The 144179-nt window shown below is 37.6% G+C and overlaps 2 protein-coding genes and 2 pseudogenes across 2 annotated transcripts; all 4 read right to left on the minus strand.

The window, feature by feature from the left end:
• Nucleotides 1–11474: 11474 nt before the first annotated feature.
• On the minus strand, nucleotides 11475–12411 carry LOC108403235 (putative olfactory receptor 2B8; annotated as a pseudogene).
• A 14088-nt stretch (nucleotides 12412–26499) lies between these two features.
• LOC108403248 (olfactory receptor 2W3-like) lies at nucleotides 26500–27480 on the minus strand. Its single transcript, XM_017670262.2, has one exon. It carries the CDS (start codon nucleotides 27478–27480, stop codon nucleotides 26563–26565), a length of 918 nt encoding a protein of 305 aa, XP_017525751.1. The 3' UTR covers nucleotides 26500–26562.
• Nucleotides 27481–51608: 24128 nt separating this feature from the next.
• Nucleotides 51609–91936, minus strand: LOC108403240 (putative olfactory receptor 2W6; annotated as a pseudogene).
• A 4848-nt stretch (nucleotides 91937–96784) lies between these two features.
• Nucleotides 96785–103824, minus strand: LOC108403254 (olfactory receptor 2B6-like). Its single transcript, XM_017670275.3, is given in 3 exon segments — nucleotides 96785–96987; nucleotides 103097–103203; nucleotides 103205–103824. Coding segments are annotated over 3 exon segments (930 nt in total).
• Between the last annotated feature and the right edge of the window lie 40355 nt (nucleotides 103825–144179).

The following is a 144179-nucleotide window of genomic DNA, read 5'->3' on the forward strand; positions in this document are numbered from 1 at the left end:
GGTAATATTGCTGGATACAGTATTCTTGGTTCAAGGGTCTTCTGATTCGTTGTGTTGAATGTATCATGCCATTCCTTTCTGGCCTGTAAGGTTTCTGCTGAGAAGCCTGATGGATTTTCCTTTGTAGGTGATCTTTTTTCTCTCTCTAGCTGGTTTTTAATACTCTGTCCTTTTCATTGATCTTTGTTTGCCATTTTAATTATTATAAGTCTTGGTGCTGCTCTTCTTGGGTCCCTTCTGTTGGGAGATCTGTGGACTTCCATGGCCTGAGAGACCATTTCCTTCCCCAGATTGGGGAGGTTTTCTACAATTACTTCTTCAAAGACATTTTCTATCCCCTTTTCTCTCTGTTTTTCTTCTGATACCCCTGTAATGTGAATATTGTTCCATTTGGATTGGTTACACGGTTCTCTTTATATTCTTTCATTCCTAGAAATTCTTTTTCCTTTCTCTGCCTTAACTTCTCTGTATTCCTGTTTGTGATTTCTATTTCATTAACAGTCTATTTCACCTCATCCAGTCTGCTCTTACATCCTTCCACTGTTTCATTTCTGTTACCTCCCTCCTGAATTCATCCCTTAGGTCTTGAATATTTCTCTGTAGCTCCATCAGCATGCTTATGACTTTTGTTTTTAATTCTTTTTCAGGAAGATTTGTGATTTCAGTCTCATCAAGCGCTCTTTCTGGTGTTTGAGGGATTTTGGATTGAACAAGGTTCTTCTGCTTTTACATGGCGATGGAAGTGGTCACCAGTGAGTGGTGAATGTGTCACCTGGGAGAACAAAGTCCCTTCCTGCTTGCCAGTCCTCTTGCCTGTCTCCACTGTCTGTACTGGTTAACCATGCACAGGAAGCATCCTCTCAGTTAATTCCCTAGGCTGCCATGGGCGTGGTGGCCCTTGGGATGGCCTGGGGTACTGGTGGGGGTTGCAGGCCAGCATTACATGTGTCTACCACAAGCACAAGTCCCCTTTGTGCCTCCTGGTGTTTGCACCCATCTCCTTTGTCTGTGTTGGTCAACCACACACAAAGAGCAGCCTCTGGGTTAATCCCCTAAACTGCCATGGTGGGGCAGCCCTCGGGATGGCCTAGGACACTGGCGTGGGTTGCAGGCGAGTGGTGTGCATTCTGCCACAAGAACAAAGCCTCTTTGTGCCTCCCAGACATTGCACCCATGTCCACTGTCTGTGCCACTCAACTGTGTGCAGGGACCAGCCTCTGAGTCTGGGCCAGTCAGCCACACACATGAAGAAGCCTCTGTGTGGTTTCTGCAGGTGGGGCTGCTCTCCAGCTGGTCCACAGCAATGGCAGGGACAGCCAGTTTGCTCACAGGTGACAGTGGGGAAGAAAGAACAGCAGGCTTCTTATCACCATGAGGGGCCTCAGAGATGCATTGCCACCCAGGTGGATAGGGCACCTGAAGTTCCTTAAAATTCCCAGCCTGCTGAGCTGAGTGTGCCAGGATGATTTTGTCCACCTGTTAAACCCTTGTCCCTTTGAGACTTTTAAAGTGCCTGCTTTTCTTTTGTCCCAGGGCAACTGGCTCTGGGGACCTGTTCCCAGTCTTAGTCTCAGATTTTGCTTCTCTGCACCTCTAACATCCAGAGCACCATGCAATATGTGTCTGTGCTCCTGGGGAAGATTACTAGGGCTGGTTAATTAGCAGTTCTGTGCTTTCACTCCCTTTCCACTCTGATTTTTTCTTCCCACCAGTCAGCTGGAGTTGGGGGAGTGCTTGTGTCCCACTGGATCATGGCTTTTTATTTTACCCCTTTACATGAGATGTTGGGTTCTCAATGATGTAGCCTAGCTGGTGTACTGTATCTTCTGGTCAGTCCTTTAGGAATAGTTGTATATAATGTATTATCAAATATATATGGTTTCAGGAGGAGATTGCTACCTTAATCATGCAGCCATGTTTTCCTCTCTCCACCAGTCACTTCTGAGTGTCTGGGTCTACTACTGTTTTGTTCCTTCTGTTTTGCTTTGTGTTTTTATTGTGTGTGTGCTCAAAATATTGTTTTTTATTGAAGTAACATTGATACACAACCCTATGTTGCTTTCAAATATACAACACAGTGGTTCAACAGTTATCCCTATTATTAAAACCTCACCCCTTTGAGTGTGGTTACTATCTATCAATGTAGAAATATATTACAGAATCATCTGTGTTCTCCAGACTGTACTACCTTCCCCATGACCAACTTGTATTGTAATTGCAAATTATTGTGCCCCTTTTTCCTCCACCCCAAACCCTTCCCATTGGTAATCACTAGTCACTTCTCCATGTCTGTGAGTCTACTGATGTTTTGTTCTTATTGTTTTTCTTTGTTTTTCTTTTCCTCAAATAAGTGAAATCATATGGTATTTGTCTTTTTTCACCTGTCATATTTCACTGAGCATACTACCCTCTATATACATTCATGTTTTCATAAATGGAAGTATTTCTTTTTTGATGGCTGAATGATATTCCTTTGTGTTCATGTACCACATCCTTATTCATTCATCTATTGATGGACACTTAGGTTGCTTCCATATCTTGGCTATTGTAAATAATGCAGCAACAAACATAAGGGTGCATATATCTTTTTGAATCAAGAATTTTTTTTGTTTTCTCCACACAAATTCTGAGAAGTGGAATTACTGGGTTTAATTGTATTTCTATTTTTAGTTTATTAAGGAAATTCCATACTGCTTTCCACAGTGGCTGCACCAGTTGACATTCCCACCAACAGTGCAGGAGGGTTCTAATTTCTCCACATCCTCGCCAAGACTTTATTTCTTGTCTTTTGGGTAGTGGACGTTCTGACTAGTGTGAGGTGATATCTCATTGTGGTTTGATTTGGATTTCTCTGATGATTAGTGATGTGGAGCATCTTTTCATGTACCTATTGGTTATCTATTTCTTCTTTGTAGAAATGTCTCTTTACATCCTCTGCCCATTTTTTGATTGGGTTATTTGTTTTTTGGGTGTTGAGGCATATGAGTTCTTTCTATATTTTGTATGTTAAACCCCTTATCAGATGAGTTATTTAAGAATAGATTATCCCATACTGCAGGATGCCTTTTTGTTCTGCTAGTGGTATGCTTTGCTTTACAGGATCCTTTTAGTTTGATGTGGTCCTACGTATTCACCTTTTATTTTGTTTCCCTTGCCCAAGGAGATGTGTCCAGGAAAGAACTTCTATATTTACAATCAAGAGATTTTTGCCTATGTGTTTTCTAAGAGTTTTATGGTCTTGTGTCTTACATTCAGGTCTTTGATCCACTTTTGGTTTTCTTTGTGTATGGAGTTAACAAGTAATCCAGTTTCATTCTCTTGTATGTAGCCATCCAGTTTTCCCAACACTAGTAATTGAATAGGCTGTCTTTTTTCCATTGTATATTCATAGCTCCTTTATTGTATATAAATTGACCATATGTGCATGGGTTTATATCTGGACTCTATTCTGTTGCTTTGATCAATGAGTCTGTTCTTGTGCCAGTACCATACTGTTTTGATTATTGTGGCTTTTTGTAGTATAGTTTCAAGTTAGAAAGAGTAAAAGCCTGAGCTTTATTCTTCTTTCTAAGGATTGCTTTGGCTATTCGGGGTCTTCTGTGGTTCCATATGAATTTGTTCTAGTTCATTGAAAAATGCTGTTGATATTTTGGTAGGGATTGCATTGAATCTGTAAATTGTTTTTTGGCAGGATGGCCATTTTGACAATATTAATTCCTCCTATCCATGAGCATGGGACAGATTTCCACTGATTTGTGTCTTATTTAATTTCTCTCATGAGTATCATAGTTTTCAGAGTGTAGGTCTTTCACCCCCTTGGTTAGGTTTATTTCTAGGTATTTTATTCTTTTTGATGCAATTGTAAATGGAATTGTTTTCCATATTTCTCTATTAGTTTGTTGTTAGTATATAGGAATGCAACAGATTTCTGTGTATTAATTTTGTATCCAGCAACTTTGCTGACTCAGTTTATTAGACTAGTAGTTTCTTGGTAGAGTCTTAAGGGTGTTCTATGTATAATAGTATGTCATCTGAAAATAGAGACAGTTTAACTTCTTCCTTACCAATTTGGATGCCTTTTATCTCTTTGTGTTGTCTGACTGCCATGGCTAGTACCTCCAGTACTATGTTGAATAAAAGTGGGGAGAGTGGACATTCTTGTCTTGTTCCTGATCTTAGAAGCAAAGCCTTCAGGTTTTTACCCCTAAGTATGATGTTAGTTGTGGACTTGTTATATATGGCCTTTATTATGTTGATGTATGTATCCTCTATACCTATTTTGTTGAGCACTTTTATCATGAATGAATGTTGAATTTTGTCAAATGCTTTTTCAGCATCTATTGAGATGCTCATAAGGTTTTCAGCCTTTTTGGTAGTGTGGTATATGTGTTGATTGATTTACAAATATCATGCCATCCTTGCATCCCTGGAATAAATCCCACTTGGTCATTATGGATGATCCTTTTGATGTATTTTTGAATTCAGTTTCTTAATATTTTGTTGAGTATTTTTGCATTTATGTTCATCAGGCATATTGGTCCCTGAAAGAAAAAGACAAAAAATTTTGTAGAAAAAAAAATTTCTTTTTTGGGGAATCTTTTCCTGGCTTTGGTATTAGAGTGATGCTCACCTCTTAGAATGAGTTTGGAAGTATTCCCTCCTTTTCTACTTTTGGAATACATTGAGAAAGATGGGCATTAGTTCTTCTTTAAATGTTTGGTAGAATTCAACTCTTTTATTTACATATTTGTGTAATCTTTTTTTCTTATTTTTAATTTATGGGATACTATTTTATGAAGGTTACTGATGAACAACACTGTGGTTTCAACATTCATCCATATTATCAAGTTTTCACCCACCTTCTCTCCCCCTACCCCATTGCAATCACTGCCTATAAGATGCTATATTCTCTCTTTTTTTCTTGATTAGTTTGGCTAGGGTGTATCTATTTTGTTTATCTTCTCAAAGAACCAGCTCTTGGGTTCATTGAGTTTTACTATTGTTTTTTCTTTATTTTATTTATTTTTGTTCTGATCTTTATTACATCAGATCCCTCCTTCTACTACCTTTAAGTTTCATTTGTTTTTATTTTCCTAGTTTCTTTAATTGTAAGTTTAGACTGTTAATTTGGGATTGTTCTTGTTTCTTGAGGTAAGCCTGTATTTCTATGTACTTCCCTTTTAGAACCACTCTTGTGGTGTCTCACCTATTTTGGACTGTTGTACTTTTGTTTTCATTTGTCTCTATATATGGCTTGATTTCTCTTTTAATTTGGTCATTGAACTACTGACTATAAGCATGTTATTCAGCCTCCATGTGTTTGTAGGCTTTTTTGTTTTCTTTGTGTAGTTTATTTCTGGTTTCATACCATTATGGTCTGAGAAGTAGCTTGATACAATTTCAGTCTTTTTGAATTTGCTGAAGCTCTTTTTGTGGCCTAGAATGTGATCTATTCTGGAGAATGTTCCTTGTACACTTGAGAAAAATATGTATCCTGCTGCTTTTGGGTGGAGTGTTCTGTAGATGTCTGTTACGTCCTTCTGATATAATGTATTGTTCAATGCCTCTGTTTCCTTACTTATTTTCTGTCTGATCTGTCCCTTGATCTAAGTGGCATGTTAAAGTCCCTCGATATGAGTGAGTTGCAGTCTATTTCCCCCTTTAATTTTGTTAGGATTTGTTTTACATATCAGATGCTCTTATGTTATATTCCTAGGTATTTATAATAGTTATGTCCTCTTGTTAGACTGACTCCTTTATCATTATATAATGTCCTTCTTTGTCTTTTGCTACTTTCTTTGCTTTGAAATCTACTTTGTCTGATATAAGTATTGCTACTCCTGCTTTTTTTTTCTCTTTATTATTTGCATGAGATTTCTTTTTCCATCACTTCTGTGTATGTCTTTGGATCTGAAACGAGTCTCCTGTAGGCAGCATATGGATGGGTCTTGTTTCTTTTTCAGTTTTTCTGCCACCCTATGTCTTTTGATTGGTGCATTCTGTCCATTTACCTTTAAGATAATTATTGATAGGTATTTATTTATTGTTATTTTATTAATTGTTTTCTATTGGTTTATACAGGTCCTCTCCTTTCCTTTCTTCCTTTCTTATACTCTTCTCTTGTTTGATGGTTTTCTTTAGTGTTGTGGGATTTCTCTTTTTTAACTTTTTTGTGTATCTATTATAGACTTTAGGTTTGTGGTTACCAAAGGTGTAAGGATAGTTTCCTAACTACATAACATTCTATATTAAGTTGCTGATTGCTCTATTTGAAACACAATATCTAAAAGTACTTTTTTCTTCTTCTTCTTACACACTTTATGCATTAGATGTCATAATCTGAACTTTTTGTGTATCCCTTGAATTGATTTTGTGTATAGTTGCTTTCACTACTTTTGTTTTATTTTATACTTGTTTGGCAATTAATTGGTCTACTGCCTTTATTGTGGGTTTAATTTTGCTGGTGAAAATTGTTTATCCTTGGGAACATGTCCATCCACAGCAGTCCCTTTAATATGTCCTGTAATGCTGGCTTAGTCATTATAAATTACTTGATCCCTTGTTTATCTGGTCATTGTTTAATCTCTGCTTCGAATCTGAATTACAATCTTGCTTGGTAGATTCTTAGTTGAAGGTCCTTCTGTTTCTGTACATTAACTATTTCATGCCACTTCCTTGTATCCTGCAATGTTTATGCTGAAAAGTATGCTTACAGCCTGATGGGGTTTCCCTTATAAGTCATTTTTTTCTTTGGCTGCTTTCAATACTCTCTCCTTATCCTTAATCTTTGACATTTTAGTTATTATATGTTTTGGTATTGTCTTCCTGGGCTTCCTTTTGTTAGGGGATCTCTGTTCTTCTATGACCTGAGTGTCTATTTCCTTCCCCACATTGGGGAAGTTTTCAACAATTATTTCCTCAAAGAGACTTTCTATCCCTTTGTCTCTCTCTTCTTCTGGAAACCCTATTATGTGAATATTGTTTCATTTGGATTGCTCACACAGCTGTCTTATCATTCTTTCATTCTTAGAGATCTTTTTTTCTCTCTGTTCCTCATCTTCTTTGTATTCTTGTTCTCTAATTTCCATGTCACTGGTTGTCTCCTCTACTAGCAGCAATCAATTTTTCATTTCCTCCATTGTATATTTCATTTCAGTTACTGTATTCATCAGCTTTGAGTTGTGCTTTCTCATCTTTTTGTCTCTTTGTTGAAGTCCTCCATGAGATCTTCAATATTTTCTGCAGATCTGTGAGCATATTTATGATTTTTACTTTGAAATCTTTATCAAGAAGATTGGTGATCTCTGTTTCATTTAGCCCTCTTTCTGGTGTCTTATACTGTAGTTTTGTATGGGGCACATTCCTCTGCCCCCCCATTTTGTTAGGGTTTCTGTGTTTCTTCTTTTGTATTTGATGGATCTGCTTTGCTTCCTAGTCTACAGAATAGTGGCTTTATGAAGAAGGCATCTTGTGGTGCCTAGAAGCTCAAGACTGTTTCCTCTCCAGTGCCTAGTTCTCCTTTGTTGTGGAGTTTTACTTGCTGTAGGTGGGCAATGGGTGGGTTCACTTTTCTGTCTGTTTGCAAGCAGTGGTTTATCTCAGTCTGCTGAGGTCAGCAGTTTGCTTCAGCCTGGCCTTTTGTCATCCAAGTAGTGGCTTCTTCTGGGATCACTGTGGGCAGGGCCACCCCCTGCCTGCTCTGCAGTGATGGTTATGGCAGGGCTGCTGTGTTAACAGGGTTGGTAATGTAGTCATGTATCAAGTTGCACAATGGCAGGGTGCGTGGTTTCCTGGTGGCAGGAAATTGTGCAGTTTTGGAGCATATAGGCCAAGGGCAGTGGCTGCAAGTAGCACTGTGGGAGGCCGCTCCTTGGGTAGAGACAGTAAATCATGCCACAGAGGCAAGCAGCACCTACAGTGAGTTTCACAAGCACCCCCTAGTGATGGCAAGGCATGCAGCATCTTGCTTGGCCATCCATGGGGAGGAAGGAGCTCTTGGAGCTGGTTCCTGCAGGTGTCTCACTAACAGCTGAGAAAGAGTGGAGAAAGTTGTGAAAGCCTCCCTCTGCCTTTTCAGTCAGCAAAGTCCATAGCTGCTGGGCCAAGCAGGCTGGTGCATCAGTGGTGCACAGGGAAGCACCTTGGGGCTGAGCTGCCAGGGAGGGGAATGGAACATCTGCGGCTCCTGAGAGTGTCCAAAATGTTGGGCCAAGGGAGGGCTGGGGTGGGTATCATTCACTTGCCCTTTCTCCTGCAAAGAGAACTCCATCCAACCCTCACCTCTCTGGCTCACCTTCCAGTGCTGGCATGTCTTTCAAACTGCTGCCTTTGTGTTGGGACTCAGTGAAATCAGTGGAGCATGCCTGTCCTTCAGAAGTGGCTGGTGTCTCAGCCTCCCAGAATATTCCAACTCTCCCTGAGGTCCAGTCCCGCTAATCATCAGAATTCAGTGTAATGTGGACCCATGCTCCTAGAGTAGATCTCCAGGGCCAGGTGTGCAGAGTTCCTGGGTATCTATCCCCTCCCCACTCCCTTCCTCTTCCTTCCACCTGTGGGCTGGGATAGGAGAAGGGGTTGGGTCCCTCTCTATTGTAGCTCCACCACTTTACCCTTTTCTGTGTGGTCTTATCTTCTTCACCAGGTATATGTGGTCTGTTTTGCAGTCTTCAGGTTGTTTTCAGGATTAGTTGTGTTTGCCGTAGTTGCTTCTTGGTGTGTATTTTTGGGAGGAGGTTTCTGCCTTGCCTTAATATTCCACCATCTATTTTTCCCCAGAAATCCCCAAAATGTGTTCTTATCAGCCATATTCATCCTTTTAAAAATGCTCCTGATTATTTCTAGTATTTTTATGGAGGGTGTTTGTTTCCTGCTTTGTGATTGTCCTGTCATGGGTGTAATGTATAACATTGTCCTGTGTGGTGTGTCTTATGTCTTCTGGCTATCTCTGTCTGTCTCTCCCTTTTTCTATATATCTGTATAAAAATATGTTCAGTTTAAAGAATAATTAAAGCATGGTCATGATATCACCACACTTGTTAAGACCCAGAACCTGGACAGTACCTTGGACAGCCTCTGCCCTGTTGCATCCTTTTCTCTTTCCATTAATTTTGATTTTGTTTTAATTAGCCTTTTGATTGTTTATAGTTTTGATTATATTTTTTGATCATAACAATAGTTTTACCACCCATATTTTAATTCATAAACAACAGTGGTTTTTTTTACCTGTTTTGAACAGGTGGAGGGGTTGATTACTTTGTGACTTGCACTTTCATTCAGCATTTTTGTGTGAAGGACATTTTGATTTGTTTAGCTGTAGTTTATTCACATTTGTTGTTGAATAGTAGTCTGTTATATGAATAAGGCATAATGAGCCCATTTTACTGTTGAGCCATTTACTGTTGGCTTGTTTCCAAGTTCTGGTTAATTCACACAGTGCTGCTATAAGCATTCTTATACATGTTTCTTGAGGCACATGACCAAGAATTACTTTAGAGATTACTACACCTAGGAAAGTAATTGCAAGCCAGCATTTTTACATAATACCACATTAATATCAATGTGATTTTTACCAATTAATACTTGTAGGAACAGAGTGAACTGGGAAGAAAGGCATTAATAGCAGGTGTATAATTCCTTCCCTCCTCTGAACACCCAAGCAGTGTTGGTGTTTGCTAGACCTCCTTACAAATATTATGATGGAATTTAACTAGTATGAAGATAACTGAGAAAATTTTAATCTAATAATGTTTTTAGCAGGAGATAGTTTACCTCTCTAGACTAAATATTATGAATAATTTAAAAGAGGACTTCTGACTTTATGGGAAATACTTGGCTATAATATAATATAAATTAGTCACTGGAGCTCTATATACTTGAGTGACTAATGGCATGTAAAACCTGACACTTCAAACCTAAATGATCTTTTCTCTATGCTAGCTTTTACTGCTAATTAGCAGTCATTTGTTACTCTGAAACAAAATGTATTCCAGTCTGGAAAAAGGGATTTTATTTATTTTTGAAGCTGCATTTGATAGTGATAGGGTCAAATCTTTCCAAAGTCAGATATTGTTATTTATGCCAGTCTTTTGCCTGTGTAATCAGGTAAAGATAAGTTGCCTTGATATAAACTAATTGATCTTCAAACTTGACTTCAGCAGACAAACCACCCATCAACTTTCTTCCATTTTTCTTTAGCAGTTATTTATAAATATTATGATAAACTCAAAATCATTTGGATCTTTAAAAAATCTGCATATAAGTGGACCTGTGTAGTTCAAATCCATGTTCAAGGGTCAACTGTATTTGCTCAATATATTTAGGTGCCCTGATGTTGGATGCATATATTTACAATTGTTACATCTTCTTGATGACTTGACCTCTTTATCATTATATGATGACCTTATTTGTCTCTTGTTACCAGTGTTGGTATAAAGTCTATTTTGTCTTATATGTGCATGTTGAGCAAACATATATATATCAACCCTTTACTTTTCCATCCCTTCACTTTCAGTCTGTGTGTTTTCTTACATTTGAAGTGAGTCTCTTGCAGATTGCATGTAGTTTGGTAATTGAAAAAAATTCCACCCAGCCACTTTGTACCTTTTGAATGGTGAATTCAATCTATTTATATTTAGATATTACTGATATGTCTTATTAATGCCACCTTATTAATTATTTTCTGGTTGCTTTTTAATTTCCATTGCTCCTGCCTATCTCTGTAAATTAGTGATTTTCCATTTGGGCATGCTTTGTTTTCCCTGTCATTTTCTGTAGTGCTTTTGCTTTGTGGTTACCCTGAGAAGACATCTCATAGATAAAAAAGTCCATAATTAAGGTAATTATATAGTATCATATTATTTTGTTAATTTCTGGATTATTTAAAACATTTTAAAACTAAATGATTTGAAGTGCAACATACACACAGAAAGTGCAAGTACCTTACAATTTGTTAAATTCTCACATATTATATACCTTATGTAACCAGCATCCAGATAAAAACTCAGAACATGACCAGATCCCAGAAGTTCCCTTACCCATTTCTCCTTCCAATCATTACTCCCCAAAGGAATCACTTTGCTTACTTCTAATATCACAGATTTGTTTTGCCTGGTTTTGAATTTTATATGAATGAAATCATGCAGTATGAGCTCTTTAGTTTCTGACTTCTTTTGCTCAACATTGTGCTTGTGAGAATCATTCATATTGTTGTATATTCTTGTAATTTTTTATGCTTATTATTATATATTCTACTACATAAATATACCACAGTTTATTTTTATCTTAACTTATATTTTCCCCACTAGAAGATTTAGTTCATGAAGATAGGAATCTCTCTTTCAATCACTAATACATACCTAGAATAACACCTTATACATAGTAGGTGCTTTATAAAGATTTGTTGAAATAAATCAAATTAGTTTTTAGTCTCTCCAAAGTCTTCCAGTGTACAAGTGCTTGGGCATGCAAGCCCTGCATTAGCTCTTTCTTGAGTCTATGGTTCTCCTCACTGCTCTCATTAGTGCCCCTTTGATTTCGTTATTCCTCAAAATGTATATCAGGAGATTTAGCAAGGGAGTCACCAGAGTATAGAACAGCACAATACTTTTGTTCACATCCTGTGAATAACTGGAGGGAGGCTGGAGGTACATGGAGATGAGTGTACCAAAGAAAATGATCACTACCATTAGGTGAGAACCACAGGTTCCAAAGGCCTTCCACCTCCCCTAGGCTGACTTTATCTTCAGCACTGCACTGGTAATGTGACCATAAGATCCTAAGATGAGTGACAGGGGAACCACCAAAAAAAGGGCACTGACAGCAAAGAGTTTAGATGGAGGTGTTGGTGCAGGCCAGTTCCAGCATCACTGGAACTTCACAGAATAAATGGTCCACTTAGTTTTTACTGCAGAGGGGAAGATTCGTGGTCAATGCTATCTGTACTATAGAATTAGCAAACCCTGTAAGACAAGCAGTTATAACCAGTTGCAAGCAAAGTTGGGGACACATGATCCCCATGTAGTGGAGTGGGCAGCACACAGCTGCTTAGCGGTCATAGCCTATGACAGACAGTAGGACACACTCTACTCCCCCAAGGCCCAAGGCAATGAAGAGCTGGGTGACACAGCCACCATAGGTGATGGTTTTGTCCTTCCCCTTAAGGTTGGCCAGTGTCTGAGGGACAGTGAGAGTAGTCAAACAAAGGTCCATAAAAGAGAGGTTTGAGAGGAAAAAATACATAGGGGTATGGAGGTGAGGATCTGTAATTGACAAAAGTGGAATTGTACCATTGCCTAGAAAGGTAAAAAAATAGATGATCAGGATAACCACAAAGAAAGAAGTTTCCAGCCAAGGCCTGTTGGAGAAGCCCAGGAGAATAAACCCAGTGAAGGTGCTATCATTTGCTCTTTCCATTGTCCTTTCCCCATTGGAATTAATCCATCACTTTTTTCTGAGAGTGGGTAGATAGAGTTTGGTGGGAGCTTGAGACATTTTCACAATCACTTCCTTGCTGGCAAGAAAGGGGATGATAAACAGCTACTATATGAGTATATTCCATGTTTCAGGCATTGGCCTAAACTTCCTGTTCATTTTCTCACAAGTACTCTGAGCTTGACATTTTCATGGTCTCTGTATAAATAAATGAGGGAATTGTGGGTTAAAGAGAGAGGGTCAGTAATTTTCCCAGAGTAACTCACTAATAAATGGCAGACGTAGGAGTCAAACTGACTCTAAAACATGACTTCTTAACTGCTAGGGATACTATCTTTTATGAATACATGAACTCTAAAGATAACTTAAATTGTCTGTAAAAACTGTTTTGATTAAGTTGCAAATCTAATTTTCCTGAATAAGTTGCAAATTTGTACTTCCCATTACTTCTAACTTGGTTTTCTATGAAGAACTGGAATGTTTCAGACTGGCTCTCTGACATCTGTGTAGAGATTCTTTACATTTTGTGTAGAGATTTAAAAAATCTTCTAAAAATGACAGGTAATAAAATTTACCATTTGCCAATTTTTTTCAAAGGTGAACAATACATTTTAATGCATAAACCAATATAACCTTTGAGTAAGGAGCCTGAAATCATGTTGTTTGATTGGAAAGCTTCTATTGGAAATGGTTTAAGAATTCATTGTATCCAAACCTCATGTTGCTGGGAGTAATCCCGAGTAATCATCATTGATACCACTTTGAACAGAAACTGATTTAGCATTTCCTTTTCTTTCACTTTGTAACTCTCTTTTTGAATTCTTCAAATAGTAGAGCAATTTGTTTTTCAAATTCTCACTCTGCTCTTCCTATAAATACCAACCTCACATAAATCATTGTTTTCTATTAAAATCATTGGGGCCTCTTCTTAGAAAAGAGACTCTTTCTCATACACACACAAAAACTACACACACACAAACACACACACTGATACAATTTAATAGTGAATAATATCTACAAAAGTATTATTGCATATTATCACCACAGCCTGGCATATAGTAGATTCATAAAAAAATATTTGTTGAGTAAATGAAAATAGTGGAAGAAACTTAAAAATCATAATAGGCTATAGAAAGTGAATTTAAGGGTAACAGAAATTGATGTGTACAAGGGCAAAACAAAAGAAATCTTGAATAACAGTAAGCAGACTTGACTCTTCAAACTTAATTTTTCTTAAGGCTGTGTTATATGTAACCTTGCAGGACTCTGTTACTCTTTCATAAACATCACTTTTCTATTAACAAAATGCATGACCAGGTAAGCGGGTATTTTGCCACTCTCTGTTATGCCTTTAATGTTGGATTCTTGAAAGCCCTAATTCTTTTATTCTTAAATCCCTTTGGTGACTGTTTTGGTGACAGTTGTTACTATGATGAAATTAATTTGGAATAAGTTTTAAAATGCAATGAAATGGGAATAAAGATGTAAGGATGGAGGCACTGGAGGGAGGGGTGAGCACGTCAGACAAACTCAACCCTCACCAAATGAGGAAATGGGGCAGCAAAGCCCCCAAGCCCGGCCTTGTAAGGGAAAGAGACCAACAGATTTCAGCCTGATGACGTGCCAAAATCCCAGGCTGCTGCCCCCTCCCAACCTGGAAAAGGAGTATTAACTTTCTAGTCCTTTCTCTACTGTAAAGGCAAATGACACATGCCTTAGGCTAGCCGATCCTCACACCACTATAGACCTATGGTCTCCCTCCCCCTAACTTCTTTATAAACTCACTGCCTGTCCTGCTGGATGCGACTTCTCTGGCCTGTGACTAACCAGACCAGCGATCATTGCCCGGGATTGCTCCCTATGAAACTTCTGGCTCCTTTGTTGCCTCCTCACCTAGTCATTTCAGCTCGATTTTACCTTACAAAAGATACTTGGATTCTAATTATAAGTCTACCATCAGTAAGGCTGCCTCCCTACTTCCTTGTCTTTTCTCTTTCAAAATAAATGTTATTAGCTTTTAATAACAAGTAAATGACATATTGTTTTTAGCTGTTTACTAAAACCTGGTAGGTGTATGTTCCAATAAGTCTAATTGTCATAATTTCAGTAGCCCTAGCACATTCTTTAGTGAAAGCATAGTTCTTCCTTTCTATATCTTTCAGATTATCTAAATATCCAGAATTATAAAACTGGCATTAATCATTACAATTTTGTTTTTCAAATGTTTTTGGTGCTTACCTTTGCTTTTTCCCTCTATCCTGTGCTTTAAGAGTCACAGAGAAGGAGCTTCTCCAGTCCATCATGATGCTCAGTTGAAGGCTCTTAAAAAGTTTCCAGAAAGGCTACTATTTCTTAGAGATCACTGAAGTATTTAACTCATTCTAAAACATGATTTTAAATTATTTTGTTCTTCTCTTTGATGCACAGAAAGTGATCTAATCCCAAAAAAGCATATGTTCTAGTAAGAAACATACAAAACTCATTGTAACTACAGAAGTAGAATTAAATTGACATAAGCATTTTAATATGAATTTTAATATGTTTTATTATTTTTCTAGGGCTACCATAACTGATAAGACAACAGAAATTTATTGTCTCACAGTTCTAGAGGCTATAAGTCCAAACTCAAGTTATCAGCAAGGCCATGGTTTCTGAAACCTGTCAGGGAGAATTTTTTCTTGCATCCTCCCAGCTTCTGGTGATTTGCTAGCAATTCTTGGAGTTCTTTGGCCTGTGCATCAGCACTCCAATCTCCACCTTGGTAGTGGCAGAGCATTCCTCCTGGGACTGTCTCTCTTATAAGATTACCAGTCAGATTAGGACCCACCCTGAGTATAACCACTTAAATTGGTTGCATTTGCAAAGACCCTGTTTTCAAAGAAGGTCACATTCACAGGAACTGAGTGTTAGGATTTCAACATAGTTTCTGAGGGGACACTATTCAACCCACAGCAGAAGTATAATGTACTCATGGCTATCACCTTGTAGCAATTTTTATTATAAATACCTGCTATGCAATGGTAAGCCTAAAACACAGGCATTAGTTCTATCCCATTCCGAATTCATAAATGAGATACATTGTGATCTTAATCATTGCTAAGGTTATGATTAATAATATCACTATTTCTCTCATTTCTATTAGTGTGTGGATAGAAGTGTACAGTACTAGGAAAAACTGATTTCTTTTTCTTGGCATGAATAGCCAGTTAAGACTTTTCTCCTATATACATCTTTGTTAGATAGAAAATGGAAATACAAATTCATGCTTATAAGACCCAGCACCTGCTGTTTGGGTTGAATTGTAAAAATATTTATATCCTTTCACTTCACAAGTGCAGGGGTATTCAGTTAATCTAGGGTTCAGTGTCCTCTTCCAGTCTAGCACTTACTCTAAGTAAATAACAAAATCATCCCTAGATATCAGTTCTGGCAGCCCCACCACTTTTTTGGGTCTAAGGAATCAGGAACACCAGGAAAAACCTCAGCTGACCTTAGGAACATTTGAATGGGCATTGGGTTAAGACTGTGTTGTCTTCTTCAGTGGAAGAATATAAAAAGTGACAAATATACAACTACCTTCTGGAAGAAGCAAGAGGATATTTAAAGGGTAATTATAGTTCTATGAAGCTGGAAAATTGGCATATTGATGGGAAAGATCAATAAGATGCAGAAGAAATCAAATAACTATTGGTCTCCCATGAATGCTGGTGCATTCAGTAATTACCAAGTTGTGTGTTTGTTCATAGAACTGGATAAAGGTGTCAGGGGGTGATGTAAATAGAACAGAATCCTTAGAGAAAATACAGAACCATGTGTTAAAAACATGCTTTAAAATATGCCATCCTTGGATAGGATAATCCTTGAAAATAGTTAATCATCAAAGGCAAGGAAGGTAAGTGCTATACTGGAAGAGGACACTGAACCCACTCAAACTTTGTTAAGGGAAGTACTAATTCTTTTAAAATTTATTGTTATTATGACTTATGCCATCCCAGGATTTCCACAGGAAGATTGTCCATTTATTTAGAGTATTTTTGTGCATATCAAGGAGTATAAATTAAGAGTGAATAGTTCAGTCTAAAACTACACAGATGTTGGAATCTGTGAATTCTATGGAAGCTGCCCATGAATAAAAGGCTAATATGAATTCTGAGGGATATTTTTATAAGCCACCAAGGTCAAAGGATATGCTGTAGAGACTGAGACACTTGAAGATGTGTTTATTTTTAGTGGCCCCTAGAGTGTTCTGCTCACATAACTCATTAACCTCAGTTCAAGTATCCAGAGTTTGGCTGCCTCTGGGGAGCAGCCAAAGAGGAAGGCTCTGGAGAGGTGACATGAACAGAGAAGCAATCTTTTTCTGCCACACTGATTGGGAATAAATTTATTGTCTCTACTTAACTTCCATTTCCCATATCAAGTACTATTGATTGTAATTTTTTTTGCCAGTCTTTATATTCTTCATCCTTATTTTCAGAAATATCATTTCTTCCTGTTTAAATGAGGAAAAAGTCTGTAAGCACAAATATGTCTTTTCCATAATAGTTACATGGTTTGGACTATTATTGACTTACTAAAAGAAATGTATTCCAACGCTGCTATAGATTTATTACCTTTCACCTTTTTTGAGACTATGTTCCTCACATATCTGATCTATTTCATTTTTGAGTTCTTATGGTCCATTACCCCTTTATCTATAGACTTAAAATATGCTAATCTATCCTATCAGAAAAATAAAATTAGAACTAACTCCTGCTGTCCAACCCCACCACTTCTCTAGCTTTCCCCTTCCATTAACTTACAATCTTTTTGATGGGACACAAACTATACAAATAATGCTCTTTTGCCTTTTCCCCTGACTCCCTGGTGAAGCTCTTAGTAAAATCTTCAATACTCTTACCATCACACAAAGTAGATAAGCTTACAATCACTTTACTTGGTGTAATATGGCATTGATGTTACCCTCTTTCAAGAAATGATTTTTTCCATTGGCATCTCTCTGTTTTCTATTATTTCTTTGACTCCTGATTCTCAGTTTCCTTCTCTTTGGGCATAGACTTCAATGTTTATATTTTCCAAAGTTCCATTCTTGGCTCTCTTCTCTTTTCTCTCAGCACTGATCCTGAGATAATTTGGCATTCCCATAGCCTGTACTACCATTTATCTATACGATAAATCTTCAATCCCTATCTACAATTTAGACCATTCTTGAGGTCTAAAGCAAATGGCTTTATATACACATGGATTATTTGTGAACTCTAAAATTTCAAGGTTTTACAAGCTAAAACCTTCTGAAAACAGCTCCTGTTTTTGCATGCCAAATTTCCAGAATCTCAGTACCAAACTCTCAGTGAGAGCCCTCTGAATTATCCTTGACCCTTCTTTTTGTTATGGTGCCATCTTTGAACCTTAACTTTGTTGATTCCCTTTCTGTCATATTTTTAGAATACATTCACTTGCTAGTACACATTTTCCATTTTTTTGTCAACATTAAGTAGGTAATATCTATTTTACTTTGCATGAATCACTTAATTTATTTCCTAAGAGACCTTCCAACTAAACTCTTTGCTTGTACAATGTTATCTGAATTATTTTTCCTAAAACTGACACAATCACATCACTTCCTTATTTAAAAATAGTTTGGCTACTACCATTGCCTACAAATTAAACAAAAAGCAAACCTTTAATATATGAAACTATAATTACTCTATGGACCCTGTACTTGTGGGAAGAAACCCATAATATTCTAATCACTGAGCACACCATTCCAGTTTGGGGCCAGAATTCTATTATGCATTTATTAGTCTATTATTTTGCTTCAACTGAAAGATATTATCTTGTCCCATTTTCCCACACAATATATCCCATTCCTAATTCGAGACTTTAGGAAGGCAGTATATCACAGAGAATACAAGTACTGACTCTATAGCATCTTACTATGCTGATGGACAGTGGCTGTAATGGGGTATGTGGTGGGGACTTGACAATAGGGGGAATCTAGTAACCACAATGTTGCTCATGTAATTGTATATTAATGATACCAAAAAAAAAGACTTTGCTCAGGGTCATATTCTTTTTTTTTAATGTTATATTTGAATAGGAATGGCGTTTATTATACAAAACAGTTCACATCTCCAATGGACAAACTTTTTTTACAGTGGTTCTTACACATCCAAGGAGTTTGTCTATTTATTACTCAAAACATCAGTTTCATTTCCCTTCCAATACACTCTCCCCAACCTCCAGCTTTACTGAGGTCTAATTAACAAATAAAATTGTAAGATATTTAAAGTGCACAATGTGAAGATTTTATATGCATATACAGTGTGAAAGGATTCTTCCCCACTGAGTTAATAATACATCCATTACCTCACATATTTGCTTTTTCTTTTTTTGTATGAGAGAACATGCAAAAGAACATTTAAGTTCTACTTTCTTAGCAAATTTCATTTATACAAAACAGTGTTATCAACTAGGCATCATGTTATACATTAGACTCTTAGCCTTTATTCATCTTATAATTGAAAGTTCATACCCTTTTACTAATTTCTCTCTGTTTTCTCTCTCCGTCCTTAGCCCCTGGCAACCACTTTTCTATTCTCCATTTTTATGAGTTGGACATGTAAACTCCAACTCATTTTTCATTCCACATGTAAAGGATACCATGTGGTGCTTGTCTTTCTCTGTATGGTTTATTTCACTTAGCATAATATCCCTTAGGTACATCCATGTATGACAGGATTTCCTTTTTTTAACAGGTTGAATAATATTCTATTCTATATATATATAGACTAAATGAATGAAAAGTGTGATAAATATTCATCCATTGATGGACACTTAGGTTGTTTCCATTCCTTGGTATTGTGAATACTAGTGCTGTGAATATAGGAGTGCATATATTTATTTGATATCCTGATGTCATTTCCTTTGGATATATACCCAGAAGTGGGATTGCTGGATCATATGGAAGTTCTATTTTCAGTTTTTTGAGGAAACTCCATATTGTTTTCCATAGTGTCTGAGTCAATTTACATTCTCACCAACAGCTCACAAAGGTTCCCTTTCTCCACATCTTAGCCAACATTTGTTATCTGTCTTTTAAATGAGTTATTTTAACAGGTGTGAGGCGCTATCTCATTGTGGTTTTGATTTGCATTTCTCTAATGATTAGTGATGCTTATATATTTTGGATTTTAACCTTTTATCTGAAAGGTCATTTGCAAATATTTTCTCTCATTCCATAGGTTGCCTTTCATTTTGTTGATGGTTCCCTTTCCTTGGCAGAAGCTTTCATTTTGACATAGTTCCACTTGCTCATTTTTGCTTTTGCAGCTTGTATTTTGGTGTCAAATCCAAATAATCATTGCCATAACTAAAGTCAAGGAGCTTATTCTCTATGTTTTCTTTTAGGAGTTTAGTGGCTTCACATCTTACATTCAAGTCTTTAATCCCTTTTGAATTGATTTTTGCTCATGGTGTAAGATAGGGATCCAGTTTCATTCTTTGCAATGTGTCTATCCAATTTTCCCAGCATCATTTATTGTAGAGACCATTCTTTTCTCATTGTATATTCTTGACTCTTTTGTCACAAATTAATTAACCATATGTGAATGGGTTTATTTCTGGGCTCTCTATTCTGGTCCATTGATCAATGTGTGACTTTTTATGCTAGTGCCATACTTTCTATGAAAAATATCATTGGAAATTTGATAAGGAGTACATTTAACATATAGAATGGTTAAATATATGTATCTTAAATATATTTTTAGATATATCTTTCATTGCATGAATAAGGGATTCTTATTCCTGAACTATATCCTTTCATTGAATGAATGGATCTATCCTTAATCTTTCTTTTAATATATCCTTAAAATATATCCTTTCATTGCATGAATAAGGGATATTTTTACATTTATTTATGTCTTCTTCAACTTCTGTCATCAAAGTCATAGTTTGTGTATAGATCTTTTGCCTCCTTGGTTAAATCAATTTATTAGTATTTTATTGATTTTGATACTTTTGTAAATGGGATTGTTTTCTTAATTTCTCTTGGGGATAGTTCATTGTTGGTGCAAATGCAAATTATTTTTGTACATTAGTTTTGTATCCTGCAACTTTACTGAAGTTGTTTATTAGTTTTAGTAGTTTTTTTGGTAGAGACTTCAGGGTTTCCTATATGAGATATGTCATCTGCTAATAGAGATGATTTTACTTCTTCCTTTCTTATTGGATGTTTTTAATTTCTTTTTCTTACTAATTGCTTGGGCTATGACTTCCAATACTATGTTGAATGAAAGTGGAGAGAGTGGACAGGGACTGTATTCTTTATGAAAACTGTGAAATCCCTACTTTCTTTCTATGCTAAGGTTTTGTAATACTTTCTACCTAGTTATTATTATTACAAATCAATGACCATGTTAATTAATTATTGATTGCATTCCATACTATAACGTGAACTCCTCCAGGACATGACCTACCTCTTCATCTTTCTATCCCTGGTACTTAATTCCATGCCCTATGTTTTCTAGATTGTCAAGATCTTTATGGTTAATTAACCTTAAATCAATCAACTGGAATTCTGGAAATCTGAATGTAGTTTCAGGGTAAAATCTATAATTATGGTGGATTGAGGAAAAACAATGCAAACTATCTTATTCTCTCTGGATATGTTGAAGGTTATGTGTACATATTTCACAGTGGATATTGATTTAAAAGGTGATACTATGAATGTGAATGTGAGGGATCATCTTTATATGTAAATACGATAATTTCCTTTTCTATTAAACTTCTATTTAAACTTCTCTGTCAGTGCACCACTGTCTTCAGATGAAAGTGTAAACTCTTAAATATGGTAGTCAAGTTCTTCTTAATGTGGTGTTTCCCCACTTCTCTAGTTTTATGGTTTGGTTTTTCCCTTTGAAATTCCTTCACTTTGAATATACTCATATAGTAGATGTCTTTTCAACCATCATAGTTTAGTCACAGCATTTCTTACTCTATGAAGTATATCTTCTTCTTCCAGGCAGGGTTAATAATGCCCTATTTTATGCTCCCAAAGTCAAATCACTTTTATTACTAAACAAGAAAGAATTAACAGTCTTATATAACTAAAAGAAACCCAGAGAAATTAAGAGAAAATGTTAATAAAGAAAAATACCAGAATCAATCAGTTAAAAGGGGGTTTGGATTGATTCTTGTTAAGGAAATGTATCTGGTATGGCTTTTAAAGTCAAGTTACTAACAAGGCTATGAGTGCTCTCTAGAGTGACATTTACCTGTTGTATAAAAAAAGTCTTTAAATATATTCCTTTCCCTTAGATTTTTAGCCTTTGAAATGTAGATCATCTATTTGAATTATTTTGTAATTTTACTTTCTTGGTCAATATTATATAACCCATTGAACTACCATTTTTATATATTACTGTGATCTGTTAGAATTATGGAAAACTTACACCTGCTTTTTAATGCTTCATTATAATTAGTGGGTACACTTAAAGGATTCTCTTCTTAAGAAATGAGAAATCACATGTGAGCAATTATTACTCTTCTTTAGGAAAATTTGTTTAGTTTACCACCCAGGAATTGTTAAAACAAAATTCTATTTAGTCACTTGACTGCTTGAATTTATCAGTTGCTAGGTCTCCTTTCTGTTTGTATCTCCACTGGAGATGACTGATCAACACTTAACCTGTTTTTGATATAGTTACTTCTTATTGTGTGTTAGTCATTTAATTGACTCCCCACTTACTTAAATAGAAAAAAATGTACATGTGTTATAAACAAACACATACTTAATAGTCCCATATATAGGAACATCTCCTTGCTTATAAAATTAATTTAAAAGATAAACACTAGAAAAAAAGACATAAATGTAAGGAAATGTTATTGCTACTATCTGCATTCATGAACCTTGTTCTGTGGTATTAGTCAATAAAATTTGACAGCAACAAGAAATAAAAGCTATATGTATTGGAAAAGAAGCAACAAACTATTAATATTTCTACCAAATACTTTAACAAGCTTATGGATTACTAAATTGTTATTCAAAAGTCAATAATTTTAACACATTCAAAGGATAATCTGTTGGAAAATGTAATGTGATAGAAGATCTTGGTTATAATACTAACAAAATAGCACCTGACATACATAGAAAACCTGAATAGCACCTGACATGTATAGGAAATTATATAAAATGACTCTCTGCAACCTCCTGCTGTCTAGTACACTTATAATTTTATTTAATGTAAATGTCACGATTCTTTTCCTTACTGGTGAAGGATACTTTTAATGCATGTATAGAACAGTTTTTTCTCAGATTTCCAAAGGACAGCAAATTCCATTACTCTTGTAATCCTTGAGTGTAAAATAGGGACATCTGGACAAGTGTTCAGGGCAGAAGTTACAGGTCAGAAGGGCTTCAAAAAAAGCACTAACTCAATGACATTAGAAAAATAAAGGTTATTGGAAATGTTAATAAGTGTAAAAATGACTTATAAGTTAAAATGACTAAAAAATTTAAAAGAATGTAGTTTCACTTTGTACTTAATATTGCAGTATATTGGATGAGAAAAGTGACTAGGGAGAAAGATAATTATATGATATTCACTGTAAAAATTGGTTTGGTGCTACATACAAACATACACATACACACTCTCATAAAAGTATGCACAGTATTATATAAGTATTGGTCATATATTCACAAAATATATTCTTTGGAGAATTATGTAAGTCATTATTTTTATGGTGGAGTTTTGAATTTTAAGACATGGAATATAAAATGAATGACTAATATGTTTTAATTTTTACAAGACAGTTCTGAAAATATGGGCAAGAAATAAAGGGCTAAGGAGACAAAAAAAAAAAAAACCAGAGTCTAGACTTAAACAAGATGCTGAATTATGATGAATGCTTACTTCCTCTTCCAAGATAAATCCCAGAAAAAAAAACTAGAGAAGGTAGATGGAGGAAAGTGTAAGAAATTCAGAAGTATTGGTATATATACACAGGATGGTTGTTTGGACTTGGGAGAGGGCTTCCCAGCCCAACTATCAAAGTTAAAATAGGAAAGTGAGTGTGAGAGTTTTGCTCTAGCTTCTCCCCTCCTATTGTCCTGAGGCATGCAGTGTTTGCCCTACAATTGCAGCAAGACATAATTCTGATGCAAGTGTCCTCAGGAATAAAATCAGAGCAGCATAGAACCCCTGTGTTTGTAAGTATGAGAACAGAAGGCAAAGGTTATGAGTAACAAGTCTCAGGATGTCATTCCCCAGCTCTCCCACACACTGCAGGGTACTTACCATTCCCACTTCAAGAGGTTGTTGTGGGTGACACATGATGGGATATGGTCTTCACTCACACACAATGTCTCAAAGCAGAGCTGATACTCAGAGAGGAAAATGAGCACACAGGCCAAAACTCACAGGCACTAAAAGTGAGTAGCCATTTCAAGTACAAGGGAAGTACTAGATTAAAAATTACAACAAAACATGGAAACATATAAAATGAGGCTAGTCAATGAGTTAAAAGAAATAGGGAAATGTATTAGCAACATTGAACAAGTAAAAGAAAAACTGAAAATTGAACAAGGTGAAATGGCATAAAATATGTATTTGTTTTAATAAACACCAAAATAGATAACAAGTGCAATGGCTACATCTGTCTGAGGAGTTAGTGAACTGAAAGAGAAAAACAAGAAATCTCATACATGAAAGAAGGAGACAAAGGAGAAGCAAACAGAATGGTGAACTGGAGAGAGATGATGAACAGAAGTGTAAGTGCAAACACTCAGATAACAGGGCTCCAAGAATGTGGGCAAAATAAATATACAAAGGAGGAAATCCTTGAAAACATAAGAGATAGAAAAGGGAAAAGCCCACATCGAGCACTTAATAATTAAATTGAAGAATATCAGAGACAGAGAAAATTATAAAAGCATCCTGAGAGAAAGAGTAGATCACTTCCAAGGGAATAAGAAGCTGTCTGTCTGATTGTCTTATCAATCTAGGACAACTTTGCTTTAAATTCCCTACTGTAGTTTTCTAAGACCACATGGTGTGAATTTTGGCTGCAGATGTACAAGCTGGCAGCCTTGAAGTAATACATTTTCAGAACAAAGCCTCCTCTCTATCCACTATCCATAGTATTTTTTTCCAAAGTCAAGAGGAACAAGTTTCTCTTCTGTTTTCTGCATGACACATGCATTTCTCATGCATGTTACCTCAGTGCTGTAGCCTTTTGGGGTTTCAGTTTTGTGTGATGGTCTCTTGTCAGGATTCCCCTTTTTGTGGGCCATGTAGATATGTAGGGGTTTATAGAATGAGATAAATTCCATATTATTTGCACATTAAATGATCATTTTCATAAGAAAAATATAGGATAATAAGCTATATTTATTCAATTAGCAAATATTTATTATCTGCTATATGCTAAGAATTGAGTAGTTCTGGTTACAAGGGATTTCAAATGAAGGTAGGGATAGAAGCCAAAGATATTTCTAATGTTTTCAATCTTTGTAAACATTACTCTATTGGAAGCAAAAGATGAATCAAGAGAAATCAATATTTTGCTTTTCAAAGGATTAGTTTGATTTATATAAAAGTTCAATTTATCCATCACATAGATTTTGGCCAGAAAATAATTGAAAATATAATGCCTGGTCTTTGAAATAAATTTTTAGCATGGAATTTGGAATCTGGATTGTGGGTTACTGACATAAAAGGAAAAATTGAGTAATGTGAGTGTTGATGTAAGTTATTGTATAAGGGAAAGAGAAGCATTGCAGGAATAGAATCACCTTCTGAAAAATAAAATGTCCTTATCCAGTTTTATTTCAGAAAAACTCACCTTTTTCATTCTCTTAAATGACCTTCCTACTTTTCTACATCAGATGTAAAAGAATACTATTTAATGTGGTATCCCCTCCATAGCAGTGGCTTAATATGCTTTTTAAGAAAATAAATACAAATAAACATCTCCAACAAAGAGAAACCTATAGTAAAATTATTCAGTGAACTTTTACCTTATGCCTTGCATCAAAGCTATGTTTAGTAATGTCTACTTGAAATTTTAACTGAAAAAGTAGTTATTTAAGGTTGAGTTATTAACCCATCCTTAAGATGAGTCATAGTGAGAAGACACTCATTTACTTCTAAGTGAAAATTAATCACTTGTAACTTTGCAAAACCACCATAATGCTTGTGTGTGTATGAATATGTTTGTGTACATTCACGCATACAGTTTTCATTATTGTCACTTTTAACAGCCCTTAAGTAAAATCTGTATTTAAAATGTGAGGACATTTTTATTCATTCTGTTACATTCAAACAGTTGTAAATTCTTACATTCAAACAGCTAAATTCTTAGCTCTACCATTTGTGGTCTGTTTAGTGATAAATACATTTCACTATGCCCCACTTTCCTAATCTGTCAAATGAAATAATTTTGTATGGATTGATTTATTTTCAAACTGTTAGCACCACAAAGGAGTTTTTTCAACACAAGTATTTCCAGACTTGGTAAATGTCAGAACTCTAGGGGTTTGGACTTGAGAATCTATACTTAAAACCAACAAAAAAATCTCTCCAGATAATTTTAATGTATCTGATCAGTGAAATAATGTTGAGCTCAAATAATTTAAATGATATTATAGCCCATGTCTAGGCTAATGCTCTATCTTCTTCAGATAATGATATTTAAAGATATCAGAAGATAAAAAGTATTGTAACAATTTTGGCACTCAGTTGGCTCAATTTCATGATAAAAATGACAATTATACAAAATATCAATGAGAAAGATCATATGATTTTATTTGGACATAATGTCTGACAGTCAACCACAGTACTGAAACACAGATTCATGGTTTTGTTGAACTTTTAATTATATGTGGCCAAGTTGGAAAGGAGGAGAGAAGAAGACTGGAAGCAGACATAAGAAATAATTCATAAGAAATTTTACCTGTAATGTAGCTAATCATTAGCATCATATTTGGGGCTCTATAATATATATGCCTAAAGTCCATCCCTGGAGGTTTTTATTGGGTAGTATGGAATATTTAAATGAATTTTCAAGTTTCACTTCCAGAATTATTTATTTCTATTAACTAAGTAAAAGAACCAAACTTAGAAAAAGTCCCTGTTACTTTCTAGACACAAGCCTCCTCAGTGCACCCTTTACATCCTTGTTTCTCAGTGTGTAGATGATGGGGTTCAACATGGGGGTCACCAAGTTGTAGAAGAGAGTGAGGAATTTCCCTTGGTCCTGAGAAGAATTATTTCCTGGTTGCATATACATATAGATAATATTCCCATAAAACAAGGAGACTACAGTGAGATGGGACCCACACGTGTTGAAAGCCTTCCTTCTTCCTGCGGCTGACTTGATCCTCAGCACTGCTAGGGTTATGTAGCTGTAAGAGATAAGAATAAGTGACAGGGGCACCAGGACAATCATTACTGATAAGACAAAAACAGTGCTCTCCACAGCCACTGTGTCCACACAGGCCATTTTTATCAGAGCTGGCATCTCACAGAGAAAATGCTTCACCTGACATCTCCCACACCGTGGCAACTTCATGGTCACTGGGGACATAACCAGAGAGTTGAAGATCCCAATAGCCCAGGCCATAGACACCAACTTCCAGCAGAGCCAAGGGTGCATAAGGACAGCATAGTGGAGGGGCTTGCAGATTGCAGTGAAGCGGTCATAAGCCATGCTTGCCAAGAGAACACATTCTGTGCCACCCAGTCCCAGGAACATGAAGAGCTGGATGGCACAACCTGCATAACTGATGGTCTTGTCTGAGCCACCTAAGTTGAAAAGCAGCTGGGGGATGGAACTGGTGGTGAAGCAGAGATCTAGGAAGGACAAATTGGTGAGGAAGAAGTACATGGGCTTGTGGAGGCAAGGGTCCAGGTGGGAAACCAAGATCATGACAATGTTGCCTACTAAGGTTACAAGGTAGAAGATGAGGACAAACACGAAGAGGATCTCCTCTAGTCTGGGTCTATCTGAGAAACCCAACAAGATGAACTGTTGGCAGCTCTGGTTGGTCATGACAGTGATATCAGTATACACCTGCAGGGAAGCAGATAGGAACACTCCACAGTTCAGATCATTGTAGAATATTTGGAAAATACAGACACATATAAAAAATAGGGAAATATTTCCCACACCACAGAAATAACCACTATTGCAATATGGATTTCCTTTTAGACTTTTATTTTTTAATGACTTTCCCTAATGAACTTAAAATATCCTGACATAAACTAAGCTTTTTAAGAATGTTTATTATACAGATTGATGTATATGATGCTAATTTTATAGATTCATCAAAGATTGTTTTTGATAGTTTATATAATTAGATATTTAAATAATCTGACAAGTAATGCTTATTGAGCAAGGTTATATTGTGTTGTGGGAACATTTGCTATCCTGCCATCTTTACTTTGGTTAAGGTATTTTTCTTCCTTAAGTTGCTGTCAGTTTTAAATAGTACAGGGCTTACTTAAGTGTTTATCTTTGGTTTCTTAAGTCTATTTTCTCACATGGCAGACATTTTACCTATTAGAAAACCATGATGGAGAGAAGATAGGTAGCTACAGCTGTTCTTGCCTGTGGTTACTTAGGTAAATTGGCTTGTATTTGCTGAAGAAATTTTTCATGACAGAAAATCTTGCCTATATATACCAAACTCTGAACAGGTTCTACTGGCAAATGAAATGTCTCTCTTTTGCTGGACATAATCTTAAAACTTTATTTATGGAAGTTGACTTATTTATACATCTTTTTATTGGCATATTTAGAACAATATAACCTTTAAATGGATTTTTTTTTTGAAAATGTAGTTCATTCTTGCCAGCGATGCTGAGGACTCAATTAGCTGCATTTAGAATCACCAGGAATTAGAATTCCTAGTCTGCATTCACTTGTGCCCCTATTGTATCTTTAACACTTGGGCCAGCTATACCATTCATTCATGTATACATTATTATTTTTTTTTGTTAAAGTATCATTGATATGCACTGTTATGAAGGTTTCACATGGAAAACATTGTGGTTACTACATTCACCCTTATTATCAAGTCCTCCCATACCCCACTGAGTCACTGTCCATCAGTGTGGTAAGATGCCACTGTCACTACTTGTCTTCTCTGTGTTACACTGTCTTCTCCATGACTGCCCCCACACCATGTGTACCAATCATCACTACCCCTTAATCCCCTTCTCCCTACCTCCCCACCCACCCTCTCCCACCCTTCCCCTTTGGTAACCACTAGTCCCTTCTTGGAGTCTGTGAGTCTGCTGCTGTTTTGTTTCTTCAGTTTTGCTTTTTTGTTATACTCCACAAATGAGAGAAATCATTTGGTACTTGTCTTTCTCTGCCTGGCTTATTTCACTGAGCATAACACCCTCTAGCTCTATCCATGTTGTTGCAAATAGTAGGATTTTTATTCATGGCTGAATAGTATTTCATTGTGTATATATACCACCTCTTCTTTATCCATTCATTTACTGATGGACACTTAGGTTGCTTCCACATTTTGGCTATTGTACATAGCGCTGCAATAAACATAGGGGTGCATATGTCTTTTTGAATTTGAGATCCTCCTTTTTTGGGGTAAATTCCTAGGAGTGGAATTTCTGGGTCAAATGGTACTTCTATTTTTAGTTTTTTGAGGAACCTCCATATTGCTTACCACAATGGTTGAACTAATTTACATTCTTACCAGCAGTGGAGGAGGGTTCCCCTTTCTCCACATCCTCACCAGCACTTATTGTTCCTAGCCTTTTTGACATTGGCCATCCTAACTGGTGTGATGTGATATCTCCTTGTGATTTTAATGTGCATTTCTCTGATAATTAGTGATGAAGAGCATCTTTTCATATGCCTGTTGGCCATTTGAACTTTTTCTTTGGAGAAGTGTCTGTTCAGATCCTCTGCCCATTTTTTAATAGGGTTATTTGCTTTTTGGGTGTTGAGGCATGTGAGTTCCTATATATTTTAAATGTTAACCCCTTGTCATATATGTCATTTACAAATATATTGTCCCATACTGTAGGATGCCTCTTCATTCTATGGATGGTGTCCTTTGCTGTACAGAAGCTTTTTAGCTTGATGTAGTCTCATTTGTTCATTTTTGTTTTTGTTTCCCTTGCCTGAGGAGATATGTTCAGGGAGAAGTTCCTCATGTTTATATCCAGGAGATTTTTGCCTGTGTTGTCTTCTAATAGTTTTATGGTTTCATGACTTACATTCAGGTCTTTGATCCATTTTGAGTTTACTTTTGTGTATGGAGTTAGACAATAATCCAGTTTCATTCTCTCACATGTAGCTGTCCAGTTTTGACAACACTAGTTGTTGAAGAGGCTGTCATTTCCCCATTGTATATCCGTGACTCCTTTATCGTATATTAATTGACCATATATGCTTGGCTTTATATCTGAGCTCTCTATTCTATTCCATTGATCTATGCATCTGTTCTTGTGCCAGTATAAAATTGTCTTGATTACTGCAGCTTGGTAGTAGAGTTTGAAGTCAGGGAGCATAATGCCTCTAGATTTATTCTTCCTTCTCAGGACTGCTTTGGCTATTTGGAGTCTTTTGTGGTTCTATATGAAACTCTTTGCTCTAGTTTGTTGAGGAATGTCACTGGTATTTTGATAGGGATTGCATTGAATCTGTAGATTGCTTTAGGTAGCATGGCCATTTTGACAATATTAATTCCTCCTATCCATGAACATGGGATATATTTCCATTTATTGAGACCTTCTTTAATTTCTCTCATGACTGTCTTGTAGTTTTCAGGTTTTAGGTCTTTCACTTCCTTGGTTATGTGTATTTCTAGGTATTTTATTCTTTCGATGCAGTGGTGGATGTAATTGTTTTCCTGATTTTTCTCCTTTCAGTCTTTTCTTATGACATATATAATTGAACACAACCTAAATCATAATGCATTCATAAATTTTATATTCTGAATTACCTTTCACTCAGTTTTATATTGTAAGAATTTGCTTTGGTTTTAAAATTCTGCAAAAAATAATTATTAATGTTTGTATAATATTCCTATAGCTGTGTCATCATATTTCCAAATATTTCTCTGTAGTTTGTCATTAAGGATATTTTGAATATTTTAATGGTCTTGATAGAGAGATTATGGAAGTACCTGTTTTACTGCACTCTATCCCTAGATCTTTGGCAGTGTTGTATTCCAAAATAATTTCATATGTTTAAGTTTGTAGCTATTAACCATGAAGTTGGTTGACTTTTTGATGCTTATTGGCTTTTTGCACTTGGAAAACATTTTCACTGATCTCAGGCAAGCCAACAGAAATTGAACGTGACTTTTCATAACCATGAAAACAAGGAGTAAAGGCTGATTTTCTTCTAGTCACTGGAATTCAAGTTACAACCTTTTAAGTTTTATTTAATAATTGAATCCATGAAACATATAAGTTGTTTTATAAATGATGAGATCCTTGTTTCTATTTTATCCTTTAATGAAGTTATTTTCTCCATCTACATGTACATAGTCAAATATTTTAATTTTACAAAAAAATTCAATTTTATGAAAAATACCGTTATATAAACTTCAACTCAATTTAAATAATATTGAATACTAAATTCAATTAACATTGTATTTTAACAATTTCTTCTGTGATATAATTCATAATTATATTTTTAGTTGGATGTAACTGATGCAGACTTATAGTTCCTTATCACATCAGACTTTAAAATTAATTATGAAATGATTAAATGCAATCATATTTATATAAAATATAAAATAATAGGATAAATATAAATGTTATAAAATAAATGGACAGAACTATATATATTTGTATTAATTTATATAAATTCCATCTATATGATTTAGAAATTTTAATTGACAGACAATGCTTTCATGTGGCTTTAAAAAAAATAGTGTGTTTTTATCCCCAAAAGAGCTACTTGTCAAATAAAAAAATCCAGGTAAATCCATCTTTATATCTCAAACTGATAGATCTTCAAAAGTCATAAATTGTGCTTTATAAAAACTTTTCTATGTACAAGAAAAAAAATCTCAAAATCCTTTCAATGCTTCCTGGAACCAAAGATTCCCTTGATTATATTAAGTAATTGAAGAGGTAAATAAAAGTTTTAAGTTCATTTAATATGTCAAAGGTTAAGTTCATTTAATATGTCACATAGTTTAAAACACTTAAAGATGTTTTTGTGAGCTATCATGTAAATGATATTTCTCAGCATCTGAGATTATTAAAGATGTTTACTGTACCATCTACAGAATATGGTGCTTTGTGTCAGGAAACCTTGTCTCAGTACTCTGTATAGTCCTGTGAATGAATAATTTCACTACCTCAGAGGGTTGATATGAAGTTACAGCTTTCAGTGCCACCTGTCTCTCAGGTGCATAAAGAGCTTTATAACTCTACCAGTTACCCCTTAACTAGTTGCTGTAACTAGTTCCTACTATAACTAGTGATCTTTTCTGGCTATCTGAATGTAAGCTGAGATCCAGAAGAGGCAGCTGAGAGTGAAGGAGCCACGTCTCCATTTCTACCTCCACTAGTATCTTCTCATACACGTTGATATCATTCTGGACCAGTACATATACTTGTAAAGTGCCTCACATATAATAAAGCATGTTATATATATGAGTTCCTACTATTATAAACAGGAAGACCATGTCTATGTTATACATGATCAAGATAAGAACCTTCCCCATGCTATTTGAGTATTAATATTAGCAAATATTAAACCATTTTAGCTAGTTTAAATTAATTATAGCTGTACAGATGCCTGTGAAGAAAACTTTGGGCCAGTGATTTAAAGAGAGCTCGGTTTGCCTCATGGATTTACAGCATTAAGTAGGAGAAACAGACAACATCAAAAACTCACATAAATAAATGTATAATGACCACTAATATTATTAAGCCCTTACTTAGTGCCAAGCACTGTGCTAAGTATTTTCTTGGACTGTTTTATTTAATCCTCATACCTGAATTTGAAGGATATAAGCATTAAGTAACTTACCGAGGTCATGTAGCTAAGAAGTTGTAGATGTGAGATTTGTATCCAGGCCTGTTTGACACTCAAGCTAAGTTTCTAAATAACATGGGGGTTAAAAGACAAAGATAATGTATAAAAGCCCAAAACCCCAGTAATCACCCATTTGATGCAATTAAGATGAATTTGAGTGCTTTGAGCCTTTAATCACTGGTTACTCGTTTGGCCCCAGGTGAAAAAGAATGTCGAAGAAGTCTATGTAAGATAAATCTGGCTAAGGAAACGTCACCAAAACTCAGTGGTCTTAAACAAATAAAAAACACATAATTATTAATTAGTTCACAAGTTGCTGGATTTTTAACTGAAAAATGATAAACATCACATAGCAATGTTATTGACCAAGATAAATTGCTAAAAAATAATCTTTCATGGAAAAACTGGATATTGCAATTATAACCTAAAACAGTTATTGAAAAAGATTATGATCAAAATTATTAGAACCATATGACAATTTATTTTCCATGATCAATAATAATAATAGTTAAAATATGCAAAGAACTAGATGAATTTTGCAAATATTTTCTCAAGAGTTACAGCCAGAATATGTATTATAAGGTATATGTGTGTATATATATATATATATATATATATATGTATATAAAATATGTGTGAGACACTATTGGTTGCTCTCTTTCTTTATTTTATTTTATATCTTTTTTTCTCACTTATTGAACATTAATTTTCTTTAGGTGTCAGGTGGGTGGAAATATGTTCAGACACATGGGAAGAACTGTGACTTTCTCATTTCTGTGATAAGCCAATTTTGATAATCTGATTCCCCTTCATATATGCTTAGAATTATCTAAATGAGTCAAAACAGAAAGAGTTAAAAATTTTATTCTTGGAGTGAACAATTTGGAGTTGGAAGATACTATGTGAAATAATTTTTGCTTTCTCTGGTAGATCTTTCTTATAATTCTGTTGCTTTAACTTTTGCATATATTATTTCAATAAAAATAATACTTAAAATGAAACAATCTATTACTTAAAATATGTAAATACAAAATATACATCTTGGAGCAGTACATTATGATGATTGTTCAAATTATGGCTCTACTCATACCAGTTGTATGACATTGGTCAGGATATTTAACTGCTCTGTTCTGTTTCCTTATCTGCAAAATAGGAATGATAAAGTGCATGTCTTAAAGGAACATTATAAGGGTGAAATTATACATTGGATATATGAATATGAAATTATTCATATTCAAATATCCACTATGAAGTTATATTGGATAGCATATTGAACTGTATCATAACCATGCCATAATGACTACTTTTATTTTGTTCTATTAATATCATTTTTCATAAATTGTTATCTTTATTGCTTTTTTGTTCCATTGTTAAGTCTTTCTATTACATTGTAAAATTGAATCCAAGAAAAGAAAATATTTCAAGATCCCTATGGACAAAAGTATTGAATGCTGCAGATATGTCATGAGAAGAAATCAGTATCAACAACAGGTCATATTATTCAGGACAGATGTTGGATGTTAGTACTCACTTTTCTTACTTTGGACCCAATTCACTTCAAACACTTATTTTGATGATATCTTCTTTATGCTTGACTCAAATACCATTCATATGCTGATTACTAAATCAATAGCTCTTAAATTTTTATTCTGACTTGTCTGTTCAACTTTTTCTGAATATGAAAGAGTGATCGATCAACAGGTAGTTAAGAGTCAGCATACTAGTCAAGAGCCCAGACTCTGAAGCTTGGTTTCATATCCCATATTAAGTAGCTAAGAGCCCTTAGGCAAGTCACTTAACTGTTCTGTGCACACCTCAATTTCATCATCTGTATACTGGGCACAATAATAATTCCTACTTCAGAGAGTTTGGGGGATTAAGTGAGTTAGTACTTGACATGCTTATACTTTGGCTAAGAAGACAGTCATAAAAAATATAAATGTATACTTTCAATTTGTTTGTTAAATTATTTACTGGGACCTTCTCAGTCTATCTGGTAAACTGATTCAAGACATGCCCGGATATATCCCAATCACAGAGCCAACAAAGCTTCAGTACTCAAGAAAATTGTTAAGCCTATGGGAAATTGTTAGGCTTGGAACACAAGTTAAATTTCAAAGAATTCCTAGAACATTTGGTGTTGAAATTGGTTTGGAAATTTGAGGACACAGGATATAATGTGCTGATATATGGGATACAATGGGAACACAGAGGAAATTTGCACAAAGTTGGTGGAGATAATAAATGTAATCTTGGGGTCAAGTGAGCATGAAGTTTCTGCAGAACAGGTCTATTCGGCAGATGGATATCTGCATCCTTTCCAGTGTACCAAATCACTGAAAACCAAAAGAATTTTTAGAGAATTTTTTATCTTTTTTAAAAAATTAAAATAACTAATCCATTTAGGCACAAATTGAGGCAACATCATCCACAGAATGTTTTAAAGTTTTGGGAAAAAGCTAATTTTTTGGTTTATTTTGCATTTGTTTATGATTAGAGTCACTGATCACATGAGGTAAGTGAATTATCCATCTGTTTAAGATAGTCAACTTGTTCTCAAAACTGAGATGGATATGATGAAACTGTCATACCACTCCATGTTTAGAAATAAAAATAGTGACATATCCAATAAAATCAGCAAACTTTCCCAATAGCAAAACAGGAAACTGATTCACTATTAGTGAAATCCTAAACTGACAGAAATTTTATCCAATGTGATTAATGAGTCATTATTGATGGGTTTTTCAAGTATCTGAAAAATTGTGTCTTTTTACATCAACTTATCTTCTAATATTGGTAACTAAAGGAAATATTTTGAAACATTTAATTCATACAAGTAATATCAAAACATATCGATCTTCTACAAATTATTAACATCTGTAAACATGGCCAAAATAAATAAGTAAATAAGTAAATAAGTAAGTAAATAAATAAAAGCTGACAAACTTTAGTATAACTATACATTTCTTACTGATTAATATGTATAGTTCTTGAAGTTTGGGTAGAAGTTCTATGTCAGAATCTAGGAATCTGAACTTTCGAATTTCATAAGCATTAATTTTTAGTACTTCATTTGTCTACATGAATTCTACTTTATGATTATCTGTCCTCTTACCATTACCAACCCTACTAAAAGTTATATCCCAGTCCAGTATTTCCTTCCTTATGATTGTACCCACTGCCCTCTTTCTTTCTAGATATGTTCAAGGAAAATACAACCATTAGTAATACCATTAAATGTAACTGCCAAACATATTTTTAGTGGTTAAGAGACAAACAGCTTGGAGTAAAAATTTTTATTATTAGAAAATAAATAACAGTAATTAAAACATTACTTGCCTCCTCTTAAAGTATCCATGAGGAAATATGATTTACTTCTGTTCTATTTCTTCTCTTCCTCTCTCCTCTTTCTCTCTTCTGTAAAATCTTCTGGGCTATGTTAATACACTCTCATCCTGAGAATATTTGCCCTTTGGTGACTTTATTGTGTAACTTGCTTCTGAACCTGCAAATGAATCCTACAAGGAGGTCAGAGTGAGAGACCCACCAAACAATTGTACAGACCTGAACCCAGTCACTTTGCTCCTCAACTTGTATTTGAGCTGAAACAGCACCAGATTCTTGTTACATGGGTATACTTTCCATTTGTGAAGCCATCCTGAGGCCCTTGGTAGGCATCAGCACAACAAGATCTAAGATCAAATCTTCAGACTCCTAAAGGATTATGCTGAAGCAATAAAGACTGTTTATACTTTAAAATTTTCCTGAGCATCTCAGATGGGAGAACTAAAAACGTTTTATTCTCTTTACTAAAGCCTTTGGGAATATATGTTCCATTGGAGCAATTAGACAAGTTTGCTGTCCTGTTCAGAAAGGAGTTCAGTGGGGCATTTGTAAGAAAACTGACATCTGGGCTTCCTTTAGACTTTGAGTACGCAGCTGGGAGGAGGGGGCACTTGTTTTCATTTTGAATAAGATGCATGCCTCCTTTAGCTCATCTTTTAGGCTAAGGAGATTTAGGAGGTGTGAGACCACTCCAAAAAATTTAGTGTTCTTTTAGGTGCCAGAAATTTGTTTTTTTTACATATTTAGTTTCATCATGATTTCAAACTTACAGATGAGTTGTAAGATTAGTACAAATAACTTTATTTCCTGAAACATTTGAGAGCTGTTTGCTCCATCACACCCAAATGCCTTACTGTATTTACCACAAATAAGATCATTCTCCTATATAACCACAATATAACCATCAAAATTATGAAATTTGCATTACATATTACTGTCATCTAAATATACACTCCATTCAGGTTTTAACAATTTCTCCAATAATATTGCTTATAGCAAAAGGATCCAATCCAGAATCACGTATTGTATTTATTTCTCATATCTGTCTATTATTATTACTCATTCTGGAAAAGTTCTTCAGTCTTTACTTGATTTCCATGACTTTGAAATCCTCAGAGTATACAATAGATATCTTATTAAAAAGCCCAAATTTCTCAACATGTTTTATCTGATATTTCCTTATGATTAGAGAGGTTACTCATGTTAAGCAGCAATATCATAGAAATGATGCTGTGACCTGATTGTATGGTATCAGGAGAGCACTTGCTATCAGTTTGACCTCTTACACATGATATGAACTTTGATCACTTGATCAAAGTAATATATTCCAGGTTTCTCTACTGTAAAGTTACTCTTCTTGCTCATTGTAATTCAGAAGTATTTTATGGGGTGGTAAAATATAAATATCTCATTCCTCATTAAACATCCCCACGTGCTTTACCACTTACTGATGTTTCTTGGCTAAATTAGTTATAACTGTGATTTTCTACCTCCATCATGTTTATAGTTACTAGCTGGAATTCTACTATAAAGAAAAATCTGTCTTTCTTACTTTCTCCCTCCTCCCTCTTTCTTCCTTCTTTCCTTTCTTCCTTCAGTTCAATATTGATTCTTTTTATCCAGTTAGTTACAATATGTTGACATCATTATTTATTTTGATGCTCACATTATCCCAGATTTGTGCAGTGGGAACTCCTTCAGCCTGGCTTTTATGTTCATTTTGAGACATTTTACTTTGACATAATTTTAGATTTACAGAAAAGATGCAATATAGTACAGAGTGCTTGTGTACCCTTTACCCAGCTTCTGCTAATGTTAACACTGAGCATAACCACAGTTCTGTGTCCTTTTGACATGTCCCCATCATTCTTTGAGCATTTCCATACTTTTTTGCCCAAGATATTCCAAGGTTATCTTATGCTTCTCTTGTCCAGCTCTGGATTCAGCCATTTCTGCAAGGGGTCCTAATCCACAGGAATCTGGCATTTGCCCCTATTTTATAAAATCAGAATCCTTTGCCCAGTTTCCAGGTATGAACTAGTGCACAGAATGAAAGATTATGGAACTGAAAAAGACCAGCTCCCCCTGAGGAAGGACACACAATGCCATGGCATTCATAGGAATTAAGATTTTATCTTGGTCTTCAGTAGCAGTTTCCCCAGTTACTCCCCAAGTAGCATTGCAGTTATTTATTAGATTGACTGTATACTGGGGAAAGGGGAATGCTCAGAGTTTTCAAGGATTTTTGGATACAGGGGCCAAAATAATATTTGTACCAGGATACACAAAATGCTGTCATGGACCTTCTATGAGAATGGAGCCACACATAGGCCAATCAATTAATGAAAACCTAAATCCATCTCAAAATGGGTCTGTATTAGTTTAATATTGTGGCTGTTACAACTTGTCATAAACTTAGTGGCTTAAAACACCACAAATTTGTTAACATAGAGTTTTATAGGTCAGAAATCCAACATGGATTTTCCTGGGCTAAAGTCAAGGTGTTGGAGGGCCTATCTTTGGGGATGTGATGGAGACCACTGTTCCTATACCTTTAAGTCTTTGAGGGTGGCATTAATATGTCATTCCACCTGTGATGTGATACTGCTTCTGATATACTATTGTGGCTGGGCACTAATATTATCTTTGGGGAGGTATTATTGTACCTACCGCAGAGTTCAATGGGTCCGTGGATCTGTGCAGTGATCATTTACCCAGTTCCTGAGAATGTAACTGGGATGAATGTACTTAGCAGCTTGTTTCTATAATCCCCTCCTCATGTTTGATAATTTGCTAGAATGGCTCACAGAACTCAGGGACACACTACATTTACCAGTTTATTATACAATAAAGAATATGATAAAGGATACAGATGACCAGTCAGATGAAGAGATACACAGGGCAAGGTCCAGAAGGGCCCTGGACTACCCTGGTGGAGTTGGGAGGCACCATCTCCCAGCACCTGCTTGTCTTTTCCAATACAGAAGCTCCCTGAACCACATATTTTAGGGGGCTTTTTCATGTAGGCATGGTTGATTATTAGCTCAGTCTCCAGCTCCTCTCCCCTTCCTGGAGGATGTGTAGTGAGGTGGAAGTTCCAAGCTAATAATGGCTTGGTCTTTCTGGGGACCATCCTCCCTCTTGATGCTCTCCAGGAGCCCAAAAAGAGTTGCCTCATAGAACAAAAGACACTCCTACCACTCAGGAAATTTCAGAGGATTTTGGAACTTTGTGTCAAGAACTGGATTTGAAGACCAAATATGAGAATAAGAGATGCTCCTCATATCTTTATCATTTAGGAAATCACAAAGGTTTTGAGAGCTCTGGCCAAAAGCCAGGAACAAAGATTAAATTATATTTTTCTTATGATATTACAGTATCTAATTAATAAATGTTATAACATTGCTTTATAAACAGTACAAAAAGCACTTTATTAATAAAAGCTTTAAAAGGGACAGCACTAGGAAAAAATAACTATAGTAAAATAGAACTCTATGAGTTTAGAATCTTGAATATGCGTAACTATTCAATCCAGTAGGAAAACTACAGATACCAATAGAAATGGAAAAAATATATTGGTGACTCATAGATGAAAAAAACTACTAGCTAATGAAATATACAAAGTTTCTTAAACTCAATAGCAATCAATGTGATGAAAAATAAAACAATAACCATGTTGCATCCATAAAGGAGAATCATAGTGGCACTGTGGGGTGTCTATTAGAAGGGATTATAGATTAACATTCTGTAGGAGGCAGAGTTCAATTTTTCTGTTACATAAGGTATGAAATAACCAATAGAATGGGAATAAAAGAAAAGAAAAAAATTTAGAGATATTTCAACAGAATAATTGAACATGCTTGGTATGTGTTGGTGACAGAGAAGGCAGAAAACTTAATTGTTATATAATAAAAGAAGTGGTGTTCTCCAGTGTCTAATTTAGTTATTCCATGGTTGTAAATTTGTAGTAATATAGGGACAAAAGTGTATTAGTCCAAAATAAAAGTAAAATATCTCATGATATTCCACATGGAAGATAATCATATATAGGTTCAAGTATACTTTAGAGAAGGTTTTTAGTATGGGAAAGACTTACTCCTTTGAAACTAAAAGATAAAAGAGAAAACAAATCCAAGGAAGATATAAAACAAGAGTTAACAAAACTGAAAAAATAAATTAGAAAATTATCTTAGAAATCTTATTATTTTCTTTCTTAATTATTTGAGGTTATGAATTTCATATAAATACTGATTAAGAAAAATTCCATAAAATCCCTAAAATAATATTAATTATTTTGTCAAGATTCTTTAGATGTTTCATAACTGTTAGAATGAGTATATTCATGGCACTTGCAAAAAGAAATTCTAGGTATGGATTATGTCTATTTGCTTTCAAGATTTGCTATTAAGTTTTACTTTTTATTGTTATTAGACAAGCCTCTAATCTTCCTGCCTTTTAGAATTAATTGAATCGTTCTTTATGGTCTAATATCATGGGTACTTTTTGTGAATGTTCTACAGGCATTTAAGATAAATGTGTATTTCATTTTAACCTTTATATTTTTTAATAAATTTTTCATTTTAGAACAGTTTTGGTTTACAGAAATATTGTAAAGATAGTACAGAGAACTTTCACATATCCAAGATCCAGTGTCCTCTATAATTAACATTCGTATGGCACATATGTCACAATTAACCAATATTGATACATTGGTATTAACTAAAGTTCATGTTTTCCTTGGTTTTACCTAATGTCCCTTTTCTCTTCCATGATCTTATTCAGCATGCCACCCACCCACTCTTCCTGAGATCCAATGGAAAACCAGAAATCTATCCAGTGGGGACATTCCTTTAGCCCCACTCATGTTCATGTTGAGTGTGAGTACACACTCATGAAGGCATGTAAGTCAGACCTCCATGCCTTAGTTTCTCCCTATTTTAGAATGTTTTAATTGCCCATTCTACTTTTCTATCAAATTAGTAGAACATCTCTCTGCCCATTGTTGGACATTATGGGCTGTAAAGTGAGTGTGTTTGTTGGTTTTATGAATCGTCAGCCATCCAAATGGGTGCAATAGTTTTCATTCTGGTTCTATTATAATATTATGAGCATTTGCATCTGTCACTGGTTAAGCAAAGCCCACTCCAGAGTCAGTGTCTATTCCTGTCAGGATCCATTTGTAGCCGCAGGGCTTTCCCAACATAGCCAGCAGACATTGCTAGCAGACATAACAGCTGTTATTCACACTTTGTGTCTCAGAGAGTACAAGAGGACTACATCAACATTTACCCCATCTTTGCATTGCTGAGGTACCTCAATGTATATTAATTATATGGACACAGGTGGCCACCTTAAACAGGCACACAGAGATATCTCTTTGCTGATTCCAATGACCTTCTGAACCAGGAAGTGGTTCTGTTGATGAACATCCACAACCTACTTAATACACTCCTGGAATTTCCACAGTGGTTTACATAGGACCATACAGTCATCCCTTTAGTAGGCCAGCTGTTCTTGCCTTTCTACCTGACATATGGCCAGACCATTGGCCATTGATCATGAGTCAGTAAAAATCCAAACATAGGGACTTTTTCCACTGTTCAATTATTCCATCACTTGTATAAAAACAACATACAATTCAGCCCCCCAAGATGACCTGTTTTCACTTTCTTCAGTCAGAGTGATGGCCCTCCAAACAAGATATTTCACATGGAACTGCCATCCATAAACCACGCAGCTCTTAGTCAGTCACATGATGGCTATTTATAGGGCACTGTCCAAGTGGCAATAGAATCCAGCAACAACTCACACAGTTCCAGAGTCAGTCGTAAGGGAAAAGAGGCTCCCTGCTCCTGAGTATCTCCTCTTTGAATCCACCCATCAGCATGATCCTATATAAATCGTTTCCATTTTATTTTGAAACTCTTTTGGATACTGCTCTCCCTATTAAAGCATTTCTCCAACATCACCCTAGACCTTGTGGGTATTTCATGTTCTAAGATAATTTTATGTTATCTCCTTCAGTCATTGGGATAGCTTCAATTAACTTGACAGCAAGTTAATAAACAGAAATTCCATTTGAGTAGTCCAAATCTCAGTAACTGTTGTTGGGAGGTACTTACATGCTTTGGCTATAAGACCCAGCTTATAGCCCTCATGGGGCTATTGCACAAAGAATTTGTCCCTACCAGCTTCTATTTCACACTATATGGGCTCAGGCAATCCTACTTGTTCCCATTTAGCAGGTCTAGTTAACAGTATTCAAAGGCCAGGTTTATGTCTTCTAGTTTACAATAGTAGGTAGGAGAAATGTTCCCTAGTCAGATAAAATGTTCATCCTCAAAATACAGTTGGGCAAAAAGTCAACCACTTCACATAAAGCCTGTTCAAACATGCCAATTTCCCTACAAACCTTTTTCTTAATTCCACCAACCCTTAAATTCCTTGCTGTGGCCTCCACTAAGTTTTTGCTTTACAGTACTAAACAGGAGAGCACACAGCCATCTGAGACTGTTCCATAGTTGTGTGTCTTATATCAACCTAAACAGGCCCTTTCACTCTGCAGCATTCAAAACCAGACACAGCTCTGAAAGGATTGCTAGTAAGTATCAAAATCTGTAAGAGGCAAAAAGGAATATTTTCTGGAGCCAGGAGGGAGCATGGCCTTGCTGATACATTTATTTTGGACTTCTAGTCTCCAGAACTATGAGAGAATAAATTTTGCTATTTTAAGCTATCTGGTTTATCGCAATTAGTTTATGGTAGCAAACTGAAAACTAGACACATAGAGTTATTCACGGCATTCTCTTATTATATTTTTTATACTTTCAATGTCTGTAGAGTAATTAGTGTTGTTCATAATAGTAATTGAATTGTAATTGTAATTGAAATTGGTAATTTACATCCTTTCTCTCTCACTCTCTTTTTGGCTGGTCTGGCTAAAGGTTTATTAACGTTACTCATCTTCTCAGAAAATGAAGTTTTGGTTTGATTGGTTATCTGAATAGCTGTTCTGTTTCCTTTTTCATTGATTTCTCCTTTTATGTTTATTATTTTACTTTTAATCATTTTGGGTTTAATTCACCATTCTTCCCATAGTTTCTTTAAACAGAAGCTTATGTGACTGATTTGAGACCTTTTGTCATTTTAATATTAGCATTTAATGCTCTGAATTTCCTTTTAAGGACTGCTTTAGCTGCATCCAAATTTTGATATGTTGTACTTTCATTTCTTCAAGTTCAAAATATTTTTTAATTGTCTTTGATACTTTATCTTTGACCTATGGATTATTTAGAAGTATGTTTTTTAATTTCCAAATTTGGGGATTTTTCAGATATATTTCTCTGATTTCTTGTTTAATTCTGTTGTGGTTCATGAATATACTTTATATATCTACTGTTTTGAATTTATTAAGGTTATGGTTCAAAATATAGTATACCTTGGTGAATGTTCCATTTGCATCTGAGAAGAATGTATATGAAATTAATTTCATTTTATTCAGTTTTGGTAGTTTTTATAGACCTTGTGGTAGACAGAGTAATGGCCACCTAAAGAAGTCTACATCCTAAAGGAACTTTGCAGGTTTATTAAATTAAGAGTCTTGAGATGGGGAAATACTAGGTTAGCAGCATGGGCCTAATGTAATCACAAGCATCCTTATTAGGGAAAAAAGGAAGGACAATCAGCATCACACAGAAGGAGAGAAAATGATGGAAACAGGTCAGAAAGAGAGTGATTGAAGGTGCTACACTGATGACTTTGAACATGGAGGAAAGTGCTGTGAACCAAGAAATGCAGGCAGCTACCAAAAGTTGGAAAAGGTAAAGAGAATGGATTCTTTCCAGAGCTTCCAGAGGGAAGGGAACCCTGCCAACACCTTGATATTAGGATTTCTGACCTTCAAACCTGTAAAATAATAAATTTGTACTATTTTAAGCCACTGAGTTTGCAGTAATTCGGTATAGTAGCAATAGGGAAAACATACAGATCTTTGATTCTTTCCTCAGCTTGGTGAAGCATCTTGATGATCCTGCTGAACATGTTTTTCATCTTTGTGTTTTTCATTTCTAACATTTCTCTTTGATTTTTTTCTAATGGTTTTTAACTCTGTGCTGAGATTTTCCACCTAACCTTAAGTATTTGTCCTCCTTTTTCATTTAAACTTTTAACATATTAATCTTGTTAAAATTTTCTGTCAGATAATTCCAACATCTGTGTCATATATAAGACTTATTCTGATAATTGCTTTGTCTCTTAGGAATGCAGTGTTTTACCTTGTCAAATTATTTTATTTGAAAAAATGATAATAAAAAAGGGAGAACTTAAGTGGATGTTTCAGTACAACTTAGAGAAAATGTAAAGGTAAACCTAATATGCAGGCACTGCCTTGTGACCAAGGAGATCACCCCTACAGTTATGGGGAAATCAGCCTAAAGCTTGATTCTTGTTATCACCATCTCTGAAGGTATGCCTGTCAAAGAGATACTCTGCTATTCAAGATTTGGAAGCTCCCACTTCTGTGGAAGTTGCTTACATGGTCATTCAATTCTTTAGTGAATTTCACCTGCTTACTCAAGTAATGAGTTTCAGTGAAGTCAGGCAAGTGTAGGTGGTTTTGTCAACAGGCCAGTTCATGTAGGTCCAGTAGTGACTGATCACACTTTTTTCTAAGTGTAATGTGCACTGTATCACATCCAGCCCATTCTTCTAGTTGTCGCTGTGTATCTACCAGATTCAAGTAAAACACACTATGCTGATTTGATATAAAAAAAAAAGACTTCTGTGCACCCACCTTTCTGCAGACAGGAAGCAAGTTCAGAAAGCCATACAGCCAGCAAGCAGGGCATATTTGCCTCTACAATCTCCAGAGACAGCTAAGCAGGATAATTGAAAAGGAAACAACTTGCAGAGGGTGTTTTCAAGAACCATGGAGAAAAATGAACAAGAGTGACTCTACCAGGGTGCAGAACAAAGATATAATCGAGGAACAATCCATACCTAAGCTAAAGAGACCTGGAAATACGTGTCCTGAGTGATTTCAGAATGGGCCTGAAATGGCAACTCCTTATCAAATATGATTGTATTTGATACCATTGTATATCAGATGCTTGGAAGCAGATAATTTCTCTTTTGAGTTCATGGCACATTATATTAAAGAACATGTATCTGGACCTGATGTGTAAGATTAGAAAATACTTGAGTTCAGATATCCTGTACTACAGTCACACTTGATGCTGTAATTAAAGGAGAATTTTGGGGGATTTTAACATATAGGTTAGCTCTGCATGTGAAAGAAGTGAGAATAATTGTAACAAAAGGAAAGATTGTGACAACTAGAATTAAATTTTTTTCTCCCATTTGACCTGCAATTTACTAAAGGGAGAGGAAAATTGCTGTTAAGTTTGGCCACATTAGTTGCTTTAGCCAATGGAATGCTGGTAGATGCCATGAAAATAGGCTTTAAGTGTGCTTGGTGGCATGGCTTGCCCCTTTCCACTTCTGTGATGTGTGTGAGAAGTACAGGACTCAGGTAGCTACTGTCATTTCAGTCTGGACCCCCAAGTGAAATACAGAGTATCAAATACATCTGAAGTACAGCTATAAAGCAAGTTAACTTAGAGTTTTAAATAGAAACACTACAGCTGATCTCCACACCTGAGTGAGAAATGAAATGCTGTTGTTATAAACCAATGAATTTGTATAGTTTGTCAGGCAGTAACAAACAGCTACTGTGTAATCAGCAGTACCCAAGTACTTCTAAATATTTGTCAATCTGGTAATTATGATTTGGTATCTCACTCTTTTAATTTAAACATACCTCATGCTTAGGTCATATTTTCACATCTTAGTCCATTTGTATTTTCTCTTTTGTGAAGTGGCAATTCAGGTATTTGACCATTGTTCACTTTTTAAAATTACTTGGTGTTTTCTCCTGTATCATACATATAGTCCTCTGAATTCTGCATTCATTTGTTGTTAATTATGTATTGTAAATATTTCCTCTGAGTCATGTCTTTCTTTCTCATGTATTTTAATGAATAGAATGCCTTAATTTTAATCCAGCCAATTTTGTTAGTCTTTTTATTTAAAGCTGTGTTTTTGGTGTATAAGAAATTATTTCCTAGAATTAAAGATGGCAGTGTGAGAGGTGAGACAGAGGCCTCCTCTCAAAACCACATATAATATGAAAATATAATTACAAATGATCCTGAAATAGCAACAAGAAAAAAGGCTGGGCAAGGTGGCATACACCTGGAGAAAAGAACAGACCTCATGGAAGAGGCCACCAGGGCCACTCCCCTGAAACCCAACATCGCTTCAGGGGCTGAGCAGCTCCAGAGACTTGAGCTTATGGGCACTAGAAGGTGCCACATACAAATATGAAATGTCAAAGGAACCTAGTTCAACCCAAAACCCCACAAACACCAGAAGAAGGGTTAAGTGAAACTGAACTCATCAATCTTCCTGAAAGAGAGTTCAAAATAAAAGTCATAAACATGCTCATGGAGGTAGAGAAAAATATTCAAGAACTCAGTGATGAATTCTGGATGGAGGTTCAATCATTATGGAATACAGTATCTAAAATGAAATATACAATGGTGGGATAGAAAAGCAGATTAGATATAGTGGAAGAAATGGTAAATGGAATAGAAATTAGAGAAGAGGAATACAAAGAAGCTGAGGCACAGAGAGAAAAGACGGTCTCTAGGAATGAGAGATATTGAGAGAACAGTGCAACCAATCCAGATGGAACAATACCCACATTATTGGGGTACCAGAAGAAGAAGAGAGAGAAAAAGGGATAGAAAGTGTCTTTGAGGAGGTAATTTCTGAAAACTTCCCCAATCTGGGGAAGGAGATAGTCTCTCAAGCAATGGAGGTGCACAGATCTCCCAACAAAAGGGACCCAAGGAAGACAACACCAAGACATAAAATAAATAAATGACAAAGATCAAGAATTAGGACAGACTATTAAAAGCAACCAGAGAGAGAAAAAAGATCACATACAAAGGAAAACCTATTAAGCTATCATGAGACTTCTCAACAGAAACCTTACAGGCCAGAAGAGAGTGTCTTAGCAATGAAGCAGAAGGGTCTCAAACCCAGAATACTCTACCTGGCACAGTTATTATTTAAATTTGAAGGGGGGATTAAACAATTTCTAGATAAGCAGAAGCTGAGAGAATTTTCCTCTAACAAACTGTCTCTATAGTATATTTTGGAGGGACTGCTGTAGATGGAAGTGTTCCTAAGGTTTACTAGCTGTCACCAGAAGAAATAAAATCACAGTAAAGAGAGTAGAACAATTAATTACTAAGCAGAAGCAAAATCAAAGCAACCACTCCTGAAGGGATAGAAAAAGAGTATAGAATATGATATTTAATATATAAATAATGGAGGAGGAAGAAAGAGGAGGAAAAAAAGTACCCTTAGATTGTGTTTCTAATAGCATAAAAAGTGAGTTAAGTTAGACTGTTGGATAGTAAGGAAGATACCCTTGAACCTTTGGTAACCATAAATTCAAAGCCTGCAATGGCAATAAGTATATGACTATCAATAATCACCCTAAATGTAAATGGACTGAATGCACTAATCAAAAAATACAGAGTAACAGAATGGGTAAAAAAGCAAGACGTATCTATATGCTGCTTACAAGAGACTCACCTCAAACCCAAAGACATACACAGACTAAAAGTAAAGGGATGGAAAAAGATATTCCATGCAAACAATAGGGAGAAAAAAGCAGGTGTTGCAGTACTTGTATCAGACAAAATAGACTTCAAAATAAAGAAAGTAACAAGAGACAAAGGACATTATATAATGATAAAGGGGTCAGTCCAACAAGAGGATATAACTATTATAAATATCTATGCACCCAACACAGAATCACCTACATATGTGAAACAAATACTAACAGAATTAAAGGTGGAAATAGAATGCAATGCATGCATTTATTTTAGGGGACTTTAACATTCTGCTAACTCCAAAGGACAGATCAACCAGACAAAATAAGTAAGAGACAGAGGCACTGAACAACACATTAGAACAGATGGACCTAACAGACATCTACAGAGCACTCCACTCAAAAGCAGCAGGATACACATTCTTCTCAAGTGCACATGGAACATTTTCCAGAATAGACCAAATACTAGGCCACAAAAAGAGCCTCAATAAATTCAAAAAGATTGAAAATGTACCAACCAACTTCTCATATCAGAAAGGTATAAAACTAGAAATAAATAGTACAAAGAAAACAAAAAGGCCCACAAACACATAGAGGCTTAACCACATGCTCTTAAATAATCAATGGATCAATGACAAAATAGAAACAGAGATCAAACAATATATGGAGACAAACAACAACAATAACTCAACACCACAAAGTCTGTGGGATGCAGTGAAGGCTGTGCTAAGAGGGAAGTATATTGCAATACAGACCTGCCTCAGGAAAGAAGAAAAATCCCGTATGAACAGTCTAAACTCACAATTAATGAAACTAGAAAAAGAAGAAAAAATTGTTACAGAAAATATTGGAAAACCTGGACTGGATCACTGATGGAAGAACCATGAGGCACTCAGAAGTCTTGGAGTGTTGAGGTTTTATTTTACACTGGTGGGTTCAGAGGGGAGTAATCTCCCAAGGTCTGAGCCCTGAACACAAGCAAGGGGAGCAATTTATATTATTTTGATCTGTGGCATTTCAGCATGGGCAGGGCAAAAGAGGAGCCTGGTGGTGGGGAGGAGGGAGCTGGGAGTGCTTTGCCAACTGGAGGAAAAAAGCGGTTTGCTGACCTTGACAGCTGTGTTGAATACTTTCCTCATCAAAATGAGGCCCAAAGTCACTAGAAGGAGGGAAATAATAAATATTGGAAGAGAAATAAATAAACCAAGAAGAATAAAACAACAGAAAGAATCAATGAAACCAGGAGCTGGTTCTTTGAGAAAATAAACAAAATAGATAAACCCCTAGCCAGACTTATGAAGAAAAAAAGAGAGTCTACACACATAAACAGAATCAGAAATGAGAAAGGAAAATCACTAGAAACACCATAGAAATACAAATAATTACTAGAGAAAACTATGAGAAAGTATAAGCTAAAAAACTGGATAACCTAGAAGAAATGAACACCTTTCTAAAAAAATAGCCTTCCAAGGCCAACACAGGAAGAAACAGAAAATCTAAACATACCAATTACCAGCAACAAAATTGAAATGGTAATAAAAAAAACTACATAAGAAAACTCCTGGATCACATAGCTTCACCACTGAATTTTATCAAACATTTAGTGAAGACCTAATACCCATCCTCCTTAAAGTTTTCCAAAAAGAAGACAAGGAGAGAATACTCCCAAACTCATTCTACAAGGTGAGCATCACTCTAATACCAAAACCAGGCAAAGACCCCACAAAAAAGAAAATTACAAATATCCCTGATGAACAAAGATGTGAAAATACTCAACAAAATATTAGAAACCAAATTCAAAAATACATCAAAAAGATCATCCATCATGATCAAGTAGGGTTTATTCCAGGGATGCAAGGATGGTACATATCAAAATCCATCAGCATCATCCACCACATCAAAAAAAAAAGGAGAAAAACCACGTGATCATCTTCACAGATGCTGAAAAAGCATTTGACAAAATTCAATATCCATTCATGATAAAAACTCTGAATAAAATGAGTATAGAGGCCAAGTACCTCAACATAATAAAGGCCATACATGACAAATCACACATAACAGCGAGAAGATGAAAGCTTTCCTCTAAGATCCGTGTGGGATAAATGGGCTTAGTATATAAATCAAGTAATATAGAAATCAAATGTATGAAGATATGTGACTTGATTGTCTCTCCTACAACCTCTGATGTTTGATCAAGGACAGAATGATTAAAGCCATAAAAGTTCCTACAGCTCGTGACCACCCTCACATGGTTTCGGTGTCCTTTAGGAGTGTCCCACCCTTGGGCTGGACTCAAGAGTAGATAATGATCATGTGCTGAACCCCCTACTCAGATTTCTTAAGATGTTCATTTACTCAATTACTCAATGATTGGGACTTATTGGCTCATACCTACTTTTGACTTCTTGGCATCACTCTTGAGCTGTTACACCTTGAGTCCCCTGGCTGGTCCGTTCAGGTCTTCGATATCTCATCACATTGCCTCCTTAAACTGCGGTTGGAGACAGGAAGGAGGCCGACAAGTGGCGCCCGAACAGGGACCCTTGAAACTCAGAGCAGGGAAACTCTGAAGATTGTCGACCTGGTAAGGCTCCTGAGAAAAGCGCACATAGGGACAGGGTCGAGACATCAGGGACACTGTAGTGGACCATCATGGAACTAAAGCAGTTAAACCAGAGGATCATTTAGAATTACTCCATGCCCTCCTAAAAACATCAGGAGTGAAAACATCTAAAAGGGATTTTGCTTAACTTCATATATATATTAGGAAACATTGTCATTGGTTACCGTCACAAGGAACTCTTGAACAGGCTGGTTGGAATAATATGTTAAGAGATTTTAAGAAGGCGCACAGACAGGGGGATGTTATCCCTGTGCCTGTCTGGTCTTTATGCAATCTGATCACTCTTGCCTTACAGCCTCTACCATCTTCCCACTTTCCGACGCTAAATCAGACACACATGAGCAAAAGCGAGAATAGCCAGACGATGTGGTAAAATCAAGTAGACGTTTCTCATCCCCACATTCGTCTGACTCCTCTTCATCCTCCTCCTCTTCCTCTTCAGGGAGTGAGGATGAGAGCTCTGTTGTCTTCATCATCGTAAAAAAAACCTCAGCTCCTGCCTCTGCTGCTTCTGCCTTTGCAGCAGGAAAATGCAAGTCCCAGAGGGAAGGTGACATAGATGCTTATCTGGCACCCTTAGTGGCACCAATTAACTTAACTCCTTTTGGACCAAGTGAGGATTGATTTTCCACAAGGCGGAGTCAGAGCACTTTATACACCTAGTTTTATAACATTGAATGATTTCAAACAAGCCATCTCTACTTATGGCACTAATTTGCCATATGTAGTGGGTCTTTTGAGAGGATTAGCAGAACAAGAAAGGATGATTCCTCATGAATGGGACTTATTGACTCGTACCTGCTTTGACTCTTCTCGGTTTCTACAATTCAAAACGTGGCAGTATGAGGAAGCAAAGGCACAGCTCTGAGAAATCAGCATGCCAATCCTCCGATTCTTATAACTGCTGAACAACTAGCAGGACAAGGAGATTGGCTGCAGCTTTGAAAGGCAAGCTGGCTATGAGGACACTGCAGTGACACTGTTGCGTCTGTGTTGCCTGAAAGCTTGGGAAAAGATACAAGCGGCTGGACAGCCCACTTTACCATTCAGTAAGCTTAAATAGGGATTCAATGAACCATATGTTGATTTTGTTGCAAGATTACAAGATAACTTAAGATGAACAGTAGCACATCCAGATTTGAGGGATTTGTTGTTGCAAATGTTAGCCTATGATAACGCAAATACAGAATGTCACAGAGTTCACCTTTGAAAGCTGCAGGAGCTAGAATGGAAGATTATATCAAGGCCTGCAGATGTGGGTTCTCCTATGTACCAAGCTAATCTGCTAGCAGCTGCTATGAGAAGAAAGTCAGGAGGAAGATTTAAAAGTCTGACATGTTTTGGTTGTGGCAAGCAAGGGCATATGAGGAGAGATTACCAATCACAAAAGAGGGTGAGAGAGCCAAACTTTAAAAATAAACCGTTGTCGGTTTGCCCAAAATGTAAGAAAGGGAGACATTGGTCTAATGAATGCCGTTCAAAATTTGATAAATTTGATCAATGTGTCTCAGCCTTTAAACCTTCAATCGGGCCAGCCTCCGAGGCCCTAGAAAATAATACAGAGGCATTTTCCCCAGTTAAAAGAACATGGCATAATTTACAAGAAGCAACTAGAGGAAGTGCTGCTGTAGATCTTGCCTCTTCTCAATCTTTATATTTACATCCATCACAAGGATTCCAGTTACTTAATAGAGGAATTTTTGGTCCTTTACCAGCTAATCCTGTAGGATTACTTTTAGGCTGCAGTAGCTGGACACTAAAAGGATTAATAGTAAGACCAGGACTTATTGTTCAAGATTATATAGGTGAGATTAAAATAATGGTATCATCTGATAAAGCATTATATATACCTCAGAGAGAAAGAGTTCCCCAGTTACTTTTACTTCCCTATCTCCCATCTTCAACAACACCTTATGAAAGGGGACAAGGTGGATTTGGAAGTACAAATAAACAAATATGGCTTAATACAAAAATCACATCTGACAGACCTCAATGCAAAATCGGCATTCAAGGAACGTCTTTTACAGGGTTGTTAGACACAGGAGCTGATGTGTCTGTAATTGCTCTTAAACACTGGCCAAAAGATTGGCCAAAAAATTGGCCCAAACAAGGGAAGTATATTCAAGTGTCAGGTATTGGTACAACTTCTCAGGTATGGCAAAGTTCAGCTACATTATATTGCTTTGGCCCTGAAAAACAATTTGCTTTACTAAGACCTTTAATTATTGATGTAGCAATTAATCTCTGAGGATGAGACTTGATGCAACAATGGCATACTACACTGTCTTTTGATGAACCTTCCTCAATTCAATCTTTTTCTTAAGGGTCATTGATACATGGCTGCCAGCTCCTATACCATTATAGTGGACCACTCAGACACCTATTTGGGTGGATCAATGGCCCCTCAATAATATGTGTAAGGACAGCCTTACACATATTAGTTCAAACCCAACTTCAGCTAGATAGTTTAGAATTTTCCACAAACCCGTGGAATTCCCCTGTATTTGTTATAAAGAAGAAGTCAGGAGATTGGAGACTCTTACATGATTTAAGACAAATTAATGCAGTTCTTAAACCTATGGGACCTTTACAACAAGGTCTCCCTTCTCCAGCTATGATTCCAAAAGACTGGAATATGGCTATCATTGATCTTAAAGATTGCTTTTTACAATTCCTTTGACTGTGGCGGACAGAGAAAAGTTTCCTTTCACTGTCCCTAACTTGAATTTGCAGCCTCCTTTAGAAAGATTTCAGTGGAAAGCCCTTCCTCAAGGAATGTTGAACAGCCCTAGAGTTTGTCAAAATTATGTGCATGGAGCTCTTCAGCCTGCAAGTGAAAAATGGCCTTCTGCTTACATCATTCATTATATGGATGATATTCTCATAGCCCTGCCCAAGCATTTGTCCCTCACTATTCTCAATGAGACTGAGATTGAGTTAAAACAATGGGGCTTACAGATAGCTCCTAATAAAATGCAAATACAATACCCAATGATTATTTAGGATATAAAATCCAAGAAAATTCAATAATTCCTCAGAAAATTCAGATTAGGAGAGATCATCTTAGAACTTTAAGTGATTTTCAAAACTTTTAGGAGATATTAATTTGATTCGACCATTATTAGGTATTCCTACTTATAAATTACAACATCCTTTTAATACCTTAAAAGGAGCCCCAGATCTTAATAGTCCAAGAAATTTAACCGCAAAAGCTGAGGAAGAACTCAAATGGATAGAACAACACATTCAAAAGGCTCAGTTATCAAAGGTTGATTAACACAAAACCTTACTTCTATTAATTTATTTTACTCCCTATTCTCCCATAGGACTGCTCTGTCAGTATAATGGTTGGTTGGAATGGATATTTTTACAGTATCAATCTAAAAATCTAAACCCTCATTACAACCTTACATTGACAAGTAGCCTCTGTCATCCTCAAAGGACAGCAGAGACTAAGGCAGATGATCGGTTACGATCCTCATTCCATTGTTCTTCCATTACCTAAACAAAATATCATACAAGTATGGCAAATTGTGCACTCTAATTTTTTAGGAAATATTGACTGCTGTTACCCTAAAAATAAGTTATTTTCCTTTATTCAGCGTCATCACTGGATTCTTCCTCACAAAACTTCCCCCAATCCACTAATAAATGCTGTGACTTGTTTTACAGATAGTGCAAAATCTTTTAAAGCAGCCTATATGACTTGTTCTGGCCTAGCAAAAACCTTTCAAACATATTTTACTTCTGCACAACAAAATGAGTTATACGCTGTATTGCAAGCTCTGCAAGACTTCCCAAGTCCTCTCAATATTGTTACTGACTCTGATTATACTGCCTTTTCTGTTCCTTTATTAGAAACTGCGACGTTGAGCACCGTACAATCTCCTATTAACACTTTATTTTCTCAATTGCAGGTGTGTATCCGTCAGCGTCTGCACCCTTTCTTTATCACTCACATACGATCATGCTCCTGACTTTGCAAAAGTGTTTTACCCTTTCAGCCTCTGAAGCTCAAAATATCTTGAATTCCTGCTCAACCTGTTCTCAAATCAATTCTTCCCATTTGCAGGCTGGAACCATTCCCAGAGGAACACGCCCTAATGCCCTATGGCAAATGGACATTACCATTGTTCCTAAATTTGGAACTCTTAAACATGTTCATGTTTCTATAGATACGTATTTTTCTGCTTCTTGGGCCACTGCTTTAACAGAAGAATGATCTTATCATCTCATTACTCATCTCTTACAAGCATTTGCATTATTGGGCGTTCCTGCTACCATAAAAACTGACAACGCTGCAGTTTACCTCTCCTGTACACTAAAGAAATTTTTTCAGCTATACAACATCAGTCATAAAACAGGCATTCCTTTCTACAGGTCAAGCTCTAATTGAACGTCATCATCTTACACGTAAACATCATTTATTAAAACAAAAAGGGGGATTGCTCCCCAACATGATCAAATTAACTGTGAATCAACAATTAATGCATGCTTTACATATTCTTAATTTTGATCTTTTACAATGTGACGGACGATCAGCTATGGAAGTACATTTTTCTGACACTATTTCTTTTTCTAAAGCAACAGCAGTTCCTGTATGGTGGTCTCCAGTAGGTTCTTCACAGTGGTATAAAGGTCATATTAAAGTATGGGGCAAAGGGTTTGCGTTGTTGCAGAGGATCAACATCTGATCTGGCTACCCAGGAAGAGAATTAAGATACGATATGAAGAAGAACTCCCAATATCAACACCTTCAGAGAAGTCTACTCCAAGAGATGATCATCAACAGTTTGTATGCAACCCACAGAGAGCTGAAACTCACCAGATAATGAGATTTTTATTCCTGACAAGAACATTTACACATACACACACCACACAAGCTTGCACTATCACAGCTACTATAAGCAATCCTCCATATTTAGGTCGAGGAGTAGTCCTTCATTGTGTATCCACCTGATCTACTCCTGCAGGTCCAGTAGTATGGAAAAAGAATGGTGAGGAAATATATAGGCAAACAAGTGGAGGATGATTTGGGTGGCATAATGCTACAGATGAAACTCGTAGAGAGAATAGTAGATATGATATTTATAAAACAGTTTTGACTCAAGAAGATATTGGAATTTATACCTATGAAAATTTCCAAAAAAGATCTCCTAACATATCATATAAGAGTAGGCATGTGTATTTAAATATATCACTTGTTCCAAAATGAAAGTTCTCCTCACCTAACCTATGGCTGCAACTAGAAGGCCAAGGATTGAATAGCAGGAGATACTTCCATTAGTAGATTGTTAACAAAGAATTTAATAGTAATAAGACTTCCTCCTATGGTATTTACTAATATATCAGGTATAAATATTACCTGTTCTCCTGACATTCTTGTGCGTGATATTCAATTAAATTTACCTGTTAAGAATACCATAATCACTGATTGTATATGTATTAATTGTACTCAAATACCTTCTTATTCTAACTCTACTATTCATGTAAAATGGCCATACAGATATAGACTCCCAAATGGCTGGGTGTTTTTATATGATAACAAAACATATCAAGCCTTTTCTTCACAATACCAAGGTGTTTGTGGTGTGGAACATATTCTTCCTACTCTCATAGATCATCCTAGATGTACACATAGAAGGTTTCCTCGAGCTTTGCCGTTTAGATGTGATGGCAATATGAAGCTGTTGAATCCCATTGCTAATGCAGTTGCTGCTGCATTTCTTTTGCCAGTTCCTGGACTTGCTGCAGGGATGCAAAACTAAATATCTAAACTGGCTTGTGCATACAGTAGAACTACAAATGTGACTGCTTCTATATTATCTGAACTGAACCAAGAACTGGGAGAAGTATGAATTGCAGTACTTCAAAATCGTGCTACCATAGACTTTCTATTGTTAAAAGAACATATGGGATGTGAACAATTTCCAGGGATGTGTCGTTTCAATTTGTCTGATTTTTCTCAAGCTATTCAAAATCAGTTGGATAACATTCATCATGTTATTGATAAGTTTTCACAGATGCCTGGATTATCATACTGGTTTTCTTGGTTTCATTGGATATGGCCAATACTTATGTTTACTTCTATTATGCATTTGTCTTCCTGTTCTTATAATGTGGGAACTTCATATCATTACCAGTCTATTGAAGCCTATTCATGCTTATGTCATTTTTCAAGAAATAATGCCTAAAGAATGATTGTTCATGAGAGTCCGTGCAATGAATTTTTGTACTTTATGATTTTTATGATTGTAGCTGGGTGCAGGAATATGAGAAGAGCCTCAATCTACTTCAAATGCCTTTTTTTTCCATATACTATCTCCCTGTATGGCCCCAGAGGATGGCTGGTTAGCCAGAGATGGGTAAGATTCCTCATGGGAGGAACAAACTAAGACAGGCACAGTCGCAGGGGGGAGCAACAGGTGTAGGCAAGGGGGCCAACTGAGGAGAGGCTTGGAACCTCATTCCCCCATTTATGTGGGGCATTCTCTACTGCTTTCGCCTAGCTAAATTGATATCAAAATCTAAAAATGGACTCCTCGCTTATATTGCACCTACTGTTTTGGTGTCCTTTAATTAAAAAATAAGGGGGAAATGTGGGATTAATGGGCTTAATATATAAATCAAGTAATATAGAAATCAAATGTATGAAGATATGTGACTTGATTGTCTCTCCTACAACCTCTGATGTTTGGTCAAGGACAGAATGATTAAAGCCATAAAAGTTCCTACAGCTCGAGGCCACCCTCACATGGTTTCGGTGTCCTTTAGGAGTGTCCCACTCTTGGGCTGGACTCAACGATAGATAATGATCATGTGCTGAACCCCCTACTCAGATTTCTTCAGATGTTCATTTACTCAATAAATATGAGGAGTGCCTTCTTGACATCACTCTTGAGCTGTTATGCCTTGAGTCCCCTGGCTGGTCTGTTTAGGTCTTCGATATCTCATCACATTGCCTCCTTAATCTGCTGGTTGGAGACAGGGAGGAGGCCAACAATCGGGAAAAAGACAAGGATGCCCACTCTTATTCAACGTAATATGGAGGTCCTAGACATGGCAATCAGACAACACAAAGAAATAAAAGGCATTCAGATTGGCAAGGAAGAAGTTAAACTGTCACTGTTTGCAGATGTCATGATAGTATGCATAAAAAATCCAACACTACTAGATCTAATATCTGAATTCAACGAAGTTGCAGGATGCAAAATTAATACACAGAAATCTGTTGCATTCCTGTACACTAATGATGAACTAACAGAAATAAGTCAAGAAAATAATTCCATTCACAACTGCATCAAAAAGAATAAAATACCTAGGAGTAAACCTAACAAAGGAAGTGAAGACCTATACCCTGAAAACTACAAGACACTCATAAGTAAAATTAAAGAAGTTACCAATAAATGGAAACACATTTTGTGCTCACCGATAGGAAGAATTAATATTGTTAAAATGGCCAACCTGCCTAAAGCAATCTACAGATCCAATGAAATCCCTATCAAAATACCAACACATTCTTCAACAAACTAGAGCAAATAGTTATAAAATTCATATGGAATCACAAAAGACCCCAAATAGCCAAAACAATCCTGAGAAGGAAGAATAAAGAAGGAGTGTGATGCTCCTTGACATACCTCTACTACAAAGCTACAGTAATCAAGACAATTTGGTACTGGCATAAGAATAGATCCATAGACCAACATAACAGAGTATAAAGCCCAGATATAAACTCAGTATTATATGGCCAATTAATATATGATAAAGAAGCAATGGACATACAATGGGGAAATGACAGCCTCTTCAACAACTGGTGTTGTCAAAACTGGACAGCTAGATGTAAGAGAATGAAACTGGATTATTGTCTAACCCCATACACAAATATAAACTCTAAGTGGATCAAAGACCTGAATGTAAGTCATAAAACCATAAAACTATTAGAAGAAAACATAGATAAAAATCTCTTGAATATAAACAAGAGCAACTTTTTCCTGAACGCATCTCCTTGGGCATGGGAAATAAAAACAAAAATGAACAAATGGGACTACATCAAGCTAAAAAGTTTCTGTATGGTAAAGGACACAATCAACAGAACAAAAACACATTCTACAGTATGGGAGAATATATTTGTAAATTACATATCCAACAAGGGGTTAACATCCAAAATATATAAATAACTCACATGCCTCAACACCCAAAAAGCAAATAATCCATTTACAAAAAATGGGCAGAGGATACAGAGAGACAATTCTCCAAAGAAGAATTTCAGATGGTGAACAGACACATGAAAAGATGCTCCACATCACTAATCATCATGGAAATGCAAATTAAAACTACAATGAGATATCACCTCACACCAGTAAGGATGGCCAGCATCAAAAAGTCTAAGAACAGCAAATGTTGGCAAGGATGTGGAGAAAGGAGAACCCTCTTACACTGCTGGTGGGAATGTAAGCTACTTCAACCATTGTGGAAAGCAGTACAGATATTCCTCAAAAAACTAAAAATAGGAATACCATTTGACCTGGAAATCACACTCCTTCGAATTTACCCAAAGAATACAACTTCTAAAAGTCAAAAAGACATATGCACCCCTATGTTTACTGCAGCACTATTTACAATAGCCAAGATATTGAAGAAACCTAAGTGTCCATCAGTAGATGAATGGATAAAGAAGGTGTGGTACATATACACAATGGAATACTATTCAGCCATAAGAAGAAACAAATCCACCATTTGCAACAACATGGATGGAGCTGGAGGATATTATGCTCAGTGAAATAAGCCAGGTATAGAAGACAAGTGCCAAATGATTTCTCTCATTTGTGGAGTATAACAATGAAGCAAAACTGAAGGAACAAAATAGCAGCAGACTCACAGACTCCAGGAAGGGACTAGTGGTTACCAAAGGGGAGGGGTGTGGGAGGGTGGGTCAGTAGCAAAGGAGGTGGGAATTGAGGGGTATTATGCTTAGTACACATGCTGTGGGGGTTCATGGGGAAAACAGTGTAGCACAGAGAAAGCAAACAGTGATTCTGTGGTATCTTACTACACTGATGGAGACTGACTGCACTGGGGTATAGGTGGGGACTTGATAATATGAGTAAATGTAGTAACCACATTGTTTTTTCATGTGAAACCTTCATAAGAGTGTTTATCAATAACACCTCAATAGAAATTTTAAAAAAATGTACAGTTACTCACACAAAGGTAATATTTACTATTCTTTATAATTCAAGAAGTTTTTAAGGCTCAAATACTCCTAGTGGTTAATTTAGCCCAACTCTATTCCTCCTACCTTCCAAGATCAGTTTTCTGAAATTACTATAATAATGTGATTATGTTGGAATTTTTGCTATCAGTCAATATTCTAAGAGGCTCATATCATAACACAACTTACACAATTTCTATGTTGAAAATTTAAACAGGAAAATTAAGTTATTTAAAGTTATTACAAATAATATTAGCAAAGTTTATAGAATTGACTATAGACTCTAACTTGACAATGTTGTCGAATCTTTCTGTAAGCATTTTGGGACAATTTAACCATTTTTTAGAGGTACTATGACTTAAGGAGGAAGAGTCAAAATCTGGGAGTTGATTTTGTTTAGTTGGAGGAAGCTGTGTGTTTCCTTAATATAAGGATACATTCTGACAGATGAGGTGAAATAGCTGTCCAGCCTCAGAGACACTGGGCCTGCAGTGGTCCATCTGAACAACACTGTCATCCACCTTGGCCTAATTGATATTGGCATTTTAGGCCATTTGTGTCAGAAAACTGTGTCAAGAACATAACTGCAGTTTGTTTTTACCAGTGCAAGTTATAGGAGGCCACAGTCTCAGGGAACAAGATAAGCTTCTTCCTTACAGGACCTTCAAACTTTCAAATACAACCCTCTTCTTTTCTGCAATATTTTCAAAAAGAAATGGCAGACCAGGTGAGGTGAGAAAAGATGGCAGAGTAGTAAGGCAAGATGGAAACTTCCTCCCACACACACACACCAAGGAAGCAGATACAGCAAATGCAACTAATCCTGAAAATGACCTGAAGACTGCAGAACAGACTACCTGCACCTGGCGAAGAAGAGAAGACCACAAGAAAAGGGTAACATGGCAGAGCCATGATAGAGGAGGACTCAAACCCTTCCCCATGCCAGCCCACAGGTGAGAGGAAGAGGAATGGAGAAATAAGGGGAAAGGCACTCAGGAACTCTGCACACCTGTCCCTGGAGATCTGCTCTGGGAACATGAGTCCACATTGCATGGGGCTTTGGTGAATGACAGGGATGGACACCAGGGAGAGTTGGAGTACTTTGGGAAGCTGAGACTCCTGTCACTTGTGGAAGACATTCATGCTATTTTTGCAGCCACCCAACCCACTCAATTAGGCCAGCAGTACATTCATCATTGCAAGGCAGGGAGAGGTAAGCCCCCCTACAGTGATCCCAGCAGAAATACAGCTTCTCAACCCACAAAGGGCCAGCTGAGGTGAGCTACTATCTACAGCAGACAGAGATAGACAACTTCCAGCAGACAGACAAAGGTGGCCCTGCCATAGCTCACCAACAGCAACTGGGGTTCCACCCTGAAATACAACCAAGCACTGGAGAGTAAAGGCTCTTGAGTTTCTGGGCACCACAGGATGCCTTCTTCATGATGCCACTACTCTCAACACCAGGAAGCAGAGTGGATCTATCTAATACAAAGAAAGAAACACAGAAAGCCTGACAAAATGAGGAGGCAGAGGATTATGTTCCAAACAAAACTACAGGATAATACACCAGAAAGAGGGCTAAATGAAATGGAGATCACCAATCTTCTTCATAAAGATTTCAAAGTAACTACTAAAAATGCTCACTGATCTGAAGAACAGCATTGAAGAGCTCAGGGAGGACTTCAACAAAGAAATAGAAAAGATGAAAAAAGAGCCACTCAGAGTTGAAGAATATAGTAACTGAAATGAAACATATAATGAAGGGAATGAATAATAGATTGCTGCAAGTGGAGCAAGCAATGATGGGGCTTGAGAGAGAAAAAGGTTACTTATAAGGGAAACTCCACCCAGCTATCAGCAGATTTCTCAGCAGAAACTTTATAGCCTAGGAGAGAATAGCATGAAATATTTAATATATCGAAACAGAAGGACCTTCATCCAAGAATTTTCTACCCACCAAGATTATCATTCAAATTTGAAGCAGAGATTAAAAATTTCTCAGATAAATGAAGGCTGAAAGAACTCATCACCACTAAACCAACATTATAGGATATGTTAAAGGGACATATGTAGATAAAAATGTTCATAAGCCTAAATAGTTTTCACCAGTGAAAATAAACTCACAGAAAAGGTAGCAGTTATTTACCAAGTATAAATTAAAACAAAACAAAGTAGTAAACCCAACTATACACAAAATCAGTCAAGTGATGCACAAAAATGCAAATTATGACATCTAATACATGAAGTATGGAGGAGAAAGAATAAAAAAGAAATACTTTTAGGTTGTGTTTGAAATAGAATGATCATCAGCTTAATATAGACTGATATATAGTTGGGAAACAGCCCAGGAAACTTATGGTAACCATAAACCTAAAGCCTACAATAGATAAACAAAAAATTTAAAAAGAGAAATCCAATCACAATACTAAAGAAAACCTTCAACTAACAGGAGTATAAGAGAGGAAGAAAGGAACAAAGAGGTACTACAAAAACAACCAGAAAACAATTAATAAAATGGGAATATGTACATATGTATCAATTTCCTTAAATGTAAATGGACTAACTACCAGTCAAAAGACATAGGGTGGCAGAATGGATAAAGAAACAAGACCCATCTATATAACAATTATAAATAGCTATGCACCCAACATAGGAACCCCTAAATATGTAAAACAAATAGGGGACTTTGACATGCCACTTAGATTAATGGATAAATCAACCAGACAGAAAATAAATCAGGAAACAGAGTCACTGAACAACACATTAGATCAGATGGACTTAACATATATCTACAGAACTTTCCACCCAAAAGCAGCAAGATACATTTTTCCCAAGTGTACACAAAACATTCTCCAGAATAGGTCACATACTAGGCCACAGAAAGAGCTTCAGTAAATTCAAAAAGATTGAAATTGTGTCAAGCAACTTCTCAGACCATAATGGTATGAAACTAGGAATAAATTACACAAAGAAAACAAAAAAAGCCTACGAACACATGGAGACTAAACAACAAGTTTCTAAACAGTCAATGGATCAGTGAACAAATTGAAGCAGAAATCAAGCAATACATGGAGACAAATGAGAACAAAAGTACAACAGTTCAAGATTGTGGGACATCACAAAAGTGGTTCTAAGAGGGAAGTGCATAGCAATACACACCTATTTCAAGACATAAGAACAATCCAAAATAAACAATCTAAACTCACAATTAAAGATACTAGTAAAAGAAGAGCAAATGAAACTCAAAGTTAGTAGAAGGGGGCATAATGAAGATCAGAGCAGAAATAAAACAGAGAAGAATAAAATAGAAAAAATCAACAAAACCAAGAGCTGGTTCTTTGAGAAAATAAACAAAATAGACAAAAACCTAGCCAGACTTTTCAAGAAAAAAAGAGAGTACACAAATAAACAAAATCAGAAAGGGAAATGGAATAGTCACAACAGATACCAGAGAAATGCAAAGAATTATTAGAGAATTCTATGAAAAGATTTTATGCCAATAAATTAGACATCCTAGAAAAAATGGATAAATTCCTAGAAAAATACAGATTTTCAAGACTGACCCAGAAAGAAATAGAAAATCTGAACAGACCAATTACCAACAATGAAAATGAATTTGTAATTAGAAACTCCCAAAAAGCAAAATCCAGGACCAGATGCCTTCACAGATGAATTCTACCAAACATTTAAAGAAGAGCTGATACCTGTCCTTCTTAAAGTATTCCAAAAGTTAGAAGAGGAGGGAATACTTTCAATCACATTCTAAGAGGCCAGCATCACTCTAATACCAAAACAAGACAAAGACACTAAAAAAGAATTTTAAATCAATATCCCTGGTGAACTTAGATGCAAAAATCCTCAACAAGACATTAGCAAACTGAATTAAAAAATATGTAAAAAGGATCATCCATCATGACCAAGTGGTATTTATTCCAGTGATGCAAGGATGGTACAATATTCCAAAATCCATCAATATCATCCACCACATCAACAAAAAGAAGGACAAAAACTACATGATCATCTCCATACATGCTGAAAAAACATTCAACAAAATTCAACATACATTCATGATAAAAGCTCTCAACAAAATGGGTATAGAGGAAACATACCTTAACATAATAAAGGCCATATATGACAAACCCACAGCTAACATCATTCTCAGTGGTGAAAAGTTGAAAACTTTTCCTCTAAATCAGGAACAAGACAAGGATGTGCACGCTTGCCACTTTTATTCAACATAATATTGGAGGTCTTAGCCATGGCAATCAGAAAATACAAAGAGATAAAAGGCATCCAAATTGGTAAAGAAGTTAGACTGTCATTATTTGCAGATGACATGATATTGTATATAAAAATCCTAAAACTCCACCAAAAAGCTATTAGAACTAGTAACTGGAGACAGAAAAGCTGAAGGATACAAAATTAGTACACAGAAATATGTTGCATTCCTATGTACTAACAATGAACTAACAGAAAGAGAAATCAGGAAAACAATTTCATTTATGATTGCAACAAGAAGAATAAAATACCAGGAATAAATGAAAACAAAGAGGTGAAAGACCTGTATTGTGAAAACTATAGACACAGAAGTTAGAGAAGACACAAATCAATGGAAATATAGCCCATGCTCATGGATTGGAAGAATTAATATTGTCAGAATGGCCATCTGGTCCAAAAAAAATGTAGATTCAGTGCAATCTCTATCAAAATACCAATGGCATTTTTCAATAAACTAGAGCAAATAATCCTAAAATACATATGAAACCAAAAAGACCCCAAATAGGCAAAAGATTCTTGAGGAAGAACAACAAAGCTGGGTGCATTATGCTCCCTGACTTGAAGTTAATACTGCAAAGCTACCATAATCAAAACAGTATGGTATTGGCACCAGAACAAATTATAAATCAATGAAACAGAATAGAGAGCCCAGATATAAACTAATGTATATATGGTCAATTAATATGGTAAAGAAGCCATGAATATACAATGGAGAAAAGACAGTCTCTTCAATAACTGATGCTGGGAAAACTGAGCAGGTACATGCAAGAGAATGAAACTGTATTACTGCTTAACTCCATACACAAAAGTAAACTCAAAATGGATTAAAGACAAAAATATAAGATGTGAAACCATAAAACTCTTAGGAGAAAATGGGCAAGAACCTCCTGAACATAAACATGAACCAATTTTTCCTGGGCATATCTTCTCAGGCAAGGGAAACAAAATTAAAAAATGAACATGGGACTACATTAAACTAAAAACTTCTGTAGAGCAAAGGATGCCACCCGGAGAATAAAAAGGCAACCTACAGTAACAGAGAATATATTTGTAAATGATTCAATCAAAAAGGGATTAACATCCAAAATATAAAAAGACCTCATATGCCTCAACACCATCCCTCAAAAAAAACCTGATTAAAAAATGGGCAGAGGAGATTCAAGATGGTGGCATGAGGTGAGACAGAGAACTTCTCCCAAAACTACACCTAATACAAAAATACAGTTAATACAACTAATCCTAAAAGAGCAACAGGAAAGAAGGCTGTGCCAGAGCAGACCTCATTAAACAGGGTAAGATACCAAAGCCTTGATCTGGTGAGACCCAAGCCCTTCCCCTACCCCAGTTCAATGGTGGAAGAGAAATGGAGTGGTGAGGGGTGGAAACCTAGGACTGTTGAACACCCAGCCCTGAAGATCTGCTTTGGGAGCACAAACCTACCCTGCATGGTGCTCTGGAGATTAGTGGGGTTGGAAAGCTAAGACAGGAGGAATATTTGGAAAGACTGAGATTCCAGCTGTTTGTGGAGGACAGGGATGCACATCTGGCTGCTTTGGGACAAAGGAAAGGCGAGTGATTTGAGAGGTTTCCTAGCAGTGAGAGGGCTGCTGAAGGGGCAGGGTTTACACAGAGTTTGCTGTGTGGGAGAAGGGATAGGTGGGCAAGGTTGTCTGGGCACACTCTGCCAAGCAGGTTGGGAACTTTCAGGAGCTTCAGGAGCTCCATCCCCCTGAATGGCTACTGAGCTCTGAGGCCCCCACTGTGATTTGCAGCCTGCTGTGCCTTCCCTCTCACCTGCCAGCATCAGCTCACAAACAGGAAGTCCCTGCCTACTGCAGCTACAAATGCAAAGCACAGAGGCTTATACCTTTGTATGTGATCTTTTTTCTCTCTCTAGCTGCTTTTAAAATTCTGTCCTTATACTTGATCTTTGCCATTTTAATGATTATATGTCTTGGTGTTGTCTTCCTTTGGTCTCTTGTGTGGGGAAATCTGTGCACCTCCATGGCCTGAGAGACCACTGGTTCTGACAGTGGAGACAGGAACTGCATCCGGGAAGCAGGAAACAGCTCTTTCCTTCCCCCAGGCACCAGCGCTGCTCCCCTGCGACCTACGAAATCACTCCAGGGGCTGAGCAGCTCCAGAAACTAGAGATTATGGGCACTAGAGGGTGCCACATACAAATATGAAATGTCACAGGGACCTGGTTCAACCCAAAATCTAAGAAACACCAGAAAGAGGCCCAAGTGAAACTGTATTCAACAATCTGCCTGAGAGTTCAAAATAAAAATCATAAACCTGCTCATGGAGGTACAGAAAAATATTCAAGAAGTCAGGGATGAATTTAGGATGGAGATTCACTCATCAAGAAATTCCAATCTGAAATGAAACATACAATGGAGAGATTTAAAAGTGGATTAAATGTAGTAAAAGAGATGGCAAATGGAATAGAAATTAGAGAAGAGGAATACAAAGAAGCTGAGGCACAGAGAGAAAAAGGAAATTTAGAAATGAAAGAATATTGAGAGAACTGTGTGACTAATCCAAATGGAGCAATATTCACATTATAGGGGTACTAGAAGAAGAAGAGAGAGAAAAAGGAATAGAAAGTGCCTTTGAGGAGGTAATTGCTGAAAACTTCCCCAATCTGGGGTAGGAGATAGTCTCTCAAGCAATGGAGGTGCACAGAACTCCCAACAAAAGGGACCCAAGGAAGACAACACCAAGACATATAATAATTAAAATTGCAAAGATCAAGGATAAAGACAGACTTTTAAAAGCAGCTAGAGAAAGAAAAAAGATCATATACAAAGGAAAACCCATCAGGCTAGCATCTGACTTCTCAAAAGAAGAAACCTTACAGGCCAGAAGGGAGTGGCATTATATGTTTAATGTAATGAAACACAAGGGCCTCGAACCAAGAATACTCTACCAGGCAAGACTATCATTTAAATTTGAAGGAGGGATTTCACAATTTTCAGATAAGAAAAACTGATAAAATTTACCTCCCACAAACCACCTCCATGGTGTATTTTGGAGGGACAGCTACAGATGGAAGTGTTCCTAAGGCTAACTAGCTGTCACCAGGGGAAATAGAACCACAGTAAAGAAAATAGAACAATTAATTACTAAGCAAATTCAAAATCAAATCAACTACTCCCAAAGTCAATCAAGGGATACACAAAGAGTGCAGAATATGATACCTAATATATAAAGAATGGAGGAGGAAGAAACTGAGTAGAAAAAGAACCTTTAGAGTGTATATCAATGATACCTTAATTAAAAAACGTATACAATTTTATGTAGCAGAATAAAAAAAGATCAGGAGCAAGACCAGGATGTACACTTGTGTCACTACTATCAACAATGCATGAGAGGTCTGGCCAGGGCTGCTGGGCAAAAAAAAAAAAAGGAATAGAAGTTTCTCAGTTTGAAAAGGAAAGAGTAAAAGTGTCTTTCTTCACAGAGAACATGATTTTCTAAATGAAAAAGTCCTAAGGAATCAACTAGAAAGCTATTAGTACTAATAAGGCCAGAATGTTGCAGGATACAAGATCAATATACAAAATCAGTTGTTTCTGTATACTGCAAAATCTCCTGCTCATAGGTTGGAAGACAGTATTGTTAAACAGCAATATTCTCCAAAGTGACCTACAGATTCAACACAATCCGTACCAAAGTCCCAGCTGTTTTTCGCAGAAATTAATGGGCTGGTCCTAAAACTCACATGGAAATGCAAAGAATCACAATAGCCAAAACAATCTTGAAAAAGAACAAAGTTGGAACACTGACTCTTCTTGATTTCAAAACTACGAAGCTGCAGTAGTCAAACAATATGGTACAGTATAGGAATGGACATATAAATCAGTGTGGTAGAACTGAGAATCCAGAAAAACAAGTGTGCCTAGACAAGTCAAAGGGGGAAAGAATACACTTTTCAAAGAAATGGGACTAGGACAGCTGTGCAAAAGAGTAAAGTGGATCCCTTCCTCATACCACACACAACAATTAACTCAAAATGGATCAGTGTCCTAAATGTAAGAGCTAAAACTGTAAAACTCTTAGAGAAAACATACGAGTATATCTTCACAACCTTGCATTAGGCAATGGTTTCTTAGATATGACACTAAAATATAAGCAACAAAAAGAAAAAATAAATTGGAATTCATAAAAATACAAAATTTAGGTGATTCAAGGACACTTAAGACATTGAAAAGAGTGCCCAACAAGTAGAACATATTTCCAAATCACATATCTGTTAAGGGACTTGTATCCAGATTCCATGAAAAACTCTACTAATCAACAATAAAAAGACAACTCAATAAAAAAAAATGAACAGGGGACCTGAGGAGACATTTTCAAAGAAGAAATACAGATAGCCAACAGGCACATGAAAAGATACTCCATGTTGCTAATCATCAGGAAAATGTAAATCAAAACTACAAGGAGTTTATCACCTCACACCAGCTAGAATGGCCACTATCCAAAAGACAAGAAATAGCAAGTGCTGGTGAGGATGAAGAGAAATGGAAACCCTCTTACACTGTTAGTGGGCATGTAAATTGGTACAACTACTATGGAAAGCAGTAGTATGGAGGTTCCTCAAAAAACTAAAAATAGAATACCATTTGACCCAGGAATTCAAATTCTAGGAATTTACCTGAAGAAAACAAAATCCCTGATTCAAAAATATATATGCACCCTTATGTTTATTGCCATATTACTTGCAACAGCCAATATATAAATGCAACCTACATTTAATGCATACCCACAATGGAATATTATTCAGCTGTTAAAATAAATCCTGCCATTTGCAACAACTGGATGCACCTAGAGGGAATTATGCTAAGTGAAATAAGCCAGGCATAAAAAGACAAATACCATGTGATTTCATTTGCATGTGGAATCTAAAAATGAAACAAAGTAAAATGAACAAAATACCAGTAGACTTACAGACATTGAGAAGTGACTGGCAGTTACCAGGGGTGAGGAGTTGAGGTGCATGAATGGGGGTGGTTAGGGGGATAAAGGGTGACAAAAATTCTAAATCATAATATGAGATGGTCACAGAAATGGCAGTACAGCACAGAGAACATAACCAATGATTCTGTAACATTTTCGTATATTGACTGATAATAACTTCACTAGTGGGGGTGAGGATTTCATAATATGGGTGACTGTTGAACCACTGTGTTGTATACTTGAAACCAATATAACATTGTATATCAACTATAGTTTAATTTTTTAAAATCCATTGAGATATGTAAAAAAAGAAAAAAGAAAAAGAAAGAAATGGTAGACCGCAGTGGGCACATTCTCCAGTGAGTGGTAGCCACCAGAAATTTCATGGAGATGCTCCAGTGGACTTATTAAAAGAAATCACCTGCCTATAAATGTTTTTAAACATTTCAACATTTTTGTTTTCTTAGGTAAGCTGTGTTTAATGTCACAGAATAATTACCTTCCTCATTCTACACTTCTATGATAGTCTTTGCAGGGGCTCCTGGGTAATACTTTAAAAGAAGGCTGCTATAATCCCCTAATATAGGGCATATTTTGCATTGTAATAACACTAGATCATGGCATTAAAAATTATGGCAGGAAAATTACAGTATCAAATGTTTTTTAAGATAGCCATTTGAATCTGGAATTTTAGAAACAATTACACAAAATAAAACAAGACTTATTTTTCTTCCTAATCATGAAGAAATGTCAGCACTTTTACCAAGAAACCAGGAGAAAGTTACTTTTTATTTATATTTTCTTATAAATTATAGCTATCATATTTAACTTTGCACAGAATAGATGTGACTAGCTATGTCTTCATGGAGTATTGTGAGCCCTCTTTTCTTAAGTTGATTAATATTATTTTTAATAAGACTCATAATGATGACTGATATTCTCATATTATGGATTCATTCCTTTGAGTAACAGGGATTTTTTTGGTATTATTAATGTACAATTACATAAGCAACATTAGGTTACTGGACTCCCACCATTATCAATTCCCCACCACATACTCCATTGCAGTCACTGCCCATCAGCGTAGTAAGATGTTGTAGAATCACTACTTGACTTCTCTGTGTTGTACAGCCCTCCCTGTGCCCCCTCACACTATACATGCTAATCATAATATCCCCCTTCAATTTCCCCCCTTATTCCTCCCTTCCCAACCATCCTCCCCTGTCCCCTTCTCTTTGGTAACTGTTAGTCCATTCTTGGGTTCTGTGAGTCTGCTGCTGTTTTGGTCCTTCAGTTTTTTTCTTTGTTCTTATACTCCACAGATGAGTGAAATCATTTGGTACCTGTCTTTCTCTGCCTGGCTTATTTCACTGAGCATAATACCCTCTAGCTACATCCATATTGTTGCAAATGGTAGGATTTGTTTTCTCCTTATGGCTGAATTATATTCCATTGTGTATATGTACTACATCTTCTTTATCCATTCATCTACTGATGGACACTTAGGTTGATTCCATTTCTTGGCTATTGTGAATAGTGCTGCAGTAAACATAGGGGTGCATATGTCTTTTTCAAACTGGGCTGCCGCATTCCTAGGAGTGGGAATCCTGGGTCAAATGGTATTTCTATTTTGAGTTTTTTGAGGAACCCCCATACTGCTTTCCACAATGGTTGAACTAATTAACATTCAAACCAGCAGGATAGGAGGGTTCCTCTTTCTCCACAACCTCATCAACATTTGTTGTTGTTTGTCTTTTGGATGGTGTCGATTCTTACTGGTGTGAGGTGATATCTCATTGTTGTTTTAATTTGCATTTCTCTGATGCCTAGCAATGTGGAGCACCTTTTCATGTGTCTATTGGCCATCTGAATTTCTTCTTTGGAGAACTGTCTGTTCATCTCCTTTGACCATATTTTAATTGGATTATTTGCTTATTGTTTCTTGAGGTGCATGAACTATTTACATATTTTGGATGTCAACCCTTTATCAGATCTGGCATTTATGAATATATTCTCCCATACTGTATGATACCTTTTTGTTCTATTTCTGGTGTCCTTTGCTGTACAGAAGATTTTCAGCCTGATAAAGTCCCACTTGTTCATTTTTGCTTTTGTTTTCCTTGCCTGGGGTGATATGTTCATGAAGAAGTCGCTCATGTTTATGTCCAAGAGATTTTTACATTTGTTTTTTTCTGAGAGTTTTATGGTTTCATGACACATTCAGATCTTTGATCCATTTAGAATTTACTTCTGTGTATGGGGTTAGACAATGATCCAGTTTCATTCTATTACATGTTTTGCCAACACCAGCTGTTGAAGAGTCTGTCATTTCCCCATTGTATATCCAAGGCTACTTTATCATATATTAACTGACCATGTATGCTTGGGTTAATATCTGGAATCTCTATTCTGTTCCACTGGTCTGTGGGTCTGTTCTTGTGCCTGCACCAAATTGTCTTAAGTGCTGTTGCTTTGTACTAGAGCTTGAAGTTGGGAAGTGAGATCCCTCCTGCTTCGTTCTTCCTTCTCAGGATTGCTTTGGCTATTCAGGGTCTCAGGTGGTTCCACATGAATTTTAAAACTATTTGTTCCAGTTCATTGAAGAATGCTGTTGGTATTTTGATAGGGATTAAGTTGAATCTGTAGATTGCTTTAGGCAGGATGGCCATATTGACCATATTAATTCTTCCTAGCCAAGAGCATGTGGTGAATTTCCATTTCTTAGTGTCCTCTTTATTTTCTCTTAAGAGTGTCTTGTAGTTTTCAGTGTATAGATCTTTCACTTCCTTGGTTAGGTTTATTCCTAGGTATTTTATTCTTTTTGATGAAATCGTGAATGGAATTGTTTTCCTGATTTCTCTTTCTGCTAGTTCTTCATTAGTGTATGGGAAAGCAACAGATTTCTGTGTGTTAATTTTGTATCCTGCAACTTTGCTGAATTGAGATATTTGTTTTAGTAGTTTTGGAGTGGAGTCTTTAGGGATTTTATGTACTATATCATATCATCTACAAACAGTGACAGTTTTATTTCTTCCTTACCAATATGGATGCCTTTTATTTCTTTGTTTTGCCGGATTGCCATGAGTAGGACCTCCAGTACTATGTTGAATAAAAGCAGGGAGAGTGGGCATCCTTGTCTTGTTTTCCAATCTTAGGGGAAAATCTTTCAGCTTCTCACTGTTAAGTATGATATTGGCTCTGGGTTTGTCATATATGGCATTTATTATGTTGAGGTACTTATCCTCTATACCTATTTGTTTGAGAGTTTTTGTCATGAATGGATGTTCAATATTGTCAAGTGCTTTTCCAGCATCTGGAGATGATCATGTGGTTTTGTCCTTCTTTTTGTTGATGTGGTGGATGATGTTGATAGATATTTGAATGTTTTACCATGCTTGCATCCCTGGGATGAATCCCACTTGATCATGGTGTATGATCCTCTTGATGTATTTTTGAGTTTGAATTGCTGATATTTTGCTGAGTATTTTTGCATCTATGTTCATCAGAGCTATTGGTCTGTAATTTTCTTTTTTGGTGGGATATTTGCCTGGTTTTGCTATTTAACTGGTGCTGGCTTCATAGAATGAGTTTGGAAGTATTCTGTCCTCTTCTATTTTTTGGAAAGCTTTAAGAGAAAGGGTATTATGTCTTCTCTAAAAATGAGATAAAATTCAATGGTGAATCCATCTGTCCCTGGGGTTTTGTTCTTAGGTAATTTTGGATTACCAATTCAATTTCGTTGTTGGTAATTGGTCTGTTTAGATTTTCTGTTCTTCTTTGGTCAGTCTTGGAAGATTGTATTTTTCTAGAAAGTTGTCTATTTCTTCTAGGTTATCCAATTTGTTAGCATATAGATTGTCATAGTATTCTCTAATAATCCTTTGTATTTCTGTGGTGTCTGTCATGATTTTTCCTTTCTCATTTGTTATTCTGTATATGTGTCTACATTCTCTTTTTCTCTTAGTAAGTCTGGCTAGTGGTTTACTATTTTGTTTATTTTATCAAAGAACCAGCTCTTGGTTTCATTGATTTTTTTCTATTGTTTCATTCTTCTTAATTTTATTTATTTCTTCTCTGATCTTTATTACGTCCTTCCTTCACCTGACTTTGGGCCTCATTTGTTCTTCTTTATCCATTTTCAATAATTGTCAATTTAGACTTTTCATTGAGGATTGTTCTTCCTTCTTTAAATAGGCCTAGATTACCATAAACTTTTGTCTTGGAACTTCCTTCACTGCATCTCACAGAAGTTGGGGCATTGTGCTTTTGTTGTTGTCATTTGTTTCCACATATTGCTTGATCTCTGTTTTAATCTGGTCATTAATCCATTGATTATTTAGGAGCATGTTATTAAGCCTCCATGTGTTTATGAGCCTTCTTGTTGTTGTACAATTTATTTCTAGTTTTATACCTTTGTGATCTCAGAAGTTTATTGGTTGAATTTGAATCTTTTGAATTTACTGAGGCTCTTTTGTGGCCTAGAATGTAGTCTATTCTGTATAATGTTCCATGTGCACTTGAGAAGAATGTGTATCTTGCTTTTGGGTGTAGAGTTCTGTAGATGTCTGTTAGGTCCATCTGTTCTAGTGTGTTGTTCAGTGCCTGTGTCCTTACTTATTTTCTGTCTTGTTGGTCTTTATTTTGGACTGAGTGGTGTTTTGAAGTCTCCTAGAATGAATGCATTGCGTTCTATTTCCTCCTCTAATTCTGTTAGTATTTGTTTCACATATGCTGGTGTGCTGTGTTGGGTGCATATATATTTATAATGGTTATATCCTCTTGTTGCACTGATCCCTTTATCATTATATAATGTCCTTCTTTATCTCTTGTTACTTTCTTTGTTTTGAAGTCTATTTTGTCTGATACCAGTACTGCAACACCTGCTTTTTTCTCCCTATTGTTTGCATGAAATGTCTTTTTCCATCCCTTCACTTTTAGTCTGTGTATCTTTGAGTTTGAGGTGAGTCTCTTGTAGGCAGCATGTAGATGGTTCTTGCTTTTTTATCCAGTCTATTACACTGAGTCTTTTGATTGGTGATTTCAGTCCATTTACATTTAGGGTGATTATCAATAGATATGTACTTATTGCCATTTGCAGGCTTTGGATTCATGGTTACCAAAGCTTCAAGGTAGCTTCTGTACTATCTAACCATCTAACTTAACTCACTATGCTATTATAAACACTGTCTGATGATTCTTTATTTCTCTCCCTTCTTTTTCTTCCACCTCCACTCTTCATGTTTTAGGTGTTTTATTCTGTACTCTTTTGTGTTTCCCTTGACTAATTTTGTGGATAGCTGATTTTATTTTTCATTTATTTAGTATTTGGTTGGTCTACTTTCTTTGCTGTGATTTTATTTCCTCTGGTGACAACTATTTACCCTTAGGAGCACTGCCATCTAGAGCAGTCCCTTTAAAATACACTGTAGAGATGGTTTATTGAAGGTAAATTCCTTTAACTTTTGCTTATCTGGGAATTGTTTAATCCCTCCTTCAAATTTAAATGATAATCTTGCTGGACACACTATTCTTGGCTTGAGGCTCTCTATTTCATTGCATTGAATACATTATGCCATTCTCTTCTGGCCTGTAAGTTTTCTGCTGGGATGTCTGATGATATCCTGATGGGTTTTGCTTTGTAGGTAATTTTTTTTCTCTATCTGGATGCTTTTAATGCTCTGTCCTTGTCTTTTATCCTTGCCATTTTAATTATTATGTGTCTCGGTGTTGTCCTCCTTGGATCCCTTGTGTTGGCAGGTCTATGGACTTCCATGGTCTGAGAGACTATTTCCTTCCCCAATTGGGGAAGTTTTCAGCAATTATTTCTTCAAAGACACTATCTCTTTTTTTTCTCTCTTCTTGTTCTGGTACCTATATAATGCGAATATTGTTCCATTTGGATTGGTCATGTAGTTCTCCTAATATTATTTCTCTCCTAGAGATTCTTTGATTTCTTTGACTCAGCCTTTCTGTATTCCTGTTCTCTGACTTCTATTCCATTACCAATCTCTTGCACCTCATCCATTCTGCTCTTAAATCCTTCTATTGTTTGTTTCATTTCTGTTATATCCCTCCAGAATTCATCCCTTAGCTCTTGAATATTTCTCTGCAGCTCCATCAGCATGCTTATTACTTTTACTTTGAATTCTTTTTCTGGAATATTGGTGATTTCAGTCTCAGCAGGCCCTTCCTGTGGTGTTTGTGGGATTTTGGATAGAACAAGGTTTTTCTGCCTTTTCATAGTGATGGAAGTCATCACCAGCCAGTGGCACATGTGTGGCTCGCTGGTCACCTTGCCCATCTCCTCTGCCTGTGCTGGCCAACCACACACAGGGAGCAGCCTCTGGGTTGATCTCCTGAACTGCTGTGGGCAGAGTGGCCCTCAGGATTGCCTAGGGCACTGGCAGTGGTTGCAGGCAAGGAGTGCATATTCCCTGTGAGAACAGAGCCCCTATGTGCTCACTGTTCTCTGTGCCAGTTTCCTCTGCCTGTGCTGGTCAGCCATGCACAGGGGGCAGCCTCTGGGTTAATCCACTGAGCTGCTGTGAGCCTGGCAGCCTAGGGCACTGGCAAAGGTTGCAGGTGAGCAGCACATGTTCACCATGAAAATAGAGCCCATTGTGCCTTCTGGGGTCTGTGCCTGTCTCTGCTGTCTGTGCCTGTTAATTATGGGCAGGGGGCAGCCTCTGTGTCAGCCTGCTTAATTGCATGCTGGGGGAAGCCTCTGTGTGGTTGGTCTGGGTGGGGCTGCTCCCCAGCTGCTCTGTAGCAATGACAGATCAGCTGGTTTGCTTGCTATGCCAGCAGTGGGGAATGAACAGCAGGCTGCTTATCACTGTGAGGGGCTTTGGTGCTGCTTTTTCACCTAGGGTTTAGGACACCTGAAGTTCCTTAAAGTTCCCAGCCTGCTGGGCTGAGTGAGCCAGAATGTTTTAGTCCACCTGTTAAATCCTTTAAGGCATTTAAAGCACCCACTTTTATTTTGGCCCATGGCAGCTGGCTGTGGGAATCTGTTTGCAGTCTTAGTCTTGGATTTTGCTTTTCCATTCTTCTAATATCCAATACACTACATAATGTGTGTCTGTGCTCCTGGTACAGATTACTAGGGCTGGTTATTTAGCAGTCCTGTGCTTCCACTCCCTCCCCACTCTGATTCTTTTTCTCCTGCCAGTGAGCTAGGGTGGGGGGAGTGTTCAGGTCCCACTAGATCACAGCTTTGTATGTTACCCTTTTTGTGAGATACTGAGTTCTCACAGATATAGATGTAGCCTGGCTGGTGTACTGTATCTTCAGGTCACTCCTTTAGAAATAGTTGTATTTTCTGCATTTTCAAAATATATATGGCATTGGGAGGAGATTTATGCCACCCTACTCATTCCATGATCTTCAGCAAAGTAAATGAGAAACAGGTTTTAAAAAATGATCCTCTAATACAATAAAATACTCCAGTGGAAAAAAGTTTGAATTTATGTTTCTTCTTCTCCTTCTTCTTCTTCTTCTCCTTCTTCTCCTTCTTCTTCTTCTTCTTCTTCTTCTTCTTCTTCTTCTTCTTCTTCTTCTTCTTCTTCTTCTTCTTCTTCTTCTTCTTCTTCTTCTTCTTTTAGCACTTCACAAGATAGTAAGATCTTTTGAGGACAACTAAAAAGATAAATAATGGTAGATAATCTGTTGTGAAAACCTTAAGCATGTCTACTGCGAGTATAGCAAGAATAAAAGAGAGATCATGTAGAATAAACAATCCATGAAATTTATTTTACAATAGATGTATGACACTCATTTCATGTTCACATTTGTTCTGTTGTGACTCTATGAATTATTTAGGTGGATGTTAGGCCTCTCATAGCACAATAAACTTTTTTTGATTCTCATTCTTAAGACTCCCAATATGCTATTCCAAGACAAATATTCTGTAAAATGCGGAACATGGAAAATAAATATGCCTTTCTAAGATATTAAACTAACCTTGATATTTTCTTAAACAAATATAAATAAAGAAGTGGAGGCAATTTAGAAAATAACCGAATCTGTAACATGTAGGAGGCTTTATCACCACACGAGTGGAAATCTAGGTGTTACCTATACTCCAGTGTCTTGAGAAATGGTACATGTAACTTTGCACCAGAGACCAAAATAATGTTCATTTAAAGCATTTTCCTACCTGCACATCACAATGCATTCATTAAAAGTAATTTCCATTTTCAAAGAAAAATTCAGTATTATATACAAATAATCATTCCCAAAAATTCTTCACAAAAGTCATCTTCTAATGTCCCAACATATCAATGATTTGCAAACAAACACTATTCCATACATATTTATGGCAGTTTTAAAAATATATATATTTTCACTACTTTTAACAATGGGAAATGGGTAACAAGTAAGGAATAATGAAATGGTGACTTTGAGAACACTGTATGTAAGAAAATCAATTTAATGAGGAAATGGGAAATATCTTTCTTATGTCTGTCTGAAAAGGTTTAAAATTCTGAACTACTGTTACTATCCAAAGAGCCTCTAGACTACAGCAGAATTCAAAGTAATTCTCAAGTTTATGATTCATATTTAGAAAAAATAGTTTTATTCCCCCAAAACTGGTATGACTTTTGATATCCATGGAAATTTCTCAATGACTTTTTTCTTTCATTATAGAGTTTATGTTGAATTTAGAAAAATAGTACAAAACATTTCACAGATTTAAACTTAGTATCTTGTGATAGATTCACTTGTAATCTTTGAGAACAAAGACAGAATTAGACTGAATTAAATTGAAGTAATAATATATTGATGTAGTTGATCAGCTATTATTGATTGCTTACTTGATTGCAAGGCATTTTAATAACAATTTAATATCTGGAATGGTGATAAGGATTAAAAAATAAATAACCCTGCCATCAAGGAACTTAGTAGTCTAATAGACACATGAATTATATAAATATAATATTAATTAGTAAAACTGTCATTTCAGTGTATAAAAGTACAGTATACTAAAAGGATTGTAAGAGCATTTTAAAATCATATAGTCCCAGGTAGTTTTACAAATGTATTGTATTTAAGCTGCCCACTGAATCATGAAAAGATCTGAACAGAGAATATGTATGTCACAATGTGGAAAGGAGTGATGTTATGGTGTTAATAGTTAAAGAAAAATGACTGAGCTTCTAAATGGTGAGAATTCTTTTACAGGGTCCATAGTATACCCTGCATGCTTAAAGGATTGTACAAGTAGATAAAGAAAACAAGGCTGGGCTGATAATTGGGTGATCTGTACATGTACTAAACAGTTTATAGCAAAGGCATTGTTATTGAGCAGACAATGACAGAGGTTCAGGTAGACACACTACTTTTGAATCTACTTATCTATACTATGTGGTCCAGACTAATTTACATTGGATCTATAAACCATAGTTTCCCCATTTAAAAAATCAGGATGAAAATACCTACATTCTTTTAGTAAGAGGCTTGAAACCACATACTCAGTTTTATAATGTAAATAAGATATATAGTTTAGTTTATAGGGGAAATTTTTTGCTTCCATAGAAAATTATGCATCATCTAGACTCTAGACACCCTTTCCAGGTTATCTGATTCTGATAGGTATTTTACAACATTGTAAATTATTGGAAACTGAGAGCAATGCAAAATACATCTTGTCTATGACATGTAAATTCACTTCTGTCATGTAGACATTGAATTGGCTTCCCTCCCCCATGGCAGGAGAAGCAATTTTTGCCTCCATTTGCACACTTATTTCAACATTCCTTCACTTCTTTTAAGTTGGTGTCTTTTCACCTTTTTCTAACTGCTAATTACATTTGTCTCCTTCCTTTATTAATTAAGTTGAAAAAAATCTTTAACTCATGTTTATTTTACATCTATATGAGAGTCATTTCACCTTCCTTCTGGGGATTTAATTCTTTTTACTGCATATTATTTTGCTGACATACATTATATTATGTGTAGCTATGGTTGGTTCATATTGACTTGGATACACTTCCATATTTTAAAAATCCAAGAGTATTTGACACATTGGGTAAATTTATTATAAGCACAAAAGAAATAGCAGCATTTGGAAAAATTATTTTGCCTAGCCTTCATGTCCTGTTCATTGTTGTCTCCCAAAACCTTCTTCAGTGCCCTTTTCGCTTCCTTATTACTTACAGTATAGATGAGAGGATTCAACATGGGAATTACCACATTGTAGAAGAGGGTGAGAAATTTGGCTTGGTCTTCACATTTTTATATTATTTTATATTATAAAATATTAAAATAACCAAACCCACTAAGATAAAACCATACTCAGCACTGGTTCCTGGCTGCATATACATGAAGTGATGCTCCTATAGAACAGAAAGACCCTGGTGAGGAGGAAGCTGCAGGTATTGAAGGCTTTTTGGCACCCAGCATCTGACTTGATCCACAGCACAGCTGTGGCAATGTAGCCATAGGAGACTAGTATAAGAGTGAAGGGCAGCAGGACAATGAGAAAGGCAAAGGTAAAGGCCATCATTTCCACTGCATGAGTACCCACACAAGCCATCTCGATCAGTGCTGGCATTTCACAGAGGAAGTGGTTAACTTGTCACCGGCCATATTTGGAAAGATTTATTGTTAGTGGGGACATTACAATGGCATTGACCAGTCTACTCCCGAAGGCCACAGCCACTAGCTGGGGGTGCATAATGACCAAATAGAGCAGAGGTTTGCAGACTGCAGCATAGCAGTCATATGCCATGACAACCAGGAGGATGCACCTGATTCCCCCAACATAAAGGAAAGAGAAAAGTGGGACAACACAGCCAGCATAGCTGATAGTCTTATCAGGGCCCCAGAGGTTCACCAACATCTGTGGGATACAGCTAGTACTGAAGCAGAGATCCAGAAATGAAAGATTAGCCAGAAAGAAGTACATTGGGGGTATGAAGCCGAGGGTCTAATACACACACAAGCATTATGGTTGAATTTCCCAACACAGCTACTGAATACAGAGTAAAATTTACTATGAAGAGCACCATCTCCAGCTTGGGACAGTCAGAGAAACCCACTAAGATAAAACCATACTCAGAGCTGTCATTGGAATTTTCTATTGCCTTCCTTTCACATCATCTGTATAGCTGGTAAGAATAAAATGAAAAATATTTAATCTATATTTTCTGAAAATCAATGTATATCAGAATTCTTAAGGAACATATAAGCCATCAAGTCTAGCAACCAATCCAGTATTAGAATAGCTTCTTGCAAGCTATATAAACTGTTCATCTTTCATTCAAACACGTAAGGCAAATTATTTTATTGTTGGAAAATTCCAACTCTTATCATCTTTTTATTAAGTAAAAGTTTTCTTCCTTTTTATAAAACAAAGTATTTCAACTTTATTGACTAGACATTCTTATCTAATCTCTCTTCATATGACAGCTATTAAAATATTTTAAGTCAGTTACTACATCAAAACTATATATCCTTTAGGCCTAGATATTCAATTTCCTTCAATGATACTCCATATAACAAGGTTATCAGGTGTATTACTGGCCCTCATTATTGTCTTCCACATACACTCAATGTTGAAAATCACCTTCTAAAAATGTGATAACCAAGGCTTAGTTCAGTATCTAAGATAGGATTTAGAAAACTAAAGGTACAGGGGAACTCTCAGCATAGCCCATGTCTTTACTGTGTCAATTAGATCATGGTATTGTAAGATTTACTTCAGCCTGCTTAAAAGGCCCAGCTTATTCTTTAATTTAATCCATACGTGCTGTTTTTTCTCCCCCCCCAATCAAGTAATTTACAACCTGGGCAATTCATATGGTAATGAAGTCCAGCCATAAACAATATAGTAAAAGCAAGAAAGATTCCATCTTAAAGCTAAGATTGCATTTTAAAACCCAAGAAGTTAAGAAGATTCTTAACATACTCTTTAGCAGACAATAACTCAGCCTGCTTTGGCAGCTGGGCAGGCAATCTCATTTGATAAACTCCCATCCCAAACCAGAGAGAAATCAGAGCAGTAAATTTCTCATGTTAAGTTAATTTTGAACATTCGGGGGCCACTTAACAAGTCTGCACCTCCAGCCCTTTGTCACATTCCTGAAAAAATCCTTAAAAAGGGGAACCCCCAACCTTTCAGTGTGCACCTCTCCCTGAGGTCACCTGCACTTTCTAAGTGTGTAGACTTTCTCTCTTTCCATAAAATTTAAACTTTTCAAGGCGCCACTCCTCCCTGAAGTTGCCTATACATTTTCTCTCTTTAAATAACTTTAAATAAAACTTTTACTCTGTTTCACTACTGTATCTTTGCCCTTCAATTCTTTGTTGGGGCAGGGACAATAATCAAGAAAAATGTGCAATGCCTCCCTAACATATTTGGTGCTTAACTGACATCTTCCCCCAACAGAAACTACTGCCTACTATGACCTGGTCTATTAGACTCTTACTAAGGTGGTATATGTGTGTATTTCTTTGCAGTTCAAGGTCACCTTTTCACTAGTTTATAATTGTGTCTACTAAAGATCCCAGTTTTTAATTCGCATGAAACACTATCAACTCAGACCTCTATCATTCATTTTTATGAAAGAAATAAAATTCTGCAGACTAGATTGCCAGGATCAGAGAGGATATTCTGTCCAATAATAAATGGCAACTTTGGATATGGTCTTTTAGAAACCTTAAAACATGATTAACTTCTAGATGAGAAGTGCATGGCCATAGGGATGAGTGGAGAGAGAAGGAATGAGAATGTGGTAAATAAAGAGTAATTTTTAAAAGTAAATTTAAAAACAAAATTAACCCTAATAGAATCCTCCTATACTGCTGGTGGGAATGTAAGCTAGTTCTACCATTGTGGAAAGCAATATGGAGATTCCTCAAAAAACTGAAAATAGAAATACCATTTGACCCAAAGAATCCCACTTCTTGGAATTTACCCAAAGAAAACAACTGCTCAGATTCAAAAAGACATATGCACCCCTATGTATATCACAGCACTTTTTACAATAGCCAAGATATGGAAGCAACCTAAGTGTCCATCAGTAGATGAATGGATAAAGAAGATGTGGTACATATATACAATGGAATACTATTTGGCCACAAGAAAGAAACAAATCCTACCATTTGCAATAACAGGGATGGAGCTGGAGGATATTATGCTCAGTGAAATAAGCCAGGTAGAGAAAGACAAATGCCAAGTGATTTCCCTCATTTGTGGAGTATAACAATGAAGCAAAATTGAAGGAACAAAATAGCAGCAGACTCACAGACTCCAAGAATGAACTAGTGGTTACCAAATGGTAGGGGTGTGGGAGGGTGGGTGGGAAGGGATGGAGAAGGGGATTGAGGGATATTATGTTTACACATGGTGTGGGGGATCACGGGGAGAACAGTGTAGTACAGAGAAGGCACATAGTGGATCTGTGGCATCTTGCTGCACTGATGGGCAGTGACTGCATTGGGGTATGAATGGGGACTTGATAATATGGGTAAATGTAGCAACCACATTGTGTTTTCATGTGAAACCTTCTTAAGAGTGTATATCAATCACATCTTAATAAAAAATTTAAAAAGAAAAAGATTAATACTAATATAGCTAAGAAGAATAAAGAGGACTGGATTCATAAAAAACTCATAATTGGAATAAAGAATGGTAGGGTAATAATGAAATAATAGGGAAAGGCAGACAAATGTGAAAACAGAGAATAGCAGGTACAGAAGGAAACACACATCAAAATCTTACACTTTAATTCTTTGATAACTTCAGCATAGATAGATAACAAGACTAAACTGATTATATTCAACTAGTAAGCTGGAAAAAATAAAGGCATTGTAAGAAAGAACTGTCACAAATACTTTAGTTTTCAAGTAATAGCTTACCTTTGGTGAAAACCTCTCACCTTCAAAGGTCTTACAGTAAATTTATTTTCCACAACCAAATACAGTATACCAAAATAACAGAAAACTTTCTTAATTTTCTCTAGTCATTTTAGGCTTACCTGGTTTCAACTTTCTTAAGGGATCTATTAATGCTTTCCCCTCTGGCTGGATGTTATGGAAGATTGTGGAGTTTATTTGGGTAGAAAGTAACAGAAGGATGATATGAGACTAATACACCAGAAATTACATAGAAGTGGTTACAAAGATCTCAACTTGTCAAGAAAGGGGTTGACAATTACGCCTCATAAAGTCCTCCATTCATTAGAAATAAGTTTCTTCCTGAAGATCAAAGAGTTGTAAAATCCATGTGATTACTTTTTCTTATAATTTTAAAGTGATAGAACAATTGTATAGCACTACCTCAGAGAAAAGATGAAATGGGGTAATTGCCATAGGTAATTAAATAATTTCAGAAAATAATGTTAGCCTTCATCTTCTGCCCCCCTGCCATTTTGGCCAAATACCTAGCATTCAGGAGGCTTTCAGAAACTATCAACCAAAATCCCAAGCAAAAACTTCCTCTTGACCCCAGAAGATATCCAGTGCATATTTGGAAGCTTTTATATACCCAGATGGGAAAAATGGGGGACCAATTTTTTAGCATCAAAGATGGAGTCTGGAAGTTGACATAACATGTGTTCTTATTGAGATCATGGGGAGTACACACTCCTTTAGGTAATTAGGTGGGCTGCAGAAGAGAATAGAGGATAGTCTCAGGGAATGTTTTGGGATAGCATCAGATGATTGGGAATCAAAACTCTTAGGTTCTTCTTTCCTTGGTTTGTGTCTGGGGTTACAGCTGTCCTCAAAATTTGAGATACTCAAAATTTGACCTTTTATTCCCATGGTAAAATATTCCTGATGTTTGGTGGGACAAAAAATATCAAGTCTGGTAACACTGTGAACATGTGAACAGCTTTTGAAGACCTTTTTATCCCTGAATTGGAATATTTAGTCTGTTTTCTGAGGATTACATTTTTTAATGTAACTAAAAAAATTGTACAAAAGAGTATGTTACGTTTCTCTTTGTTACTTGACTGGTAACTTTTACTTTCATTTAGATTGATAAAGTTACTTGTATGCATGGAACTTGATTGATTGTTGTTCTTTAAATTATATTCCAACAAAAAAATGGAAGCCGTACTGATTACCCTTTGGAGAAGGTAAAATTGCTTCCCAATAATCGCCAAAATGATAACATAATATCTGCAACTGTTAGGAAGGAAAGGACTCGGCTTAGTGTCACAGGGAAGTCAGATGCAGTGAGACAATAGACCAAAGTCAAGAAGGCAAAGTAAGTTTTAGTAGACTTTGCGTAGAGTAGCAGAACTGGCCTGCCTAAAATACAGGCAGGCACATATGCTCATTCTGAGGCTTATTTTATGTGGTTTTTCGCAGGGCAGAGGGATCCTTGGTTGACAGCTGTCATCTCTCTAGGCTTGTTCTGATTGGTGAAATTGGGTCAGGGACTGTGCTGTGCCTGTGCCTCTGATATTTCTTATCTGGGGGAGACCCTAGACATTTCCTGAGTCACTCTTGGACCCTGTGGCTTCATCTGATTAACTCTTTGAGTCATTTCTGCCTTTCTGGTTCTATTTGATCAACTCCATGGGTCATATTTGGGGGTACCTTTCTCCTTTCCATCCTGCTCATTTCTGCCTTTCTGCCTAACACAACCAGTGAAATTAAGGACTAGAGAGATTAAGAATGGTACATAGCCTAAGAATAAACATTAATCATACTCATTGATGTGACACATTAAAGATTACAAGCTTTTCCCAAATTGATGTAAAATTCATGACTGTACCTCAAAAGTGCACTTCCAAAGGAAACATAGGTATATGTTTAAATGTTTAAACATTTAACATTTAGGTTAAATGTTATCATTTTACCAATAGTTTAAAATGATTAATTTTAAATTAAACATTTAATTTAATGGCTATTAAATTAATACATTTTTATTATAAGTATATGTATATTTCTATATAAAAAATATTTTATTTATACAAATATAATTATTTATATTTACTTTTCATAAATACGGGTTTAATATGGTATCATTTCATTGTTATGAAAATAAGAACGAAGCAAAAAAGAATGTAGGAATCATGTATTATGGCCAATGAACAAATTGCAATAGCTCAGTAAGTTCCCAGATAAAGCCCCTAATAGTTTTTGAAAACAGAGAAAAATATAACACATATGTGGAACAAAGAGCAATTAGTTTTTTATCAAAGGGCTTTTTCCAACAAATAAGCCTCTTCATACAATTAAAGATTACACTTGCTTGGACAAGACAAATAGGCAAAAGGTAATGACTGAAATTTTAATGAAATCATAATACATGTGGTCCCAAAATATATAAAATTTTTTCAACTTCACTTACAATTAAATAGATACTAGATGTTACTTTTCTCCTCTCATATTGCAAATACTTCTCAGTTTGGTAATATTCAAAGTCTGTGAGGATCTGAGATAATGGCACTCTCACAAACTGTGAGAATATAAATCTGGTTTAAATTTTTGAAGGATGGTCTTACTAAATTTAAATCTGACAAATGTGAAAGTCTTTGATCTATTAATTCCACTTTCTGGAATTTATTGTTGGTATTACTTCCACAAGCACATATATATATATATATATCTTGCACAGTTGCACTGTGGATTAAAAAAAGGCTAAAAAAGGAAACAGAACTAAATGGCTATTGACTGAATAACAGTTAAATAAACATTTTACACAGTAGTGAAATAAGTAAAATCACAAAACAATGTGGTGTGTGTGTATTGTCATGGAAGCAAAACCAAAATATATTAAATATTTTAAATATATTTATTAAGTATATTGCATACAATGAAATTATATTAAATATAACCTCTATTTAAGGTATCATGTTAATAATAAAATTATTGAAATATAATAATGTTAAATGTTTGAAATATATTAAACTTGAAGAAAATGTTTCAAAATCAGAGATAGTTCATTCCCCTTTCTGTGGTTCATGTAAGTAGGCAAAGATAATTGTAGTTTGAGGAAGTAGGATTTTCAATTTTCTTTCTTCCAAATTAAAAAAAATTAACATATAACCATATAAAAATGTTACATATAACCATGATTATATGTTACTTGAACATCTAAAAGAATTAAATAAAACTTTGGAAGTTAATAAAAATAATTTAACTTGAGTTTAATATTTAGGTTTAGTCCAGAACAATCTTAACCTCATAGAAAATACTTATCTTTGCATCTCATTTCTAAAACATAAAAACTATTGCTCTCAATTGCATGTATGTTTTATAGAGCCCATGATTCCACCTTTGACTGTGACACAGGATCCCATCCATCCAGAGCTCTCCAGTTAGATTTTATCTTGTTTACTGACCCACATTAATGTGGCCACATACTTAAATTTATCACTCTGTTATTTCCTCACAACACCCAGAAATTTGGTAGAAAACAAATAATTTTGCCTCTTTCACAGATTGATGTATGTAGAGAAAATGAATATTTTTCACAATTAAAGCAGGAAAGCAATTGGTAGAACTGAGTCCAAGCAACAACTCGCTTGATACAATCTAGCAGAGTTCCCACTGGATATTTGCATGTTCTCTTCAAGATAAACTTCATTTTAATTCACAGCTCTACCAAAAGTATTTTTATACGAACGATTAGTTTTTGTTTTTTTTTAGGTATATTCGCCCAGTTTTCTTCTTTCTATTTTTGATGGTAATGGTATGGTAAGTTTGGAAGAATATGAGATATAACAGCATATTGTTTTCTACCTTTAAATATTTTGCAGTTATTTATGTGAACATATAATTAATTAATCTAAGTAAGAAGAAATGCAAGGTTTTGAGTCATTTGTTTTTGTTTTTCATCTTCTAAGTGAATAAAGAAAATATAACCTATTATTTCACTGAAGGAGTGACTTATTTACCCTGACAGCTAAGTTTTAAAGGAGATGAGAAAGAGAAGATGGAATTAGAGATTGGAAAAACTGAATGAGAAATGCTTGGATAAAAGCAGTTTTTCTTAGAATCTTTCCTGCTTTCTAGTAAAATTGAAATATGGACACATTTACTTATGTGATTCCCTCTGGATAACTGGAATATCTTATGGGATTCTGGATGATGAAGTCAATGAGTAACATTTGAAACTAAAGCTAGCAGAAGAGAGATTTTCAGCTTCTTCAGTTCTTTACAGAATTTGAAAGGAAGAACCAGACCCTAGAGATCTCATTATGATAATTCTTAGAATAGAGCTACTGATAACAAGGATCTTGTTTTCTCTATGCCAACAGGGATCTGGCTCTAGGAAGAGTAGAACAGATTACCATGTTCTCCCCATGCAGCACACAGCAATTAAAAAGTTGCAAATGAGCTTCATTATTTTCACAAAATGGAGAAGTCTCTACGGTTATCTGTCTTAGAGAAGAAACAGTGAATTAAGGATTGTTTTCAGAAAGATAACTTGAGTCAGTTCCCATCACTGCTGGATTCCTTAGCTTTACCATCGTCTTTTAGAGCTACTCAGCAGTCCTGGCGACTTGGTCAACAATGTTATTTGCACCATCAAATCTCGACTTTGCCAACATAACTAGAATGATCATCCCCTCACTTCTGAGCAGCAGTTTAGTTGAGGTATCTAGGAAAGTCAGTCTCTGTCAGTGACTATTTTTGTTGTATACCTAATCTTCAGAAATAATTCCCATAAAAACTTTTAATGCAGAATTACTCTGGGAATGCAATAAACTTTTATTTATCAAACATGTTTTTAGGCATTGTGAAAGACACCTGGTATATAAGTAAATATTATTTATCTGCCCTTAAGGATTCACAATCCAGAGGAAGGTAAGAAAGAGGAAGTTACAATACTGTCAAAACTACTCTCCTATTAGAAACAGAGAAAAAAAAAGACAAACATTGGATGATTGATTCTATTATGTTTGTTAATTGCTCTTTATTTTTCCATTCTATGATATTTTCACTTTCCATTTTCACTGCTACATTCCCAATGCTTACCAGAGTGTTAGCATATAGTACTCAGTAAATATTTGTTGATTATATCAATTAATCTATAAGGTAATAGCAAATATAACATGTTCAAGACCTACTGTGTTTTACAATGAACATGTTGCCAAAAAAAGTATAGTTAATTTTCAGTGGAGCAGACTCTAAGGCAAATGATTGCAGTATTGACTTTTATATAGAGACCATAAAACCTTATTTCTTCTTTGTACATCTTCTTTGTACATCTACATTTACCATAAGTAATATGCTTTAGTTTACTGACAATTATGAACATGAAGTTTAATGATAAAAAATAAAAATAGTAAATATAGGTGTACAGTATACAGTAATAGAGTAAAATTAAAGATTCACATATACTATGTCCCCCAAATTCTACATCTATAGAAAAACTCTTGCACAAATGCTCAACAAAAGTGTTGATAACTGCTTTATTTATAACAGCAGAAAATTAATATTAATTGGAGACCCGTACTACTGTAGAGAAAATGAATCAAAATGGGTGAATCTTATATGACATTAAATGAAAGTGAAGAAAGTTTTGCATTAGTTAAAGTGATCATGCATGGGGTTACAAGCCATGTTAACAGTTTAAACTTTATAGTAATTGCAATGGAGAGTTTGGGTTACTGTTATGGGTTAAAATGGAATATGCCAGTAACAGTCTTACATTTTAGTATTCCCATTGGTGTGTGGGAATAAATTTGAGAGGAACAAGGCTAGAGGCCAAGAGGGAAATCAGATTACTGTTGTAGTAACACAAGTGAGTGATAGAAGTGGAAAGTAAAGCAAACTCCGGATATATGGAGATATTGAGGAGGATAAACTAACAAAATTGTTTATTGAGTGCAAAAAAAATGAGAAAAAGGACTGACTCATGGGTGATGGTTGTACTTCTGGTTTGACCAACTGAATCTTCTCCATAATACCAATTTCAAACATCTCTCTGTTAGTAACACATCTTATTTTTCCAGCTGACTTCTCTGGAAACTTGACTAATTATCCTTCAAGTCCTCTAGTACATTGAGTCTACCCCTTTTTCTGTTATTTGTCTCCTTCCTATCTTCCTTAACCAAAGTCTGCAAATCATAACTTTGGTTAAGTTCAGCTCTCAACCAACTCCATACCTCTCTGAATGCAGTCTAGTAAGACTGGAGAAATCCTTATTTCATTTCAGTCCACAACCACACACCTCAAGGGAACCATTGATGCTACAATTGTATTACTCACCCTGAGTCCTTTTAATTTTCTCTATGACCAATAACTATTTCACATCTAGTTCCTCAAACCACCAATACCTACTTGCTCACCTTCACTTTCAACAGATATATTTAATGCCTAATTTTATTGAGAAAATGAGGCAATCAGAAGGGGACTTTATTATAGAGTCCTCTTTAGTAGCTACGTCTATGGTCTACTGACATCATCACCCATATGGTCTGCCTTCCTGCCTGTTATTGCTAATGAACATTCATCCTTACACCAAAGCCAGTCCCTCTACTTGTTCATTATATCCCATTCTACCTCATTTGCTAATGGGAAGAACTCTAGAAATTTACCTGTATATCAAGCACCTTGTCGAGTTCTCACTTTTTATTACATCATTCCCAAGAAGAAACAAATATACCATCAATTCTAACATCTTAAAAACAAACATTCCTGACCTCACTACCCCCACCAGTTACATTTTAAAATAGTTTATTCTTCTTCACATAAAAATTTATCAGAAATAAATTCTATTTCTCCTATTCTCTTTTAATCCTACTCTAGTCTGGCTTTTGACCCCACCACTATAGAGAAACAGTTTTTTTAAATGTCACGAATTGCTTCCAAGTTGCCAAATACAATGTAAACTTCAGTCCTTATCTTATTTGACCTAATTTGTCCACTATCTCTTCCTTATTACATTTTATTCATTTGACTATTTCCATAAATGAATATGAGGTGTATGTTGTGAGGGTGGAGGGAAGAGAATGATGTCTTTGAGTTTGTAGTCTCTAGATCATGATGATCCATTTAGAGACTAATGCACACTACATGGAGTTCCTAGACTTTAAGCTGGTTGCCAGAATGATATGGACTTGGGAAGTGTCTCTTTCTTGGAGGGGTTGAGCATAATTTTGCACGTGTGCAGGATGGAAAATAAATCAGTATTTGATGAATATAAGAGTGGATTGCAACCATTGTAAGTGCGGATCATCAAATATTTCCATTTCTTATACCTTCTGTGTATGTGCTAGGATTGCATTTGCTGTCCCTTTAAATTTAGTTATACCATGTGACTTGATTTAGTCAAAGAAATGTAAGCAGAAGTATCATTTTTCACTTCCAAGAAGAAGCTTTATAACCTAGGGAACAGGTTCTCACTGCTGTGTTAATCATGAAAGCACAAGTCAACATGAAATCTCTGCTGTTTTGTCTGAGTGACTTCGATAAAGAGAACTCCCATTAAGATCTTCCCTGGATGCAAAGTATTAAGCAGAAATAAATGTCTGTTGTATTAAGTTACTGTGATTTTTGTTTATTATCATAGAACAATATAAGTCATCTTGACGAGAAAATCTTCCCTAACTCTGTTCCAGCCAGCCTGACTTTTTCTTGTTCCTCAAAGAACAAGTCATGTTTGAATCTTAGGACTTGCTCCACATATGCCTTCCAAATCTAGCAATCTTCTTTCAGATGTGCTTTTGGCTAACTCATATAATTCCTTCAAACCTTTGCTCAAGTGTCACCTCCTGAACATGCTATGTAATATTGAAACTTTCCCCCTCTGAATTTCCAAATACTCTTAAATTTTCTCGGATTTTTTAAAAGGTAACTACGTTTTTATATGAAGTTATTTATTATAGTGAATAAACATTTTACATATTCTCTGCTAGAAAATAAGCCTAGCAAGGGCAGAGATTTTTTTTTCTATTTTGTTTACTGATATATCTCAAATTCTGTAATAGTCCATTGTGTTTGGTAGTAACCCAATAAATATTTCTAAGTAAAGTGAAAAGACAAACATAAATAAGTGGGCAAGTAAAGTCATAAATATGATTTTAGTGTAAGCTAACTAGAATATCTTATTATGAAGTGCATCAAAAGAAGAAAAAATAACATTAAAAAATGAGATACAGAAAACAGATTGGTGGTTGCAAAGGTGGGTCTGGGAGGATGGATGAAATGGGTGATGGGATCAAATGTACAAACTTCTAATTATAAAATAAATAAGTTGTGGGGATGTAATGTACAACATGGTGATTATAGTTAATAATATACTGTATACTTGAAAGTTGCTAAGAGAATAGATCTTAAAAATTTTCAAACAAGAAAAAAATTTGTAACTGTATGATGATCAATATTAGACTTATTGTGGTGATCATTTATAATATATACTAATATCAATTCCTTATGTTGTACAACTGAAACTAATATAATCTTATATGTCAGTTATACCTCAAAAACGAAGAAGAGAACTCTACAGGTTATATCTACAGGTGTGAAATTAAAAAAAGAGAGCAGGGCTAAAGATATATATGTATAATCTGCTCTATCAGCCTATGTTTTTCATTGTCATTGCCATCAACATCAACATTATCACCACCTCCACCATTTACATATAATTCCAGGTCCTTTAATTTGCATGCTTCATTCATTCCTATAGTTATTAAATTTAAAAAATATTGAAACAAAGTGCTTATTAGGTATTTAGGACAACTACATAGAGTAGTTATCTGGCTTTATGGAGCTTAGACGTATGGAGAATACATTTAGTCCTTTTATTCAGCCCAATTAATTTACAGCTGATCTCTCTGGGATAAATACAGCATAGCCCTAAGTATGTGGATTACAGAATGGGCATTTTGGTGAACTGGGGGAAACAGCAAAAACTTGATTAGTAACAGAGAACAGATACGTGAAAAATGATCCCCAGGATTATTGGAGAAAATGCAAACCCTGATATTCTGCCAGCATATTGAGAAAAATGAGGTAAGAAAGGGGTAGAAGAATGCAAATTTAGTTACAAACTGTGATTGATCCAAGTCTTCAAATTACATTCATTTTCTAAAAGAAAGATGTAAGATCAAGTATCATCATTGGAATGTTGATCTACTGAACAGGTAAACTAAGAAGAATCACAGGTAGTAAAATAGTCTGAGTCATAAGAAAATGATTGATTCTATTCAAGATGATGGACAAAGCACACTGTCTCTATTCTGACTCTCTATCCCTAGTAATAAGAGCAAAAAGAAGGCCACACTTTTTTAAGCTATGAATTTCTGTGAACTCAAGAAAGATATAATTATCAGGTGATAAGGGCCCAAAGAAGTCATAATAAATGCTAGTCATTCATTCAGTCATGCACACACTGTGTATATATATATATATATATATATATATATATATATACACACACATAAACATACCTTTTGCACATTGACACAAGATTATTGTTAAGCAAATAATCACTTCTTTCTCTCTCTTAATGTGGGTAGATTTCCTACTTCATTGATGTTGGGCTTGACCATGTGACTTGCTTTGACCAGTGGAATGCTAGTAGATGTGACACAACCGAGGTCTAAAATGTGCTTATGTGCCTTGGCTTTCTCTTGTTTCTAGTGATCTGCTATAAAAATATTTTCCTAGATCCATGAGCATGATAAAATAATTATTTTAAACTACTGACTTTTCTGATCTTACACATTTTCATTCTGGCTATAGTTGACTAGTAAATAAACCACAGTGAAATTGGGAAACATTAAGAATATAGAGAAAAATCTCTAAAGAAATATTCATAACTTAAAAGATTACATCAAACATTGCTATACATTTATACTGGAATTGAACAATTAAGTAAATGATTGGTGGATGGTAGGAGCCAGGTTTCTTACCATTGGAGTAGGATGTTACTGGTAAGCAAACTGAAGAGGCTAGAATGACCCATATGGTAATGAATTAGAGTTGTAGTCATCAGTACTAACTCAAGTTTAGCTTAACATATAACTATATAGTTATGCCTAGTAATGTGTACACATATATGTGTATATACATGGGTTACTATGCACACATATACCTCCTTGCTCTCTCATTTGAGAATGCATAGAAGGAACAAGCACACCTAGCACCCAGATCTTGGTTTTTAAAACCATTCTCCTATAAAGGGACCAAGTTTCCTAGAGAAATGGCTGATTTTAGGGCTGGGGTAGAAAATATACAAGATGGGACTGAAGCATCCAATAGTACCACACAGTAGTGTTTAAAAATAAGCAGTAGGGTATGTCAAAGGGACAAACAACCAACAGAAAGAGTCCCCAGTGGCCAAAGCTGGAACAACTTGAACAACAAAATTAATAAATTGTAATTCCAAGTATAAAATCAATTATGCATGTATTCATACCGATATGAATGATTAAATAAATAAATAAATGAGGTGAAGAAATGAATAGCCTATACAAAAGAATTCCACATAATTCATGTAGACACTGTCTTCAAAGATGTAACTCTTAACCCTTTAACTGTGGACTATGCATAGTGACTTCCCTCCAAATTGTTCAGTATAGAATAGGGTAAAAAATGTAACACAATGGAGAAAACTAGCAAGTACTACCATAACCAGGTGAGCAGATTAACATCAATGTTAGCATAAGTCATGTTGTAGTATATACGCTGGATATAATGTGATAAGAATAGCATTTTATTGATCTCTATTTGTAGTTTTCCTGGTTTCCTCTGTCTATGATTTCCTTTAGATCTTTGAGCACATTTAAGACAATTTAAAGTCTTTGTCTAGTAAGTCGATGTCTGCTCCCGGGGCACAACTTATGTCCATTTATTTTTTCCTATCAATGAGCTATACTTTCTTTTTTTATCTGCATGCCTTGAATTTTTGTTCAAAACTGGAAATTTTGAATAATAAAGAAAGAATGAAAGGAAGGAAGGGAAGAATGGAAAGAGGGGTAAAGGAAAGAAGGAAGGAAGGAGGGAGGGAAGGAGGGGAGGAAGAAAGGAAAGAGAAGAGAAAAGAAAGAAAGAAAGAAGGAAAGAAAGCGAGAAAGAAAAAGAAAGAAAGAAAGAAAGAAAGAAAGAAAGAAAGAAAGAAAGAAAGAAAGAAAGAAAGAAAGAGGAAGGAATAGAGAGAGAGAAAGAAAGAAAGAGAGAAAGAAAGAAAGAAGAAAGAAAGAAAGAAAGAAAGAAAGAAAGAAAGAAAGAAAGAAAGAAAGAAAGAAAGAAAGAAAGAAAGAAAGAAAGAAAGAGAAGGGGGAGGGGGGAAGAAGGAAGGAAGGAAGGAAAGAAGGAAAGAAGAACAAAGGAAGGAAGGCAGTGAGAAAGGAAAGGAAAGTAGAGCAGGGAGTAAAGGAGAGAAAAAAAGAGTAAAGGAGAAGAGAAGACAAGAGAAAAGAAAAGAAAAAAGAAGAAGCTCTCCAGGTCTTTGCAGATTGGATCTGTGTTGGGGCATTCTTCAATGCTTCACAAGACTTTTTACAACTCTTCCTTAGCCTTCATTTCCTGCTTGCACTGAGTGTGAAGATCAGTCTGAGATAAAGTTCATAATCTCTTTAGACCTTTTTGAGCATGCATGTAGTTTTCTAGTTTCCCCCATATATGCAATGTATTTTCCAAGTGCCTATTTTCTGCAAAAGAACTCATTTCCCAGATTTTGTTTCCATCCAATACTCTGTAGCTCCCCCAGTTCTCAGGTGCTAGGGACATAGTTCCCACACTGTGCAGATTCAAGTGGATACTGGGCAGCAGGTGACCCTGGTTTTAGGAGTTGGCAAGGGATTTGCCCTACACCAAGCAAGAATTGAATGAACTTTCCTTGTCTTCCTCTGTTCTTCCTTGCTCTCTACTGCCTTTTTGGCTGCACAAGTAAAAAAGCCACTTTTTCTGGCACTGCACAACTCCCACACTTGCTACTACTTTTGCCTTAATGAATTCCTTTCTTGCCTGCACTGTTGAACCTGTTTGTGAATCCTTCCCCAGTCAGGGTCAAGAGCCCTTCCTCCCCAGTCCCAGTTTAGGTTTTGCCTAGACTGCAAGAAGAGACATCCTCAGACATGACTGATTGGCAACAAAGGTAAAAATATATCTATCACATCCAAAAGTTTCATCCTGTCCCTTCATTTGTTGTTTGTTTTTGTGGTAAGAGTGGTAAGACCACTTAACATGAGATCTACCCTCTTAACAAACTTTTAAGTGCATAATACTGTATCATTAAGTACAGGCACCATGTTTTGTAGAAACTGATAAGTCAATCCTAAAAGTCATATGGAAATACAAGAGACACAGAATAGTCAAAACAATCTTAATGAAGATGAACAAAGTTGAAGGACTCGCACTTCCTGAATTGAAAACCTACGACAAAGCTATAGTAGTACAGGCACAGAGGCAAATGTATAGATAAACAGCAGAATTGAGAGTCTAGAAATAAACTTTCATATTTATGGACAACTGAGTATTGACAAGGGTGCTAAGATAATTTAATGGAGGAAAGAATAGTCTTTTCAACAAATGGTGCTGAGACAGGTGGATATCTACCTCTAAAAAGAATGATGTTGTGCCTTTTCCTCACACCAGACACAAAAATTAATCCATGTGTTCCTTATATTCACTATGAGAAGTCCTTCCACATATTGAATCCATGTATTCTCTGTGTTCACAATAGCCAAAAGGTGAAAGCAAACCAAGTATCCATTGATGGACAAATGGATGAACAAAATGTGGTATATACATACAATGGAAGATTATTCAGTTTTTAAAAGGAAGGAAATTCTGACATGCTACAAGATGGGTGAACCTTAAGGACATTAAGCCAAGTGAAACAAGCCAGTCACAAAAAACAAATATTTAATGATTCCACTTATATGAGGTACCCACAGTAATAAAAATTATAGAGACAGAAAGTAGAATGGTGGTTGTCAGGGGATACAGGGAGAATGAGTAGTTATTGTTTAATAGGTACAGGGTTTCAGTTTTGGAAGATGAAAAATATTCTGGTGATAGATTTTGGTGAAGTTTTCAAGAAAATGTGAATATACTTAATGTCACCGAACTGTGTACTCAAGGTAAAAATGGTAAATTTTATGTTATGTATATATTACCACAATTTAAAGAAAACCACATTCAAAATATGTTTTCCTTAAAAATGGTTTGGATTAGAAAAATAAATTTCTCAGAATTGCAATAAATGAGCTAGAGTTAGTTTAGTGTGTCTATTCTAAGTAAATCAATTATATATTTTTTAATAATCATAAGGTAACTGATAATAGCCTAGTTATGGAATTTCCCTATAAATAATTTTCTAGTGGTATAAAATTATAAACCAATATGCCAGTACAAATGTTTATAAAAATCAATCTACCACTGTAAAATTAATTGGATCAATTAATCCTTCCTTTAAAAAATTAAAAGCTATTTCAATTTTGATTTCTATGTGCTCATAATTCACCAAATTTCACTGGCTTTAAAATGCACACCTGCTTCTAGATAATGATGTATCTTTTTCTGGACCTTTAGCAATGAATTCATTTTCAGTGAGAAAACCTGCATCTTCTGCTTTCAATACAATCTCTAGTATTTTGCTTCCATTTATTCTTTTAATGACAGTTATTTCTAATAGGAAAGAGCTAAACCAAAATCAGAAAACTGGAAAATGGGATTTATTTATCCAATCTGTTAGCATTATATTATGGTAAATGTACATGTTACTACTATAAGTTTTAAGGAGAAGTATGATGACTGCACTTTTCAGATACTGTGTGTTCTATATGCATAATGTACTGGTAGAAGAAAACAAAGGGCAAAAATGAAGAGCAACACAAATAACTATAATATGAATGAATCACTCAACAATGAAAAAAAATAACAGGTAATGTAGCATATGCTACTTCTTCCAGTGGTTGTTCTTCAGGGTTTTGGGAAACCTCCTTTCATTGTGTGAAAAAAAGCATTTGTGTGTGGTAGGATGTTACCAGCTAAAAGATTTCTGGCTTATATTGTATTCCCAGAAAGGTCTCAGTTATACAAAATTATACATACATTGATGTGAAATTTGAAGATGTTGAGGTTCCACAGTTTCTGATGGAGGACAGTTGTAACTACTTGTTCAATGAGTATGTTTAGGCAACAGAAAATTAGTTCAGCTTTCTGTTAATAAAGTTTTACTTGAGGGAGATCAACACAACAGTTTTCTGTAGGAATGATAAAAATGGGACAACTTGAAGAGGAATAAGTTAGTAAGCCAAATAAACATTAGGTTTTTACAAGCTTATCATTTGCACATTCCTTATTTCCTGATTAGGAAGACTCTTGCAACTAGCTTTTTAAAGGCCTCCTTTACCTCTTTGTTCCTAAATGTGTATATAAGGGGGGTCACCATGGGTGCAATGATCCCATAGAAGAGGGACACTATCTTTCCCCAGTCCTTGGAGTTGGGTGATGTTGGTTGCAGGTACATGGAGATAGCTGTACCATAAAAAAGTGACACCATAGTGGGAGGAGCCAAGATGGCAGCATGAGTAGGGCAGCAGAAATCTCCTCCCAAAACCATATATATTTTTGAAAATATGACAACTACAACTATTCCTAAAAGAGAGACCAGAAGATACAGTACAACAGACAGACTACATCTACATCTGCAAGAACTCAGCATCTCATGAAGGGGATAAGATATGAGCTGTGGCCCGGCCGGACCCAGGAAACTGCCCACCCCAGCTCCCCAGCAGGAGGAAAGGAGTCAGAGCAGGGAGGGAGAGGGAGTCCAGGACTGCTAAATACCCACCCCTAGTCATCTGCACCGGGAGTGCAGAGACACATTGTGTGGTGTACTGGATATTATGGAAACGGAACAGTAAAATCTGCGAGCAGGTCCCTGAAGCTGGAACCCCTGGGACAAAAGAAAAGTGAGTGCTTTTTGGAAGTCTTAAAGGGACACGGGCCTCACAGCTGGATGGAAGCGTCCTGGCACACTCAGCCCAGCAGCTGGGAATCCCAGAGAATTCTGGGTGCCCTAATCCCCTGGGAAGCAGTGCAGCTCTGAAACCCTTCACAGTGACAAACAGCTACCCATCTATTCCCCCCTGGTGTGGCCCCACCATAGCAGGGGAGCAGCCTGAGAGTGGCCATGCCCACAGCAACCACCCAGAGCCTCCTCCACAGCTGCCTGGGCCAGCCTCACAGACCTTATTGGCACTCAGCTTCCCAGCACAAGCCACTAGGGGTCACCATTCTCACAGGAAAGGAAGGCAACCAACAAGAAGGGAATTTGTTCTCCCAGTTGACACACGTGCCAACTGCCCATGACTACCTCTACCACCATGAAAAGGCAGAAGAATTTGATCCAGTCAAGAATAATACAGACAACCTCTAAGAGGGAGCCAGAGGAGATAGATTTAACAAATCCTCCTGAAAAAAAATTTAAAGTAAAGGTCATACCATGCTGATGGAGTTGAAGAGAAATATGCAAGAGCTAATGGATGAAGTTGGGAGGGAGAATACAGAAATAAAACAATCTCTGGAAGGACTTAAGAGCAGACTGGATGAGGTGCAAGAAGCTTGTAATGGAATAGAAATCAGAGAACAAGAACACAGAGAGGCTGACGCAGAGAGAGATAAAAGGATCTCCAGGAATGAAAGAATATTAAGGGAAATGTGTGACCAAAAGGAACAATATCAGCCTTATAGGGGTACCAGAAGAAGAAGAGAGACAAGAAGGAATAGAAAGTGTATTTGGAGGAATAATTTCTGAAAACACCCAAAAACTGGGGGAGGAAATAGTATCTTAGAACATGGAAGCCAACAGAACTCCCAACACAAGGGACCCAAGGAAGACAACAACAATACACATAATAATTAAAATGGCAAAAATCTAGGAAAAAGACAGAGTATGAAAGGCAGCCAGAGAGAGAAAAAAGGTCACCTACAAAGGAAAACCCATCAGGCGATCATCAGACTTCTCAACAGAAACCTTACAGGCAAGAAGAGAATGGCATGATATATTTAATACAATGAAACAGAAGGGCCTTGGACCAAGGATACTGTATCCAGCACGATTATCATTTAAATATGATGGAGGAATTAAACAATTCCATGATAAGCAAAAGTTGAGGGAATTTGCCTCCCATCCCACAAACATCCTCTACAGGGTATTTTAGAGGGATTACTCTAGATGGAAGCACTCCTAAGGCTAAATAGATGTCACCAGACAAAATAAAATCACAGCAGAAATCAGACCATTCAAATCCTAATTAAGGCAAAAAATAAAATCAACTACAAATAAAAGCAGTCAAAGGAAACACAAAAGAGCACAGAATAAAACACCTAACATATAAAGAATGGAGTAGGAGGAATAAGAAGGGATAGAAATGAAGAATCATCAGACAGTGTTTATAATAGCTTAATAAGCATGTTAAATTAGTTAGATAGTAAAGAAGCTAATCTTGAACCTTTGGTAACCACGAATCTAAAGCCTGCAACGGAATTAAGTACATGTCTTTTAATAATCACCCTAAATGTAAGTGGACTTGATGCACCAATCAAAAGACACAGAGTAATAGAATGGATAAAAAAGTAAGACCCATCTATATGCTGCTTACAAGAGACTCACCTCAAACCCAAAGACATGCACAGACTAAAAGTCAAGGGATGGAAAAAGATATTTCATACAAAAAACAGGGAGAAAAAAAGCAGCAGTTGCACTACTAGTGTCAGACAAAATAGGCTTTAAAACAAAGAAAGTAACAAGAGATAAAGAAGGACATTACATAATGATAAACGAGTCAGTCCAACAAGAGGATATAACTATTATAAATATATATGTACCCAATACAGGAGCACCAGCATATGTGAAACAAATACAGAATTAAAGGAGGAAATAGAATGCACTGCATTCATTTTAGGAGACTTTTACACACCAGTCACTCCAAAGGAAAGATCCACCAGACAGAAAATAAGTAAGGACACGGAGGCACTGAACAACACACTAGAACAGATGAACCTTATACATATCTATAGAACTCTGCACCCAAAAGCAGTAGGATACACATTCTTCTCAAGTGCATACGGAACATTCTCCAGAATAGACCATATACTAGGCCACAAAAAGAGCCTCAGTAAATTCAAAAAGATTGAAATTCTACCAACAAACTTCTCAGACCACAAAGGTATAAAACTAGAAATAAATTGTACAAAGAAAGCAAAAAGGGTCACAAACACATGGAGGCTTAACAACGTGCTCCTAAATAATCAGTGGATCAATGACCAAATTAAAATAGAGATCAAGCAATATATGGAGACAAATGACAACAACAACACAAAGCCCCAACTTCTGTGGGACACAGCAAAAGCAGTTCTAAGAGGAAAGTATGTAGCAATCCAGGAATATATAAAGAAGGAAGAACAATCCCAAATGAATAGTCTAAAGTCACAATTATTGAGATTGGAGAAAGAACAAATGAACCCTAAAGTCAGCAGAAGGAGGGACATAATAAAGATCAGAGAAGAAATAAATAAAATTGAGAATAAAACAATAGAAAAAAATCAATGAAACCAAGAGCTGGTTCTTTGAAAAAATAAACTAAATAGATAAGCCCCTAGCAAGTGTAAAAAAGAATCAACACACATCAACAGACTCAGAAATGAGAAAGGAAAAATCACGATGGATCCCACAGAAGTACAAAGAATTAGAGAATACTATGAAAATCTATATGCTAACAAGCTGGAAAACCTAGAAGAAATGGACAACTTCCTAGAAAAATACAACCTTCCAAGATTGACCAAGGAGGAAACAGAAAATCTAAACAGACTAATTACCAGCAATGAAACTGAAGCGGTAATCCAAAAACCACCCAAAAGCAAAACCCCTGGGCCAGATGGATTAACTGTGGAATGTTACCAGACATGCATAGAGGACATAATACACATTCTCTTTAAAGTTTTCCAAAAAATAGAAAAGGAGGGAATACTCTCAAAATCGTTCTATGAAGCCAGCATCACCCTAATATCAAAATCAGGCAAAGACCCCACCAAAAATGAAAATTACAGACAAATAGCCATGATGAACATAGATGCAAAAATACTTAACAAAATATCAACAAACTGATTCAAAAATACACCATGACCAAGTGGGATTCATCCCAGGGATGCAAGGATGGTACAACATTAAAAAATCCACCAACATCATCTACCACATCAACAAAAAAAGAACAAAAATCACATGATCATCTCCAAAATGCTGAAAAAGCATTCGAAAAATTCAGCATTGATTTATGATAAAAACTCTCATCAAAATGGGTATAGAGGGCAAGTACATCAACTTTATAAAGGCCATATATGATAAACCCACAGCCAATATCATACTGAACAGCGAGAAGCTGAAACCTTTTCTTCTAAAATCAGGAACAAGACAGGGATGTCACTCTTCCCACTGTTATTCAACATAGTACTGGAGGTTCTAGCCATGGCAATTAGACAAAACAAAGAAATACAAGACATCCAGATTTGTAAAGAAGAAGTCAAACTGTCACTATTTGCAGATGACATGATACTGTACATAGAAAAACCCTAAAGACTCCACACCAAAACTACTGGAACTAATATCATAATTCAGCAAAGTTGCAGGATATGAAATTAATGCACAGAAATCTGTGGCTTTCCAGTACACTAACAATGAACTAACAGAAAGAGAAATCAGGAAAACAATTCCATTCACAATTACATCAAAAAGAATAAAATACCTAGGAATAAGCCTAACCAAGGAAGTGAAAGACCTATACGCTGAAATCTACAGGACACTCTTAGAGAAATTAAAGAGGACACTATCAAATGGAAACTCATCACATGCTCTTGGCTGGAAAGAATTAATATCGTCAAAATGGTCATCCTGCCCAAAGCAATCTACAGATTCAATCCAATCCCTATCAAATTATCAACAGTATTATTCAACGAACTGGAACAAACAGTGCTAAAATTCATATGGAACCACCAAAGATCCAGAATAGCCAAAGCAGTCCTGAGAAGGAAAACTGGGGGGGGGGATCTCAGTCCCTAACTTCAAGCTCTACTACAAAGCCACAGTAATCAAGACAATTTGGTACTGGCACAAGAACAGAGCCACACACCAATGGAACAGAATAGAGACTCCAGACATTAACCCAAACATATATGGTCAATTAATATATGATAAAGGAGCCATAGACATGCAATGGGGAAATGACAGCATCTTCAACAGCTGGTGTTGGCAAAACTGGACAGCTACATGTAAGAGAATTAAAATGGATCACTGTCTAACCCCATACACAAAAGTAATTTTGAAGTGTATCAAAGACCTGAATGTAAGTCATGAAACCATAAAACTCTTGGAAAAAAACATAGGCAAAAATCTTTTGGACATAAACATGGGCAACTACTTCATGAACATACCTCCCTGGAAAAGGGAAACAAAAGCAAAAATGAACAAGTAGAACTATATCAAGCTGAAAAGCTTCTGTACAGCAAAGGACACGATCAATAGAACAAAAAGGCACCCTACAGTATGGGAGAATATATTCATAAATGACAGATCCGATAAAGGCTTAACATCCAAAATATATAAAGAGCTCACACACCTCAACAAACAAAATTAAAGTAATCCATTTAAAAAATGGGCAAAGGAACTGAACAGACAGTTCTCCAAAGAAGAAATTCAGTTGGCCAGTAGACATATGAAAAGATGCTCCACATCACTAGTCATCATAAAAATGCAAATTAGAACCACTATGACATATCACCTCACACCAGTAAGGATCACCACCATCCAAAAGACAAACAACAACAAATTTTGGCGAGGTTGTGGAGAAAAGGGAACCCTCCTACACTGCTGGTGGGAATGTAAATTAGTTCAACCATTATGGAAAGCAGTATGGAGGTTCCTCAAAAAGCTCAAAATAGAAATACCATTTGACCCAGGAATTCCACTTCTAGGAATTTACCCTAAGAATGCAGCAGTCCAGCTTGAAAAAGACAAATGCACTGCTATGTTTATCACAGCACTATTTACAATAGCCAAGAAATGAAAGTAACCTAAGTGCCCATCAGTAGATGAATGGATAAAGAAGATATGGTACATATATGTAATGGAATATTATTCAGCCATAAGAAGAAAACAAATCCTACCTTTTGCAACAACATGGATGGAGCTAGAGGGTACTACGTTCAGTGAAATAAGCCAGGCAGAGACAGGCAAGTACCTAATGATTTCAGTCATATGTGAAGTATAGAACAAAGAAAAAACTGAAGCAACAAAACAGCAGCAGAATCACAGAACTCAAGAATGGACTAACAGTTACCAAAGGGAAAGGGACAGGGGAGGATGGGTAGGAAGGGATGGATAAGGGGGCAGAAATGAAAGGGGGCATTACAATTAACATGCATAATGTGTGGGGGGCATGGGGAGGGCTGTGCAACACAGAGAAGACAAGTAGTGTTTCTACAGCATCTTACTACACTGGTGGACAGTGACTGTAATGGGCTTTTGGAGGGGACTTGGTGAAGAGGGGAGTCTAGTAAATATAATGTTACTCATGTAACTGTAGGTTAATGATAACAAAAAAAAGTGACACCACAGTTAGATGGGAACCACATGTTCCGAATGCTTTTTGTCTACCTTCAGTAGATGGTATTCTCAATACTGCTTGGGCAATAAAAGCATATCATATAAGGATGAGTGTCAAGATGTAATAGTACACTTACTAACAATAGTTCAGGCTCATTTGTTGTGTCAACCCACGACAACTTGAGCAGAACAGGGACTTCACAGAGAAAGTGATCTAATACATAGGGGCCACAGAGGGGCAGCTGAAGAGTCAGGGTAGACAACCACACTGATTTGCTGAAACCAGTAAACCAGGATGCTGCTGCCAACTGGAGGCAGAGCCTTTGATGCATGATAACTGAGTAATGGAGAGGCTGACAAATAGCTACAAACCTGTCAAAGGACATGACAGAAAGCAGAACACATTCAGTGGCCCCCAAGGCCAGAAAAATGAAAAGCTGGGCCACACAGCATCCAAAACTAATTACCTTCCTGGTGCTATATGAATTTATCAGCATTTGTGGAAATGTACTTGTGGTGTAGCAGAGATCTAGGAGGGACAGATTGGTAAGAAAGAAATATGTGGCGTTATGGAGTTTGGAGTCTGGGCTTGACACTAGAATAATGGTCAGATTCCCTAAGATAGTCATGATATAAGAAATGAAGAAGACCACAGGGAGTGGAAGCTCCAGCCATGGTGGATATGAGAAACCTAAGAGGATGAACTCCTGTGAGATGCTCTCATTTACCTGTTTCATGATCAATATTTCAACTCTTGGTTCCCTGAAACATAAAAATTCAGGAAGCCAATGAAATCTGTTTATTGTCTGTTTCAATTATTTATAATCACTTTACTACCTGTTTGAAGAGCTGATTTTGTTTATAATATGAAACATACATTGTTGGAAATATTCACAATTAACTAAGTATTTTTTAAATGTAATCTTTTTACATGCATATCACCAATTCAAAAATGAAAGCAAATACTTAAAAAGTAAATACATATTTTAAACAACTTCAATAAAATTTGTTCTTTGATATTTTGGTCAATTGGTTAATCTTTCTTTGTACTACCTTTTACATAGCTATTATTAGGAATGTTTGGTTACAATCCCAGACATATTACTTTTTCATTCTAATTTCTCTTCAGTGCCAAGGAGATTGACTTATCTTCTGAGACATTTCAGATTATTTAGACCACCCTCAAAACTGCGTGGATAGGTTGTAGCAAACTATCAGGCACATTTCAAAGAAACATGTGTTTTACCTTTTAGGACCTCATGGAATCAGAATAAATAGATATTAATAATATGGAATCTAGAGGCAGACATACCTGAACTCAAGTCTCTACTACATAAAGACATTAATTATATCATCCAGTGAATGTTTCTTATTCTTTTGAACTTCAGGCTCTCCATCTATAAAATGAGTATAATGATGTCTTTCTGCTATGGTGGTGTGAATGTGATTGAAAGGAACTGTCCTGATCCAAGGCCTTTGTCATGGTCAGAGAGGAAAACTGCTTATCTTAGAATCTTAGAACTCTAAGTGTTCTAGTGTCACCAATGGAAAATAACTCTGCAAGTTGAAAACAGCTTACCATTCACTCCACAGTGCCAAAACCATCAATCTCAACAATAGAAGTAATAGTGACTATCTGATGTGAAATGTAAATGTGATCTTTAATGTAAATTTCCCAGAATAGTACCACCCAACAATGGAAATAAAAGTATCATAGTCGTGCAGGAACTCTGAGACATGACAGCAGAGTGTGTTCAGAGTCCTAAATTTGCTGAAGGTCCTAATACAAATCAAAGTCACCAGCTGAAAATGGATTCATCTGAAGGTCATCTACCTTACTAACACTACCCTCTATCATTTTATGATTTTGTTGGCATAGAAATGTAAACTCAATGATAGGAACATTATTTTTGAATTATTATCCAATATGTATTTTAGTTTTGCTAGATTATTCTACAGCTTTGGTACAGTGATAGGGAAGGATAGTATAGCCCCTCAAAAAATTCCTGTTGCCATGCAGCTGTCAATAAAATTATGTATGTGATGTAGATATAAGTTGAGATATAGATATAAATGTGCAAAAATGCTTAAGTACTCAAGAAAAAAGTATTTGTAAACATGTATTTAACATGCTTGCATGTGTTTACATATGGCAGTGTATTACATATGTCAGGATTCGAATATGTATAAAAGTTACCTGAAGTATGCAAAAGTGTTAAAAGTTAACTCTGGGGAGTGGGAATGGAGAAAAAGTAAATCAGACTTTCATATTTATCTTTATTACTGTTCATTCTAATTTTTAGTAAGCAAGTATTAAAATACTCTATTAATAAAAAATATGTATTATATAACAACTTTACATGTCTTACTCATAGTCTGCATTTTAATATAAGGACTAGCATTGCTTTAGACTTTAGTGCCAAAATAAGACAGTTCTTACACTTAGCCTTTTATCTTTTAATAGATCCTTAAAACTGAATTAAGATTCTACATGAGAATTTTCTAAAGGCTAGAGTATGGGGAGATCTAGGCATCTCATTGTCAAAAAAATAGTTGCCATTGATTATAAGAATTCTGAAAAGTAGGACAAATGGAATGAGTAAAGAGAGATTAAACAACTTCACAATTTCCTTGTTAGTGTTGAAAATTTCCTCCAGTTTGTTGCAAGTTTTGAAAAAATGTCCTCAAATCCATGTAATTAAGCTGACAATAAGCCCCAGTTTACGGGGCTGCTGAGCTGACTCCTGCTGTCTTGACTATAACTACTAATAAAATGCTTCCTGTAAGATAAATTCTAGCCAAAAGAAGCAGGCGAAGAGAGGCAACAAAGGGCCAGGTAGTTTATTTGAACGCAATTCCTGGGTGATGCTCCCTGGTCTGGATATCACAGGTCAGGGAAGTCACGCTCAGCAGGGCAGGCAGCAAGTTTTAAAAGAAGGCAGGGGGAGGGAGAGCAAAGGTATACAGTGGCATGGAGGATTGGCTCACCTAGGGTACATGGGGGTCTCTCATTGGCCTTTAGCCAGGTTCTGGAAAGTTACCACTAATCTTCTAGCTTGGGGGAAGGGCTCTAGTTAGGAATGTAATCCAATCAGTCTCTGGAATGTTGTCAGACAGGAACCCTTTAGTCTCTTCACCTTGTTTGGTGAGGCCTGAGCTTGTCCAGCAGGCTCACCCCTTCCCCTGGTGCCTCCAGCCTTACATTCCAGCCGTTTGGTCATAATGGGTGATGATTCAATCTGGCTACGTCTGGCTGACAAGGGGCATCGTGGGGGGAGGTTTAAGGCTTGTTGACAGCTGGGGGAGGCTCACTTGGGAGGGGTGAGTACTTGTGCAGCAACAGTTGATTAACTTTTATGTGTGAAATTTCTGCCATGCCCTGTTGAAGTAACTTGAAAACACATGGGGCAATTAAGAGTAAACCACAAACTCTTATTAAGGGGCCTATCAGAGGCATTAGCCAGGCCATTATGGGAGACTGAAGCCACCCATAAGGGCCATCTTCAGGTACTCGTGTTTTGTCGAGATCTTTTTGTAGTTCTTGTAGTTTTTTACGCTTTGTTCTACTACCCCAGACTCATTGATATAGTAGCAGCATTCTTCCTGCAAGAAAACATAGGTTTCACCCTTTTCTGTGGTAAGCAGATCTAAGGTCTGCCGATTTTGAAGGGTGACCTGGGCAAGGGAAGTAAGTTGTCACTGGAGGGAAATAAGGGAGGTCAAGGTTTGTCCCAAGGTTAGGCTCACTCTATCATCTAATGCCACCAATTGACTTGCTAGACCCTGAGAACTCACTAAGCTATGGCCTAATGCTCCTGCCCCTGTGGCAGCCATGGCCACTGCAGTAACTAGGCTCACTCCCACTAGCACAGGTAGAAAAACTGCCCTCTTCTGTCTAGTGTTTTGATATATAGACCATTCATCTAGTGCCTGTCTTACCTCAGACTTGCTGTACAATGTTAGTTGGGGCACCAGCATCACCAAAAAGCAGGGTCCTACTGGTTGAGCCTGGAAAAAACTAATGGGAACTGCCACCACTGGGGAGCGTTGGAGGAAGGCGCAGAGGAAACAATCAGGCACATTGCTGAGGATATGTGAAGCATTAAGAAACCATACTGTTTCTCTAATCTCTGGCCCAGGAAAGTGATGCTCCTGCTGGTTGTAGAGAGTTGGGGGTAGGGGTCCAACTGAATCTTGTTTTAGTGCCTGTTCTGTTTTTCGAATATTGCCTGATACCTGTGCCTGGGTGTTTAGAACTTCCGTGAGAGTGGGATTTACAGTGGTCCATTCCTTCTTGATGTATACTGTGCCCTGTGGGGACCATTGGTAATTATCATATAGCTTGCCCTGTACTCCTTTTTCTCAGTGTGGATCCTAAGGGTCTCTAATGGTAATGTATAGCTTATCTTGTATTCTGAAGAACATGTTGTCAGAGAGTCCTCTTGCTGTTTTTTTCTACTGCATGAACTCTCCATGTGTCTAATTCAGGATGACATCCCCCATACATGTCAGACTGGAAAATACATGTATGAGAGATTTGGTCATACGGAAAGCACAGCGTAGGGTTTGAAAAAGTGTTTAAGATGTCTGTGTGTACCGGCATTTGAATTGGTGCCTGACAACCTACATGTGGGCAACTTTGGGTGCCTACTTCTCAGATGATTCCTTAAAGAGTAAGTTGGAGCTTAAACTTCCATGAAGAATAACTGTGCTTGGAGACTACCAGGCTATTCATCTGGCTGGTTGTACTTGACATGACTAACCCACAGCTTAAGAGGACCTACCTCATAAGACACCCAATCATCATGTCTGGGTGCCCATTTGAGACTAGAAAGGTGATACCAGGAGGAATGCCCATGTAGTTTGACTGCTGAAGGTGTAGTGAGGAGTACTGTATAAGTCCCTGTCCAGTGGGGTAGGAGAGATTTTGGCTGGAGTTCTCTTAGGAGTACCTCATCTCCAGGCTGAGGGATCACTACGTCTCCTGGGTTGTTGGATGATGTAGGTTGGGGTAGGAGCTGGTCTGCGTGTCCCCTAAGAAGATGTCACAACAGTGTAAAGTAAGGAAGGTAGGAGGCCAAAGGAGGAGAGGTAGTGGACAGGCCTGTGTTTAGTAAGAATGGCCTGCCATACATCAGCTCAAATGCGTTTAGTCCAGTCGGTCCCCGGGGGACAGCATGCAGCCAAGTGAGAGCTATGGGGAGATCGGGCCACAAGAGCTTTACCTCTAGAGACAGCTTAGTTAGTTGTTTTTTTAAGAGACTGTTAGCCCTTTTGACCTTACCCGATGATTGGGGGTGGTAGGGTATATGGAGGTTCCAGGTGATATTGAGAGCCTTGGCTGCTAGCTGAGTGACCAGAGAGACAAAAGCAGGCTGTTGTCCGACTGTAGCGAGGCAGGCAGGCCAAAGTGGGGGTGATATGTGCCACCAATGTCTGTGCCACTACCAAAGCTGTTTCCTGGCTGGTGGGGAAGGCTTCAATCCACCCTGAAAAGGTATCAACCAGAACTAGTAAATACCGGAGTTTTTTATGCTTATGCATGTGGGTGAAATCAACCTGCCAGTCCTGTCCGGGGATTGTTCCCCTCATCTGGTGGAGGGCCATCCAGATCTTCAGAGCACCTTGAGATGAGACATGATGACAAGTAGTGCAGGCTTGGTGCACCTGATCTATGACCTTGCAGAAACCATAAGGGGCAAATATGGGGAAGAGAAACTGGTGCATGGCTTCTAGCCCAATGTGTAGAAACTGATGAATTTTGGATATGATATCTCTGCCTTGGGCTTGGGGGAGGGCAATTCGTCCCCTGAGATATATCTATCCCTGATCTCCCAATGTCCCCCCTTGATGTAGAAGCAGTCGCCATTCGTCATCAGGGTATTGGGGCAATAGAGAGGGGGAAAGAAACAGCACAGAGGGTTGCCCAGACCCGGATGTTAATTTTTGGGCTATGGCATCTGCCAACGCATTACCTCTGGTTACTGGATCATTTCCAGTCTGATGTCTCTTACAATGCATTATGGCCACTTCTTTGGGGGTCCTGTAGGGCCTGTAGCAGGCAGCTGATAGCCCTACCATTGATGATCGGGGTTTCCTTAGTGGTAAGGAAGCCCCTTTCTTTCCAAATCGCAGCATGAGTGTGTGTAATTAGGAAGGTATATTTAGAGTCAGTATAAATTATGGCCCTCTTCTCAGCTGCCAGCTGTAATGCCTGGGTAAGAGCTGCTAATTCGGTTTTCTGGGAGGTGGTCTCAGATGGGAATACGTTTGCTTCTATCACCTGTGACAGAGCCACTACTGCATAGGCCGCCCTTCGCACCCTGTTACTCCCCTTCACCGAGCTTCCATCTATGAAAAAGGTTGTCAGGGTCCTCGAGGGGCACGTCTTGTAGGCCCTCTCTAGGTTTTCTAAGAGCCTCTACAATCTCTACACATGAATGAGTGGGCTGATCTGCCTGATCGCTGATGGGAAGCAAGGAGGCTAGGTTAAGGGGTGGAGAGACTTGTAGGGTTACCTGTGGATGTTCAATAAACAGGAGGTGGAATTCCTGTACTCTTGAAGGACTCAAGGATGCCAGGGATTTATGACTCAAAAGATATTGTACCCGGTGTGGAGAATACACAGTAATGGGCTGTTGGAGAGTTAATTTCAGGGCTTCTTGGGCCAGACTTCCCGCAGCTGCCAGAGCTCGGAGGCAAGGCTGCCACCCTCTGGTGGTGGTATCCAACTGTTTGGAGAGAAAGGCAATGGGACAGCACCCCAGCCCCACTGGCTGTACCAGCACTCCAGTGGCCACCCCTGCCCTCTCTGCTGTATATAAGGTAAAGGGGTTAGTTAAGTCAGGGAGCATTAACGGGAGGGATGAGAGCAATGCATCCTGTAATTGATTGAAAGCAGAAGCTACCTCAGCAGGTGAAGTTAGTGGCCCAGTAGGAGTCTCTGTAGCAGCTGCATAGAGCAGTCTGGCTAGAAGGGCAAAGTTAGGCACCCAATGTCTGAAAAACCCCACCAATCCTAGAAAGGATAGTACCTTGGCTCCTGAAGTAGGTGGCAGGAGAGCTTTAATCACAGCCACTCGGCCCACCATCAGGGCTTTAATGGTGGGAGTTAGAGTTATCTTGAGGTATGTAACCTGAGGTAGAGACAGCTGTGCTTTGGCAGGGGATACCCTGTACCCCATGTCTGTCAGGAAATTAAGAAAGGATGTGGTGTCCAGGACCGATGCCTCCTTTGAGGGGCTGCAAAGTAAAAGATCATCTATGTATTGGAGGAGAGTACTCTTGCCCATTGAATGTCACAAGTGGTCCTCTGGCAGGGCCTGTCCAAAAAGATGGGGGCTATCTCTAAAACCTTGAGGTTGAACTGTCCAGGTCAATTGTCTAGATTGACAGGTGTCAGGGTCTTCCCACATAAAGGCAAATAGCGGCTGTGAGTCTGAGTGGAGGGGTATAGTGAAAAAGGCATCTTTAAGGTCCAGTACAGTAAAATGAGAGGTACTGGAAGGGACCTGAGACAGAAGAGCGTATGGGTTAGGCACTACTGGGTGTAAGGGAATAACAGCCTCGTTAATTATTCGGAGGTCCTGAACGAGGCTATATGCTCCAGAAGGCTTTTTTACCAGCAAGATGGGAGTATTGCATGGAGAGTTAATCTGTACTAAAAGCCTCTGCGAGAGTAGATCATTAACAATAGGCTGTAGTCCCATCCAGTGAGCCTGCAAAATAGGAAATTGAGGCTGAGAGGGGATGGGTCTTTAAGGTGTATTAAAACTGGGGTGTGGTGGGTTGCCACCACAGGGGTGGAGATGTCCCACAGGACCGGATTGACATGAGTCCAGGAAGTCAGGAGTCCCAGACTACCATCGTCTAACTCTCCTTCTCTGACCAAAGCAGTCAGAAAGTTTCTGGCATCCTGTAAGCATTTAAAAAGTGGGAGGGAAATAGAGGCTCCTAACTTATAGAGCAAATCCCGTCCTAACAGAGAGGTAAGACAGGAAGGCACGACTAGAAAGGAATGGGTAAACGGGATGCCTTGGAAGGTGCAGGCCACCGGGCCCATCTCTAACGGCTTGGAGGGGACCAAGATGGTGGAGAAACTGGAAGAGAAGGAGAATGAGATGGTGGAGAAACTGGGAGAGAAGAGGAACAAAATGATGGAGAAACCGGAAGAGAAAGAGAACAAGATGGCAGAGAAACCAGAAAAGAAGGGGAACAAAATGGTGGAGAAACTGGAAGAGAAGGAGAACGAAGTGGTGGAGAAACCAGAAGAACAGGGGAACAAGATGGAGGAGAGAAACAGTGAGGAAGGGAGCTGGCCTCCATGTTGGGCCTGGAGGAGTGGGAAGGGGGGCAGCCAAGATCCTCCGCCAAGTCTGCCAGAGAAGAGCCTCCCAGTAATAGGAGGGGTAGAGATTGGCAGTCTTTGGTGGAGGCGTGGGCTAACAAAACTTGGAAAGGAGTACACTTAAGACACATATCTGGGTGGTTGCGCAGAGTCCAAAAAGCCTGCACATATGGGATTTCACTCCACTTTCCTCTCCAAGGGCAGTAATTAGTTAAGTCGGTGAGGAGGCCAAAATCAAAAGTTCCCTCAGGGGGCCAGAGAGATTGGTTGTCCAAGGGATAATAATGAGGCCAGGCATGAGAGCAAAGGAAGACCACCTTCCATTGCGAACCTCCCGGGACAAATATAGAGTAGCCAAATTAGAAATGAAACACTGCAAAGGGGTCTGGGCCTCTGCTTTTGAGGGCTGGTTCCCCATTTCTGCATCACTCCCCAACTAATCCCGCTGAGAGGAGTGCCCAGTGTCCCAAGCACACCAAGTCAGGGGAGATGTCCTGGGAACCTGGGTGAGGGACGTCTCCCACACTGCAGGGCCAAGGATGGCCGGATGCCTGCAGATATCCTGGGGCCTGGGTTAGGGAAATCCCCCACACCCCAGAGCCAAGGGTGGGCCGGATGCCCGCAGAGGGTGGGCTGGATGCCCAGGGACCAGATGCCCCAACCTGGATGTAGCTACGATTTTGAGTGGACCAGGTGTAACGGAGTTAGGAAGGGAAACAGACTGAGGGAAACTGAGGGACTCACCGGAAAATGGTCCATGCAGTGGAGAGCAGGCTGACGTCCCAGGTTGGGGAAGGAGGAGGCAGGGCTGCCGGTGGCCAGTCAGGGCCCCGAACTCATGCTCCTTCCCGGGATTTCGGCACCAAATGTAAGATAAATCCTAGCTGAAATAAGCAGGTGAAGAGAGGGAACAAAGGGCCAGGTAGTTTATTTGAACACAATTCTCGGGTGATGCTCCCCAGTCTGGATATCACAGGCCGGGGAAGTCATGCTCAGCAGGGCAGGCAGCAAGTTTTTAAAGAAGGCAGGGAGGGAGAGCAAAGGTGTACAGTGGCATGAGGATTGGCTCACCTAGGGTACGTGGGGTTCTCTCATTGGCCTTTAGCCAGGTTCTGGAAAGTTACCACTAATCTTCTAGCTTGGGGGAAGGGCTCTAGTTAGGAATGTTATCCGATCAGTCTCTGGAATGTTGTCAGACAGGAACCCTTTAGTCTCTTCACCTTGTTTGGTGAGGCCTGAGCTTGTCCAGCAGGCTCACCCCTTCCCCTGATGCCTCCAGCCTTACACTTCCATTTTCAGAAGTGTTCTTATTTAGATAATAAGTTGTGAGGTCTCCCCAGCTGTAATATTAAAGTGTGAAATCATTTTCTAATTATTCTTCAAGTGGTGTTTCATCACTGAAGACACTACATATGTTTTCCCATCCAATCTGGACCAAATGAGGACACGAGGAGGCAGAAAATTATAAATATTGGAGAAGGCAGGAGGGGATTCCACTGATGGGCAGAGAGCAAAGCAGGAAAGCAAGAGTACAAGTAAGACTGTAGTGCACCTAACTCTGTTCTGCTCTTTACTTTTTGTGGCATGTTTCCTCCATCTTTTAAACACTGTAACTTAAAAAATATCCACTCTTTCTATTAAACAGTTGCCACATCACTTTGTATTCAGAAGTTCAATACTTTGGATTTTTATTCTTGTCAATAATATTAAGTTGGAAGGATTTATTAACTGAAACAAAGTAGAAAGTTCTTAACTGTATCACTGAAATTCTGGTAGAGAGGCTAACTGATTACTTAACTGATTAAACCTGTGCTGATTTTTCCACTGCAGTGAGGCCTCAAAAGTCCACACAATTTATTTCTCTGCTTCAAGTGGAATTCTTTTTGTAGCATCTTTAGAGGACATTATTCTCATTTTGAGTGACAAGTATTCCCTTGGGTCAACACAGGAATGTATTTTAACAATGGGAGACACAAAAGGGATCAACAACAGGTAATGAAAGTGTTTTTAAAAACAGCAGTGGAAAGGGGCTGTTTGACTTTCAGAGCTTTTATCCATACATAACTTAGAATATTTCAATTTGCATTGCCTAGGTAAATATAAGCTATCACTACCCATTTGCCTGTACACTGGTTGACATTCCATCTCCCAGCTACATACTGTATTTTCTCCCTCTGTGACTGAGACATGAGAATTCAGAACTTACTATGCATTGAGATAAGAAAGATGACAAGAGTCATCGTTCTTATACAGCCACTAAGTCATGGCACAACTGGGCAAGTTACTCAATGGCTTTGGAAAGCAATTGAATTTTCTGTAACACTGGAATTTTCTGTTTTCTATACAACATAAAAATTGTTTGCTTTAAGTATTGTCAAATTAACTTGCTTCTGTGGTTGTATAAAAAGCTCTTATTAAAATCCTGTACTGAACTTCCAACCTCCTACTGGAGTATAAGGATAGACAATAAGGGTAATTTATCCACACAACACTGCAATTTGGCTTAGAATACACAGGAAATTTTGTCAATAAATACTTTTTTCCATTCCATAAAAGAGTAATTCAGGCAGAAACATGAATTAGGAGACTCAGAGAGATTCTTTTCCTATTCTAGTACACAGCAGGCTGAAGATTAGAACCCAAGACTGCTCAGCTCAAAAGTTTTAATTTTCAGTAGAGAGAACAATATATGCAAAGCAACACTATAAACAAGTAAATGGAATGAAGAAACAGGCTTAGTTAAATTTTTCTATTACATGATAATGAAAAGTCTGTGAGTTCTCAGAACAAACAAATTTCAGTATGTTTCATATATTTCAGAGGTGTTTTCCATACCTCCATTTTAAGCAATAGAGAGGATGATTTGTGTGTCTCTGTGTGTTTGTCCAAGAAGCTTTGAATTCAGTTATAAGCATGCAGATTCAACAACCTCTTAAAGAGTTATTCAGTCATAAAATGGATATGACAAAGATCATTCAACTCCTTGTTCCATTCTCTAAGGGGCAAATTTTGAGATCTCCATTTCGCATTAATTCAGACTATACAAGAATAAAAATAAAATGTTGTAGACAACCAGAATATATTTTTCTGGCATCACATTGCAAAGTATCAATTGCTATTTTCAGAATTCTCCTCACCAGATTTGCAAAATGAATGAGGATAGAGAACTTTCTTTATTAATGTTGGTGCTTGCTCTAGCTTGAAAGGAAAGGTAACAATTCTCATGTGATTTATATTAATTGACCATGATATCCAAAGGGAAGGCAGACAGAGGAGATCTCTATGAAGTAGTATTTTGTTTTTAGCTTAGAGTTTTCTCCACAGTACCCTTTCTCTGGAGACTATCTCCTCAACTTTTTTCAAGACAAAAGAGAATGACAATTGGGACTAAAATGCCTTATCAAAGTTTGAATTTTGTGCCATCAAACTGGGAGTTAATTTCCTTTTGTAAGCTACTAAGTGAAGTATGTGAAACCACATAGAAAACTTGCTATTTGCTCTGAAATTCTGAGGTCAATTTCTATACAGCAAAACAGACTTCCATTTAATTAATCATTGAAATGTTTTTATCATTTTGATTTACGTAAAGCAATTTTGTTTTTTTGGATGTAACTGGTTTTATGAAGGAATTATTAGGATTTCTTCTTTAGGTTTGATAATAGGATTGAGATTATGTTTTTTTTTTTTTGAGAGGGCATCTCTCATATTTATTGATCAAATTGTTGTTAACAACAATAAAATTCAGTATAGGGGGGTCAATGCTCAATGTACAATCATTAATCCATCTCAAGCCTAATTCTTGTCAGTCTCCAATCTTCTGAAGCATAACGAACAAGTTCTTACATGGTGAACAAATTCTTACATAGTGAATAAATTCTTACATGGTGAACAGTACAAGGGCATTCATCACAGAAACTTTCGGTTTTGATCACGCATTATGACCTATAAACAATCAGGTCAAATATGAATATTCGTTTGATTTTTGTACTTGATTTATATGTTGATCCCACATTTCTCCCTTTATTATTATTATTATTTTTATTTTTAATAAAATGCTGAAGTGGTAGGTAGATGCAAGATAAAGGTAGAAAACATAGTTTAGTGCTGTAAGAGGGCAAATGTGTCTGTGGCTCTGTTCTTGTGCCAGTACCAAATTTTCTTGATTACTATGGCTTTGTAGTAGAGCTTGAAGTTGGGGAGTGAGATCCCCACTACTTTATTCTTCTTTTTCAGGATTGTTTTGGCTATTCGGGGTCTTTGGTGTTTCCATATGAATTTTTGAATTATGTGTTCCAATTCATTGAAGAATGTTGCTGGTAATTTGAGAGGGATTGCATCAAATCTGTATATTGCTTTGGGCAGGATGGCCATTTTGATGATATTAATTCTTCCTAGCCATGAGCATGGAATGAGTTTCCATTTATTAGTGTTCCCTTTAATTTCTCTTAAGAGTGACTTGTAGTTTTCAGAGTATAAGTCTTTCACTTCTTTGGTTAGGTTTATTCCTAGGTATTTTATTCTTTTTGATGCAATGGTGAATGGAATTGTTTTCCTGATTTCTCTTTCTACTGATTCGTGGTTAGTGTATAGGAAAGCTACAGATTTCTGTGTGTTAATTTTGTATCCTGCAACTTTGCTGTATTCCGATATCAGTTCTAGTAGTTTTGGAGTGGAGTCTTTACGGTTTTTTATGTACAGTATCATATCATCTGCAAATAGTGACAGTTTAACTTCTTTACCATTCTGGGTTCCTTGTATTTCTTTGTTTTGTCTGATTGCCGTGGCTAGGACTTCCAGTACTATGTTAAATAACAGTGGGGAGGGTGGGCATCCCTGTCTTGTTCACGATCTTAGAGGAAATGCTTTCAGCTTCTCGCTGTTCATTATAATGCTGGCTGTGGGTTTATCATATATGGCCTTTATTATGTTGAGGTACTTTCCCTCTATTCCCATTTTGCTGAGAGTTTTTATCATGAATGGATGTTGAATTTTGTCAAATGCTTTTTCAGCATCTATGGAGATGATCATGTATTTTTTGTCTTTCTTTTTGTTGATGTGGTGGATGATGTTGATGGATTTTCGAATGTTGTACCATCCTTGCATCACTGGGATGAACCCCACTTGGTCATGGTGTATGATCCTTTTGATATACTGTTCAATTCTGTTTGCTAATATTTTATTGAGAATTTTTGCTTCTATATTCATCAGGGATATTGGTCTGTAATTTTCTTTTTTGGTGGGGTCTTTGCCTGGTTTTGGTATTAGGGTGATGTTCGCTTCGTAGAATGAGTTTGGGAGTATTCCCTCCTCTTCTATTTTTTGGAACACTTTACGGAGAATGGGTATTATGTCTTCTCTGTGTGTCTGATAAAATTCCGAGGTAAATCTGTCCGGCCCCGGGGTTTCGTTCTTGGGTAGTTTTTTGATTACTGTTTCAATTTCTTTGCTCTTAATTGGTTTGTTTACCTTTTGTGTTTCTTCCTTGGTCAGTCTTGGGAGGTTGTATTTTTCTAGGAAGTTGTCCATTTCTTCTAGGTTTTCCAGCTTGTTGGCATATAGGTTTTCATAGTAGTCTTTAATAATTCTTTCTATTTCTGTGGAGTCTGTTGTGATTTTTCCATTCTCATTTCTGATTATATTTCTGTGTTGATTCTCTTTTTCTCTTAATAAGTTGGGCTAGAGGCTTATCTATTTTGTTTATTTTCTCGAACAACCAGTTCTTGGTTACATTGATTTTTGCTATTGTTTTATTCTTCTCAATTTTGTTTATTTTTCTCTGATCTTTATTATGTCCCTCCTTCTGTTCACTTTAGGCATCATTTGTTCTTCTTTTTCCAGTTTTGATAATTGTGATGTTAGACTGTTCATTTGGGATTGTTCTTCTTTCTTCAAGTGTGCCTTGATTGCTATATACTTTCCTCTTAAGACTGCTTTCGCAGCATGCCACAGAAGTTGGGGCTTAGTGTTGTTGTTGTCATTTGTTTCTATATATTCCTTGATCTCTATTTTGATTTTTTCATTGATCCATTGATTATTTAGTAGCATGTTGTTAAGCCTCCATGTGTTTGTGAGCCTTTTTGTTTTCCTTGTAGAATTTATTTCTACTTTTATACCTTTGTGGTCTGAAAAATTGGTTGGTAGAATTTCAATATTTTGGAATTTACTGAGGCTCTTTTTGTGAGCTAGTATGTGGTCTATTCTGGAGAATGTTCCATGTGCACTTGAGAAGAATGTATATCCTGTTGCTTTTGGATGTAGAGTTCTATAGATGTCTATTAGGTCCATCTGTTCTAGTGTGTTGTTCAGTGCCTGTGTGTCCTTACTTATTTTCTGCCCTGTGGATGTATCCTTTGGGGTGAGTGGTGTGTTGAAGTCTCCTACAATGAAAGCATTGCAGTCTATTTCTCTCTTTAGTTCTGTTAGTATTTGCTTCACATATGCTGTTGCTCCTGTATTGGGTGCATGTATATTTAGAATGGTTATATCCTCTTATTCGACTGAGCCCTTTATCATTATGTAGTATCCTTCTTTATCTCCTGTTACTTTCTCTGTTTTGAAGTCTATTTTGTCTGATATTAGTACTGCAACCCCTGCTTTCTTCTCACTGTTGTTTGCCTGAAATATGGTTTTCCATCCCTTGACTTTTAGTCTGTGCATGTCTTTGGGTTTGAGGTGAGTTTCTTGTAAGCAGCATATAGATGGCTCTTGCTTTTTTTATCCATTCTATTACTCTGTGTCTTTTGATTGGTGCATTAAGTCCATTTACATTTAGAGTGACTATTGAGAGATATGTACTTATTGCCATTGCAGGCTTTAGATTCGTGGTTACCAAAGGTTCATGGTTAGCTTCTTTTGTATCTTACTGCCTAACTTAGCTCGCTTATTGAGCTGTTATATACACTGTCTGGAAATTCTTTTCTTCTCTCCCTTCTTATTCCTCCTCCTCCATTCTTCATATGTTGTGTGTTTTGTTCTGTGCTCTTTTTAGGAGTGCTCCCATCTAGAGCAGTCCCTGTAGGATGCCCTGTAGAGGTGGTTTGTGGGAAGCAAATTCCCTCAGCTTTTGCTTGTCTGGGAATTGTTTAATCCCGCCATCATATTTAAATGACAGTCGTGCTGGATACAGTATCCTTGGTTCAAGACCCTTCTGTTTCATTGCATTAAGTATATCATGCCATTCTCTTCTGGCCTGTAGGGTTTCTGTCAAGAAGTCTGATGTTAGCCTGATGGGTTTTCCTTTATAGGTGACCTTTTTCTCTCTAGCTGCCTTTAAAACTTTTTCCTTGTCCTTGATTCTTGCCATTTTAATTACTATGAGTCTTGGTGTTTCCTCCTTGGATCCTTTCTGTTGGGGGTTCTGTGTAATTCCATGGTCTGTTCGATTATTTCCTCCCCCAGTTTGGGGAAGTTTTCAGCAATTATTTCTTCAAAGAGACTTTCTATCCCTTTTCCTCTTTCTTCTTCTTTTGGTATCCCTATAATACGAATATTATTCCTTTTGGCTTGATCACATAGTTCTCTTAGTGTTGTTTCATTCCTGGAGATCCTTTTATCTCTCTCTATGTCAGCTTCTATACGTTCCTGTTGTTTGGCTTCTATTCCTTCAGTGGCCTCTTGCATCTTATCCATTCTGCTTATAAATCCTTCCAGGGATTGTTTCACTTCTGTGATCTCCTTCCTGACATCTGTGATCTCCTTCCCGACTTCATCCCACTGCTCTTGCATTTTTCTCTGCATCTCATCCCATTGCTCTTGCACTTTCTTCTGCATCTCTGTAAGCATGTTCATGATTTTTATTTTCTATTCTTTTTCAGGAGGACTGGTTAGGTCTGTCTCCTTCTCAGGTGTTGTCTCTGTGATCTTTGTCTGCCTGTAGTTTTGCCTTTTCATGGTGATAGGAATAGTTTGCAGAGCTGGTACAAGTGACCGCTGGAAGAGCTTCCCTTCTTGTTGGTTTGTGGCCTTCCTCTCCTGGCAGAATAGCGACCTCTAGTGGCTTATGCTGGGCAGCTGTGTGCAGACAGGGCTTCTGCTTCCTGCCCGGTTGCTATGGGGTTTATATCCGCTTTTGCTGTGGGCATGGCCTGGCTGAGGCTGCTCCTCAAAAATGGTGGAGCCCCATTGGAGGGGGAGCGGCCCAGAGGCTATTTATCTCTGTAAGGGGCCTCTGTGCTCCCTGCTGCCCAGGGGGTTAGAGTGCCCAGAGATCCCCAGATACCCTGCCTCTGGTCTAAGTGACCTGTCCTGCCCCTTTAAGACTTCCAAAATGCACTCTCCAAACCAAAACGACAACAGCAACAATGAGAAAGGGAACAGAAAAAAAAAAAAGAAGGAAAAAACACAAGATTTTTTTTTGTCCTCAGGCACCGGTCCCAGGCACCCGCTCACTGGTCCTGCTGCCCTGTCTCCCTAGCACCAGGGTCCCTGTCCCTTTAAGGCTTCCAAAAAGCACTCACCAAAAAGAGAAAAAAAAAGGGGGGGAAACGCGCAATTTCCTCTGTCCTCAGGTGCCAGTCTCAGGCACCCGCCCACCAGTCCCACAGGGAAAACTCCACGATATTCTTTGTCCTCAGGCGCCGGTCCCAGGCACCCGCTCACCAGTCCTGCCGCCCTCCCTCCCTAGCTCCGGTGCCCCTGTCCCTTTAAGGCTTCCAAAAAGCACTCGCCAAAAAGTGAAAAAAAAAAAGGGGGGGGGGGAAACGCACGATTTCCTCCATCCTCAGGTGCCGGTCTCAGGCACCCACGCACTGGTCCCGCAAGGAAAAATGCAGGATATTCTTTGTCCTCAGGCGCCGTTCCCAGGCACCCGCTCACCGGTCCCGCCACCCTGCCTCCCTAGCAACGGGGGCCCTGTCCCTTTAAGGCTTCCAAAAAGCACTCGCCAAAAAAAAAAAAAAAATGCTCTGGTTTCTTTCCACCTGCCGGGAGCCGGGGGGAGGGGCGCTCGGGTCCCACCAGGCCGGGGCTTGTATCTTACCCCCTTCACAAGGCGCTGGCTTCTTGCAAGTGTGGATGTGGTCTGGATGTTGTCCTGTGTCCTGTGGTCTCTATTTTAGGAAGATTTTTCTTTGTTATGTTTTCATAGCTCTATGTGTTTTTGGGAGTAGATTTCCACTGCTCTACTCACGCCACCATCCTGGCTCCACCTTCTACATAAAGCACTTTTATGTATTACTCAAATACTTATATCTTTTCTTCCATGGATTTTGCATTTGTATGCTTAATTAAGAAGCTCTCTCTTAGTTTAATGTAGTTTCCTAGATTTCTTTTGCAATCATTTAAAAAATGATTCATATTTTTCTGTAGTATCTTTTATCTGGGATTTCTTTAAATGTTTTATTATGTAGTTCTGATCAATTTTTCAAATGAGTAGACACAGGAAAACATATTTATAATTATGAAAAAGGTTAATATCTATAATGTAAGAAGAGTTTTAACAAAAATCTAAGAAAAATACAAATAACACAATAGAAACAATGCCAAATAATATGGACCTATGATTCAGAACAGCAAATCTGTATGAGAATATCTTAAATTCCCAAATAATCAGAGAAACATATTGAAGTAATGATTACCAGTCACTTATCAGACTGAAAAGTAAAATGTAACCAGCAATAACTCCTATTTCTGATGTTGCTGAAGGGAAATGCTACTCTTACAAGTCATGGGTAGAAATTCAAAGTGTCACCGTAGCTTTAGAAATATATAGGACAGTTAATCTTGAAAATACATATATATCCATGAACCTAGTAATTCATTCATGGAAATCTATCCTATGGAATACAATTATCAGTATATAAACACATAGAAACAAGAATTTTTACTATAGCAATGGTTGTAGTGGCCAAAGTTGGAGAAAAGTTTCATTGCTCAATAGGGAATTGACTGAGTAATAACTGATCTGTTCCAGTAGTATTTGTCTGTGATATTGCTGAGTGATAAAATGAAGATGCAAGAAAGGATAGACAAGATGATCTTAACTATATAAAACAATGACTAAAATGCTCTGAGTATAATTTTATGTATTGTTTACCTATGAGGGCTTATAAGAATGGAAATAAGGAAGGACACTTATTAGGTACTCAACATGGAGACTCTGAAGGGGACAGAGGCTGATATCTGTGGAAGGAAAAGGAAATTTGCATCAAGTAAAACAGGAAAAGAAAAAAATAAGCTTAATACACCAAGAATGATGTATACTATTTTAAAACTCCCCAAGCTAATAACAGTGCTTACCTCTGAAAGTAAGGGTGGGCATGATAGTGGGATTAGTCAGGGGAAAAAGAATGTTTGTAATAAAAGGCATTTCCTTTTTTTTCCTACAAGTTCACATGAAAGTTAGGTAATTTAAATAAAGAAAACAGTACTTTAAAAGGAAAATAGAGGGCTAAGCAAATAAAAAATATGAACAAAGACAAATCTTTAGTTTGCAGAATAGACCAAAGCAAATAAATTTAAAAATATCAGTAACTCTTATAGTGAAAAATTAAGAAATAATGCCCAGTTATCAGAGGCCTGGTCAAAGACCAATGTGGAGATTCAAGAGGTCAGGAAATAGATTCCTTCTCTTGACAGGAGAAACTACAAAGTCACAAAGTGCAATTGGCTTGAATACAGAGAGGGGAACAGAACTGGAGCAATTTTTATAATTGGTATTTTCCTGTTTACAGTCTTTCCACATGAAAAATATACTTAGTTTCTCCCAATACCCAAAAAAGTCTGCCCAATCATGGCATCATATTCAAAGTCCATGATCCTGTAACCTACATCAGATTTGGATACATCCCCTCTTAATCTGCAGACCTGTTGTAATAAATACTGTGTTACTCCACTTAGATAACCTCTTCAGGACTAATGCATTCATCCCCAAATTCTGGAGATATTTACCACTGATGAGTCATATGACTAGGAAATTCTTTGACCATAGGAAATACCTTGGCCAATGTTATACACCCTTCTGAGTTTACAAAGGCCAATTCTTCTTTGTCTCTGTTAGAAAAAGTCTTAAAGGCTCAGAGTACCCCCATAAGATGGTCTGGGTTCCAATCTTATTCATAACTGCATTTGGGATATTCCTCCAACCTATTTACCAATAATATGGAAGGTTGCCATCTCTGAGTGGGTCCCAGGGAGGATAGGCCTCTGCAATAGGTCCAGACTGCAGCACAAGCAGTTTCCTGCAATTCTAGGAGCCATGTGAAGTCTCATTTAGCCCCAGTAAAAGAGTCACAATGCTTCCCTCTAGAGTCTTAAAGCCACCTACAATAGAGAACTATAAACTTTAATAAGATCAGTGTACAGCATGCTATTAGACACTAATAGAGACAGAGTCTAAGGGACATCAAGTGACCATGAAACCTGGACTGCCCATCATGAGCTGGATTCTGTTTAAATCCGGCAAATCAAGTCAGGTGGGCCCATCAGCAATGCATTGTTAGATGAATCAGGGACAAGCAAGGTTAGCAAGTACAAGTAAGCTGGAACTGACCCCCCACCCCCACCATGTCATCCAGCATTTTTGCATTGGTGTCTTATCTTCAGCTCACTATGTCTGCCTGCAGCAGAGATTAAGAATAGCTTATACCCAAATAGCAGTAGAGGAGAGCCCATGCTTAGCTTGTGGATAGGTCAGCCCAGTGTGTCAATGTGGGTTGAAAATAGATTGCTGTTGCACTACAACCCTACTTATGAGTGATCCTAAAGACAGCAGTGAGGGGACATCTTCCTCAGAGTTGGATACAACTTTGGGTGATGCACATGGCCATCCATTTTTGTCGAAAGAGAAGTGGCCCAAGGAAGAACATAATGGAAGGTAAAGAATGCCTCACTGATTAAGGAGCAATAATGGAAGATCTGAGAAAGTTGTGTGGAGTAGGAGCATATAGATGGCTTTATGAAAGTGAGTGCAAGTGTGAAGAGCTCTGTATTGCATCTTACTATACATTAGGAGCATCCATCATGGAAGCTGCACTAACTACCCAGGCAGTTGGTTAAGCTAGCGGACATCCACCAACTTCTATCACTAGCCACCACAGTGCTAGAAAAATGGACTTATCTCTTGTGTAAATGCAGTAGCTCCTGTGAAAAAGATGACCCTATACGTGGACCCAAAAAAGTCAACTCCCATTTACAAAGCTGATCTAGCAGATTGGTGACCTACTGGTTATTTTGAGACAAATTTACCACCTTATACCCTTTTCAAACCAGAAGAGGCAGCAATTTATTTTTAAAAGTATAGAGAAGGGGGTTGGAGCCAGGATGGCGGCGTGAGTAGAGCAGCAGAAATCTCCTCCCAAAACCACATATATCTATGAAAATATAACAAAGACAACTCTTCCAAAAATAGAGACCAGAGTACACAGGACAACATCCAGACCACATCCACACCTGCAAGAACCCAGCACCTCATGAAGGGGGTAAGATAAAAGCCCTGGCCTGGCGGGAACCGAGCACCCCTCCCCCCGGCTCCCGGTGGGTGGAGAGGAGTCAGCAAGGAGGGCTAGGGAGCCGAGGACTGCTGAACACCCAGCCCCAGGATTCCAGACCAGAGCACAGAGACAGTGCATGTGCGGGGTCCTGGATACTAGGGAAACAGGGTGGCAGGACAGGTGAGCGGGTGCCTGAGGCCAATGCCAGAGAACAAAGAAACAGGAGCGGGTATTTTTTTTTTTTGGCAAGTGTTTTTTGGAAGCCTTAAAGGGACAGGGACCCCAATACTAGAGAAACAGGGCAGCAAGACCAGTGAGCGGGTGACTGAGACCAGTGCCTGAGGACAAAGAAAATCCTGTGTTTTTCCCTTATTTTTTTTTTCTTCTTTCATTGTTGCTGTTGTTGTTTTGGATTGGAGAGTGCTTTTTGGATGTCTTAAAGGGGTAGGACAGGACACTTAGCCCAGAGGCAGGGAACCTGGGGATCTCTGGGCACTCTAACCGCCTAGGCAGCAGGGAGCACAGAGGCCCCTTATGGGGATAAATAGCTTCCCGGCCACTACCCCTCCAACGGGGTTCCACCATTTTGGAGGAGCAGCCCGAGCCAGGACACACCCACAGCAACAGCAGAGATAAACTCCATAGCAGCTAGGAAGGAAGCAGAAGCCCTGTCTGCACACAGCTGCACAGCACAAGCCACTAGAGGTCGCTATTCTCCCAGGAGAGGAAGGCCACAAACCAACAAGAAGGAAAGCTCTTCCAGGTGTCACTTGTACCAGCTCTGCAAACTATCTCTATCACCATGAAAAGGCAAAACTACACGCAAAGATCACAGAGACAATGCCTGAGAAGGAGACAAACCTAACCAGTCTTCCTGAAAAAGAATTCAAAATAAAAATCATGAACATGCTGACAGAGATGCAGACAAAAGTGCAAGAGCAATGGGATGAAGTCCGGAGGGAGAACACAGATGACAGGAAGGAGATCACAGAAGTGAAACAAACCCTGGAAGGATTTATAAGCAGAATGGATAAGATGCAAGAGGCCATTGAAGGAATAGAAACCAAAGAACAGTAACGTATAGAAGCTGACATAGAGACAGATAAAAGGATCTCCAGAAATGAAACAATACTAAGAGAACTATGTGACCAATCCAAATGGAATACTATCCATATTATAGGGGTACCAGAAGAATAAGAAAGAGGAAAAGGGATAGAAAGTCTCTTTGAAGAAATAATTGCTGAAAACTTCCCCAAACTGGGGGAGGAAATAATCGAACAGACCATGGAAACACACAGAACCCCCAACAGAAAGGATCCAAGGAGGACAACACCAAGACTCATAGTAATTAAAATGGCAAGGATCAAGGACAAGGAAAGAGTTTTAAAGGCAGCTAGAGAGAAAAAGGTCACCTATAAAGGAAAACCCATCAGGCTAACATCACACTTCTCGACAGAAACCCTACAGGCCAGAAGAGAATGGCATGATATATTTAATGCAATGAAACAGAAGGGCCTTGAACCAAGGATACTGTATCCAGCACGACTATCATTTAAATATGATGGTGGGATTAAACAATTCCCAGACAAGCAAAAGCTGAGGGAATTTGCTTCCCATAAACCACCTCTACAGGGAGCACTGCTAAAAAGAGCACAGAACAAAACACACAACATATGAAGAATGGAGGAGGAGGAATAAGAAGGGAGAGAAGAAAAGAATCTCCAGACAGTGTATATACCAACCCAATAACCAAGCTAAGTTAGGTAGTAACATACTAAAGAAGCTAACCTTGAACCTTTGGTAACCAAGAATCTAAAGCCTGCAATGGCAATAAGTATATACCTCTCAATAGTCACCCTAAATGTAAATGGACTGAATGCACCAATCAAAAGACACAGAGTAATAGAATGGATAAAAAAGCAAGACCCATCTATATGCTGCTTACAAGAAACTCACCTTAAACCCAAAGACAAGCACAGACTAAAAGTCAAGGGATGGAAAAACATATTTCAGGCAAAACAACAGTGAGAAAAAAGCAGGGGTTGCACTACTAATATCAGACAAAATAGACTTCAAAACAAAGAAAGTAACAAGAGACAAAGAAGTACACTACATAATGATAAAGGGCTCAGTCCAACAAGAGGACATAACCATTCTAAATATATATGCACCCAATACAGGAGCACCAGCATATGTGAAACAAATACTAACAGAACTAAAGAGAGAAATGGACTGCAATGCATTCATTTTAGGAGACTTAACACACCACTCACCCCAAAGGATAGATCCACTGGGCAGAAAAAAAGTATTGACACACAGGCACTGAACAACACACTAGAACAGATGGACCTAATAGACATCTATAGAACTCTACATCCAAAAGCAACAGGATATACATTCTTCTCAAGTGCACATGAAACATTCTCCAGAATAGACCACATACTAGCTCACAAAAAGAGCCTCAGTAAATTCAAAATATTGAAATTCAACCAATGAATCTTTCAGATCACAAAGGTATAAAACTAGAAATAAATTCTACAAAGAAAACAAAAAGGCTCACAAACACATGGAGGCTTAACAACATGCTACTAAATAATCAATGGATCAATGAACAAATCAAAATAGAGATCAAGGAATATATAGAAACAAATGACAACAACAACACTAAGCCCCAACTTCTGTGGGACGCAGTGAAAGCAGTCTTAAGAAGAAAGTATATAGCAATCCAGGCACACTTGAAGAAGGAAGAACAATCCCAAATGAATAGTCTAATATCACAATTATCGAAACTGGAAAAAGAAGAACAAATGAGGCCTAAAGTCAGCAGAAGGAGGGACATAATAAAGATCAGAGAAGAAATAAACAAAATTGAGAAGAATAAAACAATAGCAAAAATCAACGAAACCAAGAGCTGGTTCTTTGAGAAAATAAACAAAATAGATAAGCCTCTAGCCAAACTTAGTAAGAGAAAAAGAGAATCAACACAAATCAACAGAATCAGAAATGAGAACAGAAAAATCACGACAGACTCCACAGAAATACAAAGAATTATTAAAGACTACTATGAAAACCTATATGCCAACAGGCTGGAAAGCCTAGAAGAAATGGACAACTTCCTAGAAAAATACAACCTCCCAAGACTGACCAAGGAAGAAACACAAAAGTTAAACAAACCAATTACGAGCAAAGAAATTGAAACGGTAATCAAAAAACTACCCAAGAACAATACCCCGGGGCTGGACTGATTTACCTCGGAATTTTATCAGACACACAGAGAAGACATAATACCCATTCTCCTTAAAGTGTTCCAAAAAATAGAAGAAGAGGGAATACTACCAAACTCATTCTATGAAGCCAAAATCACCCTAAAACCAAAACCAGGTAACGACCCCACCAAAAAAGAAAATTACAGACCAATATCCCTGATGAATGTAGATGCAAAAATACTAAATAAAATATTAGCAAACAGAATTCAACAGTATATCAAAAGGATCATACACCATGACGACTAAGTGGGATTCATCCCAGGGATGCAAGGATGGTACAACATTCGAAAATCTATCAACATCATCCACCACATCAACAAAAAGAAAGACAAAAACCACATGATCATCTCCATAGATGCTAAAAAAGCATTCAACAAAATTCAACATCCATTCATGATAAAAACTCTCAGCAAAATGGGAATAGAGGGCAAGTACCTCAACATAATAAAGGCCATACATGATAAAGCCACAGACAGCATTATACTGAACAGCGAGAAGCTGAAAGCTTTTCCTCTGAGATCGGGAACAAGACAGGGATGCCCACTCACCCCACTGTTATTTAACATAGTACTGGAGGTCCTAGCCATGGCAATCAGACAAAACAAAGAAATACAAGGAATCCAGATTGGTAAAGAAGAAGTTAAACTGTCCCTATTTGCAGATGATATGATACTGTACATTAAAAATCCTAAGGACTCCACCTCAAAACTACTAGAACTGATATCGGAATACAGAAAAGTTGCAGGATACAAAATTAACACACAGAAATCTGTAGCTTTCCTGTACACTAACAATGAACCAATAGAAAGAGAAATCAGGAAAACAATTCCATTTACCATTGCATCAAAAAGAATAAAATACCTAGGAATAAACCTAACCAAAGAAGTGAAAGACTTATACTCTGAAAACTACAAGTCACTCTTAAGAGAAATTAAAGGGGACACTAACAAATGGAAACTCATCCCATCCTCATGGCTAGGAAGAATTAATATCGTCAAAATGGCCATCCTGCTAAAAGCAATATACAGATTTGATTCAATCCCTCTCAAATTACCAGCAACATTCTTCAATGAACTGGAGCATATAATTCAAAAATTCATATGGAAACACCAAAGACCCCGAATAGCCAAAACAATCCTGAAAAAGAAGAATAAAGTAGTGGGGATCTCACTCCCCAACTTCAAGCTCTACTACAAAGCCATAGTAATCAAGACAATTTGGTACTGGCACAAGAACAGAGCCACAGACCAGTGGAACAGATTAGAGACTCCAGAAATTAACCCAAACATATATGGTGAATTAATATTTGATAAAGGAGCCATGGACATACAATGGCAAAAAGACAGTCTCTTCAACAGATGGTGCTGGCAAAACTGGACAGCTACATGTAGGAGAATGAAACTGGACCTTTGTCTAACCCCATACACAAAGGTAAACTCAAAATTGATCAAAGACCTGAATGTAAGTCATGAAACCATTAAACTCTTGGAAAAAAACATAGGCAGAAACCTCTTAGACATAAACATGAGTGACCTATTCTTGAACATATCTCCCCAGGCAAGGAAAACAACAGCACAAATGAGCAAGTGAGAATATATTAAGCTGAAAAGCTTCTATACAGCGAAAGACACCATCAATAGAACAAAAAGGAACCCTACAGTATGGGAGAGTATATTTGAAAATGACAGATCCGATAAAGGCTTGACGTCCAGAATATATAAAGAGCTAAGATGCCTCAACAAACAAAAAACAAATAACCCAACTAAAAAATGAGCAGAGGAAGTGAACAGACAGTTCTCCAAAAAAGAAATACAGATGGCCAACAGACACATGAAAAGATGCTCCACATCGCTAATTATCAGAGAAATGCAAATTAAAACTACAATGAGGTATCACCTCACACCAGTAAGGATGGCTGCCATCCAAAAGACAAACAACAACAAATGTTGGCGAGGCTGTGGAGAAAGGGGAACCCTCCTACACTGCTGGTGGGAATGTAAATTAGTTCAACCATTGTGGAAAGCAGTATGGAGGTTCATCAAAATGCTCAAAACAGACCTACCATTTGACCCAGGAATTCCACTCCTAGGAATTTACCCTAAGAACGCAGTAATCAAGTTTGAGAAAGACAGTTGCACCCCTATGTTTATCACAACACTATTTACAATAGGCAAGAATTGGAAGCAACCTAAATGTCCATCGGTAGATGAATGGAAAAAGAAGATGTGGTATATATACACAATGGAATACTACTCAGCCATAAGAAGAGGGCAAATCCTACCATTTGCAGCAACATGGATGGAGCTGCAGAGTATTGTACTCAGTGAAATAAGCCAAGCAGAGAAAGAGTCATACCAAATGATTTCACTCATCTGAGGAGTATAAGAACAAAGGAAAAACTGAAGGAACAAAACAGCAGCGGAATTACAGAACCCAAAAATCGACTAACAGGTACCAAAGGGAAAGGAACTGGGGAGGATGGGTGGGCAGGGAAGGATAAGGGTGGGGAAAAAGAAAGGGGGTATTAAGAATAGCATGCATAGGGGGGGGAGGGAGAAAGGGGAAGGAGGGCTGTACAGCATAGAGAGTACAAGTAGTGATTCTACAACATTTTGCTATGCTGATGGACAGTGACTGTAATGTGGTTTTTAGGGGGGACCTGGTATAGGGGAGAGCATAGTAAACATAGTATTCTTCACGTAAGTGTAGATTAAAGATTAAAAAATAATAATAATAAAATAAAAAGAAAGAAAGAAAAGGGGGATTACTCCTTGATAGGATAAAACTATTGGTAAATCAAAGATTAACGCATGCTTTAAATATCCTTAATTTTGATCACTTAAAGGGTGTCAGATGATCGGCTGTGGAGGTACTCTTTTCTGATAATATTCCTTTCTCTTAATAAAAATAAAAATAAAAAAAATAAGAAAAATAAAAAAAGCAGTTCCTGTGTGCTGACCTCCCATAGAGGGCATGTCAAAGTGTGGGCAACGGGTCTGTTTGTTTTTATGCAGAAGATCAAGGCCTAGCTTGGCTACCCAGAAAATGAACTAAGATACGATATGAGGAGGAGCTTCCGGCATCAGCACTCTCTGGAGGACTCGTGCCGGGGGATGATCATCAAAAAGCCTCCACAGGGATCCGGGTGATGCTGCGGTTGTTGCTACATCCATCCCACTGTTTCCTGGACTTGCCATTGGAATGAGGAGGGAGATGTCTAGGCTGGCCTGTGCATACAGTGAGACAACAAATTTGACTGGATCTGTACTGTTGGAACTCAACCAGGAGTTGGGAGGAGTGCAAGTTGTAGCACCCCAAAATCTTACGAGTATAGACTACGGTTAAAAGATCATATGGGATGTGAACAGATCCCAGAAATGGGTTGCTTTAATTTGTCTGATTTCTCTCAGACTGTTCAAGTACAGTTGGACAATATCCATCATATCATAGACAAATTTTCACAAATGCCTAGGGTGCCTAACTGGTTTTCTTGGCTTCACTGGAGATGGCTGGTAATTATGGATTTGCTTTGTTTATGTCACTGTATTCCTATTATGTTAATATGTGTGCACAATGTAGTTAGTAGTTTAAAACCTATACATGCTTAAGTTACTCTAAAAGAAGATATGTCAAACAAATAATCAATCCTCCCATGTTTTCTTCCATATGCTACCTCTATAGCTTTTCTTCTTCCTTCCTAATTACAACCCTTAAATAGAATTCATGCCTCATATCGAATTTACTGAGTATCATGATTCCTCCAGGTGGTAAAGATACCTCGAGACAAGTGCTGGGCATAGAAGCTACAGGACATAAATCTGCAAAGAAGTAAAAAGCTAACCTTTTCAAACAATATGGCTTCTCTCTCACTTACCAACTTTACATTTCCCTGTATGGCCCCGGAAGATGACTGGTTAGCCAGAGACAGGTAAGATTCCTCAAGGGAGGAACAACCTAAGACAGGCACAGTCGCAGAGGGGCCATCAGGTGAGAAATTGGGGAACAACAGTGGTGAAGCTTAAAACCTCACCCCTCCTGTTTTGAGAGAAAGCTTCTGCATCCGTGGATGTTTTATTGCCCTTGTCTAGCTCGGATTAGCACATAGTCTACAGGCACACACCTGATCATCTACAATTGCTCTCTTACTACACTAACCTATGTTTTCTACCTTTATCTTGCATCTACCTACCACATCAGCATTTTATTAAAAATAAAGATAATAATAATAATAAGGGGAGAAATGTGGGATCCACATATAAATCAAGTATAAAAATCAAATGAATATTCATATTTGACCTGATTGTTTATAGTTCATAATGCATGATCAAAACCAAAAGTTTCTGTGATGAATGCCCTTGTACTGTTCACCATGTAAAAACTTGTTCGTTATGCTTCAGAAGACTGGAGACTGACGAGAATTAGTCTTGGGATGGATTAATGATTGTGCATTGAGCATTAACTCCCCTATACAGAATTTTATTGTTGTTAACAACAATTTGATCAATACATATGAGAGTTGCCCTCTCAAAAAAAAAAAGTATAGAGAAGAAAATATGTGGTATGAGTTTGCCTTTCTTGCTCACAAGGCTTCAGCATTCTTTAGTACCTGGTGGTTTAGAGAGTGTTTGATTCACTGGCATAAGATTCCACATAACGTGATATCAGACCAATGCAACAACTTTGTAGCAAAGACAGTATGGCAGTGGGTTAATAATCGTGGTTCCATTAGGTGTAACCTGTAGTGAAGCTACTATCCTGAAAGAACAATGGAATGTCCTTTTAAAAGCAAAAATGAAGTATCATTTCAGAGATAGTACTTTACTAGTATGGGAGTCATCTTCCAAGATGTAGTATACATTTTGAATAAAATAGCTCTATGTGGTGCTTTGTCTTGAGTATGTATAGAATACATGGGCCTGCAAGCAGGAATTGCTGTACTTTTCATTACTTCCTGTGATCCCCTTGAGAATTCGTGTGCCCCAGTCACACAATTCTGAGTTTTGTGGGTTTAGAGGTCCCAGTTCCCCAAAAGAGAAAATTTCTGTGAGAGTCTAACTTATCAGGCTCCTTGTGCCAAGGGACTAACATGCAAGAAGTGGAGTCATCACCTTGGCAGGGGGTTGGAGCTACTGTTACACCACAGGAACTAGAAATAATATTTTTGGCACCTTGATGATCCACTTTGGGTCTTTTGGCAAATTCTTAGTCAAATTTTACTGTAAATGGACAAGTGCAGCAAGCCCTGCTTTCAAGGGGCATAGTAACTAGAGGCTGAGTCCAGTCAGAAATCAAGGTGTGAGTCACACCACCAGCTGAAGGCCAGCTGAGGGTGAGGGATCTGGATTGCATAATAGAAAGTTACTCTATAAGATGTAACTTATAGATGAACATTAGCTGTAAGCTGTAGTTCATCTCTTTAACCTCCTTCTTGTAAGTTTTCCTAGGAAGCAAGAAGCCATGGAATCCTAGAACTATTCCAAGAATCTCTATGAAGTAATGCATCCACCAAAAGGTAGACTGTGTTGGGCACTGTGATGTATTACTTGGTTCTTACTTAGACAGAGAAAATGTATTTCCCAGATGTCAACTTTTGCCATTAAAAAACCCCATCTTTACTTAGTAACTTAAGAGGCCAAGTTTGTCATATACTCAATCACCATATATATTTGGATCTAAATCTGAAATTTATTCTCTCACTTGTCTTTTCATGCCAATAACACATTGTTTTAATTATAGAGATTTATAGTACAAATGTCTGGTAGGGCCATTGACCCTTTGTGGTTTTTATTTTTCAGTGTCATCCTGGCTTTTCTTGAATTTTTGTTTTTCCATATTATCAACACGTGTCAGGCTGATACTCCTTCTAACGATCTTTATCTCTACCATATTTTATATATTACAATAACACAATGAACACTAGTGCTTACTACATTCCAGGAACTGTTCTTCTAAAGGCTTTCATGTATGAACTCATTGTGGGGAAAGGGGGGTTCCTATGGCCATGATTCTCACTGAATCTAAAGTGCTTAATGATGTAATTGGTCTGTTGCTAGGCTACTGCTTCCACACCCCTAGGCAATAAGCTATTATTGACTGAGTCACTATATAAAGAGCTCTTCCAAGTGCTCTGGGTGGAGGCAGAGATAACAGAGGATTACAGACCTGCAGACTGATGGATGTAGATGTAACTCTAGTGCTCGACTTACCACCAGCAGAACAAGCAGGGTAATAAAACCTTTCACCCCAAGAACATTCTACTGTCATTTCTTTCATCACATTGAATGCATAGTGAACTTGCCCCAGGCTGAAACCCACTGGCAAGACAGTTGGCATAGTCTGCAGGATTCATTGTTGACCAAGGAAAAAGACTGGCTGTCCTTATGGGACGGGTGCTTCAGTGGGCTGCCCCTGTGAGTGCGGAAACAGTGGGTTGTCCTCCAATGGGTATGTGGTCTGAGGTGGCTTGCCTTCTAGATGGCTGGGCACACCCACAACTGGAGGCAGGTGGAGGTGATACCTGAGGCAGTAGGGGTGGCCCTTGACATAGTTAGTAGGACTTTTGAGAAACAGAGTGCCCGTGAGGCAGCAGGGACTGTGGGTTGGCTCCTTCTCACAGTATTAAAAATGTGTACAGGTGAGAAGAACATGCTCCTGAAAAAGACACAAGAATTGGCAGCACAAGAATGTGAGTTGTGAACAGCTGTGGATTCACTGAACAATGAAATGGCATTAATATGAGAGGGGGCAGCACAAGAATGCTGGCAGTAAGGTGCTGTTGAAGAGGTGAAGGCCATTAGGGAAAAGGACAGACCCCTGCAAAAATCACAAGAGGTAGTGGGAGAATATGAACTGCAAGGTCCAATGAAGGAGTGAAGAGATTCCTTACAGAATGAGACAGCAGCACTGCCAGATGCTCTGAAGGAGGAAAAAGTCACAGAGGAAAAAGACATACTCCTGAGGGAAGCACAGGAAGAGGTGCCACAAGGATGCAATCTGGGAAGCACCGAGGTGAAGGTAAGAGAGCTGCTGAAAACTGAGCTAGCATTGCTGTGAGGCACTGTAGAAAAGGTGAAGGATGTAGCAGAGGAGGCACTAGGGGGAGGGGAGAGAATGTGCCATCAGCCCCAGAAATGCAGAACTGACCCTTCCTCTGTTGAAAGCATGCTGAATGGTTGTAAAGAAAATAAAGACACCACAATGGATGGTTCCCCCAGGAGAGGTGCAGCCCCCTCCCCAGGTCATGGAGCACTCTATGCTCTGCCCCTATACTCAGGCTGAGCTGGTGGATTTGAGCTCCTGGTTTAAGCTTGGAGTCAATATCAGCTTGGCTTCTGGTGTCTGTGGGACTTAGGGGTGGATGGAATTGTTCTGTCTGGATCAGAGATGGGAAAGCTGGCTTTGCTGACAGTTCAGCCTGCCTTGAGGTAGCTATTACAAAATGCACATCAGACCCCAGGAAATCACTCCCTTGTGAACTGGCTTATGGCTGTACTTGGTGCTGTGTGCCCCAATCAGGGTTATCTACCATTTTTCCCTGCTAGATGGCAGATGTATTCTGAGCTCCATTAAGTGTTATGGGAGCTAGACATAAAAAATGCCATCTACAGTCCAGAGAATCATAGCCCAGATGAGAAGCCTTTCACGGCAAGGATGAGAAATATTGTGCTTAAAACAGCTCCCACATCCCTCTTTGGTTATCCATTGGCCATTCTTGCCCCTCACTTAGGGCAGCCCATAAGCAAGATTACACCTACAGTTGCAGACTTAGGAGAGGCTGAAGCAATGAAAGCATGGAAAAAAATAAGGTCTCCTACTCACAAGAAGAATTTAAAGGGCCCCATGAAGGTTATGAGGACCCAGATGTGGGTTGACTTGATACAGGCAGCAGCACAAGGAAGGAAAATAGATGGGAAGTCAAAAAGAACCTTACTGGAGCTATGGCAACAAGTGAAACTAGAGCAGCAATTCCAGCTATTAAGAACAAAGAGGTTGCAAGACTTCCTGCTGGAGAGTGAGCCAACCTCACTCTAACCCACATAGGAAGATAATTGGGGAACATGGTTTGACTGAGGGGAAAGTTGAGGTACCTGCCCTGAGGGACCAGGGGGGAACCAGAGGCTACATGTTCAAATAGCTATCCATTGGTCCCGAGTGAACACACAATATATCCTGGCTCCAGTGGACACAGGGGCTGTATGTTCACTGATTTATGATAACCCTGAGTGGTTTCTGGGACCCCCACTATCATAGATGGAGATGGAGATAAGACTATCAGAGTGAAATGAGCCCAAATTCCCTTGGGAATAGGGTGTCTACCCCCAAAGGAGGATACTGTGTATATCTCTTCCATCCCTGAGTATATTTGGGGATTGATATCCTGCAGGGTCTATGGTTACAGACCACTGCAGGTGAGTTCAGACTGAGAATACATGTGAAGGTAGTTCTGAGGGGAAATGCTATGTACCTGCCCATAGTTTTGCCTATGCCTCCATGGGTGAGTAATACCAAACAATAAAAACTGTCTGGAGGGCATAAAGAAATTGGAGAAACCCTTCAGGAACTGTAAATTTGGATATTATAAAGCCCACTCATAGTCCTCTCAATTCCCCAGTGTGGCCAGTAAAAAAGCCAGATGGATTCTGATGTATGACCATGGATTACAGAGAATTAAATAAAGTCACACCCCTATGCATGCTTCTGTCCCCTCTATTGCAGACCTGATGAATACCCTCAGCCATAAGCTAGGAGCATACCATTATGTGGTAGATCTTGCTAATGCCTTTCCATTGACATTGAGTAGGAAAGTTAGGAACAGTTTGCATTCACATGGGAAGGATGGGAATGGATTTTCACCATCCTTCCACAGGGATACATCCACAGCCCCACTATCTGTCATGGACTTGTAGCCCAGAACTTGGCTACATGGGAGAAACCGCCCACGGTGCAGCTGTACCATTATATTGATGATGTCATGCTAATGTTTGATTCTCTTTAAGATCTAGAAAGTGTAGCACCTAGACTGCTGTAACATCTACAGGAGAAAGGATGGGTTGTGAACAGTACCAAGGTTCAGGGACCTGGTTTGTCGGTCAAATTCTTGGGAGTTTTCAGGTTAGGTAAGACTAAAGTTATACCAGAATCAGTCATAGGTAAAGTCCAGGCCTTTCCTACCCGGACAACTGTAGCATTATTACAGGAGTTTTTGGGTCTTCTAGGCTACTGGAGAATGTTTATGCTGCACTTGGCACAAATTCTGAAGCCCTTATACTGGTTAGTATGAAAGGGTGTCAAGTGGGACTGGGATAAGACATAAGACATGTGCAACTGCCTTTACTACAGCAAAACGGGCAGTCAAGGCCAAGCAGGCCTTGAGTGTGATAAACCCATCAAGGCCCTATGAGCTGGATGTTCATGTGACTGAAGACAGTTATGGCTGGAGTCTCTGACAATGGCTTGAATGAACACACCAGCCTATTGGATTCTGGTCACAACTCTGGAAAGAGGCAGAGGTACAGTACTCTTTGGTAGAAAAACAATTGGCTGCTATATATCACACCTTTCTGGCTACAGAACCCCATCACTGGAATGGCCAAGATAAAGGTAATAACCACCTGTTCCATTGTGGGCTGGGTACAACACTGGACCTTGAAGCCAATGAGTGGTGTGGCACAAACGCCTACACTGGCCAAGTGGGTTGCTTACCCACTGCAGCATAATGCCCTCTCTAGTACCGCCTTGAGTGAGGAACTCAAACAGTTATTGGGTCCAGTGACATATACTAGTGAAAAGCAGGAAGAATTTACTTTAGAACCATTAATAGCAGAGAGTCCTTATTGGGAGGGAAAAGCCCTTATACCCAAAGATTCATGGTACAAAGACAGTTCCAGGCATGGGCAGCTCCCAAAATGTATGGCCATAGCTTTCCATTCCTAAAACTGAGAATATGAATGGAAGATGGTCAGGGGAAGAGCAGCCAATGGGTGGAGTTACAGGCAGTGTAGCTTGTGATAAGCCACAAGGCATTGCATATAGTTGTGTGCAATGATAGCTGGACTGTCTATTGGTGCTTGACCCTGTGGGTACTAACATGGTACTGTGGCAACTGGTTCATTGGTCACTGACCCCTTTGGGGGTAAGAATTGTACCAAGACTTATGGGCTTGTGGTCAGACTAAAACAATTACACTATACCATGTGATAGGTCATTTGCCACTGACATCTCCAGGAAATGATGAAGTAGATAAAGTGGTCCAGATACGTTGGCTAGAAGGAAAGCCTACCTCTGATATAGCCCAATGGTTACATCAGTGTTTGTTGCATGCAGGGCAAAAGACAATGTGGGCTGTAGCCCATCAGTAGGGCTTGTCTTTAACCTTTGAAGAAGTTAGCAGAGCCCGGGATGAGTGTATCATATGCTCTAAAAGAGACTTACACTGAGTTCCACAGCAGCATGGGACAATAGCTAAGTGGCCTATACCCCTCGTCAGGTGGCAGACTATATTGGGCCTCTACCTGTGTCAGAAGAATATTAGTATGCCATGACTTGTATGGACACAGCTACTGGACCTCTGGTTGCTTTTCCTACATATTGTGCAGACCAAAAGACAACAAAAAGAGGCCTGGAGCATCTCTTTGCCACCTATGGCCAACCACAGGTGATTGAGAGTGATCAGGGCCCCCATTTTACTGGACATACACTGCAAGAATGGGTGTAACAGTTGGGAATCAAATGGAAGTTTCATGTGCCATACAATCCTACTTCAGCAAGCATGACAGAGAGGCACAATGGTTTGTTAAAATCTGGACTGAAGTCAGATACCAATAGTCTTCAGTGACAGTCAGTTCACTTATGGACAGTGCTATGGTGTTTGAATGAGAAACCCTGAAAGTGAGCCCTAAGCCCCATAGACATGTTAATACATATTGCTGTCTCCTCTATACAATTGCAAGTACAAACTAAGGAAGAATTGTTGAAGCCGAGGTTTGGCCACTAGCATATCTTGCTACCAGTACCAACTGCACTAAGCCCTGGAGACTCCATTAAGTGGATGTGGCCTTGGACCTTTTGACACATGGACCATTGATGGCTGCCTCTCCTAGCACCCTGGGGACAAGGCCTGGAAGCTGACCTCCTGTGTATTCCTGGAGTAACAGCAGAGTGACTCCCAAAGATCACAGTAGTATGTCCTGAATGGCCAGAAGGTAGGAGCACCTCACTAGGGAGTTTTATTATATTATGGCCAGTGCATGCATCTCCAGTAGCACTATATATAGACCCCTTAGTAACCACCATGGGGAGAGGAGTAAAAGTATGCTATACTAGACCTGGACAGTACCCGCTTTCTCCTACAGTCCTATCCAAGGACCACTCTCTTCAGTATATCCTACCTGATGGACAAGATTTAGCTATGTTGGTGTCATTAAAACATGTCTTAACACCCCTAATGTCTTTGTGGATAGGGAACTTCTTCCCCTGGCTTGAGGATTATTATAATTTTTGTTATATCAAAATCTTGTTGTATCTTAATTTTTGCTTTATCTCTAAGTTGTTATCCTCTGTTGCTGTTGTCGAATCTGGTTAGAGTACTCCAGCTTCTTCACACAGGGGAAATTGCAGAAGATTGAGATCATGTAGACTGCGAGGTGAGAATCCTGGAGGGGTGGAGTATGAGGAAAGTTGAGGTTTCTATGGCCAGGATCCTCACTGAATCTAAACTGCTTGATGATGTAGCAGGGCTGTTGCTAGGCTATTGTTTCCACACCCATAGGCAATAAGCAACACACCCATAGGCAATAAGCAATTATTGACTGAGTCACTATATAAAGAGCTCTTCCAAGTTCTCTGGATGGAGGCAGAGATTTACAGACCTGCAGTCTGTTGGATGCAGACATAACTCTAGTGCTCAACCAACTGCTGGGAGAACAAGTAGGGTAACAAACCCTTTCATCCCAAGAATGTTCTATTGTCATTTCTTTGGTCACATTGAAACTGATGCTGGGGTTCTTGTTTGTGGAGCCAAAGAATGAGCTTCACAAACAGTCAAGGTAGGAGAGCAAGGTACAGGCTTTTATTTAGAGATAAAGTGAAAGGACAGAGCTCCTGGCTCATGCCAGGAGGGGGCAAGAGAGTCCATAGTGGCGCATTGTCTAGGGGGTTTTATAGGCAGTTGAGGATTTTTCGAGAACATGAAAAAACTTAGGGGTGGGGGCTTAAGTGGTCTCTGAATATTAAAAATTAACATAAGGAATTTCCTGCCTTGATTTCTCTCTGTGACACTGGTGCCTGGGTCAGGGAGCATATCAAAAGGCTGCTTGCCCAGCTCCCAAGGTGGGCCAAGGTATTGTTTACTTGCTAAAGAATCTTGCCTCTTGAACTTCCTGGGTGTTAAAATGCAATCTTATCTTCAAGATGGAATTCTTCTTGCCTTTTACTATGCTGTTTACAGCTGGGTCTGCATGCTAAGTTAGTTGCTCGGTTTGCAGAATCACCTCGTCAGATCTGAAGGAGGAAAGACAGCACATAGGCCTGGGAATTTTAGTATGCTAAAGTGAATCTTACACATGGTTACAAATGATTAGCATAATAAAACATGTGCTACTCTTCTTTATCTGGGGAACATTAACTGATTTCACTTTAGAATGATTCTAGAGCTCAATGTTTAACATAGAGTTTTAGTAGGGGGCTTTCCTTGCATGTAGTTACATTGCTCTGACTGTAAATATCCTGCCCTGCCCCCTCCAGAGGCCCTCACCCTACTCTGACTACATCCAGGGTCCCTGTCTCATTCCCCCCTCTACAGATAGAGACCCTAGCTGCTGCTAGGGAAAGGGGGTGATGATCGCTCTGGCTGCTTCATGCTGAGAGGGGGAGCAGTAAGGGGTGCATCTAGGTCTCTATCAGTGGTCGGTCAGAAGGGGCTCGGAGGATGGGAGTTTCCATCCTGGGTTCTATTGCTATCACCGTCTGTAGTTTTATGGCTTCTTGACGAGATAGAATAAATTGTGTTATTAGCTTAAGTAGCAATATCTGAAGTTGGATTTTCCATTCTAGAAGGACAAACTTGATGAGATTAAGAATGCATGGTTGAATATGAGAACCAGAAATAGTAAAACTTTAATTGCAATGATAGGAGAAAACTAAAACATCTAGAGAATCATAGCCAGATATTTTGAAGAAGCTAGAATTCTGTATCTAGTTTATGTCTCAATTAGGATTTAGTATCGCTAAGGCTGCATTATTGAAAAAAAAACTTGTCTCTAAAATCACCCTCATTTTTATTAGAAGTAACCAGATTAAGAAAATAATTAACACTTGGCTTTATTATTTGCATAAGTGCAGCAAGAAGAGCAATTGATTACATAGGCTCTTTTAAATGTGCTTTGCTGGAACTTTTTGTAAGGAATTTCAGATTGAACTTTAAAAGGCCTACTTGAGCTTGAAAGCCAAGTAAGACTTGCCATCAGGTTTTGCCTGCAGTACCTGTAGTTTTTGGTGAATTCCTCTCTTCTCGAGGTCTCCAAGACATCTTGAGGTTCCTGCACCTGGCAGGAAGTGACTTTCCTTACTCACCTGGTAAGGCTGCTGGGAACTCTGTAAGCAAGATACCAGGACAGTTCTTCCAAGGGGATTTGTTGGCTATATAAAGTCAATCTTAGTTCCTTAAAGCTGTTCATATCTGGGCTTTATGCACGTGACTCTCAGGTATGACATTCCAGTCAAAGCTTTGGAAGTATAGTCTGTGTTTTTAATTGATCCTCTTACAAGGAAAGCAGATTCTTACTGAACTTATGCACATAAACATACTGCCATGAAATATAAAAATAGTCACTGAGAGTTTTTAAATTCTGGAGGGATCAGGTAGAGAGAAAGATAAAGGTTTCAATTCTGCTTATAAAGATTAGTCATTTAATAAACTGTTGTCAGCTTAAGAGAAAAAACTTAAAACACTTTATGAGCAACATTTGAAACAAAAAGCCACAAAATCATCTTCCTTAGTTTACTTAATCTTATGTAACCAATACTTGTTCTGCCGAAATCTATTTCTTTACTAGCTTAGGAATAATAAAACAGTGACGATAAATGACAAAAGACTTACAAATGACAATGGTTAAAGATCTGATGAGAGCTTACTGTAAGACAGTTGACATAAGGAAATTCTGATATTTCTGTAACACAAAACATTCAGTAACAAAGTTTAGCATCATTCCCTTTGACAGTGCTTTCCAGGTAATTGAGCAGGTAATTATATATCAGATAAATAAGCCAAATTAGCCAACTACTTTCTCCAATGAGAAAAAGTTCTTCTGACATATTCCCGGGGCCCTCTGGAAAATATCAGAGTTAAATAGAGGTAAAAGTACCATTTTGAATTTGATTTTGGAAAGTTGTCAAAAGAAAGTTTCTTTGGCATTTGCTTAAATAAGATTCTAGGTTGCCATGAAGCAATACTTATCCATTTAACCAGAAATAGAACAAAATACCTCAAAGGCAAATAAAGAAGGTTACACAGTTGTTAGCAAACTTTAGCTTTTAGTCCTTTTAATATTAAGATCTCATTTTCTTAAATACTCCATCAACTCACTGAGACTTTAAGCATGAGAAACTGCTTTGATAAAACAATTAGAGAACCTATTGCAATCTTTTAATATTAAGAGCAGACTAACAGTTCTAAGAAAACTTTGTCCTTTTTAACTGAAAACAAAATTCTAATTTTGCTGTGTACTTGATACTGAGACTCATGTGCTTTAATTTTATATAGCATGACCATATTAAATTCTTCTACAAACTCTCTACAACTTTCTATTTATATTTGGAGTTCTCCCTCTAAATAAACAGCTGTATTTTAGAACAAAGTTACTTCCTTTTACCAAAAGACACATTCTTCAGCAAGCAGAAATGGTTTCCTTATTACTTTAAGTAGTTTTAATTAGAACTTAAAACTATTAAGTACCTTAATTTTTAGTAAACACTGAGAAGCATGCTATTATAAACTGTTACACTAGCATGCTTTGGATTGACAGACATATGAACATTTTATAATTTCTGTAACCATGAGCTTTACAACACAATTTCTCACTAATCACAAAGTATATCTTCTTTTTTTTTCTTTGACATATCTTCTTGAAGAGTAACTTAAGCATGTATAGGTTTTAAACTAATAATTAAATTGTGCACACACATTAACATAATAGGAATACAGTTACATAACCAAAGCAGATCTATAATTAACAGCCATCTCCAGTGAAGCCAAGTAAACCAGTTAGACACCCTAGGCATTTGTGAAAATTTGTCTATGATATAATGGATATTGTCCAACTGTAATTGAACAGTCTGAGAGGAATAAGATAAATTAAAACAACCCATTCCTGGGAACTGTTCACATCCCATATGTTCTTTTAAGAGTAGATAGTCTGTAGTTGTAAGATTTTGGAGCGCTACAACTTTCACTTCTCCTCATTCTTGGTTGAGTTCCAACCATATAGATCCAGTCAAATTTCTTGTTTTACTGTATGCACAGGCCAGCTTAGATATCTCCTTCTTCATTCCAATGGCAAGTCCAGGAACCAGTGGGATGAATGCAGCTACAACTGCAGCATCGCCTGGATCTTTGAGGAAGTTTTTTGATGATCATCTTCTGGTATGACTCTTCCAGAGAGTGCTGACGTTGGAAGTTCTTCTTCATATCATATCTTAGTTCATTTTCTGGGTAGCCAAATTAGGCTTTGTCCTCTGTATAAACACAAACAGACCCTTTGCCCACACTTTGATATGCCCTTTATACCATTGTGTAGAACTCATTGGAGGTCACCACACAGGAACTGCTGTTAGTCCATTCTTGGGTTCTGTGATTCTGCTGCTGTTTTGTTCCTTCAGTTTTTCCTTTGTTCTTATACTCCTCAGGTGAGTGAAATCATTTGGTATTTCTCTTTCTCTGCTTGGCTTATTTCACTGAGCATAATACCCTCCAGTTCCATTCATGTTGCTGCAAATGGTAGGATTTGCCCTCTTCTTATGGCTGAGTAGTACTCCATTGTGTATATGTACCACATCTTCTTTATCAATTCATCTACCAATGGACATTTAGGTTGCTTCCAATTCTTGCCTATTGTAAATAGTGCTGTGATAAACATAGGGGTGCATCTGTCTTTCTCAAACTTGATTGCTGTGTTCTTAGGGTAAATTCCGAGTGGAATTCCTGGGTCAAATGGTAAGTCTGTTTTGAGCATTTTGATGAACCTCCATACTGCTTTCCACAATGGTTGAACTAATTTACATTCCCACCAGCAGTGTAGGAGGGTTCCCCTTTCTCCACAGCCTTGCCAACTTGTTGTTGTTTGTATTTTGGATGGTAGCCATCCTTACTGGTGTGAGCTGATACCTCATTGTAGTTTTAATTTGCATTTCTCTGATAATTAGTGATGTGGAGCATCTTTTCATGTGTCTGTTGGCCATCTGTATTTCCTTTTTGGAGAACTGTTTGTTCAGATCCTCTGCCCATTTTTTAGTTGGGTTATTTGTTTTTTGTTTGTTGAGGCATGTGAACTCTTTATATATTTTGGACGTCAAGCCTTTATCGGATCTGTCATTTACAAATATATTCTCCCATACTGTAGGGTTCCTTTTTGTTCTATTGATGGTGTCTTTTGCTGTACAGAAGCTTTTCAGCTTGATATAGTCCCACTTATTCATTTTTGCTGTTGTTTTCCTTGCCTGGAGAGATATGTTCAAGAAGAGGTCACTCATGTTTATCTCTAAGAGGTTTTTGCCTATGTTTTTTTCCAAGAGTTTAATGGTTTCATGACTTACATTCAGGTATTTGATCCATTTTGAATTTACTTTTGTATATGAGGTTAGACAATGGTCGAGTTTCATTCTCCCACATGTAGTCGTCCAGTTTTGTCAGCACCATCTGTTGAAGAGACTGTCATTTTGCCATTGTATGTCCATGGCTCCTTTATCGAATATTAATTGACCATATATCTTTGGGTTAATGTCTGGAGTCTCAAGTCTATTCCACTGGTCTGTGGCTCTGTTCTTGTGCCAGTACCAAC

This window comes from Manis javanica, chromosome 16 (genome assembly GCF_040802235.1).
Source record: "Manis javanica isolate MJ-LG chromosome 16, MJ_LKY, whole genome shotgun sequence".
Classification (NCBI taxonomy): domain Eukaryota; kingdom Metazoa; phylum Chordata; class Mammalia; order Pholidota; family Manidae; genus Manis; species Manis javanica.

Excerpts from the sequence above, each read along its gene's own strand:
- LOC108403248 (XM_017670262.2), bottom strand. The coding sequence starts at position 27,480 with ATGACCAACCAGAGCTGCCAACAGTTCATCTTGTTGGGTTTCTCAGAT.